The sequence below is a fragment of the Mastacembelus armatus genome, chromosome 17, assembly GCF_900324485.2.
Source record: "Mastacembelus armatus chromosome 17, fMasArm1.2, whole genome shotgun sequence".
NCBI classification, from domain to species: domain Eukaryota; kingdom Metazoa; phylum Chordata; class Actinopteri; order Synbranchiformes; family Mastacembelidae; genus Mastacembelus; species Mastacembelus armatus.
The window spans coordinates 13,635,567-13,757,462 of NC_046649.1; the positions used below are offsets into that span (position 1 = coordinate 13,635,567).

General features: G+C 39.6%; 13 protein-coding genes across 23 annotated transcripts; 3 read left to right on the plus strand and 10 right to left on the minus strand.

Annotated features, from left to right (window-relative positions):
• Nucleotides 1-12,756: 12,756 nt before the first annotated feature.
• Nucleotides 12,757-17,336, minus strand: LOC113133744 (zinc finger protein 429-like). 3 transcript variants are annotated; one of them, XM_026312600.1, is made up of 5 exons: nt 16,914-17,336; nt 15,521-15,548; nt 15,272-15,338; nt 14,907-15,165; nt 12,757-14,706 (listed from the first exon to the last, which is right to left on the minus strand). In XM_026312600.1, the coding sequence occupies exons 1-5, from the start codon at nt 17,199-17,201 to the stop codon at nt 13,348-13,350; spliced, it is 2,001 nt and encodes a 666-aa protein (XP_026168385.1). In that variant the 5' UTR covers nt 17,202-17,336; the 3' UTR covers nt 12,757-13,347. The 3 variants fall into 3 exon arrangements, with proteins under 3 accessions (XP_026168385.1, XP_026168384.1, XP_026168386.1); XM_026312599.1 differs by having other exon boundaries at nt 15,497-15,548; XM_026312601.1 differs by lacking the exons at nt 15,521-15,548; nt 16,914-17,336 and adding an exon at nt 15,497-15,519 and having other exon boundaries at nt 14,907-15,160.
• Nucleotides 17,337-18,092: 756 nt separating this feature from the next.
• LOC113134313 (serendipity locus protein delta-like) lies at nt 18,093-21,336 on the minus strand. Its single transcript, XM_026313620.1, has 5 exons — nt 20,922-21,336; nt 20,189-20,291; nt 20,014-20,116; nt 19,660-19,909; nt 18,093-19,438 (listed from the first exon to the last, which is right to left on the minus strand). The coding sequence occupies exons 1-5, from the start codon at nt 21,207-21,209 to the stop codon at nt 18,188-18,190; spliced, it is 1,995 nt and encodes a 664-aa protein (XP_026169405.1). The 5' UTR covers nt 21,210-21,336; the 3' UTR covers nt 18,093-18,187.
• A 662-nt stretch (nt 21,337-21,998) lies between these two features.
• Nucleotides 21,999-25,861, minus strand: LOC113133746 (zinc finger protein 662-like). 2 transcript variants are annotated; one of them, XM_026312603.2, is made up of 4 exons: nt 25,420-25,861; nt 24,604-24,710; nt 24,331-24,514; nt 21,999-23,631 (listed from the first exon to the last, which is right to left on the minus strand). In XM_026312603.2, the coding sequence occupies exons 1-4, from the start codon at nt 25,729-25,731 to the stop codon at nt 22,246-22,248; spliced, it is 1,989 nt and encodes a 662-aa protein (XP_026168388.1). In that variant the 5' UTR covers nt 25,732-25,861; the 3' UTR covers nt 21,999-22,245. The 2 variants fall into 2 exon arrangements, with proteins under 2 accessions (XP_026168388.1, XP_026168389.1); XM_026312604.2 differs by having other exon boundaries at nt 25,649-25,852.
• Nucleotides 25,862-29,979: 4,118 nt separating this feature from the next.
• Nucleotides 29,980-37,514, minus strand: LOC113134805 (angiomotin-like 2a). 2 transcript variants are annotated; one of them, XM_026314327.1, is made up of 11 exons: nt 37,347-37,514; nt 36,147-36,931; nt 35,487-35,655; nt 34,056-34,200; nt 33,842-33,931; nt 32,858-33,153; nt 32,579-32,754; nt 32,381-32,434; nt 32,055-32,251; nt 31,755-31,886; nt 29,980-31,297 (listed from the first exon to the last, which is right to left on the minus strand). In XM_026314327.1, exons 2-11 carry the CDS (start codon nt 36,845-36,847, stop codon nt 31,212-31,214), a joined length of 2,046 nt encoding a protein of 681 aa, XP_026170112.1. In that variant the 5' UTR covers nt 36,848-36,931; nt 37,347-37,514; the 3' UTR covers nt 29,980-31,211. The 2 variants fall into 2 exon arrangements, with proteins under 2 accessions (XP_026170112.1, XP_026170111.1); XM_026314326.1 differs by having other exon boundaries at nt 32,381-32,482.
• Nucleotides 37,515-51,790: 14,276 nt separating this feature from the next.
• Nucleotides 51,791-56,482, minus strand: aire (autoimmune regulator). Its single transcript, XM_026314325.1, is given in 13 exon segments — nt 51,791-51,897; nt 52,384-52,482; nt 52,596-52,715; nt 53,306-53,443; nt 53,619-53,755; nt 54,043-54,116; nt 54,259-54,380; nt 54,480-54,613; nt 54,776-54,889; nt 55,035-55,100; nt 55,216-55,362; nt 55,844-56,018; nt 56,333-56,482. Coding segments are annotated over 13 exon segments (1,554 nt in total). The 5' UTR covers nt 56,480-56,482; the 3' UTR covers nt 51,791-51,816.
• Nucleotides 56,483-57,882: 1,400 nt separating this feature from the next.
• Nucleotides 57,883-63,827, minus strand: rab6bb (RAB6B, member RAS oncogene family b). The gene is made up of 8 exons (XM_026313619.1): nt 63,673-63,827; nt 61,433-61,491; nt 60,884-60,937; nt 60,324-60,429; nt 60,043-60,154; nt 59,861-59,954; nt 59,179-59,245; nt 57,883-58,746 (listed from the first exon to the last, which is right to left on the minus strand). The coding sequence occupies exons 1-8, from the start codon at nt 63,740-63,742 to the stop codon at nt 58,682-58,684; spliced, it is 627 nt and encodes a 208-aa protein (XP_026169404.1). The 5' UTR covers nt 63,743-63,827; the 3' UTR covers nt 57,883-58,681.
• Nucleotides 63,828-64,751: 924 nt separating this feature from the next.
• Nucleotides 64,752-68,626, minus strand: espnlb (espin like b). The gene is made up of 5 exons (XM_026313509.1): nt 68,597-68,626; nt 68,127-68,259; nt 67,697-67,815; nt 66,611-66,790; nt 64,752-66,353 (listed from the first exon to the last, which is right to left on the minus strand). Exons 1-5 carry the CDS (start codon nt 68,624-68,626, stop codon nt 64,752-64,754), a joined length of 2,064 nt encoding a protein of 687 aa, XP_026169294.1.
• A 3,605-nt stretch (nt 68,627-72,231) lies between these two features.
• kif1ab (kinesin family member 1Ab) lies at nt 72,232-95,009 on the minus strand. 6 transcript variants are annotated; one of them, XM_026313503.1, is made up of 49 exons: nt 92,762-95,009; nt 91,466-91,636; nt 90,259-90,332; nt 89,885-90,064; nt 89,707-89,775; nt 89,391-89,569; nt 89,111-89,222; nt 88,719-88,796; nt 88,518-88,583; nt 88,417-88,434; nt 88,248-88,326; nt 88,079-88,157; nt 87,584-87,726; nt 87,331-87,369; nt 85,847-85,977; nt 85,579-85,658; nt 85,134-85,209; nt 84,960-85,039; nt 84,761-84,867; nt 84,343-84,607; nt 84,190-84,262; nt 83,931-84,021; nt 83,685-83,833; nt 83,284-83,462; nt 82,871-83,008; nt 82,630-82,748; nt 82,414-82,499; nt 82,074-82,209; nt 81,674-81,857; nt 81,139-81,229; nt 80,855-80,973; nt 80,672-80,727; nt 80,024-80,132; nt 79,783-79,849; nt 79,518-79,602; nt 79,294-79,399; nt 79,032-79,055; nt 78,776-78,890; nt 78,499-78,632; nt 78,332-78,393; nt 78,080-78,225; nt 77,498-77,686; nt 77,298-77,369; nt 76,586-76,695; nt 75,926-76,045; nt 75,646-75,838; nt 75,415-75,533; nt 74,967-75,037; nt 72,232-74,771 (listed from the first exon to the last, which is right to left on the minus strand). In XM_026313503.1, exons 2-48 carry the CDS (start codon nt 91,569-91,571, stop codon nt 74,971-74,973), a joined length of 5,100 nt encoding a protein of 1,699 aa, XP_026169288.1. In that variant the 5' UTR covers nt 91,572-91,636; nt 92,762-95,009; the 3' UTR covers nt 72,232-74,771; nt 74,967-74,970. The 6 variants fall into 6 exon arrangements, with proteins under 6 accessions (XP_026169288.1, XP_026169291.1, XP_026169287.1 ...); XM_026313506.1 differs by having other exon boundaries at nt 72,232-75,037; nt 77,325-77,369; nt 92,762-95,008; XM_026313502.1 differs by having other exon boundaries at nt 72,232-75,037; nt 92,762-95,008.
• A 412-nt stretch (nt 95,010-95,421) lies between these two features.
• Nucleotides 95,422-99,221, plus strand: agxtb (alanine--glyoxylate and serine--pyruvate aminotransferase b). The gene is made up of 11 exons (XM_026312602.2): nt 95,422-95,818; nt 96,271-96,463; nt 96,566-96,630; nt 96,779-96,879; nt 97,003-97,073; nt 97,158-97,242; nt 97,348-97,446; nt 97,771-97,840; nt 98,033-98,128; nt 98,427-98,555; nt 98,837-99,221. The coding sequence occupies exons 1-11, from the start codon at nt 95,543-95,545 to the stop codon at nt 98,942-98,944; spliced, it is 1,293 nt and encodes a 430-aa protein (XP_026168387.1). The 5' UTR covers nt 95,422-95,542; the 3' UTR covers nt 98,945-99,221.
• Nucleotides 99,222-99,383: 162 nt separating this feature from the next.
• thap4 (THAP domain containing 4) lies at nt 99,384-102,717 on the plus strand. Of its 2 annotated transcripts, XM_026312639.1 has the most exons (6): nt 99,384-99,518; nt 100,209-100,359; nt 100,651-100,760; nt 100,846-100,949; nt 101,128-101,283; nt 102,635-102,717. In XM_026312639.1, the coding sequence occupies exons 1-5, from the start codon at nt 99,494-99,496 to the stop codon at nt 101,242-101,244; spliced, it is 507 nt and encodes a 168-aa protein (XP_026168424.1). In that variant the 5' UTR covers nt 99,384-99,493; the 3' UTR covers nt 101,245-101,283; nt 102,635-102,717. The 2 variants fall into 2 exon arrangements, with proteins under 2 accessions (XP_026168424.1, XP_026168423.1); XM_026312638.1 differs by lacking the exon at nt 102,635-102,717 and having other exon boundaries at nt 101,128-101,659.
• bokb (BCL2 family apoptosis regulator BOK b) lies at nt 101,782-108,051 on the minus strand. The gene is made up of 5 exons (XM_026312637.2): nt 107,823-108,051; nt 107,008-107,336; nt 105,616-105,744; nt 102,966-103,129; nt 101,782-102,764 (listed from the first exon to the last, which is right to left on the minus strand). The coding sequence occupies exons 2-5, from the start codon at nt 107,228-107,230 to the stop codon at nt 102,639-102,641; spliced, it is 642 nt and encodes a 213-aa protein (XP_026168422.1). The 5' UTR covers nt 107,231-107,336; nt 107,823-108,051; the 3' UTR covers nt 101,782-102,638.
• A 5,475-nt stretch (nt 108,052-113,526) lies between these two features.
• Nucleotides 113,527-116,897, plus strand: elovl1a (ELOVL fatty acid elongase 1a). Its single transcript, XM_026313609.1, has 8 exons — nt 113,527-113,763; nt 114,587-114,686; nt 114,863-115,053; nt 115,172-115,252; nt 115,406-115,462; nt 115,607-115,712; nt 115,959-116,098; nt 116,233-116,897. The coding sequence occupies exons 2-8, from the start codon at nt 114,626-114,628 to the stop codon at nt 116,539-116,541; spliced, it is 945 nt and encodes a 314-aa protein (XP_026169394.1). The 5' UTR covers nt 113,527-113,763; nt 114,587-114,625; the 3' UTR covers nt 116,542-116,897.
• Nucleotides 116,898-117,951: 1,054 nt separating this feature from the next.
• Nucleotides 117,952-121,411, minus strand: cdc20 (cell division cycle 20 homolog). The gene is made up of 11 exons (XM_026313597.1): nt 121,309-121,411; nt 120,647-120,858; nt 120,395-120,537; nt 120,213-120,309; nt 119,997-120,122; nt 119,564-119,760; nt 119,352-119,446; nt 119,021-119,252; nt 118,768-118,893; nt 118,545-118,662; nt 117,952-118,436 (listed from the first exon to the last, which is right to left on the minus strand). Exons 2-11 carry the CDS (start codon nt 120,834-120,836, stop codon nt 118,258-118,260), a joined length of 1,503 nt encoding a protein of 500 aa, XP_026169382.1. The 5' UTR covers nt 120,837-120,858; nt 121,309-121,411; the 3' UTR covers nt 117,952-118,257.
• Nucleotides 121,412-121,896: the final 485 nt, after the last annotated feature.

The window sequence follows — 121,896 nt, forward strand, 5'->3', positions numbered from 1 at the left end:
CACCGGCCGGATGGCAACTGTGTCAGTTGTTCGATGCTGAGCAGGTGGTGTACAGTGTGCTTATCACACTGGACCATGTAAAGTATTTGTAACTTGTAGAAATAAAGTTTTTATATTTGTTATTAGAATTATTATTGTCAACTTTTTTTTGTGGCCCATAAAAGCCATTAGATGAAAGATGCGAAAACACTCTATAGAGTTGAAATTGCAAAGTTGGGCAATAATTCTGTGTGGGTTCATCATGAAGAGTGACACCTTTCACATTCATGGTCATTTAATCTATTGTTATTATGAAAATTCAGATTAGTGCAACTATAACTTATGCATATTAAAGCCAGAAGAAATTATGAAGTGGAAGCAGAGAATTTATTATAAAGTGTCCTGCGGTGCTGATGACCATATAAATATTACAACATAGGGAGTTCAGTCGAGTGTAAATGCAGCATATACCAGCAGGAGCTCAGCAATTTAGATGTAATTATAATATAACAGTTACAGAAAAACCAATACTTTAGGTTAAAAATGTTTTTGTAAGGCTTCACTGAATATGAAATGGAGGTTGGCTGACAATTTGTAAGTTTAACTGAAAAAATATACCAGAACAAAATATTATTTGCAACCCATGAACCAGCTGTTAAACCTTTGTATGGATGTCCTCATTTTTATTTATCTAGGGAAACTGTGAGTACTCACTTTTATTTAATGACAATTTCCCACTATTGGCCATGGAGGATGATGTTTCAACAGCTGGGATACTCTCAGCACCAACTCTGCAGCTGCAAATAAGAATTTCACAGTTTTTTCAACTCAGTTACTTTAAATTTGAAGCTACTTTCAAACAGGCCATAAATGAACAAAAAAATATATGCAGCATCTCCCACCTCTGCTGTCCTGGGGAATACTGTCACCAAAGGTATGATGCTGAATAAGGATTACGCAACGGCCATTGAGGATTTCCACACACAGGTGTCAGGGGCTGCCTCTACAGTATGTGTCCAACATGACAATCCCAAAGTTCATTGCAAAATGTCAAAGCTCTGCTCCTGTGGGCTGTGAACTATTCCATCTGTGAGCAGCAAGGAGGGTCACAAGCTAGTCCAAAATATTTTGTTCTTGCAGCTATGGTATCTAGAATTCAGGACTCATTCTCACTCCTTAAGTGAATGTTGCTGACTACACTTGGAATTGAAATGTCACTGTAATATAAATTTAACAAGGCTGCCGGTGCTATGCACAAATATTGTAAAAATTTAAAAAATATTGACCCTTGATGTCAGAGTCATCCAATATTGACATTCTTGTTTAGTGATAAAGTTGGAAGGACCCTGAAGAAGGGAGATTGTTGCAAGAACACACCTATAATTTAGTTACTTAGCACTCAGATATTGACCAAAATGGATGAAGAGGTAGATCAATTTCTGACTCACTCACAAGACACTTAGTACAGGGTTGAAAGAACACTTTAAAAGCATATAAAAAGGACATTACAATGTTAGTTAAAGAATTAGCCATGATGAAGCTTTTTTCTTAACAGTTAATTGCAAATAAACTGAAATTAGTGCAATATGTGAGTGCATATTCACTCTATTAGGCTTGACCACTTACCACAGAGAGACCTTGGTCTGATTCTTACTGGCATAAAAGTTCTGCCAGTCCTAACTATAGTTACTGCAAATGGCTGCTGTGGGCACAAATTTAAACCCCAAATCTGCCCTTTTAGTTCCAAAAACAATATAGGAACTCTGAATCACTTTGGCCAGAAGCCTTTATTATAGGTATTGAGAGTGCCCCCTAATGGTCTATTTGAGATCATGACAAGCTATAATCAAGAGTGAGTGCTATCATTATACAATATATCATGAAAAAATTCTATATGTGCCACAAATGGGTAAAAAAAGAGGGAAAGTATGGATGGAAAAGTTTAACACAAATGTGTAAATGTGAGGTAGCGTGGAAAAGAGAGGAAAAGAGGAAATGTGCACGTGCCACATTCCTAATTAATTAACCTTGGGCTAGCTGATGAAGGACAAACCATTGACAGAAGCAGCACTGTGCCTGTAGGCACACTGACACAAAAGTACACACACACACACACACACACACACACACACACACACTGTCCCTCACTCTCCCTTCCTCACACTCAGTGCTTTAATTAAATTTACAGATGTCAAAGCTCTGATCATGGAAGCAAATCCCCCTCCTCCCTCCTGTCATTCAAACGTCCATCTATCCTTGCATCCATCTTTCCTACCCATCCTAACCCACAAGGACAGCTCCGAGTGGCGTGACCGTTAAAGTCGCGTCATTCAGACTGAAATACATGCCCTCTTTTTCTATATCTCTCTAAACACACACACACACACACACACACACACACACATACAACCACGGGCACCGACTTCTACTCTGTCATGGACACATGCTCAGACACAGAGAGAGAAAATGATGCCAGACAGCTATTGATCTGTTATGTAGCTCATAGTGAACTTCCTAAAGCACAAACAGCAGCTTGCGGAAAGACAAATCTGTTCCAAATGTCCCAGCGCCTCATAGATTTCTGACATATGTTTTTATTTGAGATTTTTATTAAAGTCTACGCAAGTGGTAGGAGACACGCCCAGATGCTTTACTTAAGCAGAATAATATAAAAATATTCTTTTGCAAGTAATAGTCCTGCAGGTTTACTTAAGTAAAGGTACAAAAGTGTTGAAGTACCAAAACTAAAAATACCTATTACAGAGAATGTACACATTCATTTATACTATATTAATGAATTATAACTGCTGATATAGTTAATGTTTTCAAATCATACTTTTAATTTGAAGTACTTTACATAATCCTGGGCAGCAGTTTCCGCACAGGGATCAAGTCAGTTTCATGGTTTTTTGTGCTGTCAATTTCTCAGCAATTTTAATGTTTCAATGCATTTTAGAGCTGAAAAACAACATAAAGATACTAGAATATTTGCTGCATATACCATTGTTTACTTAAGTGTATAAATAGAACTAAATAATGTTGAGTCAACGTTAACATCAGCGATTGTGACTCTACAACTCCTCGGGTAAACCGATGGGCTGTGAGATGACTGACAGGACAGGAAAACAGAAACAAACTGGCTACACAAATGTATGTTTATTTACTTTTTTTTTTTTTGATGGGTACTACTGGATAAATGTAGCTATACTGGGATCTTAGAACTATTCAAATAAAACAGTAAAAATCACACTGTAATTGGCTCCGTTGAAACATGAAAAACAAACACACAAGCAGACATTGTTTCACTTGAAAGTGTTATGAATAACAAACACAAAAGCGGCTGAACCCTCCAGAAGGAAATTCATTTCTGCTAATAAAGGCTTGAGGTGCTCAATGTCTTTTCATTATTTGACTCACAGACCCCTTTGAAAATGAGATGCTCCATCTCGAGGGGCTATCCTTTCAATAAATTCAATCTCAGGTAGCAGTGGAAATCTATAGGCCGAGTGTATGTACTCACTCTCCTCAGCTATATGAAGATGACACCGCCTTTGAGTGTCACAATGGCTTCATGTACTTGTCAGGCACTTTCATGGATGAGCTGAAACGCTGATGGCTCTATTGCACTTGGTAAAGTGTAATGGAGCCTAATGATCACGAACATGAAACAACATGATAAGGGCTGACCTTGACTCTCCTTTCTTAACTGTGCAGGCAACTACTTCGCTTTGTCTCGTTCTGTCTCGCTGTGTTCCTCAGAATTGTATCACCATTAAGGTAATGGAGCTGCTAGAACAAAGTCTGCATGTGCATGTGACAGAGATACAGTGAGAGTTTGTATGCCCTGACTGACCCTGGTACCTCCCTTGAATTTAGAAAGGAGCCCATCAATCTTTGTGTCCAGCTGTAACAATGACTCCACAGTACAGTATCTGTATTTGTGTGTAAATTACTATGTGCTTTTCCTGAGGGACTTTTGCTAAGGGGAATATAATGGGATGTAATGAAGATGAGGCTTCTACTCTTCTTTTCAACCTTCATCCTTTTTTTTTTATTTGTCCTGCTTTGCCCTTTCTTCATACTTTCCCTGTAGAGAAAAGCCCACGTTTCAATCTGACTGACAGTCACCATGCTATAGAGTTAATACTTTGCCCTGGGCAGCAACAGAGTGTAAATCTGTAGGATGCTCCACAGCTAAAACCAGGTTTAAAAGTGACAAACCAAGGATCCACTTTATTTTTCCAAACTGATTTCACAGGAAAGCTGAATCCAAGCAGAATCTTAATATGTATTAATTTTGCCTGTCTGCTCTCTCCTCCTTCACGATAGTAAGCTCTTAATCTACTTAGTATTTTTTTTATCTGTTAAAACACCCCAGCGGTAGTTTTCAACTTGTCAGAGATCATTCACTCCACCCCCAACAACATGCATATTAAATTAAAAACACTGCCACTTATCAAAAATGTCTACCCTCTAGTGATAGTGTGGAGAAAATAAACTATGAACACCAGCTCAGATAACACAGTTCAGAGAAACACACACACACACACACAAAACTCACAGATATATCACAAACATGCACATAAATAAGATAAACTCAATGTGCACACAGAGCAGCCCCATCAGCATGACTTAAACACACACACAGGATTTCATGAAGAACTCTAGAGGCTGGTTTAGAAGACAGGAATTTACCTTCAGGATTTATCATAAAGGTCTGGTAATAAGACAGAGAGAGAGAGTGCAACAAATAGTAAACTGAGCTGAGCTCCAGGCAAGAAGAAGTGATTTGTGATGAGGCCAAATTATAAATTTAAACATTGCTTCCATTTTTGCTTTTCTTTTTTAACCCTCTCAATTATTCTCAAACATGGCCATATTCTCTCTTCTCCCAGCCTGAAATTGGAGTCATACTTGAGCATCAGAGCGTTGCAACAATGGGATCTGAGGCTGGAGGAACTGACTCATATGTCAATTGGGAGAGCCCACTCATCTGAACATCATTTTGATGAGGTGTCTATTACTAATGACAGGACTTATGCATGTAATAGCTTCTCTCTTAGATTTTTTTGTAGACGTGGTGTGTATTCTGTTTTTTGTATTTTTTGTGTATTCTGGATTTTTCAGTTTCTTTTTACAGAAAATGCCAGATGTGTGATTAGATGTGAAATATTTTGCATATTGTCCCTCAAAGCTGAAGTGACAGACAAAGCATTCACTACATACATACACACACTCACACACTGCAATGGTTAAGGAATGTGTGAATGACTATACTGTACATGTCAAAGATAGTTGCATTGATCAGTGCATTCAAGGCATCTAGATAGATAGACAGATAGACAGACAGACAGACAGACAGACAGACAGACAGACAGACAGACAGACAGACAGACAGACAGACAGACAGACAGATAGACAGATAGACAGATAGATAGATAGATAGATAGATAGATAGATAGATAGATAGATAGATAGATAGATAGAGTGCAGTATATACAATGAAATTTATTATATGCTAGACAGTTACATATTTAAATCTTTAGTATTGAGGCTGTGGAGGCAATAATAATAATAATAATAATAATGACTAATAATGCAGCTATGCTGACAGTTCTGGCGGCTCTGTATGCTGTACCAGTGTTTTGAGATACTAACTACAGTATGATAATACTGACATGTTGACAGTTATCAGATGTTTATTATTATTCACTGTTTTAGTTTAGTTTCAAAGCTTTCTAACGTTTTCTAATTATAACTAAACAGGATGTACATTGCAGGCTGGTTGGCCACTAGTTTGCAGGTATTTTGTCATTAACCAAAGTACTGGACAACCTGACTTTTATACCACTAGGTGAAAAGTCAGAAATCACAAAAGCTACAATGCATTCTAAGGGGGACAGGAATGCCTCATTAAAATTTCATGACACTCCATTCAGCACTTGTCGAGATATTTCACTCAGTGTGACAAATATGAGCCTCATGGTGATGCTGAAGGAAAAGTCAGAGGTCACCGAAGTCATTAGGATGCACTGTCTGGGAAACCTCAATACTGGTAAAAAATTCTGCGCAAGATTTTATCTAGTAGATGTTAGATCAGTCTATAAATGAGTGTCCTGAGGTATTTTTTTGTACAATACTTTAAAAGCCCATTGAAATGTCATGTTTTTCTAGCTGTCACATTTTTCTAGGTTGGTAAAGACTAATTAGCTTGTACAGAGGTTTCCACAACAGCAGAGTCTTGCAGCCTTTAAAACATTTCAATACTTTCTCACTGCAGCAGTGTGCAAGAAATGGCAGATTTTAGCTTTAACATACAAGACTGCAGAAAAGACACTTACAATCAAATATACAGTAGCACAAGATGTAGATGTAATTACTTTATAACCTCTGAACTTGTTCTCACTCGGCATCAGCATATCATAAATGATTAGAACCTAACTTTTTAAGTTTATTCTTCTTAAAGCAAAACACAGTTCTACACTACAAGTTCATCTGAGTGCCATGCATTGGAAACCCATGTTATGCCAACAAGGTCAGGCAGAGCCAATGATAATCATTTTAGAGTGCTTATCAAACACCATTACACACACCATATATCTTTTTATATGATCTGTGAATGGACTTCATTGAGGGGGATGTCCACTTTGTCCTTGGTTTAATGGCACTGTAGCTTGATTGAGTCACTTCTATAGACACTATAATGTGCCAGATGTATCACATTCCTCTTTCTCGTTCCCTACACACACCAGCAGCAGTATGTATACTATAAGGTCATCAACATGACTTCACGGGGCATTCATTGTGAAAAAACAACCCATGGACCTTGGAGAGGTGTCATTTGAGTGTAAATAATATTCAAGCTCTTCATATTACTCACAATGTCTACAAACCCTCAGGACATGATATACAAGCAACATTAGTGGGAAATGGAAATTTTACCAATGTAGCTATTTTCAATGGCATTTTATGTACGAGTAGTCAGCAATGTATTATTATTCCAAGGGGAGGTCTTATTCTTACATGTCCAAGAGCGAATGCAGTATATTTGAAAGTTGTATTAAACATATGTTTAAAGCAGTGATGTTGCCTCTTTTCCAAATACTTTTGACCTCTTTTACCAGAATGAGAACAGCATTAATATCAGTAGCAGTATGACCATCGTAGGTCAATTTCTATTATATTTTTGGAAGTTAGGATGCACATTGTGCATTTGAGCAACTGCAACAAGATGGACAGATAATTCTGTTGCTTTCTTTCACTTTTATCTGTACTCAGTGGTGGTATTTACCCTGACAACGCCTCTTTGAAAGCAAGTGATATTTTATACATATTCATGAATCCCATGGTGTATCCTTTTCATGACTTCTGAATTGCTTGTCTTCAGCAAGAATGGCCTCAAACTCAAAAATGAGTCTACTTTTTCAATCAAATCCTGTTACTGTTTGTGTGACTGCTACAGCCTGAGATTGGGAATGATGGAAAGATAAAAAGCCAGTGACATAACCAGAGAAAGAAGATGATAGAATGGATGTAGTGAGGGAAGCTGGGACTGTGTAAAAGCAGACAAAAGAAAAACCAAAGGGAGGCAGGTACAAGCATGCATTGAGAGGTGAAGAGGACGAGGACGGGATCGATGTACAAATACAGTGAATTATGTTATCTGGGTGAGGACAGAATAAAACAGGCAGAAGGACAACAGTTTGGAGTAGTATAATAAGTGAAGAAAAAAAAACTGTATGCAATTTCAGTGCTGTAAAGGTGGATCAAAGCATTGCTGAAACTGTATAAGAAAAAGGAGAGGGGAACTGATGGAGATACTAGAAAGGGAACCGAGGTTGCCAGAAATATCGATTATAGCTAAGCTATAAAAAACAAAGATACAGGATGCTCTTCATCTCTGCAATATACACCGTGCATAATATTTGCAGTGTGGCATAGGTATCAGAATTGTCCCCAGTTTATTCATTTTTCAAAAAAAAAAAAAGACACAAATGCACAAGTGGCTGTGTCTGTATGTACATGGACCCTAGAGTGATATATCAACGTGCTGCTGGACAGTGAGTGGAAATGGAACACGCCTGTGTCGAACACAGTAGCCTTGTTAAGATAACTGTGTCTGTCCTAGACTGGCAGAGCCACAGACACTTCAGGTTTTGGTTGCCTCAGACTTTCTACAGACTGCTGCTCTACATGTGTCTGCTTCTCAGTAACAGACTGATTAACATTTAAGTGGCTGATTATAATTTTTTATTCAAATGATTACAACTCAGTGATGGGCGGATCAAAACATGACCTGCTCCTTCTCTCGTTATCCAGGCGAGTCTCCCTCCATTGAGGATAAAGTGTAAAGGAGGACTGGGTGAATATTCAAAGACATTTTATTTAAATTTCAGCTGGTTTGCCCCCCATTTCTCACATTTTGCCAGCCTTGCAAACTGCAAAAAAAAAGAAGAGGGATCCATCTTTTCTGTTACTGAACTGGAAATTGGATTTGGAAACTCAAGTAACAGCAAGTCAACATGCTTTTAAGAATTTGACACACTTGAATTAATATGAACTGATAAATGTGATTTATGTGACAGATGGGAGTACAGTGTATACCTCAAATGACATATTTGTTGCTATTTTTAACTAGGGCACATTTGTATGCGTGCCACTAAGTGCTAAATGTTTTTATATTATGCATATGTCACGGAATGATTGTTCTGTCAGCACATTTTCATATCTGGTAGTGTCTGCCGGTTTTACCGCTGCCGAGGACAGCAACAGGCGAAGGGATGCTGAATGAATACAATATGCTGCAGCTCCTGTATGTTGATTTTATCTGTCAGCTATCATTAGTCATACACAGGTAAAGAACACGGACCGCTCAGGCATCCATCTAAACTTCAAATATGCACCATGTCGCCTTTCTCTGAAACATAAAACTGCACCTGTTTGATTACAACTCTCAACTGCTGTCTCAAAATGTCAATGACATGAATATGCATGAAATTAGTTCTAGACAACAACATATTATATAGACTGCTTCCAATGATTACCACCTCTTGTTATGTCTGCCTCCAGTTGATGTTTTTTTTTTCTAAAAATAAATGAATGATGATGAAGAAGCTTCCTTTACTGATGCTAAAGAGACAATACAGAGGACAAACACAGATGAACAGAGGATGAGAGAAGTCTTGAGTATTGGTATCACATGTGGGTTTAAATTAAAACTTGCAGCAGTATCGATTTTTGTGCCTCTCATAAAATTCATGCTCATCTCTGATTAAGATCTAGCACATCTCCTAACTCAGGGAGAAAACTCGCTGACATCCTTGACATACTGCTCCACCACTGCCTTTTCGGACTGATGATGCCACACTGTGACAGGGAAACAAACTAATACTTGCCAGGCAACCAGGCTGGATAGCAGGAGACAAGTGATTGTGCTGTTGATGGGGGTAATTCTGCACAGATAGGAAGCTGAATAAGGAGGGCGTTATGATAAATAGCAGAATACAAAATCTATGGGATTGATAAATACTGCATGACAGCACTCCGTCTTCCCTGTGAAAGTCAGCAGAAGAAGAGGATGCTGTAAATCAGTGAATGACAATGAAAACTGCTGCAGTGAAACTTTACAAATGAAGAGATACACTGTGAAGTTGAGCCATATTTTTTCATATCACGGAATCTTGAAACAGCTCACATGGTTAATCCTTCCATTAAAGGAATAGTTTGATGTTTTGGGAAATATGCCTCTTTAATTTCTTGATGATTTAGATCAGGGCTGTCCGGTTCTCGAGGGTCACTATCCCTGAGCTACCCACTGCTGAATAACTGGATAAAGTAGCTTTATGCAATCAGACACAGAAATATAAAATCTCAAATGTGGGTGGAAGTGGGGGAAGACAAAATTAATTAGTATCTTTTAACTTCTGATTGGCTGAACACACCTGATATGGATAATCAGCAATAGGTTGAGCAGAGATAGTTGAAAAATAAGCAGGACAGTGGCCCTCAAGGAACCTGGGTTGGGCACTCCTAATTTAGATGAAAAGATTTCACAATATTTCTGCACAATAAATATGCATCTCCAGTCAACTGAGGTTAGCTTAGTACAGAAATAGCTTCTGCCCAATGGCAACAAAAATCTGCATACAAGCAACTTTCTTTTGTCATTTTCCTGCAGGCTCCAGCTTCATACTGAAAAGGCAGATATTAGCCTTTCCCATCTTGACAGAAAAGCAAATAAGTCAAAGTATTTATATAAAGGGAGTATAATCCACATTGTAAATGAGTGAGTGAATTTGAATTTGTTTAGTTAGGACAGAGCCAGTGGAGCTGTTTTCAGTATTTTTGCTAAGCTAAAGCTAACTGAGTCCAGCTTCATACTGATGACACAGAAAACAACCTCTTCATCTAACTTTTGGCAAGAAAGTGGTTAAACATATTTCCCAAAAAGCTGAACTACTCTGCTATCATTACAGGCAAATCTTCTTCACTGACATCATTCCCTATCATAGCCTAGAGCGTAGGATGTGTTTCTTGCTTAATAATGTACAACACGCATAGAGAAAATATTACATTTTATGAAACTTTCAAATGGTCAAATAGTTTATGACTGAGCAAATGTACTCCTGAATAAAAAGTATGACCTTAATATCAAAACACAGAAAGCACATGACTGAAACAGACAATAGCCCAAAGGTCAGGTCCATGTCCGTAAACAACGAAGTAACACTGTCTGGGAATTAGTAGGTGAGAAAATGTCATTTGGCCCAAGTGGACTCCTGTTCTGTCCTGTTGACATTTGGTAGACATTTGGGTTCCCCCGTGTTTCTTAAGCTGACACAGAAACCACAAAAGCAAAAAAGGTTTCTAGCGGCTCTGACTGTTTTGTGTATATGTTCCTTGCTTTCTAATTTCACTTTTTTTTCCTTTGTTCATCTATCTGATCTATCTGCAGTGAGGAAGAAATGAACAGAAACACAGGGGATCTACACTACCCAGAATCCCGGTGAGTGAATTTACAGTTTAGTGCCAAAAAGATATTATCCTCACACTGATGGTGCCATATCATGCCAAACCAGTTAATCTCTATAATGTACTCTTTATCGCTAATGTGCCACATAGCATTAACCTCACCAATAAAGAGCAGCTCTGATTATTTAACTGACGTCTTTAAAAGGCCAAATCATCACACCCAGAAAGTGAGTCAGAGAGAACAGAGGAGCAAATTAATATGTACACAACACGACCTTATAAAAGAGTCCAAAAAAAAAAAAAACAAGTTGAGAAATAACTCTACAATGATTTTCCTGTGACATTAGTAAATGTCAGTGTGCATCAATGATGCAAATCCCAGCAGCAGACTCCATTGTGGGTGTCTTTGTTTCAATACAGTACTATTGAGGAGTGGCTTTAGGACAACACGAGCATGGACCTATGGAAAGAAATGAAGTGGAACAGATAATGTGCTAAAAACCTTGTTCCCCCTGGGGAAAGAGGACAAGGAAGAGGGAGAGAAGCACAGGAGGGAAAGAGAGAAGCACAGGAGGGAAAGAAGGTAGTGAAAAGATAAGAGAAATGAGAAAACCACAAATTTGACCCACTCAAAAGTCCATCTCAGGTATTGCAGCAGAAATGGCAGTTACCATAGTAATTGTGCTTACAGGAGGGTGGTTGTGATCCCTTATTATTTTAGAAAATAAAGCTGTACTTGTGGCATTAGGGAGCCATCTTGTGGTATTTCTGTGACTAACACTACATTAATACACTAATATCGGACCAATGGAAGCCAGGACTTAGAGGTCACACTAAAACTAATTTACTTTAATGATCAATTATCAATTTCTCTATAAAATGCCAGGCAAATAGCTTTTTGTTCACTCACACATGTACAACAGTACATTTCCAAAGAACCAAGTTTTACAGCTCATTAAAAGTAAAAGAAAATCCTTTTTTTTCCAGTTCTCCCAACAGAGGCATCAGATTTAAGTCTGCCGGCTATCAGCCTGTCTAATCCACTAAGATTCATCCTTGGGTTTACTCTTCAACAAGCTGACGTTTTCCCAGACAGAAAAACTGAAAGTTTCTGCAACTCTTAGAATAACTTGATAGGACTTGTAGCCAGCTTAAGCACTGGCACAGCAAAAGAGTAAAATGGATAAACGTATAAGTAGGGGTGATTCACTCAAGGTTTTGGATCTAAGTGGTAATTACCAAACCAAAAATACATCAACTCGACATTTTAAGTTCACAAACTGTGGTGGTTCAATCACTGGTACTCCTTTGGCAAGATGAATAACAAACAACTGCTCCACCAGAGCAGTTTTTCATAATCAGTAATCTGTTTTTTATGAGGGGAAAAGCGAATAACCTAATTTTTCTTTACCAAAGTTAAAATGATACTGTCAAAATGGGAGTTGCACACATTTATTAAAAACATACAGTATGGAAAAAAAAATACTGCTATCCTTTTAAAGGCCCATGTAATATTTGCATGTTTTATACAGTTATATAGAAATGTCATATATTTAGCATTACTTTTCAATTTTCTAGTTACTTCATGCATGGAATGGCAGTAATCTAATAGGAATGGGAAAGTTGTAACATTGAGGAACTCTTCAGCTTTTTATTTCTTGATTCTTTTATTTTCATTTTTTGTGTTGAAATTTACTTGTAAGCAGGAACTAAATAAAAATAAATACTGCTACATTTCCCTACAGACTGAAAAATCATTGGTTACATAATTATGCACCTTTATAATGAATTAGAAGAGACAGAATCTGACTGTGTGAAACGACTGTTTATTTAATATCTGAAACTGACATTATTATGAAAATACTGTACATGAATAGAATATATATTTCTCCAAGGGCATCGCCATTCTTTACTACATTTGGTGATTATCCAACCCAGTTGTTCCAAAAGTCATTTGTATTGTAATTTACTGACCCTCCATAATGCCCACAGCCATCAATTCACAGTGATAACAAATAATTAGTGTGTTTGTCTTGTTGGTAAAATCCACAGACTAGCAGCTACAAACAAAAGCTTCAAATTGATTTTGAGCAAACACTGACTTTTCATGCAAAGGGAATCAGCCAAGTAATATTAAAAGGTAATAAAAGACTTTAATATTTTTTGTGTTTCCTTGGTCTACACATCAATTTATAAGTTTAAATGTATAGAAAAATCATAACAATTTGATGTCCTTAAAATAAAACCAAAACCAAAAAGACACTGGGGCTATGTGGCTGTTTGGTTTTTCATACTTTGAGTTGTTTTAGGATACCACAGAAAATATCAGCCCAGTGCTGTAAGGCCTTCAGATCTTGTTGATACAGTTGCAGCCACCAAATTAATTCTTCAGCTCTGTCAGGTAACTACATTCTTCGTTGGTCTTCCCCTACACATTCCTGAGCCCTTACCACTGAACTGACTACTGTATCTTTTTTTCTTAATTTCTTCTTGTGAGTCATAAACAGAGTCTCTGTCGTTTTTTGATCGTCTTTTTGATGCCTGTGTGCTCTCCTTTTCCATCTCCTTCTCTTCTTCCTCCTCCTCCTCCTCTGCTGAATCGAAGGGTATGCCGCAGTCTGACTGCTCATCCTCCTCACTGGATTTCTTTATCTTCTGAACCTTTGTTTTAACAGTCTTTTTGTCTCCCTTTTGCCCTACCTGACCTAAATTCTTTGCGTTTCTGTTAGGCCTTCCTCTGGGTCCACCTGTGTACCTTTTTCTCCTTTTTGGTAAAGCTGTTCTCTCCCTCTGCGCCTCCTCTTCTGTATCTTGTTCTTCTATATTGTCAGACTCCGAGTCATATCCTTTTTTCTTTCCATTGTCCTCAGCATCACTGGTGTCGCTAGCCGTTTGATCAGTCTTATCCTCCTGCCGTTCACGTCCAGAGCTCGATGTGTGATAACGCTGGACATGACTCTTCAAGCTCACATTGTGATTGAAACATTTGTCACACTGCTGACACTTGTAAGGCCTCTCCCCTGTGTGCAGACGCATGTGCGATTTTAGGTGGCTTGGCTGGTTGAAGGCACGCTGGCACACTGAACATTTGTACGGCTTCAATCCCGTGTGCACGACAGAGTGTCTCCGGAGATGATGAACATCCTTAAATTCAATTCCACAAACTCCACATATGAACACGTTCGGGGTTCTGTGATTTGTCAGGTGGATTTTGCGTTCTATGTTGGTGGCAAATGTCTTCGGACAGTCGGGGCATTTATAGGGGTCTTTGCTATCCTGATGGAGCTGTTCGTGTTTAATTTTGTCCACCCTTCTTTTGAAGGTAACATGGCAGTATTTGCAAGGATGCTCATAGGTTTCGTCATGGATTTTGCTATGGGTTTTCAGAGATATCTCAGTAACGCATCTTTTGCCACAAATATTGCAGGAATAGGGCTTTATTTTGTGTTCACAGACGTGGGGCTTGATAATATTGAAAAAACTTCCACACTCTGTGCAGAGCTCATTAATTTTGAGGCCACTAGGGGAATCAAAATCTTCTTCCTCTTCTTCATCTTCATATTCACTTCCTTCCTCGGATTCCTTTGTGGGCTCCTCAACCAGTGAAATATCCTCAGTTGGATTCCCCTCCCTGTCTGAACTCACCCCAACTTCATCAGCTTCTTCTCTTTTAGCTGAGGGATTACTTTCTTCATCACTAAAAGTAAGAATCTCAGAGAAAACTGTACTGCTGGGCTTGTCACCTGTTGGCAATTTCTGTGAACAATACATTGACAAGAATGATTGTCCTACACAGCTCAGAATATTACAGACAAATTACTACAAAAAGCCTTCAAGCTATTGTCATACATGATTTATAACTCCAACTGAACTGCTTGTGGAATACTGGACAGAGTGAGTTCTGAGGTCATTATAGTAAAAGCAGATTGTCACGATATGGTGCTGTATGGTCCTACCTTTTGGGTCCCTGGAGTTTCTTCTGTGCCTCCTGTGAGGTGCTGATCGTCAGCTGTCGGGACACTGGCACTAATCTGGCTTTTCCATTGGTTTCTGTACTCACATTGAAGGCACTGCTGGTTCAAGGTGATCAGTAACCCACAGGTGATCTTTTCTATCTGAATTTTAGAGCCACATGAGGGGCACTTGTGGCAAAACAACTGGAGCAAGCAGCTTTCATTCACAATGTACTTTCCTTTCATCTGTAGCAGTGCCGCTCTTAAAAACACACACACACACACACACACACACACAATTCAAATTAGAATTTAAAAGGCCGACCTGATATGACTTGGGGAAAAAAAGTTAATAGAGCATAACTTACTTTTCCTTGCTCAAATCAGTATTCATAACTGTTTGCTGCATGTGGAAATACCCAGAGGTGACAGCATCTGAAACAGAAGTTAAACATAACAACTGATTCAGGACTTCCTTGGACGCCTTTAAAATAAAATTCAAGATTCATATGTGAAGCCAGTGTTTAACAAATATATACCAAGATTGTCTTTTTATTATAATTTGTTAAAGTATGCTTTGATTTGACTACTACTTGTTTCAAGATCATCACACTGACTGGCAACTTCTGTGGTTTCCACAGGCTCCTACACAAAAACACAAAAGAAAAGAATTTTAGTTAAACACAAGCAACTAACGATACAGCAAAAAATGCATCGGATTGATTTTCCGTCCACAGCAGCATCAAACATATGCTTTGACTTCATGAGAAAATAAATGGCAGGGCTGTGTGTGCTCTCACTGGACAATGTGTAAACTGACAAACTTGTTAATGGTCACAATAGAATAGAATAGTAAATGTGCCCAGAGAGATAAACCAGTGTTGGCATCAGTGACACAATAATTGCTCATCATACTGTGTGTGACACTATAGGGGTAGGTGAATTTGCAGAAGAATAGGAGGTAGATAATAGATAGATTGATAATTGATTTGTACTGACCAGGGCTGTGGTGAACAAGTGTTTCCATTACAGATTAAACTGATTGCTACTTGATTATTCATTTGATCTATTCAACCCTAAAACAAATCTCATCACAGTCTCCTAGATTACAAGATTATATGTTAATGTCTAGTTTTAAATGTTTTCCAGTTACAAAAAAAAAAAAAAAAGATTTTTTTTTTAAAAATCACTATACTAGGATAAGAAAAAAGCAGGGCACACAGTTGAGAATATCGACCACAAAATGTTCATTTTCACACGTGGCAATTTTAGTTTAATCAATCTACTCATCCTTGCACCTCTAGTATTGACTTCATTATAATTATTGTGTCAGTACATTGACTGTTTAAGTGGACGTGCAAAGGTTAAACTGTAATTACTATCCACTCAAATGAGTCTCAAGAGTCTCAAATATCTGCCTCTCATGGGCTATATGATTTCATTAATGGCCTACAGATGTATAAAATGATTAGTACAGTAATACCATGCATAATTCTTTCATTAAAATAATCTTTCATTAAACCTTAAAATACCTTTAACTGTATTTATTCACTCAACTGACACTGACATTATTTACTGTTTTGGTAATGTTTTCTTTTATACTGTCCTTTTTTAAAATCAATGATCATGTACATTTTACTAATATCTTTATGAGTCATCCGGTAAATATGGATTTGTTTAGGACAAATAACAGGGAACATTTGGAAATATTCACAAGGTGCTGCTGATCTTCAAGTGTTGGATTTCTTGGCTGTAGGATAGAAGGAGGATAGTACCAGGGTGGTTCCCGCCCACTTAAGATGCAAAAGAAGGTGAGACTGGTGATAATATAATAATAACATATATAATGATATAATATAATATAATATAATGCTAAGCGTCCAGTCATGAACTGATTTCAGATAAAGCTCCTCCAGGCAGCCTCCTCACTCAGAGCAGGAATAAGCGGTTTGGGATGTCAAGAGGGAATTAGGAAACACCCGCAGGCGTTACAGCTGTGAGAGGACTCACTTCATGTTTGGGGATCTCCAGAGGTTCTTCTGGCTCGGACTTGGGACACAGTGATGGGACAGCATCAGGCTTTACCTGGACCGTGCCAGCCGGGGTCAGGTGTTCAAAACAGTCCTCTGCGAAGTGTTCACTGCAGATGGTGATATCAGTCCAGGACGATTCTTTAAGTCTTTGGCCATTGACTTCGAAGAGAAACTGAACCCACTCCAGTCTCTTCTCTGGATCCTCTGGTACCTTAAACCGCTGCACACCGCGACTCCACGAACCACATCCGAGGACGGAGCACATCCCGGGTCTGGGTTTAGAAAAACCAAAAGCTCAGTCAGCGCTTAAGTTGAAGGGTTAGGGACATTAAGTGAGACTCCAGACTCAACAGTAGTGGCTAGTAGTTAGCCATGTTTGCTAGTAACTGTGATGATAACGGAATGGGCGGGGCTCTACAGCCGGGTTCGTTTAATTTGGCATCCGGCGCGGCCCGGCTTTACATTAAACACACGAAATAACTGTATTTTCCTGTCATTACTTCTTTTACATTACACAGAGATGACCCAAGCCTTCAGCCACTGCGAGAGCCTTAAAAGTTCAGGGTGTTTTTCAAGTTGGTGTTAAAACAACATTCAGGTTTCTCTGTAACTACATGAAAACAAGACGCTTTAGTCGTTGGCACCTATACTTTTAACACTGTCCTTGGATCTTTCCAGACTATCACTGTCAACAATCTGCACAACTTTCGTTTGTCTGAGGCTTGATGAATGAAATACCTGCATATTCCATACTCCAAGGCAGCTTTCATGAAATGACCAAAACAAACAAATAGTGATGGACTGGAACACAAATAATAATAATGAATTAAAACACAACAGCATATCAATATGGTTATCATAATGTGCTCCTAACTACTAATTAACTATTTTCATGTACATAAAGATTTGGGTTCAGTCTTAAAAAAATAGGAATGTATCCATATTTATGTGAGAATCCCAGTAATTGCATCCTTACCAAGTCTTTCCCCCTCCTACATAAGGAAAAGATGCAAATAAGACAGTAAACTAAACAGAAAAGGCAAAAACAAATTAACATGAGCAACAACACTAAGGGGAGGAACACTCCTAGTGCTCACCTGTTTAAACTGTACCACAGTATTATGCATGTAAAAGAATCGGAAATTCACAACACAGGCACTAATCAGTCCAGTTTAATCCACCTCTACCAATGATCCAAATAGAAAAAGTTACATATCATAACAGTACACTACAATGAGGAAAAAAGTACGTTTAAGACTCAAAATCAGAATCACTGCCCCATGTTTTTGGTTTTCTTCTAGATCTGCTTGTTCTCAGTGTCATTTTCTCACTCCTCTCCCAGTTCTCCTCTGTTATGTCAATGGAGATGTTGGTTTTCTTCGGCTCAGCCTCACTTTCTTCATCACTGCAATGTGTTCTCTTTAACTTGCATGCCGTTGATTTGGTAGAGGTAGAGTTTGAACCCTGGCCTTGAATTTCACTGGCCAGGACCAAGTTGCCTGTTGCATTTCTTTTAGGCCTTCCTATGGGTCTACCTGTGCTTTTCCTATACTGTTTAACTCTACGTATTCTCTTCTTCTCCACCTTCTTTTCTTTATCCTGTTCTTCCTCTACATTGTCAAGCTCTGAGTCCGCACCGCTCTCGTTCCCATCCTGAGAATCACCAGTGTCACTTGCCCCTTCATTTGTTTTTTCTTCCTTCCGCTTAAGTCCAGAGCTCGATGTGTGGTAACGCTGGATGTGACTCTTCAAACTCACGTTGTGAGTGAAGCATTTGTCACAATGCTGACAGTTAAAAGGCCTCTCCCCTGTGTGCAGACGCATGTGAGATTTCAGGTGGCCTGCTTGGTTGAAGCCACGTTGGCACACTGAGCAATTGAATGGCTTCTCTCCTGTGTGTACAACTAAGTGCCTCTCTAGAGGAAGGGAGCTGTAAAATTCCATCCCACAGGTGTGACATTTAAATTTCTTAGGACCTCTGTGACCTTTCAGGTGGTTTCTGCGTTGCTTATTTGTGGCAAATGTCTCAGAACAGTCAGGACATTCATGGGGTTTTCCTTCCGTTAGGTGGATCTGCTCGTGAGTGATCTTGTCCACTTTTGTTTTGAAAGTAACATAGCAATATTTGCAGCAAAACTCATAGTTTTCATCATGGATTCTGCTATGATTAGTTAGAGCCAACTCATTAGCACATCTCTTCCCACAAATAGTGCAAGAGTAGGGCTTCATTTTGTGCTCACATGTATGAGATCGCGATTTATTGATAAACACCCCACACTCTGTGCAGAGCTGACTGACTCTGGGGCCATATCGAAGATCATCATCATCTTCACTTTCCTCTTCAAATTCATCCTGAAGCTCCTTTGGATTCCAGTCATCGTCTGACTCCATGTGAACTTCATCACCTGATCCCTCTGTTACGTCCATGAAATCACTCTCCTCATCATTAAGAGCGATATCTGAGCCTGTGCCGCTGCTGTGGTTGTCATCTGTTGACTCTACCTGTGACAACCATAATAACAAGCACAGGCATTTGTCAGATTTGACATTTTTCAAAATCTGTAGCTTGTATTCACAATATCCCAACCAAACAAACAGAGTCAAACCAGTGTATCATGATTTTTGAAACCAATTAAACTATTTAACATGTTTTTATTTAGAGAAAACATATTTCAGTGAACACATAAAGAAAGGTGCCGTATGTCTGATTACTTATGTCCTACCTCTAAAGGTACTTCTGTGGCTCCTGTCAGCTCTGCATCTTCAGCTGATGGGACATTTGCATCCATCTGGCTTTTCCATTGGTTTCTGTACTCACACTGAAGGCACTGCTGGTTCAGCACAAGGACTGTGCCATGGATAACTTTCTCCATCTTCACTTTTGAACCGCATGATGGGCACTTACTGCTAAATAACTTGATGAGGTGCTTTTCATTTACAACATACTTCCCTTTCATCTGAAGAAGTGCAGCTCTGAAAAAAAGATTTTTAAATGAAATATGTTGAGATCCAGCTTTAAAAAGCAAACCTGGTATAATCAGGTCACTGAAATCAGTAAGCATAACAGTTTAACTTACTTTTCCCTGATCATATCAATATTCACAATTTTTTGTAGCATTTGTTCATAATCAAGGGTGAACACATCTGGAGTATCACTTGGCACAGGGCTTTCTGGAACAGCTGCAAATTAAAGTCACATGAAAATATTTGCGTAAAATCATTTTTGTTAAAACATAATTTAAAGTTTCTTACCAATTGAAGTTAGTCCTGAGTCTTCAGAAAAGTTGGTTAGACTATCACACATTTTAATTTCATCACAACATAACGCTCTTTCTGTGGTTTCCACTGGCTCCTCCTGAAGGGCAACACAAAATATATAACAAATACTGTTTGTTTACTGTGGTAGTACTATGTTTCGATTTCTTTGGAAGTGCATCAAGTAACAGAACAATGTGCACTTAATCAGCTCAAGAGTACATGGCTACATTAGCATTAGCATGTATCCAACTACTATCAACACCCACTAGGGTGAGTTACAACAATGAGAAACTCTGGCTCAGCTAAAGTCAGACAAGGCTGGAATAATCAGATGGATTCAGAAGGGGAGTAGGGTCAGGAGGTTTAGCTGGGCAGTGAGAGCTAATGACTGTTTCTCTATAGAAAGGCCACAGTTCACAGTTTACTAACCTAACCTAACCTAACATACCCCCCCCCCATTAACAACCTGCACCTATACAAGTCCCCCCATGACTTGTAGGACTCCAGGTCCCTGAAGGGAGCCAGAAAGATTATAGCAGACACAAATACCTACATAACCTGCCTGCTTCAGTCAGAATAAACTCCCTCCAACCCTGAAAAAACAAGCTGTCAGCTATCAGATGTCTTATTTAGTTGAAAGGGTGTGTAGGTAGGACGAGGTCTCTGGTACACGTGTCTCCGTACAATGTCCTGCTGTTTGTGGTTTTCACAGTCCAGGTGGACTCACCTCATGTTTGGGGATCTCCAGAGGTTCTTCTGGCTCGGACTTGGGACACAGTGATGGGACAGCATCAGGCTTTACCTGGACCGTGCCAGCCGGGGTCAGGTGTTCAAAACAGTCCTCTGCGAAGTGTTCACTGCAGATGGTGATATCAGTCCAGGACGATTCTTTAAGTCTTTGGCCATTGACTTCGAAGAGAAACTGAACCCACTCCAGTCTCTTCTCTGGATCCTCTGGTACCTTAAACCGCTGCACACCGCGACTCCACGAACCACATTCGAGGACAGAGCACATCCCGGGTCTGGGTTTGGGCTTCGCGGTTTTAACAGTGGCGGGACAGCACCACGGTGAAAGCTGATTTGGGTAGAGTCCGTCCCAGTGTCACCAGTTAAAAGCTAAAAGTTAGCCATGTCCACTGTGGTAACGGCGGCGGCTAAATGGGCGGGGAGTTTTGCGGAAGGGTTCGCGCGTTTTAATATGAAGCGTATCCCGGGGGTTAGTTCAACCAACACGGTGAGAAATACCGAACCTCTAAACACATTTCTATCTAAAAATAGTATGACATAAAGGTTTTAGGCAATAAAGTCTCAATTAAAATAATAACGAGTAGTTTTATGCACTGTATGGTTTGATATCACAACACTAATACCTTTACACAAGGATTAGCCCACTACGACCTGTAAAATGTTACTACCAGTGATCAAGCTATTAAAACCTTTATCTGGGAAAACCTTATTAAAACTCACCAGGTAACATAAAACTATGAAACTAAGGGAGAAGAGCACTGTTGAAGAAAAAATAGGTTTATTACAAACTAAAACTCAGTTGCTTATTCAGTATTGGCTAAATCTCAGACACAGATACCCCAAGGTGGTTAAACACCTCCATCCACACAAAAGTGAGAAAAAGGTCACCTAAGCAGTTAAGCTTTGGGAAATATATTGCCAGTAAAGTATTGGAAAATGGAGATCATTTTTCTAACTAAGAGTATTAACACATGTCCAAGTAGAAGTACATTTACCTCCCATTGGATATACTAGTATGAAGAGTAAAATTGAAATTTACAACAGAGAAGAACATAAGTGCTTAATAGAAGCCCCATTTAATACAGTTTGATCTGATCACATCAGTGAACAAGATTAAAAATATATTGAGATCAAAACAACTTATTCAAACAGTAAAAGGCCATGGTATAGGCTTTTGTCTTTTGCCACCAGTGTATATGTTTAGTTATACTATGCAAATTTATTAGAGATCAGTCCAGTTCTTTACAAACAATATATGAGTCATTTATGTCACAAATATCTTTAAACAAAATACATGTAACTGTTCATTTTAGTACTTTTCCACACCACTGCATTTTTTCTTGGTCTTCCTTTGTGTTTCCCTTCTGCCTGCTGGGCCTCTTTGAGTCTTCAGGGGCAAAATCAGAGTCACTGTCAGAGTTTTTTGGTCTTCCTCCTGATCTTGCTGTGTTCTTCAATGCCTTCTTGCTCTTCTCCTCTTCCTCCTCTGCTGAATCCATTGTAAATTCACTGTCAGTTGGCTCATCCACACTTCCTTCGTCACTGCATTGCGCTCTCTTCAACTTCTGCACCTGGAATTTTCCAGATGTAGTGTGTGTACCTGGGTCTTCCACTTGAATTGCCAAAACCAAGTTGCTAGATGCAAAGCTCTTAGGCCTTCCTATGGGTCTACCTGTGCTTCTTCTTTTCTTTCTAGGTGTACATATTCCTCCCTTCTCCACCTCCTCTTCTGTATCCTGGTCTACCTCTACATTGTCAAGCCCTGAGTCTGCACCTCTCTTGTTCCCATTCTGAGACTCACCAGTGTCACTTGCCCCTTCATTGGTCTTTTCTTTCTTCAGTTCATGTCCAGAGCTCGATGTGTGGTAACGCTGGATGTGACCCTTTAAGCTCACCTTGTGAGTGAAGCATTTGTCACAATGCTGACACTTATAAGGCCTCTCCCCTGTGTGCAGACGCATGTGAGATTTCAGGTGGCCTGCCTGTTTGAACCCACGCTGGCACACTAAGCACTTAAATGGCTTCACTCCTGTGTGTACAACTAAGTGCCTCTGGAGAGAAAGGGGCCAGAGGAATTCCATCCCACAGATGTGACATTTTAACTGCTTGGGACCTGTATGATCTTCCAGGTGGATTTTGCGTTCCTTATTTGTGGGAAATGTCTCCAAACAGTCAGGACATTTATAGGGCTTTCCTTCTGTTATGTGGATTTGCTCATGAGTGATCTTGTCAACTTTTGTTTTGAAAGTAACATAGCAGTATTTGCAGCGAAACTCATAGTTTTCATCATGGATTCTGCTATGAGAAATTAGAGCCATCTCACTAACACATCTCTTCCCACAAATATTGCAGGAATAGGGCTTAATTTTGTGGATACATGTATGAGGCCACCGTCTACTATAAAACATCCCACACTCTGTGCAGAGCTGACTGTTTTTGGGGGTATGTGAAAGAAGATCATCTTCCTCTTCCCCTTCATCATCATCATCTTCGGTTTCTTCATCAGGTTCCTTCTGAAGCACTCTAGCTGGAAAAACGACCTTTACTGCCTTCCACTCCTCATCTGAATCCATATTACCCTGATCACTTGATACCTCTGTTTCCCCCTCAGAAGCACTCCCCTGATCAATAACAGTAACAATCTCAGGGGCACCCATGGTGCTGCTGTGGGTGTTGCCTGCTGGAGCTGCCTGTGATACAACAAGAAGAATAGGAATGGTTGAAATGAAACACTTTTCCAAGTCTGAACAGCAGCTTTTATAAATACTGCAATTAAAACATATGTTACACTACTATATTGCAACTATGATTCTGTATTTTAAACCCACAAAGTCAGATTAAATGCAAAAAGCAGTTATTGTGAAGTAACACAAATATATAGTGAGGGAATGGAAAACTTAAGTATATAAAAAAAACTGTTCCTTGCCCAGCTGTGGTGGAGGGATATGTTTTACAGCTACTATCCTGTGAAACAAATCAGGGAGTTTTCATCTTTAAAAGACTGTAACTTTCAAAAATATGGAGATCAGATTAGCTTAGTGGGACAGCTGATCCTTCATCTGAGCCTGTAATGAACTTTGGAATTTATTTATGCAGTCTGAGAGTTGTGTATTTGGCTCTCATGTTTTTACAGCATAGTCGCACTCTGAGTGAAAAGCTACAGAGTCAGTGTGGAGAGTAGGAAAAGTTACAATGAATAAGCCCTTTCATGTCACAATATAATCACAGGTGAATATTATTTTAAGACCAGTGTGAAAAATCCCAAACCTGTCCTTTAGCCTACAAACACTATGTCTGGATATGTCTGAATACTGGTGTCCTCCCTCTGAAATTACATCTGCGCTTCCTCCAAGGTGTCAGTCTTCAGCTGCTGGCACACTGGCACTGACCTGGCTTTTCCATTGATTTCTGTACCCACACTGAAGACACTGTTGGCTCAAGATGACCAGTACCCCGTCTGTGACCTTCTCTGTCTTAAGTTTACTTCCACACGACGGGCACTTGCAGCTGAACAACTGAAGGAGGCGTTTTTCATTCACAACACACTTCCCCTTCATCTTTAGAAGTGCCGCTCTAAAAATACATAGAATTGAAATATTAATACACCAACCTCCTAGAAAAAGCAAGCAAAAATGTTCAGCACAAATTTATAGAAGACTTACTTTTCCTTAATCAAATCAACATTCACTGTGTTTGTTTGTATCTGGCCATAACCAGATATAAAAGAATCAGAAGCTTCAGCTGAACCTCTTGGGGTTTCCACAGGCTCCTAAAAAGCAACACAATACATTAAAAGTAGATGGTAGATGTTCCACTACCATATGTCCTAAATGTGTGTTATAGAGAGAATAAGTCAATTACTTGCATAGATAGAGAAAAATTATAGAGGGAAATGAAATAAAATGAGTTTGGGCTTAGAATTTATTTACACTGTGTCTAAAATAGGCCCAATTACAAACATTTTTTGCTGTTTGTCCCAGAGAATTTTTTTTTTTTCAGGCACAGTGGCAAGAAGATGATGAGACTATCTGCATACACATTAAAATTCATGGTTATTTATTTCTTATGAAACACAAGAATCTTGGTTTGATTTCCATGTAAAGTTAAAACATTTCTTATCTTATGCAGTAGAGTGTAAATATCGTGTATTTATTCTACACAACTGTGAAAACTACCCCATACTCCACAGTCAAACACAGTCTTTAGGAAATACAAGTAAATAAAAAATAAATATAGAGTCCACATAAATATAGCAAACTCACAAACTACAGTCTGAACTATTTGGGAGAGGCAGGAGAGGGAATAAATGTAATTTCTGTTTGGTTTTTGTCATTTGTTTATTGGGAACTCTGGTGTTATTATAAATGGACCGAGTATTGACGTCAGTGACAAATGTTAAACTCTGCCTTTGGTCCTAAGAACAAGCTCCCGATTCACTGAGTTGGAGTCTCTGGTTCGAGCTGTCAAAACAGACTCACCACACGCTGTAGACTCTCCAGACTCCGCTCGGGTCTGTCCGACACTGCCAGGAAATACAGTGACGGGACAGCGCTGTGTTTTAACGTTAGCTGGACCTTTCCAGTCACACCTAACCTGCACAGCTTTTCAAAACAGTCGTCTTTAAAGTGCTCGCTGCAGATGGTGATATCGGTCCAGGACGACTCTTTAAACCGCTGCTTATTTACTGTAGCGAGAAACTCAACCCACTCCAGTCTCTGCTCTGGATCCTCCGGTAAATTGAACCGTTGCGCACCGCGACGCCACGAACCACATCCGAAGACGGAGCACATCCCGGGTCTGGGTTTAGTTCTTCCAGCTCCGCCAGTGGTTATAACGACAGGATTATGGACAAGTTTAACACATTTTCAGCCACAGCCACGGATCTAACGGTGGGCTACTAGCTAGCTGTTACTGCTACGGTAGCCGTGCAGGCCAAGGGGCGGGGTTATGTCGACGGGTACGAATGGTTTGTTACCCGGCGTACACCGGCTGGGACAACTACCGATACATGGGACAGCGATGTTTTCCGTCATGATAGTGGGTACTCTAACACTGGTCTCAGATAAAAATGTTAAAATAAGTTTATTTCTGTAAGATGTAAATTAGTGAGGCACGATCAATAAAACAAAACACCGTGTGTAGACTGTAAAGAACAATCTAGCGAGATGACAAATGATTATAATTGCCTAGTAAAAGTAAAAGGCATTCTACATTAAATATTTTAAATACTACTTGTACTCCTTCAGAATGTACACACTTTTTTATTATGAACAAGTCTAACAATATGATGTTAAAACAAATAAAATGACTTTAAGAGATTGCTGATATTAAGAAAGAGGTATTGATTCATAGGCTTTAAAATTCTTGTTTTCATATGATAAGATGATATTGCTGCTCAAATAACAATGATTTATTTAATTAATTCCATGTGCATTTATAAAATAAATGTTTTAATGTGTGTTATTAGATTGACTCTACCTGGTTCTAGTATTTATTACTGAATAAATACTAGACCCCCTGTAGATCAGCCCCTGTGACTGATACTGGCCAAGTGTATATGTTCAGGTCTGAGATATTTTAAGTAGGTGTCGCTGTTTAGCTTCAAAGTTTTAGTATTTTTCCCTGTGTAGTGCTACTTAAACTGCTTCTCAGTTTACAAAATCATTTAAAAACACCTTTGGCTAGCTGGTTAGGTTTTTTTGTGTGTGTTTTAAGATAACCATCTTAGATGAACTTATACTGCAGACTCTGGAATCTGGAATAATATGCATATGCAGTATGAAAAGCTTTACAAACATGAATCTATTTAAACAGGTAAATCCCAGAAATTAAGATCACATTCACCTGAGTACCTGTAAAACCAAACAATATAGGCCTAATGAAAATGTACACAACAATGAAAATGCTGTAATAACCCACATTCAAAACATGACATAAATATATAAAAATAATAAAAAATAAGTGGTAACAATACACATCACTCGGCTAACGTAAGTATATTTAAACAGATTTCATGTTCCTAAAGGGCATTATATCAGAATAATGTGGAAATCCAATTTCACAATCTACTGCGCATCATTCTCAGAGTTCCTCTAACTATAGAAACTTTATCTGTTTCTTTTTTTAAAAAAAACCCTCCTGAGGATGGTTGGTTCCCCCATCATCCCCAAAAGACTTGTTAGGTGTACAGCAGAGGCCAGTGACGACACCATGTGGCTCCTCTCAGCTCGGTGTGCATGTACCTTGGTAATGAAAGCAGTTAACAAGAAGAACACATGTTTTGCAGGAGGTGGAGAACATACTGTACAGCAGTACAAGTCTCATGTTTTAAATCTCAGGGGATGTGTGAATGTAAATAAACCTCGTGTCACTGAACTCTGTCCGTTAACTATTAAATACCCATAGTCCTATTTGTCTGCAATAAAATATGGCCATTTATTGACTGTTAGCAGTTAATGATACTCTAACAATTTATAGCCCTACATAGGTTCCCATGTCAAAGGACACACACATAAGAACATTTCTAAGTAAAAATAAGTACCCAACATGATAGTGCTCTATATCCAAAGCACTAAAAAGGCACAGATTTTTCTTTTTTTTTTCTGGATTCCTTCATGATTTCAAAATAATTAGATATCATTGTATTTCTTCGTTTTTTTTTTTTTTTTTTGCGGATGTCTGCAGCACGGATGTGTGCTACAATATGGTTTTAGGGTTTAAATAATTGGCTAAATGGATCCTCAAAAAACAGGAATGACATTCACAAGTGCAGCCTTTGTTAACGCAGGTGATAACAAGTTACAATACTGTGTCCTTCTGTGCCAGACACATAAATAATCAGTGTCCAAAAACACCCTATTGTTTTATGACAAGAGGAAGTAAATGAAAGGGCTTTGTGGATTTACTTTTCCACTGGGTGTTTTGATGATTTCTGCTTGCTACATAAATATATATATATATATATATATATATATATCAGTTGTTCCGTAAAAGTGTCTGATCGGTGCTGCATTGTATTGATCTGTAATGATGAGGCCATTCAAATAATATCATCACACACTGCCTCAGCATCCGTTAGTGTCCTTGCAGCATTCCAAAAACCTCATCATTAGTCTCTTCCTCATGTATCATCACTACCCATCACTGAATGTACTGTACTGAATGTGTTTCAATTTTGCTGGCTCAAATAGAAATGTGGCGTAAAACTGTAAACATCAGGACAGGGCCCAGTATGAGAAGCTGGTTTTCACCGGGCACACACAAACAAACTTCTGCTCATGGTTCTATCTGAAGTTCTCATGTGACCAAGCTAGAGAAAAGAGGGAAAACTGTTACAAAACGTCTAGAAAATCAAATTTTCTTGGAAGTTTGAACAGAAAGGAATTTGACCCCTGTTTACGTTCATTCCTCCTTTATCATATCAATTCTGGGAAAGAGACAGCCGCAGTCGAAACATGTCAGCTGCCTTTCACATTCACAGAAGGAATGTTGGCGGGGCTTCACAATGTTGTCAGTCAGTTCGCCAGATAAGAGCTCTCAGTTCATAAATAAGATTGATGGCATCGCATACCATCAGTTCCTGCTCTCTGTTTTCCCATACAAGCTTCTCCTGGAGAAGCATCCGTACTATCTCGCCAGCTCATATCCTCTCTGTCCAAGTCCAGACATGCTTCAGTGTTTTAATATATTCCCTGCCAAGTATGAAACCACATTGTGACTTTACATGCTCAGTTGTATAGGAGAAACTTGAACAGACCACTGTTTATTTATAGTTTGTGTAGGGTATAGATTAAGAGGTACCTTTAAAAGATCGAATTTTGGTCCTACATTGGCAATCACATTAAACCAGTGATCCTGAACATTTTTTTTATACAGTCTTATTGAAACGTGGTTAGGATCAGAAGACACAAGTTGGTCACTCACTATATATTCACTTCAAGAAAAGTCTGCAAGCTAATACTTTATAATAAAGTACAACTAATAACTAAGTACAATTCATGGTCATCATGGTCTTGCAAAATACATAAAATGCTGGATCATACATTTCCAGCTGAGATGACATCATTATGGTTTTTCACACTAGAAAAAAACATTTCAGTGTAACAGAAGACATACTACATACTTGACAAGAAGTGCACTTGGCAAGCAAACTAAACTCGAAGTGGAAAAATTAGTTGACCACTACATATATATATATATATATACACACAGTATGTTGACACTAGTTATGTATGGTGTGTTTTAATTTCAACAAATCAAATTTCCAACTCAACTCAGCTCCACTGTGTCTAATATTTTAAAACAGTTTGCCACATTATAGGCAGCAGGATGAAACGTGAGTGGCATTGATGTCACCATCACATTCTTTGTCCTTGTCCCACTGCATTGTGAGGTGTAATTGTCTGTGCTGCTCACCCACTATGAACCAGTGCAAGTCAGTATCTGTGGTTATGTGCGCGTTCATGCACGCGTGTGTGCAAGACAGTGAGAACTACCCTGAAACAGATACTGAGCTCTCCACTCTCTCACCTTCACAACCTGTGGCATGTCCTGAATTAGCTCATAAACATCCCTGGGTGTGAGTGAAATCAGATGTAAAAAAAGCACTGAGGAATGCAGCACATACTAGCAATGGTGCAGTAAGAATTTCAAATAGCATTAGTGGCTAATCTGAGAGAAACCTGTCTTTGTCACTTATAGGGTTACGTGTCCCTGTGATAATGTGATCTATGCCAAGCATGCTCCTCATGGCAAGAGGAGAACAAGAGAGCAGGCCACCCGAGAAAGTTGAACCCACAAGAATGCAGCTCTAGTGCCCATTGATGAAATGCACTCTTCTCTGTGGTGGAATGAGAGGACAGTAATGTAACACTAACGAGCGTTTTTTATAATTGCAAAAAAAAAAAATATATATATATATATATATATATATATATATATAGAGAGAGAGAGAGAGAGAGAGAGAGAGAGCGAGAGATATCTAGCCCAATATTGTTTAATGTAAAATGTACATTAAACAGTTCAGTCAGGGAGCCATGTGCTGTTTATTAGAATATTTTATTGCTTTATGAAATGTTGCTTGTTTCAACTGTAAAAACCTTCATACTGTATGAAGTTCACAGAAATGTCTGAAGTCAACACTTGGTTGGTTGTGTACAGCTTGACATGACCGTGATTGTCGGCACATAACTTATAACATACAAACAAACTCTTTGGCATCTTGCTCAAAGCGCTATTATATCTAAAATAACAATATCAACATCTGTATAAAATATGTAATAACAATAACAACAATAATAATAACAACCTGTTTGTTAGTTCATAGCTCACAGTAAACAAAACACCAACGCCGTGTAGTCAACTTTTATCCCAATGGTGACCCAACCAGCAGAATCACCACATCAGGGTACACACTCACATACAAACATACTCAGACAGAAAGAAAAATATTAATAATAATAATAATAATATCAAAAACTGATGATGAAATCAACACCATGATGCAACACCATCCCAAAATTACAAACAGCACTAGGTCTGTGTCAGTTTGCCAAATGAAAATGTCCTATATATATTACGCATCTTACTGTTCACATACTTCTAAGTCTTTGCAGTTCCAGCTACATAAGCTTAATGTGTATGGACAGCAGGAACATTTAAATCAGCAGTGTTTCATTTATTATCTGCTTAAATTATTTAGCAAAGGGAAGTCTTCCAAATAGATAACATCTGATGGGAATGAGGTTGCTAACATTTTGTGGAAGGGGGGGGGTGCAGGCCACATAGATAACATTTTGTTAAATATCTCTCTAGAAGAGCACGAGTTAAGTTCATATTTTGGGAATGTGGAAACCAAATGATTTAAATATGTAGCTTCTTAAATCACTTCATCGGGAAATGAGGATAAATGGGGGGAAAAGCAGCAATTTAATATATATATATATATATACTCATAAATATTTCAGCATACATTCTCTTATAATATGTTGCCTTATTACAATCCACAATACTGTCCAAGTACCTCAGGAGATTAATCTTTTCTCACCTGGCTGGACAGACTGCCTGCAGCTGTCCAGCCAGGCTAGAGTGAGTCACAGCACAGCTCTGTCTCTAAATTATAAAAATAGTCCCTTTTTCACGTGTTGGCCTCTTTCTACAACATTCTTGCATCTAGTATTATCTTCCATTCTCTAGTCAAATACTTGACTTGCACTCTTCACAGATTCTATGAATTGCTTTTTTTCTCACATAAAAGTCACCTCTCAGTTCTTTAAATAAAGATTTCCACTGCTTCTGAATCCAACTCATCCAGGCCCTTAAAGGGATTTAATAGCAACTTCCTAGGTGCTGGCTTGTCTGAAAAGAAAGAAGAAAAAGAGATATTCAATAATTACATACACGTTTTAGGGCTAAAACAGTGGAAAATGTCCCAGATACAGCTCAGCTGTCATCGAGCAAAGGTCAACAGAGATTTTCCACAGTCAAACAGACCCCTGTGGTAAATGTGCTCAGTCAACAGATTCACATTATTTTCGTAACCATGCACATTCCAGGGGCCCACATTATGAACCATGACCTGGACAGATGGTATCTGATTGGCTGGGTAAGTGGTAGCATGGTTAAACAGTGTGAACATCCATGAAGAGAGACAGTGAAGTGTATCTACTCTGTGTGTGTTTTGGGTTGTGGAGTTTGTGCAGGCTTGTTTATCCATGAACTGTTTGATTATCATTATCATTATTATGTGTTATAGAGCATTACTGGGTTAATGCTCCTCATAAACACACTCAGGCGTTTCTGACAGATCACTCACCACTGTTGAGCTTAGTTGTACTGGCAGCCTCTTTAGCTTTGGTTCCCTCCACCTGCCGCTCTAGTGTTCCAGGTTCAGCCTGAGCAGAGAACTGATGGTTTGGCAAAGTCTGATCATCTGAAAGACTCTTGCCTATAAAAACAACATCAGAGAAAATGTCAGTTATTGCCAACAGTGCTTTTAACTCTTATTACTCCCCGTCTTATTTTTTTATTATGAAGAGGAAGCAGATGTATGTTTGAGACATAAGGTGTGCTGCTACATAATAAAATAAACAAAAAGCAGCATTATTCTCCTCACCTCTACTCTTTGTGGTGCTCTTGATGGTGCTGATGGAGGGAGTGGAGGTGGCGGGTCGGAGAGGTGCCCCTGCTGTATTTAGGAGGTTTGTACGGGGGCTTTGCTCATCCTTCCGCCCTTGGTCTTGGTGCAGTCGCTGGTTGAGGATCTTGATCACGGCATCCTTTTCCAAGATCTGAGCATAAAGAGCACGGATCCTAACAAACAAAAAAAACCACAGAAACATGAAAAAAACAAGTCAGACAGCAGATAACCTAAGGGTGTCAAAACTCTAATTCTATCAAGATTTGTAAAGGTATTAAACAAATGTAATCATAGGTATGCACCTGTTCTCCATCTCTTGATTCCTGTAGTCAGCAACTGGCAGGTCCTCGTTGAAACTGTTGTTAGAAGAGTGGCAGGGTGAGTGGTTAATGATGGTGGTGTCTCTGCAAAGGTTAGAATTTGAAGTTTAGCTTAAATTACGATGCTAAAAAAGCTAAAAAAAAAATATGCGGACAGCAAATGTCAAGCAAGTGCCTCACCTCTGAGCAGCAGCAGTAGCAGCCACCTCCATGGCAAACTGCCTCATGGTGCTCTCCTCTAGGTACTTCTGCTCCCAGCGCACCATGTCAGCCTCCAGGGCCAGAATTCGCTCCTCTCGCTCTCGCAGACGCTCTTGGAGGGAACTCATGGTCACACCAGGTGGTTGGGATTGCCTCTGAGGTGGGCAATTGAAGGTGAAATCAACACAGTTTTGTTGGTAAGAAACACCATAAAATAAAGTATACTGCAGTTCATGTCATATCTTTTTGAAAAAGTACCTGTTGTGCCCTCAGACTCCTCAGTTCCTGCTCTAGTCGTGTCCTAAGTTTCATCTCCAGGCTCTCCCTCTTCTCACAGGTGGACTGTAACTGAGCCAGCGCACTCTGAAGTCTCTCCACCTTCTCCATGTAAGCTCTCTTCCTCCTCAGCTCCTCCTCGAGCTGGCGGCCACGTCCCCGAGCAGCCTCCAGGGCCTCCTCGAGTTGTTTCGCCCTGAGGCTCTGCTCCTCTACTGTGGCTCGCAACCGCTGCACTTCCCGTTCTACACGTTCCCGCTCAAAGTTCTGCTCCTCATCTGAGGTAAAATATAAAGGCCAGTTTAAGTGAATGCTGGAGGCATGTGGACATGATCTTAAAAACGTGGGTTGTCACAAAAGAATCCACAGGTGCTTTGAGATGAAATGATTCCAAATCTGCACTGAAGTCCTTCCCCCAAAAAACACACATCAGCTATCAGCATCCATCCACAATTTCTCCCCCTTGAGAGCTACCCCAGTAATAACTAGCAGAGTTGTTACGCAGTGGCCAGTATTCTTCATTTAGCAAAGCACTCATGGAATGCTGAGAGGAGGAAGGGGAAGAAAGCCGCCCTATCCCTTTGACCCACATAGCACAGAGCATTCCTCATCAAGGCCATACAAACACCACCACTCTGCCTGAGTCCCTAAACAGACAACATAAATCACACTAACAACAGGTGGGGGGGAAGCTCAATTCTACCACTTCCACTGCTGCTCTGTGATTTAGCTCCAGTTCTTTCCACTTGTGAAGGGTGCACAGATTGAATTCCCTATTATTAAACCTTCTTACCAAATGAGCAGAGGTTATGCAAGAGAAATTCATACACACAGGATTTCCTTAGCTACAAAAAGGGCCTCTTACTATGCTACAATCAAGTCCAATCAAGAATGTTGTTGATTACAAAAGAAGATGTAAGCCAGAGCTTGGGAGAGGAATCTAGTCAAACAAAATGACAAACTTACTTTGTTCAAGGAGCTTTGCCATGAGGTGCTGGTTATGATCCGCTGCTTCTACTTCTTTTGCAACGTGTGTTCTGGCATTTTCCAAGTTTTCTGTAATCCAGCACAGTGTAAAAATTAGACCAATTTGTGAACCATATGAGCAAGTACTGGAGCACATGTCGGAGCTAGACAAATTCTACACCATGTAGTATTTTAAGTGTCTTGTGGTCCGTACCTCGAAGGTCTCTGTTGAAATCCTGCAGTCTCCTGATTTCAGCCACCAGCCTCCTTCTCAGTGTTTGCTCCAGGTTTTCTCTCTTACTGCTGCCCTGCATCAGCGTCTCATAGGCCTCTGAAATCCGCTGGATCTCCTGCTCCAACTGAAAAGAGAGGAAAAGGCAGAAAGGGAGAGAAGAAGAGATGAGGGAGGAATGGAGGAGAGGAAGAAAGAAGTCCAGAAGCAGAGAAAGTAGAGAATATTTTTGGTTAACCTACAGCATGTGCAAGGGAGGAGCTGGAATGTCGATTCATGTTGTTATATTACAGACATACATATGGGTACATATGTGATTGTGTGTATACAGTATACTCAGTGTGTGTGTGGTACTTTTGAGAAGGAATTCAAGCCCACACCACTCCCTGTGAGACTGATTTATATCAACATTCCAGAGGGCTGATAGTTATAGCTCCAGGTGTGTTTAGTGCACATACACAACAACACCGCAAGGTTAAAATGCACACAAAGACACACACACACACACACACACAGGTCTGGGAAGGCTGCCAGCTGAGGGAAGGTGTGCATGCCTGTGCTTGGGTTGTGGAAACGGCAAAGAGACACCCACCATTACAGCAGTCACACAGGCATGTTTACTCAGGGCTGCGGCCTGACGGAGAAAACTTTCCAACCCCAGCAATTATCATTCTTCAAGCCTGAGACAAGGCAAGGGCCATGTGACATAACTCCAACAGAGAGTGGACTAAATTTTACAAAGATGGGCTACAGTGTCAAATGTCTCTGTTTTCAACATGTTGTAAAAGAAAATATCTTTTTTAGTACCTGTTTGGTTTGGGAGCCAATTATGAAGGGTAAAAAAAGAATTAGGGCTAAATTCAAAACTATGGAAAAAGTGCTGATGGTTGGAAAAAAAGCAACCTTTCACTTTTTACACAGCTGCCATAGACCCCCACCCCACCCCCATCAGCTGTGTGCGGGTCACAACCCAATCGACTGCTGTATGACAAGCCCTTGGTTATGCTGAAAATCTATGGCCTCTCTGGAACTAAAGCACATACACACACACGACACTGGGTCAGCTACACAATGAAAGGAGTGTGTAAACACAGTAGCAGGCTGTGAACTCTGTTTATGTGTCTGTGGTATGAAGGTAGCAGCTGCTGATCTCATCTGTCCAGCCCAGATGAGGGAGTGTGCTTGGAGTTGGATGTCGGGGAGACAACTGTCGACTAGAGTGGTGTTTCATGGACAGGTGGCCAGGATGATATCTGGCTATTCAGTAAATTTGTGCCATTTTAATTTGCCAGCAGTAACATTTATTCCCAGATTAGTCTTATATTATTTGACAGAAGGTTACGTTTTTTTTTTTTTATAGAGGTGTCAGCTGCATTAAAATGAGACTCTCTCACACTGATTTCCTCCACTTACCTTCTGAATACGGCAAGTCTTCTCCCTGTGTGCCTCCAGCTCTTGCCTTAGTCTCTCATTCTCCATCAGCAGTAGTTCCACCTGGTTTGGTTCCTCTAACCCAGCAGGTGGCAGGCTGGCGAATGTGTTGTAGCAGGGGACTTCAGCTGGCTGACCAGACTGAACATACCTATGAGAGAGTCGTCATTCATTTAAAACCAATACATATTTGGATTGTGTCAGTAAATTTGATGCCTTACTAGCTGTGAACTTCCTTTTATCTGAAATATCACTCAGTAACCAAATATTCACGTTGACTCACCTGGAGTCAAAGAATGCAAAGGCCCAAATGACCCACATATTTAGTAAAAACAAGGAAAGTCAAGCGTGTGAAACTATTCTGTTGCAACATGCCAAACATGTACAGGGCTGGACTTGTACTCCTCGAAGTATTTCAAAAAGGAAATGTGAATCGGTATGCAGGCTACAATGTGACTCACATTGACAAGAATGTGTTTACACCTGTGAAAACACAATGACGAGTTGCAGAAGATGATTATAAGGCGGCCTCTCATACACAAGCTTAACCACAGACTATGATGTAATGCAAAAATTGTTTTAAAAACATGCACGCACAATCACTGATACGTTTTGTCATGTTTACCAAACTTGTCCAGGTACCTGTGTTGCTGTGCCTGCACTGGTTCCTGGACATGGTGAGGGATAAATCCTTGGCCCTGAATGGGGGCCGAGTACTCTGGTGGTGGGCGCTTGTCCAGGCCCGGCCGTGTGTTCTGCAGGGCTTGTGGGGGGTAGTAAGGCAGCTCTGGGTAGCTGTGGGAAGTGTTCTTGATGGCCTCCGCTTTAGCAGCTGCGTTATTGTTATTCCTCTCCAGAGATATCTGCATGCGATGCTCACTGAGTGACCGCACATGGCTGCACTTGAGCTCCATCACATTTGCCTCTTCGTGGAAGGCCCCCTCGTGCAGGAGCTTCCCCTCATGGAACTGCCTGATTGGACCTGCGGGGCCCCATTGCGAGGCTAGATACTGAGAGTGCGCCTTGGCCTGCTCATAGGTTGGCAGCTCCTCCTCATACAGCTGGTAGAGCTGGTGGCCACTTTCTGAGTGGTGGTAGTCACCCTGGTGCTCCTGGCCCTGAGGCTCCTGCCTAGCAGAGAGCTGAGGGAATGGAGGGTCCTCCTGGGTGAGACTCTCCAAAGAGGATCGTGGGCTGGGTCCACTGTTGCTTCCGCTGCCTCCGCGCAGGGCCTGCTGCTGGATGGCTAATAAGGTGCGGGTGTCTGTGGGGTTTCCATAACGCAGCTGCTCCTGGATGAGTCGGTGCAGGACCGTGCCAGACGGCTCTTCATTGGTCGACATACTTCTTCGTGTAGGATGTAATTCTCTCTTAAGACCAGATGAGCTCTTTATTATTTTTGAAAATGTTCTAAATCAGCCGTGAACCTAAAATAAAACAGGATGAGAATAAACTACAATCAGCCTCATTTAAACGCATTTCTTTTTGCATAATTCATCATACTTCACCAATGTTATGTTGAGTATTTTCTGAACACACTAACACGCTGAGTTTACTTCAACAACAGCGACAACACAGGGATGTGGAGACATTTTACGCAGCAGGGAGAAAATGCATGCGCCAAAAAAAATTCCAATCACACGGCGCAAACAAAAGCGCATAAAACCGCGTCGTAAAACTTGATTTTTCCCACTTCCAACACATCTGTCGCTGTTAGTACGTTTTAATCCCTTCACAGCACACTGCCGTCTCAAAAGTTTAAACCAGGACTTATGCTGGGGCTACGTTATTCGCGTTTTATGTTCGTTTATTTTTAAAGGAGGAAAAACACGCTCCTCTTACCAACTCACGCTCTCATCGTAACAAAAACTGTTGTCGTCGATCTCGATGTATTTAGTTCAAAGTTAATCCACTGTTTCCATGAGTTTTGTTTTAAAGTCAAACGTGTCTCTGTTTCCTCCCCCGGTCGGGCTGCCTCGGTCCTCTCTTACTGTGAAATGATTGTGGAGAGAGCAGGCGGCGATAATAAGTAACCGAGGAGGGACTGAGGTCGGAATGCCAGGAATGTAAAACGCGAGGTCCCTCGGGGATCAAAAGCGTAAAAGCACACGGGAGGTGTGTGTGTGTGTGGGGGTGGGGGTGGGGGGGGCGCTTTATCTTAAAAAGAAACACAGGAAAGGACATTAGTTTTCTAAAGCTTTAAGTGAACGTGTTTGAGATGCATTTATGTTCAGAGAAAGGACAAAGGAAACTCCTTGCACTAGTGTTTTTCTATTCATTTATTCAATGTTGGAAGAATAATTCAGCTCATCTGAAAATGTGATATTAGGAGTCGCAGTCAGAAAAAAAAGTTCTCATTAACAAGAAAAAAAAAGTACTTCATTAAAAATCACTTCAACTACAGACAGTATCAGTATGAAGAATGGCTTCCATATTTGTTGATTTTCAGAGGAATTCAATCTCTATTCTTTAGTTTAATTATATTGGAAACCTTATAAATATGGTGAGTTACATGATAATTTTTTAAAAATATCATATTTTGGCATAGTCAGCTGACAAGTAAAATAAACCATTGATTCATAATATCCTTCTGGACAAACATGATACATTGTCTGAGCTTCTTCCATGTGACAGACAGAGGATAACCAAGTTCTGCAACTCTGACCTTTGCACTGCTAAAATTTGACTGCTTGTGGCCAACAGGAATCCAACCACTTAGAGCACTGCAGGTCACTAAGTAAAAACTCTGTGCAAATGTGTTAAGGCTACGCATGCCTTAATTGTGTGTGTGTGTTTCCCATGTGTGGGTTTGTGTGTCAGCTGTGCCCTGGAATCTGACATCTGTGTATGCCCCAATACTACAAACACAATGACTCTTTGTAGCCAAAATCCTGCTACATGCTGCAGATCAATGTCTAGAGAGTAATCTCTGACATGCAGGGGTTGTCCTCCTGCTGAGACAAGGTTGTCCACAGAAATCACATGACAGATGGACAGACAGCCGGAAGGATAGTTCAAATTAAATCACTTCAGGGGATGAACGACCCATTTTCTTTGTGTGTCTTCTCCAGACCAGAGCACAACATTGTTTGACATGCCTCTGTTACAAGAGAGGAACATTCATTTTCATATCCTTGAAGAGATAAAACACCTGCCTCAAGGAAGAAAGCAAATCTTTATTACAGGTTTTATTTCTGGTCAAGCTGAAAGACAAGACAAAGCTATTTATTACCTGTTAATTGCTGCTATATTGAAGACTTTAGACAGGGACTCTGACTTTTACTCTGGGCCCTTTAAATAGCAGAGATTTGAGTCATAACATGCTTAGCATATAACTGAGTAATGGAAGGAGACAAAAAAGGAGAGAGGGAAGGTCACAGATGCAAAGTCACATTGCTCCCCAATAGAAAAAAAAATACAAAAACATTGCAACTGCATTAGTAAAGAAATGGGTTCAATCAAACCACAACAGGCAGTAATTGATTGTTGTACAGTATGTGGCAACTGGCCCCAGGCTGGTTATCTCATTAGACCTAAAAATCTATAGGCCCAGTGTGTTGGTATTGATGGTATGTGTCCAGAGTCACCTCTCTGGCTCTTTCATCCATCCCTCACATATACACACATTCCTGACCTGTTTCAGATTCTGCATATTCTTAAACAGGATTTTTAAAACCATGCAGACACTGTGTCTCTGTAGGCAGCACTAACATGGAGGGAACTGTTCTGCAAAGTGCAGCAGGTTTGCAAACCTTCAGATCAACATCATGAAGCAGCAAAGTCCCTACTTTTTTAAAAGACTGGTCATGCCATTTAACACCACCTCACTACTTCCTCTACTCTCCCTGTGTGTGTCTCTGCTAGTGGGAAACGCCTCTGGCCATTTTGTTCCCCATTGTAGCACACTTCCTGTGAACTTCCAGATGAATACAAGGCTGGCCCTTTGAAAATTATGGACCCTTTCAAAAAGCCGAAGAGATATAAACTAAAATTATGTGCCACAAAAATTCCTGTGTCTGTCTGTAGGCACTAAAACCCCAAAGCAGACAAGACTTAAATTTCACCATTTATATCTTGTTTGTGAAAAGATTAGTGGAAATGAGCCATATTTTAGGACACACTGCAAAATAAAACACAATTGTGTTGCTGCTATACACAATAAAATCAATCTGCTTTTGAGTTGTGTTGGAAACATGAGCACAAATAAGGCAAAAGTAAGAACAGTCAAACTACCAGTTACACAAATGGACTATGATTGTATTAATCTGAGAAGATATTTACTTATACAAGCATAAGAACCCAAGTTATTTAAAAAACAATTTGTTCTATTGTCAATATGGAGCTATTACAATATTCAGTGTACAAAACACTGGTTTTTGAAACTGTGTAAGGTAAAGAAATGTTAACATTTAACACAACATTTCCTTAGATGTATGCATCATTTTGACAGGAGGTTTATTTGCATTCAAACTGTAAAGCAGCACCAGTTCGCAGCATGTTTGTGCTGTAAACCTGCACACGCCTTTCTGAAAGGCTGGTTCGTTTACCTTTCCTGATAGTCATCCCTGTACAAGCTCTACTGCTGCTGATATGCCAAAAGATCAGGCACCTGAACAGACATTGTCAGGTTACATGTGAGGATAATGTAGCTCGCCAACACATTCTGGTGTTCAGTGTCTGAATGTAATGCTAACTCCAAATATATATCTTGTGTCTCTGTGGATGTTCAAGGACAATATGTTCAGCTGCCTGTATGGCCCATTTAAATACTAGTTTAATACCCTACATAATGAAACATGAGCTAATATTGCATATCAGCATGAAACTTAGGGCTAGGGGTTAAAATAAAAGGAACTGAGTGACAGAAATCAACAAGATTTTACTTTTATGGTTCCCAACCTGGCTTCAGTATTAAGTCTTGTGATATACTAGTGAAAAAACCTCTAAAAATCATTTCAAATATATCAAACACAGTAGTTTAGAGGCCATTGCTTTCCTCGTTACATACAATATATTCCAAATCAGCTGGAGTGACTACACTTCAGAAGAGTTTATATAGGCTGCAGGCTGTGTCATTTCTCATAGTTTAGATGAGTGATTTTATGATATGAGATTCATCATATTGTAAACCTGAAGACCAAACAACAAAATGTTTGACTCTACTGATCTTTCTGTCTGTTTTTGCTATCTCAGGTTGTTTTTGTTCCCTCTGTACTTTAGACTCTTATCTGTCTTGAGACGGAGTTAAAGCGACTGGGTAGGACAGGATGCATGTTACAGTGTTGGGCTGTGTGGGAACGAATGAGACAGAATAGCAGACAGGGTCATATGATATGACAGGATTGGCAATGAATGTAATTGATAGTGTTGGAAATAGTGGGATGAATTCCTCTACTTCGCTCTCACATCCAAAGACAGTTTCCTCATTCACACGACACACAATAGCTGAGGACAAGGTGCACAGCATTCAAGTGCTATTCTGTTCAGAGGAAACCACTGATGACCGACTTCCCAAGTATTCATATTTCACAGCAGATTGGCTTGTGATGCCAGGATTGGTTCCCAGATGAAATAATGTTAATGCAAGCACAATGTAACCTAATTCCTACATGTGACATGTATAAAAGGTAAAGGCAGGAGGAAATAAATTTTGGTTATGCTTTTGGTTATGTACACCATTTGCTTAAAGGGAAGAGTCAATAAATTGCTGCATGTTGCAGCAAGTCAAGCGACGTTCAAGGGAATTTCCAGACGCTCCCTGCAAACAGACTTCAGACATGAATCACAAAAGATTAATCTGTTAAGTGTTCCAGATGTGCAGTGTTTTACTGTCTTCTATTAATGATTGAAGAGAGATGAAAGTTAAAATTCTCAGTCTATGCTTAAATCCCTTAAATAATAGTTAAATATTTTTGGAAAACATGCTTATTTGCTTTCTCATACATAATTAGATTGGATGAAGAATTGATACAATGAACTGTAACTGTTAGCGTGACCTCTGGTTAAACAACATACTGGTTTAAACTTATTGGTGTATACTGCAGTTTTCATAAGAATTAAACACTAGACATATAGCATGTTAATCAGTGAGCTTTGTCTCTCCTTACTCTCAGAGAGAAGAGGAATAAGCAAACTTCTCCAAATGTCAAACATTTTGTAAAAGCCCTAAACACTATACCAGCTTGAATATTATGTTTAAGATATCAATTTCTGAACGGCTTCAGTTGATCACGACTTTGATGATCAGGTGTGTTTTACAGGAGACCACATGATCCCAACCATGCATGTCTGTAGAACAGGTAAATCCACATTTTTCTCCTAAGTCATGATATCTGAGAAGTCTTCTTGTGTATTGTTCTTGCGCTGCATGGAAGTCAGTGTAACCAGCATTCGACAGTGAAAGAAAGGCTAAAATAAGAAAAGCAGTGATGCGCTCCCTTTGCAGGGAAGGTTTTACAACACAATGCTTCAAAAACACTTTTGTTGACCTCAGTTGGCAACTCATGAATGGCTGTGACATTAACCGACACAACATATTGTAATTTTGTCAAATGGTAATTACAAGTCACAAGTTACAAGTCGCACCAACAGAGGGGTGCAAGAAAGTTAATTAGAGAAGAAACAACAGAGATGCCTGGATGTCAGATATTTCACAATGAATACATATACTACTGTTGGTGTCCCTACATAAAAAATTGTCCTGTGACAATGGTGACCCACTCCCTTAATCTGTTATTAAGGAGTTGTAATTTAATGGGCAATGATCCAAGACACTGGTGAACCAATAGTTCTGGTGCAGAGCAACTTCCGTAGACTTAAAAGGAGTTTTGTGCTATTAGGTAATAAAGCTCCTACATGTTTCAGCTTTAACACTGAAGACTTAGGTGTTGACATTTCCATGGCAACTTCACATGAATATTTGGCCTCTGCTCTCAGACGTGTTACTCATACAGCGCTGAGGGCAAATAGCTCAGCGTCACTGTAATGATGTTGCCTTTTCCATTTGCTTCCCATACCCTTATATCTACATGTGTAGCTTAAGTTAACTGCATTGTTAGTATTTGAAAGGAATATTGACAAATCAAGGGTCAAAATGGAAATCAGCAATGTTGTACAATAGAAGCCACAGGCCACAAGTAGCCAGATGTTTGATACTTTCCTACAATGACAAACTTTTCAGTTCTCCACTGGGTCATACTTTGTGTAACAAACCCTGCTTTGGCCTTAACTGTCACATTTATCAGGCTCTCACAGTGGAACAACTGTGTCGGTCATCACCACCCTCGAGGTGAAACTGAACCAAACTGAACATTGCTACACTGAGGCATAGCTCTGAGGCCAAGTCAAGCTGCCATTTAGAGGTGTGAAAACATTTTGCAGTTTTCTGCCCCGGAGACAACATGCCCGCCACAGACGAATGACACAGCAACAAGCCATGACATTCTGTCCTGAAACAGCCATCTAGCCTAGAGGACTGCTGCCAGTCTGGGAGGTCACCAGAATGCCAGTCATTCATTCGGACCCCAGCATGTGTGCCCCCAGCAAATAGCTGCGCTCCTCTGCTGCTGAGGCTGCACATAGCATGTGATCTGATGGCTGGCTTTGGCCGACGGCACCATGGAAAGAGAAAGAGAGCGGGAGAGCTAACTCCCTGCATACAATCTCAGCAGCTCTGAAAATGTACCAGGGGCTTTCCATGGTCCAGAAGCAATGAGGGGAATGTGGAGTGGGATGGCAGGTGGGAGACAGTTGTAGGAGTGCGGGTTTAGTGAGGGGTGAAAAGTGAAGGTGAGCAGGTAGAGGGTGGAAGTAGTACACTGGAGTGGGTAGGGAAGTAATGAAAGGATAGAAATTTGTTGGAGGCTGAGTTGAGCCTTCACCTCTAAAATAAGCAGAATTTTAGATTTTGGTTAGAGCATTAACATATAGTCTAGTGTGCATTATGGATGTATTTCTAACACCATGGCATATTCATAAGGTGAACTTTAGCATGGAATGTTTCTTACGTGATTTAAGGAGACATTGATAATAATGAGTATATTATAAAATAAATAAATATGTTTTATTTGTATATTCTACTATAACTGAAGGCCTTGTTCACACTTTACAGTTATTACTCTAGAAGACAACATAAATACAAAAGGTTTCTAGTGTATTGAATATAAATTCAAGTGCGGTCTGCAGGTGAATCATGATCTACAAACACTGACCTGATGTACATTATGTGTCCTAGTCACTACTCAGTTTTATTCACTCCTACAACTGTCATTTACTGTATATTGTGCAATGATATGTTTACTCAATAAGGTTGTGCAATTTACCACATGTTTTTGCGTCATATTCTTTACTAAGCATTCAAACTTCCATTTTTTGCCTTGTACATTGAATATTTATAATGTACTTTAAATTATTCCTATTTGTGCATCTTGTTATGTTATGTAGTTATCATTCTTAGATGGCATCTTCAAACAGTAGCACATACCATAACATTTGTTTTTTCAAGTACTCAATTTCCTTTGGCAGCTTGGTTTCTGCTTAGCTTGCTGTAAGTCTATTGTAAAAATCAAACAATTTCTAAAAATGTCAACTGGAAAAGTCTATTATCTTACGAACAGCTTTGGTGTTACTACCAGTAAGTGATGATGATTCAGCTGTAAGTTATGTTAATGGTTGCAACACAAGGCCTGGATGTGTCTGCTGACACACAAAGACCGCATTATGCCAACTAAAAGACGATCATTGTCTTATTTTACACAGACTGTCTATATTAAGGCTGGGGGAAAAAAATGTCTATTCTGAGCTTAATTCAAAATGGCCAGTAATGTGAAATGAAAAAAAATAATAATAATTTGAATGTTTTTAAAATTAATGAAAAGTCACATTGTGCAATGACCCAGATAGATGAAGCCAGATCAAGTGTGGAATGAATATTCTTGGAAAACAGGCAGAATCAGTGATGTTTTGATGCTGACTGAACATCATACACATCTCTAATATTTTGTTTATAATGCCTGCCAGTGACATGCAGATAATTGGCGTAATCATTAAACAGTATATTTAACAGTATACAAATTATAGTTCAACTCTAGTGACTCACACTTTGCTCTGATGTGGTGAAAACGTCAAGATACGATAAAAATAACAACACATTCCTCAGTGTTTCAGTGTTGTTGTTTTTTAAACTACAACTTGCAAACACTTAGCAACAACTGTAACGACTGTGTATTTTTAATTCTGAAGGCCACTTGAGAAGGTTTTTACAACCAGCTATCTGATCTACTTTCTGAAATGCCCCACATGTCAGACATAGTGACATAGCTTCAGTTACATTAACCTTACACTTAAAGATATTGCAAACAAACCCGCTGACTATAAAGAATATACCCTGAGTTTTCCAGATGCCCCATATGATACCTGTGTGTGTGTAGCTTGGATTGATCTGGTGTAGAGATCAATCAAAAGCACTAATAATACAAAGATTTGACTGTTTAACACTCACCCAGATTTGGACTTTGATCATCTTTTGATCAAAATTACCAGAGAAGCTTTTTTAATTTAAATAAATGTAATTAAGAGTCTTAGGCATGTGAAGTAACCATTATTCAACCACTTGGGAGCATTGGAACAAGCTGTAAACATACACTGACACATATAATGTTCATATTGCAGACATTTATACAAATGGTTTCCAAATGTTGCCAGCAGTAGATCCAGTCAAAGGTTGTCTTTTTTTTTATCTGGTCTTGATATAAGGACAATTTGTAATTGGATAATTAGTTTTCATCCATCTTCCAGCTAAAGCAGTGGTCCACAGTGACTATGCCCTTGGGTCAAAGTTAAACAAGCAAAAATGTGAATCTACAATTCACTCTCTATTAACTGAATCACACTTAATGTCAATAAGAAAATTAAGGGGAAACAGCACAGCTCAATGTATCATATGTGACTTACTGTCTGAAATAATTAGCTGTACCTCTGTCACCACTGTCCAGTTCACATTATGGAGAGGAATGCTCAACATCTGTCCCCCATTTACTTCTCACTCAGCACAGGACAGTGATCACATAAGAGGCTGTTAGTGCTGCTGTTCCAACGCAAGAATGCAAACACCCAAGAAGCTCTTCCAAGAATCCCCAGTTGAGGACTTTTCTGGAATGTCCTAATGAGCCTTCTCCGCTGTGTTTACAGTTCCAGACCAACGGCAACCCTGCAATCTGGCCTGCTAGCGTATCATTATATGGCCTCCTCAGGGGACACACAGAGAAACAGGGAGAGTTAGTGGAGTTTTCTTTTCCCTAATCAGAGGTTTAGATGTTTGTCTTCAGAGCTGACCATACTACTCTAAACTGCAAAAGAAAGACAGACATGGTTCCAGACAGTGACTTCATGAGTTTTAATAAATTGCTGCAAAACACTTCAAATTAGGGAGATGTCTAGACAAATGGCTAGATGCTGGAGAGCCGCTGTCTTGTCAGATTAATCTTGTTGTGATGCGGTTACTCAGTGTGGTGGGTCTTGACTGCATGCTGAAAAACAAAATGCATTTACTTATTGTAGACCATAGCAAAGTGATCATTGTTTTTGACTTAAGCCCTGAGGTCAGGCTACAGACTGGGCATCACTCAAACCAGGAAGGAAAACTGATCTTGACATTTTGCTAAAAGTGGAAACTTAATGTCAGGAGAGAGAAGAGAGTAAATGTTTCTTGGCAGAATGGGAAAAGCATGTGACACAGCTGTGGTGGTAGGGTGTGTGTGTGTGTATGTGTGTGTTGGCAGTGTGCTCACCTCCAGCTAACACTAGGCCAATGTTCTGATCCACTTCAGTGAAATCAGAAACACAAATACAACCTTCAGACCACTCTTATGTAACACAGGAATGCTGGAACAGGACCATCTCACTAAATCAAACATTGCAGAGGAAACAGAGATTAGTCTCAAAATGTTATATTATCTCTTATCAAATGTACAGCAAGAACAATTTAAAACATTGTAATGAAGAGATTTGTAATAAAGACCTTTGAAGTTAAAAGCTAGGTGTTGAGTAAATCCCTGAAGTAGTAGTTACGTAAAGCACAACTGCCTCAGAACTGTAATAAGTACAGTACTTGAGTAAATGCTCCCAATAAGTTTCACCAGCAGTTTCACCTAATTTCAAACTTTTAATTGCAGAACGACTTCTTCTATATTCAAACATGTTTTGTTAAACAAAAAAAAAAAACACTAATGAAATTCAGGTAACAGTTTTGTCTATAATTTCCTGTTCTCTGCAACAAAAACATCACTAACATAAAACACAACATAGAGCAAAGCATCCCATACTAGCTAATTTAAAGGGGAAATTATTCTCTTGAAATGATTTTACCCAGTAAATGACTATTTAAATCTTCAAATCCTCAACTATGAAAAAAACATAATCCGGCACATATTGTTTAGCTGTACTCTATTTACTTTCATTAGGTAAAAGTCATAAAGACAAACAACACAGCCATGTTATTTATACAAATATAAGGAAGAACCAGAGGGCTCCAGCAGCAGCGGCTCCAAAAATCCATATAAATTAGGGTCAGTGAGCTTTTTGGATTGTGAACTAAATATTTGTATTGATGTCTCCTAGTTGTAAACATACTGTGTTTACGAAAGAAAAACTGAACTATGTGAGTATACTATGTGTCATACGATTAACAGTTAAAGTACACGGAAGAGCCAAGGAAGAGCCAAAAAAATGCATGTCATTAAATAGAATATAGATAAAAAACTAAGTCTAAAAAATATTAAAAGCAGCAAAAATGAATAATACTAATATTAGTAAAGCTTACAAATCAGTGACACTATTTGATGTGTGAGAATTTTTGTGTAATTGTGAGTTTCAAAAGAGCATAATCTATATAAGCTTTGGTCATACTTGAAACGATTTCCACAGTTTCTTTCAGTTCCCTGTGCCGCTATTACTTAGTGGTTCAAAGAAAGCTTCCTGCTCTGAAAGTTCGTGCCAAAAAAATGCAGGGCCCCTCACAATTTCCTGCACCGAACAATAGTGCAAAGAGATAGTGCTGGGTCCTGACTGGAAGTCATGCAGGCTTCACCTCTTCACCCTCAGACCATTGGTTGTCTTACCAGGAACACAATTTGTCCATAATTATGAAGTGCCAAAACATGTGAGGAGAGGATGCCTAAAGCGTGGGAAATGCACCTTTCAAACATTTCCAAAGAATTCCAGGCCTCTGACCAACAGAATCGTAACAGGATGAGAATGACGCAGAAAACTGGGTGTATAGCTCCATGTGCTGCTAAATCTTACTCAATCACTTACCAAACATGAAACATGTCATCTGACTTCATTTATTTATATATTTATTCATCAGCCTGACGAAGTGGTGAGCAAGGTACAGGCCAAGATGTTGAGACTGAGCATGCTGGTTGTCAATGTTCATTTCTCTAATTACCACGTTCATATTTTGAAGATACAGCTAGTTCATTAGTGAGCTTCACAGGGGTATTTTTTTTAACTTTGGACAGAATCAGACTAGTGGTTTCCATCTTTGTGGTAAATTAGTCTTACTGGCTGATGATTATAGTCATTATAATCATACACTGGGCAGAGTTTTATGCACAATATTCCCCCAGCCACAATTTATTAAAGAATAGAAAGAATCATAAGGTTGCAACCACACACGTATATGAAAGTGCAGTCAGTTCTCTCATTAAGCTTTTAAAGAAACCAAACACTTCTCCAAAACATCAGATTATTTTTATACAACAGCATTAGTGTACCATGATGACTGGGGTCTTAAACATCACTCTTGGTAACTTTTGCGACATTCCCGCATGATTAGATATGATGTAGGAATGTGATGTGTCAGAAAATAAAGTGAGTAAGACTGGACACAAGATATGATGGGTGAAAAGAATCAGGCCGAAAACAAATTACTATTGTTTACTATTTAGTACTAGGCATACAACGTACCTTAAAGTACGTAGTACATAAATAACATAGGTAGGTGAAAATACAGATTGAAAATGTTATCAGTGACAAAATATACTCAAAGTATCCAGAGTAAAAGTGCTCGTTAAGCAGTAGAATTACCCATGTCAGTGCAGACAAGTTTGACTAATATACTCTATCCTGTAAGGTCCATGGATCTGACTTATTTTTCCAGGACTTCTCACAGATGCCCTAACAGGTTGAAATCTGGGGAATTTAGAGGTCAAGGCAACACCTAAATCTCTTTGCAATGTTCCTCAACACTGTGAAACATATTTCTAACAGGAGGGAAACAGATTTTGGTGGGGGAACACAGTTTGACAAAACAACCTAACTATCATAATTTGATTTTTGCCAAAGTCCCTCAGATGCTTTATGACTTTTTCTGCGTCCAACACATCATCTTTAAGAACTGACCCTTCACTTGCAGCCTAACATGTCCCACCGCTTGACAGGTGCCATTGTAAGTAGTTAATTCACCCATTCACTTCACTGGCCGTGGTAAAATAGTAAATTCTGTACTATAATCTTAATCTAATCTAAAAGTAAGCATACAACAAACATACAACATTGTCCTATCGATTATAATGAAATAATCACAGCTACTTGAGTAAATGTACTTTATGTTACAACACTGGTCTGTGTAACGATCACCCCCATAAACATGTTATCTTCATGCCTGTCATTTGTTTGTGTAGGAAACAACTGTGGACTTTTGTTCTGACGTAATCCAGGCAATTCCCCTTTCTCTACATACACAAACAGTGCTTGTTTAAGGTAAAACTACTTCTTAACATATTGCAGTGCTTACTTCAAAATTATGTTCCAGTTAAATAGATAACAATGGCTAACTCATTTTCAGATGGGTGCCACCTAGTGGTGAGAAGGTGTTTGCCTTTTCCATTTTTTTTTGTTTAATAAATGGAGTCTTGGGATATTCTATCAGTTTTTCCATGTGGTCTCTCATGTGGTATGCAACTAGATATAGCAAAGTCAGAGTTATGATAGAAGTTTTCACAGTTAAGGAAGAAATGTAAGGCAGTTTGAATTCAAAATACCCCTGCAGCCAAAATGGTCTGGGGAAGAAAAATCATCAAGGCAGTGAATTGGACGCAAATTAAGAAAAGCTACTCAAGTTTAGCGTTGCCAGTTGACTGCCATTTATACGTGTTGACTCAGCTTCACCATGCCACTGCATAAAATAATCACAGATTCTTCCTTATAGAAAAGATATGAAGAAAACTGTCTCTCTATGTCAGTGATCTTGCTTTCCCTGCAAGGACACAAAGCCCTGAAGTATGCAGGATGTTTCATGAGCCATTTAGAAAGCTGACATAAATAAACAGACACACATGCACAGATACACACACTGGAAGGAGCATGTTTCTCATCCTCTGTTTTGGGTCTGTAGGAGCGGGGAGCCATGGCAACCAAATACCAAGGGCAGAAAAATCTGTGTGCTGCCTGGCCAAGCTCCATCCCTCTGGCAGCGATGCTAAAACTCTTGAATCCCATGACAAAAACAACATTCCTCATCTATGTGATAGTCTTTAAGGAATTCCTGTTAAACAGAGAGATTTCTCAGCGTGCATAGTTCCACATATTGAAACCATCTGGTGTAAAGTGTGAATGTGAATTCTTTACCACATACACACCACAGAAAAACTTTGTTAATACATGTTGAAGTTTAGATTGTCTTTTTTTCTAACTGCTGTACATACCATGCATCCATGGGTTTGTTGTAATGTGATACTGTTCTTGTTACTAGTGTGTCTCTGAGGGGGTAGCAGCAAAACTATCTCCTGATATGGGGTTAGTCTCTTAAAGAAAGACAATAAAACATGAACATACTTACAAAATACAGTATCTGTATGTTTACAGAATCACAACAGTGTATTTTAGGTCATTAGACCAAATCTGGCCTGAGCTGAGAAGTCCATGACCCACTGCAATCCCTCCCACATAAATGTTCCTGAACTGATGTCCTACTCAATTATCCGTAAGCTGCCAATACATGATGTTACACAGAGGGGGAGAAAATTGGCAAATCTTGTTAGAAAAAAAAAAAATCTTTATTCAGAGAGGACATCTGAGCCGTAGAGCATTAGTGCAAGGCTGGATTACCATCCACGCAACTCCAGGCCCTCAGGGGCCCTAAAGGATACAGGGTCACTGCATTGTACTTTGTTTTGATAATTTGATCAACTTCACTTTTGTAGCATTAAGTGCAAAATGAGCTAAAATTGTCCAATGATATTGACCAGTCTAGTGGTTCTATGTCACAATCTTCTTTAAAAGGCATTGTATTATTAGTTTATACATAGATTACATGGTTCACATGTTGTATTTAAATCAATAAATTTCCACATAATAGCACAAATTAAATATTATTGCTCAATGCTGGTTTCATTCACCTTAATGGGGCACTGAAAGCATCTGGCCCTGTAAATGGTTAATGCAGTCATCCATCCATCCATCAATCCATTATCTATACCAGCATATTCCTATTTAAGGTCAGAGGGATCTGCTGGAGCCTATCCCAGCTCTCTTTGGGTGAAAGGCAGGGGTACACCCTGGACAGGTCACCAGTCCATCACAGGGCCACATAGAGACAAACAACCTCACACACTCACACTCACTCCTATGGGCAATTTAGAGTCACCAATCAACCTGACATACATGTTTTTGGACTGTGGGAGGAAACCAGAGTACCTGGAGAAAACCCACACAAGCACAGGGAGAACATGCAAACTCCTCGAACCAGGAACCTTCTTGCTGTGATGCAACAGTGCTAACCACCAAGCCACTGGGCAGCCATGCATTACCTCCATAGTTTATGTTAGAAACTCAACTGTCGTGATTTGGAAATGATTTAAGTCTGTGCATCCATCCTGCAGGAAGCGTAGAGGTGACTGTAATTCAAAGTACGGCTGGCAATGCAACTAATAAACCAAAGGAAGTACAGACATTATTACTATTCATCTGCACAAATTTGTATAATAAAATAATAATAATATAATAATAATTAAATAATATAAATATGTGCTATAGTGGTATATTTTAATGTAAAACCCTGTGAATTAAGACTTAATTTATCTTGTTTGCACCTTAGCACTTGTTTATTAAAGCTCTGTATTTTGAAAACAGTATCATGGACACTAAAATCAACAATTACATGTTTGCTTCAGGTACAACAAGTAGCAGACAATAACTTTCATTACATACAATCTCTTTTTAATTGGGTGTCTTCTTTTTATCATGGTGATTTTATAATATTATTTCAGACTGTCAGAGCACATGCATGTGTTCGGGCCTGATCATCTCTCTGTCACTGGTAACATCCTTGAGAGTCTGGAAGAGGCCGAGAGATGTTGTGGAAAGCCCACTGCAAAATGCCATCAATGGAGCTCTGCTGAGAAACAACAGCAGGAAAAAAAACACAGTAGCATCAGTCATTGTATACAAAAGCTAGTTTTGGTGACATGATTTAGTAAAAGTGTGAGGTTGTTAAAAACGACCACACAGCAACAATCTTTGCTGCGCTCGAAAAGCAGTTATTAAGTAATTATAGCTTTAACTTTAGGGATCATTTTCATTTTATACCTCATTCTTTCTGCACATTAAATCTATCTAGTGATTCAGAAATGTAATCTATTCATGGGTTGTCCTAGTTTGTAAACGTGTTAGATTATGTACAGTATTTGAGGAACCTTTTTACCAATGCAAGAAAGAAGGCTATGTAAATAAAAGGCCCTAAAATTCCCATAATCCATCTGCCTCTTGTAATAAATGATGATATCTGACTTGGAAAGGAACACAGTTGAACAGTTAGTATAGAGTTGCTAATAATCCATATCACATTTGCGGTATCGACATGTAACTGAGCTCCACTCACGTCTCCCAGGATGGAGTCCAGTTCATCTTTATGGAGGATGGGCTCAGGGCCAGAGGAGCTCTGATCATGGCAAAGTGTGTTTTGAACCACCGGCGTGAGCTAGAGACACACCCATGGAGGACATTTACATTTTCAGATAATAAAAGTACACATCTTTTGTACACACACAGGTTATTGAAAATTGCCGCTATGGCACACATGTGCAGAGTCACCTGTAAGCCTCTGGATTCACACTCTTTCTCTACTGTGGCGCCCCAGGACCTAGAGCAGGACAAGCAGATGGATCTCCCTCTTGCAAACACACAAACACAGTCAGTGAGTGAGGCTATTCCCTGTGATGTATAATGTTTCTATCAATCAATATGTAATTTCCAACACTCAGGAGAATTAGACAGGAAGTGCTTCATACCCTTTTATGTGGCAACTTTATGTTCTTTATACAAAAAAAAAATTATTATCCAATAACATTCATCAAAACACCTTTTTTAGCTCATATATATAAAACAAAAAGCTTAATTGCTCATCAATTTATCATACACAAGCAGCCAGTAAAACACCATAACAACATAAACAATTGGTGCTATGAGACATCCTCAGATATTTTGATTTGTTATATCTGGTAGCATTTTGTTAAATCATTAACATTCATTTAGTGCATATATAAGATTATATACTCTGCTGTAGGAGTCCATTTACAATCCATTAGTCACCATTAACACTAACATTCACCAGTCATTAATATAAACAAGAATCAACAAGAACTTACTGGAAGGGATGTTATGTACACAGTGTAGATGGTGTTACAGTGACGAAGAGATTAAGATTTGACAACAGGGTTGCGTGAAATAAACTCAAAAAATTATATAAGCCATCTTTTAAAAATGAGTGTAAAAAAAATCTAATATTGTGTTATAAGAAGAACTGAGTGGATGTCTTACTTGGAGAAGTGGCAGTGTACGTGGAAATGCTGCAAACACTGGAGGCAGTGAGTCAGGTCGCCTCCTCCAAGGTGGCAGACACCACACACATCCCTCACAGTGACCTGCTCTCCACCTGAGCACTTAGATACACATTTTTATAAAAAGATTAGCAGTGGCACAATTTACAAAAAAAAAATAAAGTACTAAGGGGGAAAAGACAACTCAAAGAAAGGATGTTGTAAACACTAAATATAAAGCTGCATGATGTCAAAAAATCATAAGACCACATCAAGCAGAAGATCATCAGGTCTTTACCTGGTGTCTGCCACTGGACCCGTTCGTAGAAGCTGTGACACTTGTGAGGGAGGAGGACGACTGTGAGAAGTAGAAGGGGACGTCTGTGATGGAGTTACTGGAAATGGTCTTTGTTTGCTGAGGTTGGGCCACCAGCCAATGAAACACGAAACATCATGAATATGATCAGCATTGAAAAGTGCCAAGTACCATCACAAGTCTTGCAGTTAGTAGATTACTTGTATTTTACAACCTATAGCTTTATAGTCTGAGTTTTCCAAGAAGCAGATGATCTACAGAACTCATCATCATCACTTCCACCTCAGAATGTCAGAAATAAATTCCATAAAATCATCAAAATAGCTATGAGCATTTGGTCACCAGTGCAAAAATGAGCATATAATGTGTGTATTCTATTTGAATGTCTGTAATTCTTCTTCACTCACTTGTAAGGGTAGTTGGGTTTCCTCACTTTTCACTCTGTTTCCACAGCAGCACCACTCACACTGCCAGGAGCCACTGCAGAGTAAAAATTTAATGTGACATTTAAACCTCCTTTTCAGAGCAAAGGTTGAAAAAAAAAATAAGGCATCTGTGAACACAATAATGCATATATCTAAAAAAAATGACACAGATAGTGATTTAAATCTTCTGTTTTCACCTTGGTATGGATGTGAGTGGAGGGTTGAGGCAGGTCAGATGAAAAGCTCGGGGACAACCGTCACAACAGATCAGCTCCCCTCCGTCCTTACACACTGCACACTCATCATCATTAAAGTGGATCTGCAGACACATACAACACATGTAAAAAACATGTGAAGCAAACACACACACACAAACGCAGAGGAGAGCCAGGTGAACGAGTGAAGCTGGGACCTCTACCAAGCCTGTGGTTGACTCCCCCTTGTGGTGAAAGGTGGTTTTATCGGCTTTTGACTTAGATCCTCCATTTTTTTCTTCGGTTGCACCACATGTGTAAAATTCCCCACCAATTTTAATACGCTTCATGGAATTCCCTGCTAAATGACAAAGACTTTTTAAACAACTTTCTCAAAAATTTCTCAACTCAATATTTCTTTATTAATCAGCTGCCGTTTATATAGAAATGCATATTCAGTGTTCTGATGATGAATATTCAGAAAAGAAAGAAGAATATAGATATTCATCCTATAGCTCACCATCTGAGCTAAACACTTGTTTGATATGGATCATCTCTCTGGGTTCATGGCTGACTGGCAGGTCAGTGGAGCAGGCCACTCCTCTATGCACTGAGGAGGACATTGCCTGCACACCTGTGGGAGAATTTGGGTTAAGTGTACCTGTAGTTTGAAAGAATTGTTTATATATACACTACCAGTCAAAGGCTTGGACAAAGTTTCTCATTAAATTCAATGGGAAACTATGTCCACAGGTTAATTACAGTTTATTTGTGATTACTATTTCCAGATGTCAGCTGTGGGCCTGGATCTTCACTCTTCACTCTGTATAATTTCACTTTACCACCTGGATTAGAAAGAGAACAATACAAGATTATTTTTTGCACTGCCTCTAAAAGGCTTCATGTAATGTCATAATGGTAAATTACCACCAGAAAGTATAAAAATATCAGTATTATAACCTGGTCCATCACTTGTCTTAGCTTGATACTGTGAATGCTGATTGTGATGTTTGGCCTCTCTGTGCTCGTGACTCCTCTTCTTGATGTGAGGAGTTTTGTGGCCTTCAGAAGATCTTTTCTCACCTCGGGAACCTCCAGCATCTCGCTCTGGCAAAAAATGTCAGCAGTCATACAGTTTAGTAAGCACTGAACTGAAAATATAAAACATAAATCAAGATAGCTATGGATAGAGAAGTCTGTCCTGCAAGTTTCTTTTTCAGTTCTGCTTTTGTCCACTAGATGCAAATGAGGTTTCCATGTTTTAACTGTAAATGGCTGAAAGATGAAAAATGAGGATGAAACAGAAACCTGCTGGGCAGAAATAGGTACAGTATAAGGACTGGAAGGGAACACATTAGTTACACTAAATTCAAAACTGTTAAAAAATACAGAAATTTTTATTTTGAAATATCTCAGACAGTTGTACATATAGAACATGGACCTAAACATAATACTAAAGGTCAGGAAAATATCCAATGGTGAGCTTAACAGATTTGAGGCCTAATAAATACAGTTTAGCCACATTTGAATGATTATAAACAAACATATAGGAACATGAAACCTATTTAATGCCACATTAGCCACATACTAGACTGCACATTACTGAGCAATGTCTGCAGCTTGGGGTAGCTGTCCAGGTTGTAGTCTTTGGTCATGTTGCTCCAGAAGGCCTGGATGGTGGATCTGCTCTGCTCCAGGATCCAGGACAGGAGTGAGTACATAGCCTTGTGGATCCCTTCTCTGCTTTCCTTCTCTAGAGTGTCCTACAGAGCCACACAGACAACAAGCTGAGACTAAGACATTTCTAAAAATATGTCGGAATCTAGACATTCCAGGTCTATATGTAGATGAGTAACAGTCTACAGCTTTGAATGAAAAAAACATGAACTTTACAAACTAACTGATGTTGGGGACATCAGTTAGTTTGATATATTGATATTGCGCATGTGAACAGTATCAATAAAACATTGCATTTCTTGTACTATGGGTCCCTATAAAGTTATAATTAAACCAGTCATTACCAAAAGGAGTGTATTACAAATTACATTCAGATTTCTGTATTTATTTTCTGTTTTACCTTCAGCAGTTGGTCAGTGATGATGTTCTTGTCCACCAAACCGTAGACAAGAGGAAAAGGGTCATCGACAGCCATAGCTATATCAGTACGCAACTCCCTCAGAAGGGAGCGAAGGTTTGTGTCCCTAATAACTTCCACACGGGACATGATCTGCTTGTGTGTGTAAATGAGATCCAAAGTGAACCAGACCTGACAGGACCTGAGACAATACAAGTGGTGTGTAAGAGGTGTGTCCTTCTTGGGGAAGGAAATGTTGCACAGCTGCATCATTTTATTTTGACTGGATAAGTGGGATATGTTGAATCCTTTGCATTAAAAATAATATTTCATGTTTTTTTTTTTTAGATAACCCATAATTTGTGCTTCCAATGGTTGTATACCCCTATATTCATACTCCTGTTAATATATTGGTGATTATTACTGAATACTGACTGGGTGAGACTTTCAGGAACATCATAAAAGATCTCACCCTCACAGCAACCCTAGGAAAGCCACCCCCTCAGCCCCTGGTCTCTGCGGGGTTTGTCTGTCCACTAACAACACCAACTGCCTCCATCAGTTCAGGGGAATACCGGTGCTCATCCATCAGAAGAGCTGAGTGTAAGTGACCTGACAGGTCACAGTGACAGTTTTCTTCTTAAAAGGTTCTTTCCACTTCAACTTCCCCCACTGACTCACCATAGAGAATGATTAGTACTATAATTGTGGAGAAAATTCACACTGCAAACAACCAATTGATTGTACAACTGGATCACTGCTAGGATCCTCAGCTATTGTTTCTGTGGCATTTTATTTCCTCACAGCAAAAACTAGCAGCAGTAAATGGGTTCAAGAAGGAACTAGATTCTTTCAACCAAACCAAAGAACCATTTAAAACAATATACAGACCATTTCATGTTTATTTGAGCTGCTGCCTGTTGAAGATGACTTTCATTTCAGCCAGTCCAGTTTTTTTTAATTGCATTTTAACCTTCTTGTTTCTTCAGCAGGAGTTTTTAGGATAAAATTAAATGAATTACGCTCTAATGTGTCAGATGTCATTTAAATGTCACATAGGCTAAATGTTAACTAGATGATTTGTCTTATCAGCCTTTTTTCTTGGATTAACATAAGAAAATCGCTCTTCTCCTACTAGCTGTTTAAAGTAAACACCAATTTTGCAAACCCTTCAACAACAAATATATCACATACAAACAGCATCCATACAATTTATTATATCCTTTGATGCTCTGCCTTCTTCTATTTTGCTTAGGTGACTGTGAGTGCTAAGAGAAGGAAAAACACTAGTACCATTTTTAGATTCAATCAGTAAAATTGGAAAGAAAATCCATGACATTCAACAGAGCAGACCATTTTGCTGCCAGGTAAATGGTGATGTTTAAGAGAGTGAAGCCCTTTAATCTGTAATTTATTAATCATTAAACATTATTACATTATTCATACTGGTGAACAAAGACCACTTCTACAGAGGGACGTTCACAACATACATATTACATTATTATATACAGTGCAGTGCATTACAGTGGATTGTTATATGTGTATTACCGGGATGTTGGGATGGGGAGACTGGGAGGGGAGACAGGTAAAGGGAGGAGAAGGAGAGGGGTGGTGGAGGGAAGGGAAGTTGTGATAGTAAGTTGTCTTTTTCTTACTTCTTTTTTTTTTCAACCACAGTACAGTTTGTTCTATAAAAGTTAAACTCATAGAGAGATAGAGTGCCACATTTTCACAGCTACTGTTAGGTGAACCTACTGGAAGTTGACTCTTGTAGGAATATCAAATGAGATACGTTTTTGTCATGAGATGCTATAGAGAGATGCTAAAAAACATTCTAAGATAGTCAACCTCCTTCCAGAGTGGGGACACTCTGGAGGGCAGGCCAAAGGTCAAAGGTCAAAGATCAGCTCAGCGTGCATGCGTGCTGCAGACATTCAAACATGTTCAGCCATTTAAAAAAATGGCTGACCCCCCCTCCCACTATTTCTCCTTCGATGTTTAGGCATCATTTTTGGTGCTTTCCCTTTTTATATATAAAAAATACAAAACATAACAGCGAAAAGAATTCCGTTGGTTTTCCCGCTTTTCTCCCTTTTTCATTTTTCCAAGACTGCTTTTTGTTTTTTCACTTCTTTTTTTTTTTTTTTCCTTTTCTCCGGCAGTCACTTACATATTGACAAAGTGTACAATATTTTACAACTGAACAAGACTGAGAGATAACATTTGAGTTGTCCAATCAGATACAAGGCCCAGATCCTATATCCAATTAGAGAAGTCAACTGGAAGCTAACCAGTAGTAAGCAACACAACAAGCCTATGGTGTGAAGGGAGCTGTCTGATAGCAGCTCTGCATTAACAAGAGCACCCGCCCTCAGGGACAGTTGGCTCTGCTGGTTTGTCCAGCTTGATGTCAATCACTGGGAATTGTCCCGTTAAGGAAAAATCAGGTGTATTTGTAACAATTTGTAAAACTGTTAGTTGTATATCTATTTTTACATTGTGAAACTGACATTCGAATCGAATATAGCTTTCATGTTTTTTCATAAATTCATTAATATTTATTGATGAACTATCTTTTGTTCTGTTTGTCTTGCTCCATCCTTCATCACACATCCTCAGTGCATATTTCCTAGAGAGCCACTATGTGGTGCTACACCTGTGCATGCACACCATCTTCCTAGCGCTGCACATTTCTTGTTACAGAGGCATAAAAAAAAGCTTTGACGTCTGATGCCTCAGTAGACAGTAGACTGGGCAGTCTGTTTGTACTAGTGCCAGCTACCACTAAGAGATTAAAAATAACCTGCCTATTTCACAGCACAGTGAATCATAGCAGCTTTGAAGGATACTGCCTTCAGGATTCGCGTCATCCAAGCTTTCCATTCCAGGTAGGGCTGCAGCAACCCGACGAAATAGCTAGAGAGAGAGAGAGAAGTGGGGGAGAGAAAAGAAGGACACAGGTTGAATTAGGAAGAAAAGAAGAGGGGAGAAAAAGAGGGTTAGGGAAATTGGGAGCAAACAAGCCTGAACAGTAAAAACAAAAAGTTTAAAAACTGTATTGATGTACTACAATATGTCCTGTATTGGCTATAGAATATTACATTGTTGTTTTATATGCATAGTAAAGGGATGATGGGTGTCACTTTGTATCACGTTGTACCCTAATTGTACATGGGGCTGTCTTTTCACATGGATATTTGCCTGACTTAGACTTTGAAAGTTAAATCCAGAATTGTAGTGCAGTAGAATTATGAAGTAGAGGTATAAAGTAGTATAAAATGGAAATAAGTACAGTACTTCAACAGTTTTATTAGTGTGCACTGTTTTGGGGAGCTTGCAATGTTCTTGTGCACAAAAGCCGAATGTGCACTTTATTCACCACACTTGTTATCATTGTTATATGCATTTGCACCAGTACATTTCATTTATCCATGTTGGTCACTCAGTCACCTTGGAGGCATAAGGATACAGGAATCTGGGTGCAGCTGGCACCCAAAATGCTGTGAAATATGGTGAAACTGCAGGCATCACCTGTTTGACATTGCAGCCTGTTTTGGCACTGGTCTCGATGAACATGACATTCAGCTCTTTGGCTCTCTGCTCTCCTTCCTCGATTGTGATTTGCCTGCAGGAAAAAGAGGCCAGACTCAGTATCTTGGCGTTGAACTCGCTGCAGCTAAATGTCTTTTATGAACTATGTCTGACATGCTCACCTCTTCTCTTCCAGATCTGTTTTGTTGCCGACTAGCATGATGATGACATCACTTCCTCTCTCCGTCCTGACATCATCAATCCATTTGCATGTTTGTTGGAAAGAGTTCACATCTGTGGATAACAGACTGTCAGTTTATATCCAGACTTTTTATTCTTAATTGGAATAAAATCCAATTTACAAATACATGTAGCACTTATTTAACTCCACTTATATGTATTTCAGACAAAAAGACAAACATACAATACAATGCATACATGCACTTAGCAGGTTTCTGCTTACTTGTAATGTCATAGACAACTACAGCTACTGTAGAGTCTCGTATGTAACTCGGGATGAGGCTCCTGAAACGCTCTTGTCCAGCTGTATCCCACAGCTGGAGCCTTACCTGCATGTGCATATACACACACAGAAACACACACCCTGAGCAGCCATTTCAACATCACACTACACACAGTCTACACAGACGTAAAACCCCTATAAGTAGACTTCTAAAGGGATAAGCCAGCATCAGCTCGTGTGCAGGCTGACAGAGCATAATATCCTGACAAGGAAATAGTATTAATACCAGCTAAAGTAGATGATCCATGGAAATGCTTTGACTTCTTAAGGGGAGAAAAGCTAAAGCAGCATACAGTAGATACCATAAATAAAAGTAATAATCATAATCAGTTTAGTGTGTGGAGAGTGGTAAATAAGTAAATCAAGGATTAGTCAGAACAGAGCAGAAATTAGGACATTACTTTGTCAAGTGACTAAAACCCCACAAGCACAAATATGTTCACAGATCTTCATGTGTGCATCTACATGAATTTTAAATGACTAAATTTAAAGCTTCCTACTGTTCGGTCTTCCAGGTACATTGTCTTTGATAGGAAGTCAATTCCAATGGTCGCCTGTGGTGAAAAAAACAAAAACAAAAGAATTTAAAAAAACATCAGTAAAACTCTGCCTTTAAAAGCTTAAAGTTCCTCTGCACCATCTGCTGTTCCAGGCAGAGTGAACTTTGTTAAGTACAATGAAAGTACAAAAGGTTGTTAAAGGGAAAAAAAAGAGCCAATAAGCACCGAAACTGAATCAAATTGAAAAGTTAATTTCTTTTGTACTGCCCTCAGGGCTCAATCACTTGCAGGCTACCTAATGGTTGAAAAAAGCAAGGTAAAGAATTGTCTGCATCTTCATTTTAAATGTCTAAAATCTAAATCTAACATTTGAGGACATTTGAGGGCATGCAAATAATTCACACCAAGAACTAAGCTCTGGTTTTTACTGAAATAAAGCACAGAAAAACTATAACTGCCCATATTTGTCATCATATCATGCTATAAATTCTTGTGAATACATTTCTGTGTTTTCTGATATTTTGGTTCTGAATCTGGTTTGATTCTCACCTGATATGTGTTGTCAAAACTGTCATACATGAATCTAGTGATGAGAGATGTTTTCCCCACTGAAACAAAGCACATAGATGTTGATTTTAATAAGGTCTGTAAACACATTAGTATACAGTATCCTGAGTAAATGCAACATCAACAGTAATCCACTGAACTGCTGTAACAGATTCTTACCAGTGGACAAGAAACTATTAAAATAAAAACCATAATCTAACTCATTGACCTTAGGACAAATCTTACCTGATAATACAACATCATCAAATATCTGAACAAAATGGGGTTAAAAGATTTTAAAAGTACTTAAAGTTCATTTCTCCATTGGTAAAATCTGTAAATCTTATCTACCTTATCTTATCTAGATAACAAAACATGTCATTGGAAAGTAAATAATCATAAATAATATATTTTTTGCCATCTAAAGAAAGATTAACATAATTTTTCAACATTGATTTCAGGAAAACAAGAATAGTTTTAGACAATATGGCATTATCTGGATAATCAGTTAATATCTTATGTTATAAAAATTACCAAATATTTTTTTATTCCAAGCTCAGGATTTTTATGTTTTTCTTTCTGTCTTATCTTTAGATATCTTTGAGGGTTTGGACTGCTGGTCTGGCAAAACAAACAATATTATTTAGAGCTTTAAAAGTTGTTGCACGCAGTTTCAGTATTTCCTGCCATTTTATAAACCAAATACAATTAATCAGTTTAATCAAGAGACGAGAGATTCAAGAGTTTTATTCTAAACATCTTCAAGGCATGGTGGGTAAACACGATGAGGGAAAATGCTGTCGCTCACCAATTTGTAGACAAACAGAAATTGAAATCCGTAATCAAAAACAAAAATGCAGTTCCCCATCTGATAACTAGACTGATATAAAACCCATGAAGATTGGACATTTTCAGCACTGGATGGTGAGTTCACTGAGGATCGGGGTGAGCCCAGGGGAGCCTCATTTTTATTTACATGCTATCCAGCACAATATTTAGCACCATTTTATGTCAGGTCTATACATGAGTGAGGACAGGACTTTTCCAGCAGGTCCCAGGTTCTCATGCAGGGTCCTTCATACAGACAGCAATAGTTTTGTAGCCAGCGATGGGTAGTGGCCACACCAGGCCTCTTTATTCAGGACCATGGACAGCAACATTGCAGCACAGGCCACACAAACACCCAGGGAAGCTTTTAGTCGACATACAGCCTTCACACACACACACACACACACGCACGCACGCGCGCACACACACACACACACACACACACACACACACACACACACACACACACACACATGAACAACGCATTGGAGCATCTCCATGTAAAACCCAAAGCCCACCGCATATCGGGCCTAATTATGTGTACTCTGCCCTTTGCTTCTGTATTTCATGGGATACGAGCTCCTCTGCTGCCACTCTGGGTGTCTGATGTCTGAACACGTATCCAGGCTGCTTTTACAGAGCTAAACCATTATCGATCAGCCCCTGCTGAATATGTGCCATCACATCAAAGCACATACACAGCCATTCCCACCCTGAATAGATGGATTATTGAATAAATAGTATAAATTTGTAGCGCTGTCAAGCTCGTTTTATGTGATTATTTATGCGACCGAACCGAGACTGCGAGGTTTACAAATGCTACAGACATCGCCAGCCTAGGGTGTGTCCCGAGCTGACACATGGGGACTGTTTATTATATTCTCTAAAAATAAAATAAAATTTAAAAAAAAAATCACGAGCTGTGGAAAAATATGAGACAGTTGATATAATAGGAAAATGATTGTCAGTGTTAGAAATAAGCGATGTAAGTGAAATAAAGCCTTGTCATTTAACAGGCTGAGCATATATGTCGGTCACTGCAGCACATCAAAACATCTGAATCCACATCGCCTGCTATGATGCGAAATATGACAATGAGAAACATCTAAAGGATATTCAATGAAATTCGCGTGTATTGTTGAGTGATCACAGTGCTTCGATTTAATCCAAGGCTGCATTTTGTTTGCATGTCTTTTTTTTTCTTTTCTCCTCCCTCCCCTCAGTTAATCAAATTTTCTAGTCACAAATTTGCCAAGAACAGCATGGGCGTCAAATATAGCAGAGTCAAGCAGCACGTCCTCCGGATTCAGCTAAAACTTTCAACATCAACAGCGATTACATGCATGGCCTTCAACATATACGCATGTTTGACATTACAGGGCGATAACCCAAACCACCCCCAAGAACTGACTCACCACTCTGCTCTCCCAAAAATACGAGTTTAAATTTCCTCAGGGGATTCCCCAAATCTCCTCCAGCTGACATTGTGGCAGATTAAGAGCTCAACTTGGATTATTTTATATGTTCTTATCGCTCGGCGTCTCCTCCGTTGTGGATGCGCAAGGGGATCCTCCTCTCCTCACAGAATGATGGGAATGCAGCTCAGCATCCTCCTGTCAATTTAAGGAGGTTGTGCGCCTGCGCGACCTCACCTAATTTAATACCTCACCTTTCTATTGGGCCTAAAACTAAACTATGCATTTAATGCTTCTGACATAGCTTTGAAAAAAATGGATGGCGGTTACATAAAGATAAATGAGTGGTTGGTGAAATAAAGTACAATAAACCACGTTTTGTTCATTTACCACTTTATAATGTATATTTTCCCTAACTCTAGTTCATTACATTGCAGAGAGACAGCTGTATTTACTAATGAGTCTTCAGATTAAAAGTCTTCACATAGAAATGTATACTATATTATAAAATATAAGTATAGTATAAACCTGAAAAGGGCCAGTCTACACATTCTAGTGACTGGGCAATGACATATTGTATAGTATAATCTGTGTTGTTCCTCCACTAGTAACATATCAGCGTCTAAAGGGACATTACAGATTTTTAAAGGCAGAACAATCTTGAATTTTAGTCAGATTTCAAAAAGCCATAGATCCTACACTTCCCATAATGCAACTTGATGGTGTCTAAAATCTCCCTTTCATGTAAAAACCCGTCCACACTCCAAGGTTCACACCACATGTTAACCCATAATATTAAAGTGATGCTACTGCCATAATAACAGAGCCACAGTATTTATTATACCACTGTTTTCACATGCTGCATTGTATTTAACACAGTCAGCAAATTAAACTATATATGTAAAGGAATACAGGATAAATTAGATGCTTTTATGCATTAGTGACTGGTAGGTAAACTAATAATATAATAATGTGGTAATATAATAATTCAGTTTCCAGTTCTAATTAATAATGCAGTCTCAGCATCATTTTATTCTGGTTTCCAAAATAAGCACATCAGCACATCCTAACTTTGAAGACTAATGTTCAAAATTGAACAGCTCTGCCTCCTTCTCTTTCCAGAAAGCAAAGCTACGGTCAATATATTTACAAATGTCTTCATTGTTGAGACAGGGGATGTCCGTGTCACTGCTACACTCATCTGGAGTAGCAGCTTGAACTATAACTTTGGGCACTAGTCTGGAGTCCTCAGATAATGATGATGATGGTGGTAGTGATGATGGACAATAGCGTGGTCTTGAGTCCCCAAAGAAGTGAACTTTGATGTCCTCAAAGCCGTCACTCCACTGTCTCCTCCCAGCCTGGATTTCCTGGAGAACAGCCTTGTGGAAGTCCCGCACCGTCTCCCAGGGGAAACTGCCGATATGGTCAAAGACTTCGAAGCAGAGGAGATGCCTCATCTTCCTCTCCTCTGGCAACAGTTCTTGCTCTAAGATGTGGAAGTATCCCAGCATGAAGAGGTCAAGGGTCAGGCTATCATAGCTCACTGCGACCCCGTCAACATCAGGCAGGAACTGCTCTGGGGAATAGGTTACTGCTGCATTTTGAGAGTTAGAGGAGAACAAGTGGAAATTTTGCCCATCTTTGAGTACCAGTTTATTTCTCCAGGAGTTCAACATCTTGTCCACAGCACCTCGTTGTTGGCAGAACTGAAACATTGAGATGATTCTATGTTGGGACGGTGCAGCTTCCTGCTCCTGTCTCTGCTTCGCTGCTCTCACGGAAATAGCGTATGCAGACTTCTTCCAGTGGCTCAAGAACAGCAACACTATACGCTCTTTCCTTAAACTGGTATTCTCTCTCACAGGAATACATTTTTTAGAAGTATTGTGGTAGCTCACCTCACAGCTGAGGCCTGTGCTGGCATTAACGCTGTTTCCTAATGACGTTCCCAACACTACCTGGTTCTTCAACCCCTGGCCTCCTTTCACAACCCCAGCAAAGGGATAAATACCACCTATCTGACCCTCAAAATTAGACCTGAGGTTTCTGACTGACACTCCAGACTGTTGGATCTCCCTCTCCACTTTTTCTCTCTGGGCTTTGCTGTAGCTGTTAGTCTCCAAACGATGGCTAAAAGCAGACGCCATCCCTATGTGAGGTATTCTATATCCACTAGTGGTCACCACTGGTGCTGATACAATGTCCTGGCTTTGTTGCTGCAATCCCTGGCATAAATCACTTCCTGACCTATCCTTGACTCCTTGCAAGCCCTTCATCTCCTCCATCATGCCTTCCACTATTCTCCTCTCATCCTCGTCCATGGTTTGGGACAGATTAGCCACTAGCAGAGACATACTCTTGACAATCTCTGAAACACGACTGCACCAGACTGGCAAAGTCAGGTGCCTTTTCCCTTCTGCATTCATCTGTTGTAGGAGATCTTTGTTAAGGGAAATGTTGACAATAGGATCAGGTAAAATGGCCCTCAGCTCCTCGGTCAGCCTGGTCAGCTCCAGCTCATAGGCCTGGCAGCGTTTCTGCAGTGAAACAGTTTCAATCTGCTGCTGCAGGTACACCAAGTCATCCTCAGTTAGGAGCTCTCCAAAAGGCCCCAATACAGCATTGTGGGCCTGAGAGTACTTCCAGCCATCCATTGGTGTGTAGCCATTAATCATGACCTATTTGGGGGACAGAGAAATTTTAAAGGATAATCCTCATGAACTGCACTCTTTTCTAGCAGCTCCCCATTAGGTTCTATAGTGCAAATAAAACCTGCCAGATAAAGTGTGCCCAGACATACATTTTTTCTAGTTTGTGCATCTTGCACTTGTTATTTTGTTGTCTTTGTGGTCATGCTTACACATACATGATCTACAGCCCTCCACACCCATATGAAATGTATGAAACACAGTACAAAAATACAAATGAAGAGCACCTGTCTCCTCTGTTCCTCCTCATCCTGCAGCCTGACCTGCAGCTGCCGCACCATCACCTGTCGTTTCCACTCTGCTATGGGGCGGCCAGCTTCATCATGGGTGGGCACCAGGGAGTCGATGTCAGCCAGGATCACATCTATGATTGGTACCTCCTCCAAAACCTCCTCACTGCCAGGTTTCTGTCAGAGTTTACAATGAAAGACAGTCAGTGTCAGGTCCTATTCAGCTACAATCTATAATTTTGACATCTCAATGTACTGTAAATCAACTATGCTGCTTTACTCTGTACACATAACATCTATTGTCTGTCCTTGAAGAAAGATCCATCCTCTGTTGTCCTTCTTGGGGAGTTTTTTCTTATTTGACTCAGGGTCTGAGGACAAAGGTTACTGTATACTGTGATGGACTGGTAACCTGTCCTGTCCCTGCCTTTCACCCAAAGAGAGCTGGGATAGGCTCCAGCAGATCCTTGTGACCCTAATTTGGAATAAGCAGGTATAGATAATGGATGGCTGGATGGATATTGAGCTGTAGAAATAAAATTTGACTTGACTTGCATTGCGCCATTTGTGATACTATAGACTACTGTAAAATATGGTTTGTTTATTTACATCTCTTTTAAATGGATGATCGACTGTTGAGGATTCTCATTTTCGCCTAGGACACAAAGCTACCATTAGCCTTGATTATTTTTCTTATATCAAATATGCTGCCATCATGCATATAAGGGTTTCCATTTTGAAACAAGTCTGCTCAAAACCTTAAAACCTCAGCTGGTGATTGAGCTTTCAACCATCTCATATAGTTACCATTAACTGACTGCTACAGCTTAAAAGTCTCACTCATCAGACATCTAGTGCTCATCAGAAACTGCATGCAGTACTTGAATGGAGCGAATGACAGGCGTAGCAACAGTAACTAGGGCCCAAAGGATTATTATTAGTCTGTGACAAAAAGTGCAAACACCCACATGGCCTTTGTCATTTACAATCCCCTGCCCTGAAATTTTTATTGTTAATCTTTTTTTTATTTTGCACTTTATTCACAGTGTGTGTTTACCGTGAAGGCCATGTCAGTGTGCTAACCGTTTGTCCAGTGAAGACTGCAGTCAGGCAAGCGTGTCTCAGAGACTTAACAGGCTTCATCTGGGACATCAGGGTGAGGTCCCTCTCCGGAGGCTTCAGATGGTTGAATGATGTCACCACTGTAAACAAATATAACGAAGGTCAAAGAAGAATGATACCAATTTAAATGCGTCAGTATCTTGACCAGTTATGGGTGAAACACCTGATTGATTCAGGCAGTCAATATTCTTTATGATGATCTAAACAGGCTATAATGAACTATAAAAGGCGTATAACATGAGAACACTACCAGGTATATAAGTAAAGGTATAATTAATACCTGAATGAATAGAAACATGGCTGATAACAGCAAATATTATATATAATAATCCAAATCACCCTTAAAAAATATTTTATCCAATGTAATCAATGTGCTCTCTTAGTTAATCACCTGTGGAGGCCACCTGAACATGCTGGATGGAGCCCATGCTGCGTTTTAGTAAAGCTGCACCAGGGGTCAGGGAGGAGGCAGTCTCAAGAAATGGAGCAGGGTCTCGAGGCAGGGGGAGCACCTCTTTCACTGGCTGCTGGACAGACACGCACACACACACACAGCAGGGAGGCGCCAGGCATAAAGGGACAGTTCACTCGGGTCAATAATTGTTTCCTAATAGCATGTGAAAAGTGTTTGTTTCTGTCCCTGAATAACTGTAGGAGAATCTGAAGGTTCCTTTTGTTTTGTAAGTGAGTGTTTGACATGTCTGAAAAGGATTTATTCAACTTTGGTTTCCCTCTATGGGTTTTGAAACCAATTCTAAGCTAAAATAATTTTTAATCTTCACTCTAAAATTAAATACAACTTCCTTCTTTCTTAAATGCTCTCTTTCTGTAATTTCATTCCCTGTACTGATGATGGGTCACCTTGCTGTTCTCCATGTTGGCTCTGCTCATTCACACTCCTGTGTTCCAGTGCAGCTGGAGCTCCTCTCTCTGAAAATGGCAACAACAACAATATACAGTAACAGCAACAGAAATCAGATAAAGCAAGCAAAAGAAGACCCCACCAGTGGAGAAATGCGACACAGATCATTCAGCAGTAAACGGCTCCAGAGTAATCTTCTAAGAGGCTGAGACCCCCTAATGGCGCATACACACTCATCGACATAATGTATTCCATTAGCCTTACTTTACTTGTCACTGCCAAATGTCTGACTCCACCTCTTACCATAACGCAAGCTGAATTCTAACCACTTACCTTAACGATCAAGTCCTATCCTTCAAACAGTCCATTTAAAGGTGCGAGGACCACCAAAATATCCACACAAACACAGAAAAAGATGTATGCGTAAATGTCCACATACATTTACACAGATAATGCAAAAAACAGAGGCAACATCTTGTAGTACTTGGAACAACTACAGTGGTGAAAGTTGACCCTGGTCAGTGAATGTAGTGTAGCCCACACAGAGTGCAAGAGAAAGCATGTTAGAGTTTGGAGAGACATGATATCCTGCTTCAGGTAACCTTACTGATTCACAGAGGTTTTTTAACAAGCTCCATGCCATTCTATAGCCTGAGTACACAGATAACTACAATGTTTCGCCAAATGCACACTGGAGATTAGGAAATCCAAGTGTTTTATATACAACATACATAAAACATGTCAAAATATATCCTAAATAAAATCAGTTCATAAGATAAATGTATTTAAGTACGTAATCGTTTAATATCGTCCATCAATCTGTGAAATTTTAGATGCTAATTTTTTCATTCAAACTAATTATCATTCTGCTGTATTATAGTCCTCCAGTAATCATGACCTCAGTATATCCATATAAAGAAAGTACTTACGATATAGTCCAGAAATTGTGGAACACTGAAGGAGAAGAAAAAAACAATTGTCTAAAAAACAAAAAACAAGTTTAAAAAAAAAAAAGAATAAATAGCTAATAAGGACAAAAACCCAGATGTTTGTCTTCCCTCTGAAGCTGCCCATAAACAGACCAGACAAGAATAAGGAGCAGCATCACCTGGTCCCAAACCTCAGTTAGAGGGCCTTCTTGTGTGTGCATAATTAAAGATGTGGGGTAGAATGACCGGCACCTGGAGGTATAGAACCATAGCACAGTAAATGTATGTACATACTCTAGGCTGGTGGTGCAGGTGTGTACGTACCTGTGCACGTGTACATGCCCTCACATGCTTAAACGTGTGTTAGTACATTCACACTTCTGACACAAGGTTACAGTTACTGCTGTACAATTAAGCACTGCTTCTTCTTCCTGTTACATGTGTTATTGAAATCTCATGACACAGATATTTGGCCTTGGAGTAAAATTAAGTTTTGAATTTTAAATACATTTATTTTCCCGACACCAACATTGTTTTACGATAAAAACCATCACTGTCATGGCAGTTATCATTTAGCTTATATTATCTACTCCATTTGTCAGATCTGTCTGTAGGAAAATACTGACACAAATGTAGCCCTCAAAGGTCTAAAAGAATTTATCTTTTGTCGATACCTTGTACATTTTTTTTTGCACAGTGTAACTGATTTGGCAGCTAATGTAGTTTACTGCATGCATAATTTTTACAATTAATTTTGCTTAAATCTTTTGTGTCATCTCGTGTCTTGTCATTCGTGATCACTCATTGAACTTGGAAGTATGTTTAGCCTGCTGCCTAGCTGTGTAGACTTTGAGTATGATAGTTAGGGAAAGCAAACAGAAAGAGACATGGAAACAAAAACACAACTTATTAAATATTAAGGATTCATTTCATAGAAAAGACCTATAGTATCTCACCATATGTATCGTTCATCAGTGGTTTACTGTAACCTCAATGCCTGAGGGGAGGCAGCTGTCCAGGGCCTTTGTCAGGCATACTTTCAGTCAGTATTTCTGCCTATGTTAGAGGATCAGTGCAGGAGCGGACATGGTGAGTACACAATCAATAATAGAAGGCTGCCCAAATGCAGAAGAACAATCTCACATAGAGTTGCGTATGTTTTCGGCCTAAGTACAAAATGTTATTTTATGCATTTATTAGCTTGTTCTGTCAGCAGACTATTTGTTATCTGATAAGTTTGGACAGATAGCATTCATAACTTGGAATATGTCAACCAGTAATGTTATGTTATATGTCCTATTTCACACATCAGTGATCATTTCAATATAAGGTATCATTTTACATCTGTTTTGCTGTTATGTGAAGTGCATATGATTTGGATCTTAAAGAATCAATTGCAGTTTTGTGACCTGAGAGATATTTTTCAGCAGAAATAAAAACCCTTTCCTCAGGTCTGAGGTTTAAAAATCCCTTCTTTGATTTTAATGAGTTGCAGGTAAAATGTAAGACACCACTTGTTTTTTAGTGACTTAACAGGGTTTGAGATTCCAGGTACAGGGATATTAAAAACAGAGTGATATTAGCATACATATGGTAAGAGTATAGCCCAGTAGCTTGTATGGAGTGAACAACAGGAGACCAGAAACAGATCCCTGGAGAACTCCTTACACAATATCAACTTTTCCAGCCAGGATTATACAGTAAATTTATGTGTTACAGAATGTTCTTGAGTATGTCAAGCAGTATCTCTGCTTTTTGACCACATCATTAAAGGTCAGACCTAAACATTGATGGACCAATGTACATCACAAAATGACAAACGCAACATGCTTTAGTCCATTTACTGTAATACGAAGTCAACTGCTGCATTTCATAAAACTAGGTACTGCAGGCATATAAAGATTGAAGTGGATAAAAGTTAACAATGGCAACAATTAAACACAACAATGAAGTGCTGCATACAGTAAGTTTCAACACTCATTTATTTATTCACCTTGTTTTTTTCTTCACAACTTTTGTTACGGGTCCACAGACATGAGAAAGAATTCCAGAACACCCAAAAGATAAACGTAAGCACTGAGATTAAGACTTCATCACAGACTGGGACCTGTTTCTGCTTCTGTCAAGCACCTCAGAGCAAGAGCACAGACCTGGGATCAAAGACCCCATCCACAATGACCACCCACTGAAATGTGCAAAACCGATCCCTGATAAGGACTCTTATCCCTGCAGTGACAATTGGCAAAGCAGCAGGCCAGTTATTCTTATTCATCATGGTATACAGAGGAAGAGAGTTAATATCATCTGTGTGATGAGACCCAACACAGAAAATCTCAATATATATACAAGACAGAGCCAAGAGGAAGGTTTCCAGTTAGTCATTACAGGGACCATGAATGACAATACTTTACAAGCAGCACTTCTGGGGTGAAAGCTGTTGTCATTAGCAAGTGGTAAGGCAGGAGAGAAGGACAGCAGAAGTGGACCTGCATGCTTTGATCCAGAGCTATGACTGTTAAAAAGCGATCAAATATAAAATAATCAACTAATTTCAACAATTCTTGGCCAGTGCACTAAAACTGTCTCACAATATGTTTGTTTTTTTTAAATGATACCCTAATGCTATTAGGGCCAGAAGCTTTGCCTGTTACAAGTTGTAAATTTAAAAAAAAAAAAAAAAAAAAAAAAAAAGGTGTACAATTTGGTGCAGTGGTGGTGATGGTTTGATTTCTGAAGATAAATGGCAGTTTCAGAATTTAATCTTCTCCTTTCAGGACAGGGCCATAAGGTTTTTAGACACAAATCGGTGTTTTCCATACATTCTCAAAACATCATCATAAGGAATCATATTAAATGAAGATGCTTTTAACTTTGAGTAAAACTTTTCATTTGTCTTCTGTTCCAGCAGACAACACAGAAAATATATTTATTTGTGTTTTACACAAGATGACCCAAAACATTCAGAAATAAAAGCTGTAATTATATTAAAGTCTTTCCTGAACATACCAAAAAAAAAAAAAAAAAAAAACTCAAAGAAGTCACAAGTGAAATGTAAAATATACAGTCCACATATCTCAGATTTTGTGTAGATTTTTAAAGTATTAGGTGGTACTGCTCAACAGGTTGGCTGGCCCATGGCATAAAGACACCTAAAAACTTTGTGTTGACTGCAGAATATAAAACCTGTAAGTCAGGTTTGACAATAAACTGATCTCCAGCCTCTTGTCAAACATGAAATACCAGGAAAACAAGAAAGACCAAATGGTTGGCTGACCATGTCTTTGGTATAAGATGCTTGAATAATATTCTTTTAAATTAAAATTTTACAATAAACATCCATGAAAATATGTTAAAATATTTCTAGCTGTGACAAGGTTTGTTTAGCTTAAAATTCATTGCACTGATAATATTCAAAACTGACATTAAGGGTCATCTCGGTGGAGTTACAAATAACAAACAAGTAAAAGCAACTAGGAATCATTCCTAGACAAAACCAATGCCAAAGTTATTCATACTGTACTTGTTTCAGCACAAGCAACAGGCTGATACATATCCAGCAGCTACTGTACAAAAGCGAAGAAGGGAAAATGCAACGTCGATGATGATATAAGCGGTACTGTACTGCTACAGGCTATACCAACATACTATAGAGCATCATTGATAATATTCACTCTCTAAAACATTGACATAGATCATCAATATATAAAAAAAAAAAAGATCCATACACATTTACTGTTACTCTACATAAAAGCTTAATCTTGAACACGTGACTAACTTTAGTGTGGATGTCAAAGACAATGATGAAGGAGGGAGAGAAGAGAAAGAGGTGAAGAAAGGGAGGCACTGTCTGGTGCATGGACAACAAACTTGCCCGCTCAAAGAAACTGCCCTAAACAGATTACAGGTCCTGTATCAATTACCACTTTCTATTTAGCTACTAGAGGAGACTTAAACAGTAAACTCTGCTGGCCCGTAACAGACAGAATAAGTGCTTATTTGATAAAAATCTAACTATACGTATACTGTACAGTGCAGTTGTCCTCCTCATGTATTTACCATAAAAAACATCATAGGCCAACTTAAATAGTTCAACATTTTGGGAAATAAAAATATTTCTTTTTGCCAATAGTTTGATAAAAAGGTCAAAATTATCATCAGAAATTCCTGAGGGAGGGAAACTCATAAGTATCTGGAAGAAGACAACTGGCTTAGGTCAGCATAAAGATTGAAAACAGACTGCTACTATTTTAATTAATAGGAAAAAAAAAATCCAGCTACCAGCACCTCAAAATCTCACTATATAGATTTGTCCTCTAAGTAAATGTGACTGGCCCAAAAATAATCCAGCACATTAAAGCTCAGTGTTTGTACAGATTAAACAAAAGGACATGAGCTTTTACGGTGCTGGCAGGCAGATTTTGTTATTGTAAGACAATGCCAGGCTAACTGTTCCCCCCCTCTTGACAAGAAAGCAAACAAACATACTTCTCAAAATATTGAACTATTTATTTAATGTTTTGCTATATCTTAAAAACTGTCTAACAACTGCACAGTGGACAGCTAAAAGAAGAAAGCAATGCTTTGGTTTTAACTCAATAAAGACAATAAAGTGCCACACAACAAAAGTGATCAGTGATCCTGTCACAAATAAATAATAGTGCGGAGAACCTACAATAGCAACAATAAATAACATTTTTCTTTTTTAAAAACCACGTATAGTATGAAGAACAAGATAAGAACATGAGTTATCGCTCCTAAATGTGGATGATCTTGCCTTAGCCTAGCCAACGAACTCAGTTTTCTTGCAACCAGTTTAAAAAAAAAAAAAAAAAGAACACAGATACAACTTATCATTTTGTCTAAACATATCCCTCCTCATGCTACTTCAGTGTTAAAATGACCGATGTCTGTGCTGTGTGAAACCTCTGCCGTGAAACAAATACTCTACGCTGTAGAGCACCAAGCCATTCCAAACTGAGGTAATGTACAATATATGTATGATGGATGTATGAAATACAAGGGTGGTTGATTAATAACTCAGACTTTTGTTCAGTCATAATAGATGAAGGAGGGACTGACTATGTTGTACCTCTCTACAGGGAGCTGGTAGCCTCATAGTTAATATTTTTTCTAGTCCCAATACCCAGCAGAGGTAAGTTAATTATTGTGTTCGGGCTGTTAGCTTTTATTATGTATTCTTCAAAAGGACAGGAGGGAACACACCATGCAGGGTTTGAGATGCTGACTGCAAAAACAGAGAAAAGATTTTTTTTTTTTTTAGGGTTTGGGATGAGCAGTTGAGTCATGTCATATACAAGGGTATTAAAATGGTTTTTAAAAGTTTGTTTAATGTCTATGTTCATTAGAGCAGAATGGTGAGTGGTAGCATTTAGATTGTTTTGTTTTGTTTGTTCATTGTTTTCCCACCAGGCCGATTCACCTCTTTACATCCTCTGAGCAGACGGGACAGGCGGGAGAGACTGAACCGACTTTCTCCGAGACAGTTTTGACCTGAGGAGAAGAGATCAAAATAGGGAAATGGGAACGAAAGTTAGTCACTTCAGCGTGTGTGTGTTAAGATACACACACACACACACACACACATACATGTCCATAAGCTGCCAATACTCTGGTCTAAACTAATTGATTATTTGAAAATCTACCAATTTAAAGCATCTCCATTATTCCAGAAATTAGTATGACATGTATTTCCTTCTAGAAACCTTTGTAATTGTTTACAGTTCCGAAGCGGTTTCTATCTAGGAAAACATAGGCCTTGTGAAAGTATTGTCACAGTCATATTAAAATGTGTTAAACCAAAAGAAAATGGCTGATCTATGCTGTTTTTTTAGGTTGAAGCTTTCTTTGACAGTTTCTCCACCGCTCACCTGATGGTGCCAGCTAACAGAGGGTTGAAGGCGTACAGCCAGTCATGCATCTCTTTGTCATTGGTGGCCTGCAGCAGTATCCCACGATGCTCAGTGCACACAGCAAACGTATTAGGAGTCTGGAGACAATAAATATCCTGAGGTTACTGCAGTTCATTCAGGTTCACAGAGTGGCTGTTCTTTTTTAAATTTAAAAAGCATTTCTACTACTGAATTGAATCTGGCTCGTACCCGCAGTAAGGTCTGTTTATCTTCACTATATTCCACCTTTGCAGACGACAGGTTGATGACAGCTCTTTCGACACTGTCCCTCTCACTGCGGTACAGGTAGACGTAGGGCCTGCGTACCACCACATAGCGCTTCACCCAGCCGCTGGCATGGGGCTCCAGGAAGTGCAGGTAGCCCTTCTTTGAAACTATGGGGCTGTGTATGACAAAATAATTACTATTGCCTGCTGCTTAAATGAAAAAAGTAAAGTTCACGTTGTATAGTGTGTGTGTCCAGTCTGACCTAACACGAATCTCCTGTATGTCAGGAACAAAGGTGCATCCTCTGAGAGCTTTCTTTTTGTCCACTGGGCTGTACGGGTCCAAATCTGGGGTGGATGCTCCTGAACTGGGTTCAGTGTGTCTGTTCATAACATCACAAGATGTTTATTTACCTAAATTTAAACAGTTTCTAGCAATAATAATCAGTCAAACAAAGATTTTGTGCAGGAACAGTTAAAGCAATAAGAAAGAAAAAAAGCAGAAAAAAGCTGAAGTTAAAATAGACTCAGGCAGTAGTTTTATGGGTACACCAAGCTAAACCCAATGCTGACTATTATAATAGTCATTCACAAAGTTGATAATGTCCAATTTTTGTTTAAATTATTTGAGAGAAGTGTATGATCATTTTGGAAGATTCAATTTGTATTGTATTGTGTATTGTCTGTATTATTTTATTCACCTTATTTATTTATCTGTCTAGTGTATATTACAGTATTCTTTCTATAGGCCCATACCTTATAGTACTGCTTATACAACAAAACATCCAACTTGTAAAAATCAAATTTTTAAGATTATTTTTTTAAACCATGAAAATGTCTTGGGGGGACACTGGAGCAAATTATTGAGCCAACACACTAGATTAAACTGATGCTGTAAGGAGTAACAGCACGGAGTTACATACCTAATGTCATAGTGTCCATCAACCAGTGACGGGCAGGTAGAGGATGGAGTGAGCGTGCTCAGTTCAGATGAGGAGGAGTCTCTCATTAGTGATGCCGACATCTCAGAAAGCTAAAACACATCCACACATGTACACACACACACACACACACACACACAAAATCATGCATGGAGAAGCACACACAAAACAAGAGGGACAAATGCAGATATAGACAGCACATACCAGCAAACAATTAAGCACATACAACACAGACGTGCATTCAGAAAACAGCTATATCAGTCATTTTCACTAGAACTATCTTTGTACCAGTGTAATACAAATCTTCATTATGAGAGCCCCTCAGTGATTAACATGTTAAAGAGGACGTGCAGGAAAAACATCAGGTTAGTGGAAGCCCTGCAGTCTCTGAGGAGGAGGAGGGAGAGTGAGGGATGAGGCTGGGCAAGGACAGAGGGGATACTAAATTACTACTAAGAGTTTATTAAGAAATGTGGTTAATTAAAATGAATGCTATAAAAATAAATGGGATAGCGAAAAAAGAAACGCTAAAAAGACAAAATGTGTAGTAAAAAAATATTGAATTATAATAAATTACTGTCATGGCAGAGAGTGGGTGCAGTGCAGGGCTTAAGGATTTTGTGAAGGTACAGCGCTAAACATGAGGTTCAGAAGGATTAAAGGGCCGGGTTAAAGGGCCTAAGCTGGGGCTCACCTTGCTCTCACTGGCACTGCTGCTCACCTGGCTGTACTCCCTGTTGAAGGTGTGCATCAGCAGACGCAGACACTGGGAAGAAGAAAGAATTTTTTTTTTTTTTTAAGATATTGTTGAATAGAAGTTGTATCTGATAACAATTAAATAATAACACATAAGCTAAGATGAAAATTCTGGAGGCCTCAAAGAGCAGCAGTCACCTTGGCAGCCAGCTCCCTCTGCCTCTGGTTGGGGCTGTCAGGGGCAGGACTGCTGCTGGGACTGTGGCTGAGGACTGGACTCTTCGCAAAGTCACCGATGTCGCTGCTCTTGCAGAGCACATCCTGTCCCGCCTGGAGAGTCGCCTCCAGCTTCTCTCTCAGCAGCAGGTAGTGCCTGGTCTTCTCCACCTAAAACCATAAGCACGTGCAAGTTGAATATACCCTGTTGTGGTGTCACAGGTCAGGAGAAAAACTTCAGTATTAGAGTAGAAAAATGCTTATGTTTCCTGAAGCACATAAAATCACTATAAACTAAATGCAAATACAAATACTAAAATGCAAATACTAAAATGCAAATACTAAAATACAAATACTAAAATGCAAATACAAATACATTCTAATGAAAAATCATATGGTTTTCACAGGACAGCAATGTTCTGGTGATTGATCTGGCTGCTTCTAAACGAAGTGAAGGAACATTTGGACCTTTTTTGTCAATTCATTGACAAAATAAGTCCAAATGGGAACAATTTCTATCCCTTCTGGTAAAAATACTCTGCTAACTTCAGTCTACAAACCGACCTCCTGCAGTAAGCTGAGTTTCTCCAGCTCCCACTGGTGGTCAAGGATGAGGCTGTCGCTGCGAGGCCTCCATCCAGCCAGGTTCTCCTCTCCTCGGACATATGCCACCGAGGTGTCCAGCACGCGCCTGCGTCGACGCTGCATGCCTTTTGAAGAAGAATAAAATAGTCCACGCTTAGTACATCAAAGCACAATCTCCAACTTAAGAAATATTTTTGTGACTTTCCGCATTTTTTTTTTTTTCTGTCCCACCTGGACTTCCATTGTCTGCCACATGACACAGAGTGACCTCATAAACCCCTGTGACACGATTACTGAGATGGAGAGAGAATATTCCAAGAGTGTTAACTACAAATAAACTACAATTTCCATTAAAGTGTGTGTTAAGAGTCAGACGTTATAAATCTATAAATCTGCACCTCTCAGAGGGCCGGAGGCAGCCGGTGCTGAAAAGATTTCTGATGGAGCGAGACGCCGGCAGCTTCGTGTCACGGGAGTAAAACACCATGCAGAAATCTTTGGTTATCACTGTTGGCTGGGTGCAGTTCTCCATCTAATTAAAATATATAGAAAATTCATAAATCATAATCCATTTACAAGAGTCTTTGGTCACACGATGCCTGAATTTTTTGAAAAGGTATTTATTCTAAGCAATGACACAAAGTCCTTAAACAGAAAACACGTGCTCTCCAATACCTCTAGATAAGCAGAGAGTGTGATGTAGATCTTCTCCCCATAGGGAGTGACTCTGTTCAGAAGCAGAGAGTTGTGCATGGAGCTGTCCCATGCCGCCTCAAATCGGTAGAAAGTTCTGAAAGTGTGAAAAGCAAAAGCATTATATTTCTAAAAAAGGAAAGCCAAACTAATAAAAAAAAAAAAAAAAAACTGTGAGCAAATGGACCTTTTGTTACCACAAACAGTAAAAACAAAATATAAGTGATTGTCATTATACCTATGATCGACTCCCAAAGAGACGCTGCCATTAACAAAGAATAAAGAGACACGAGTTAGAAGCGTTTAGCTGTTAGCAAACAATGTTGTTCCATGCAAACTCAAAAACACATTGAAGCTAAATAATATTTGATTATCAAAGATACATTAAAGCAATGTAGAAAAAAACTGCTAAACAAAACAACTGTTAAATATGTAGAATAACTAAAAAATGGGATGGCTGGATGGATGGATGAATGGATGGATACAGTAGATAGATATACTTGTCATCATGTTTTGGCCAGAAGTATCCAGAAGACAGGATGTTCAGGGAAAGAATGTTGGGATCTATGATGGTCTCATCAGCCTCTGGTGTGTTTCGAATACGACCTGAAGTCACACAAGTCACGATGAGATAAATTCAGTGACAAAAAATACTTTTAAAGAAGAGCTTTTGGTTTCTAACACACTTGGCCAAAAATACTTCTGAATATTCATTATTGCTCACCAATAACCAGCTCTTTCACTTCTTTCCACTCAATATCATTTCCTGTTTCATGGGCAATGGTAACTGTGATTCTCCTCTGAATGCCCTGTAGGGGATGGGAATGAAACCAGTTTGTTACTAATGTTTCACTGGTGAATAAAAATTCATTCCTGCCTAGGTTTTTTTAAATTATCTGGAAAATGATTAATCCCAGTCTATATAAACAGCATTAGCCATTGACATTAAACAGGATATATAGTGGTAAAATGGTAAAACATGGTCAGACCTGGTGTAAGAGGAATGTGCCGTGGCAAGGCATGCCACCTCTGTGGTCGACAACAGCGGGGATGTAGCTGGAGACAGGGAATATAAATATAATATATACGAAAAAAACCCACATTTTAAAGTGAGATGCAAATAACTGTTGTACAAACGGCAAAAAATATTCATTGTGCATGTGATCATTTGTTTTTTCCCCACTTTTTGATGGTATGAAATGGCAACACAACCATAAAGAGAAGACTTACTCTCCGTTGGCCTCGAGCTCACAGATCTCAAAGAAGACCATCAGGTCGTACTTGGCGTGACGAGGCCCTGCAGTGGAGCGAGTTAAAGTGCTGAGCTTTGTGGCCGGCACTGAAGAACAAGGAGAAAGGAGATTAATACATAACAAAGCAGGACAATCTACAGTATACCTGAATAAAGAAAAGAACTAGTTGTAGTGACAAATCATTCAATCCACTATTTGTAATCAAGTCAAGTCAGTTTTACTTATAGTGACTAACCCTAAAAGTTATAGATGATAATTCTTCTACTCCATTAATCAAATTAAAAAAAAAAAAAAAAATCAAACATTTTAGACTTTATAAATTGAGGATTTCTAAATTAGTGAAATAAAGAACCGATTCACTGAGTAATGAAGATGACTGATGGTTGCTGCAGTGGTTTGAACAAGCTGTGTGATATAAATAACAGGAGCTTGTTATGTTCTGCATGACTGGATTTATTCATTCTCTTCCCATAAATTTAACTATTCTAGATTATTAACAGATAACAATAAATAATAAATTCAATCTTAAGTCTACTTGTAAAAGCTGAGAACAATTGGTATGTGGAATAAATTAACTTACACACCATGTATTAATATGTTTGATACACACTTAGAAACTGCTGACCTGGTTTGGATAAGGGCATCACCCTGGGGAACTGCCTTCTGGAAGGTCTTAATGGACTAAAAGACAAAACAATAAAAACCCAAATATGAAGCAGAACTTTCTTTCAATCTAAAAGATATCAACTCACAATCGGTCATATCGGTCATCAACTGGTTGAAATTAAAGGTCATATTTCATCCTGACCTGATCAAGTCTTTGCAGAGCGGAGGGAAGGCCTGTTTCTGATAGTGGCCGAACACCTCGAAGACAATGGGCTGAGTCTTTATGTACTCCACAAAGGACTTGGTCACCTCCACCGTGATCTAACAAAAAAAAAAGAATAAAACTCCAACTACCCCCTTCAGACAAGTTTTCATAAAGCCTATTAATAACTAAGAATATTTTAAAAATCAAAGTAGAAATTTAGCAGTAGTTGTAATCAGTACTGTTCAGTAATATTAAGGGTGAACAGACTGTTCAGTGCTCACGTTTTGTACATGGTAAAAGCCGAGCGGAGGTCCTCTGCCCGTGTTCTTCAGCGGCTCAGTGGAGAAAGCTTCGTCATGACGATGGATGAAACTGGAATTAGAGAAAACAGTAAGAACATCTGATTTCCGCTCATTCATTACTTCATTATTTGGATAAATCCAAAAATCACTGGGCTAATTAGCACACAAACACATTCAAATTTATTAGTATTACATTTAACCCACAAACAACTAAAATCATTATATAGATTCAATGCAAAGATATTCACATCACAGCTGAAATACAAGGACTGATGCTTAGAGCCTAAAAAAAATACTGAACTATGCAAATGTGGAACCAATGATGTTGCAAGAAATTTTTTTATTTAACTTGTTTTGGCTCTGTTTTTTTTTTTTATTATTATTTATTTAAATCAAACAGTTCACACAAGTGAGATTTCTGTCAAAGACGAGGATAAAACTGATAGCATTCAGTAAGAATAAGATGGCATTTTCATTGCTATTCTCAAAATTTGCAGTGTTATTGTTCACTCACTTGAACTGGCAGAAGATGTCGGCATACTCGGCTGAGATGCTGGAAGCCTGTAGGACAGTGACTCTGAAGGTGAAGGTGCTGCCGATCTTCAGATGAGACAACACTTTTTCTGGAGACAGATCCAGAGGAAGATCCAGACCCAAACCTAAACTCTTCACTGGGCTCTGGGGAGCCTCCAGGGTGGCTACAGGAATCATAGCAAGACAAAGAAATATAGTGTTTTATTGAAACTGTTGTAGATTTCCCTATTGATGTTAGTATTTATTTCAGCACTAGTGTGTCATGAACATTAAATGGGTCAAATTTAGGACTGATAATTTGGTTCATTTTTATCAACTATATATATATATATATATTTTTTACTAAATTTGCAATTAGCTCTCCTTGTCCTCCCTCTCACCTGCACAGGTGTTGTTGTTGACTTCATCCGCAGAGATCCCTATCTCAGTGTTCTGTCCTTCTCCCTCCACAATTCTCAGCTCCTCCTGGGAGGTGTTGGAGTGTGACAGGCCGCCAGGACACGACTCAGTCTGGAACTGAAGTATGACAGGAAACCATCAGTTTGCACATCTATATGTAAATACAGTCATTCAGGAAGAAATTCATCTTTTTCACCATTTTCTCCAACTCTGCACGTGTGTTTAAATGATGTTCAGTGATTCTAATGACTTTTATTATACTGTGTGTGATATTCAATTTCTGTATGAGATATTCAGAGGATACCAGTATTTCATAAGTACCTTCTCAAACTGTTTGTCTTCGAAGGAGATCTTGGCAGTGCCTGACTGCCTCACACCAGAGCCGTAATCAGGTGCCTCCTCATCAGCTAAACGGGGACAAAACAGAGGACACAATGTTGCAACAAAGCTCTACAATCATCTCAAAGACCAGCTATAAAGCCGCACGTTCAGCAGCATCTAACCGTGTTAAAACTCAGTCTCAGCCCTCATTTGTACCTGAGATGGCTTGCACAGCCACCCTGAGGAAGCCTTTCACCTCTCCTTTCTCACTGACGATGGCCACGCGATGCACCAGCGGCACTGGGTACAGCAGGTTACTCAAGTACACAAACGCCCTGAGGAGAAAGAAGGAGTGAGCAATGAAGAGATTTCAGTCCGTGCAATAAAATAGCAGTATGTAGATGAACACTGCTTCCAGGAGAAGAATAATTGTGTTGGTGTTTGGCTGGTTGCTGACCTGCCAACCAGGCGGAACCAAGGGAAGCGGTCATAGAAGGGGTCACCGCCGGTCAGTGCGTGGTCGCAGTCCTCCACAGCACTGCTGGGGAGCTCTGCAGCACGGTCATACATTTCTCGCATCAGGTCCAGCCTCTGTCTGCAGGGGGCAGATTACTAAGGATCAAAGCAATACTGAGAACCTGTCCACCACTGAACAAATCAGGGCAGAGCTTTTTTTTATTTGGCTACATCCACATAACATGCTGTTGTAGCCCCAAAAAACCAACTGTTTTACTTCCAAGATCAAATTTGTTCATAAAAATGTGAACAAACCAAATCGGGTCTGATTGATTGATGATTTTTTGGGTGAATGAAAAGATGTTGACAGCTTTATGCCATGCATCCAATATTTTCATGACAAATTCCTAGTACCTGAGTTTCTCCAGAGTCCAGTAATGTGTGGCTCCATTCTTCTGATCCTGTACTTCAACAGCCACGATGGTTTGGGGGAAAGGTCGTCTTTCCCTCTCTTTGGCCACGCTGGGCGGCAGCAGGTCAGGAGGCAGTGGAGAGTAGAGAGTGTCTGTCAACAGGACAAACTGGAATTGCACCTGTGGATGACAAGAAATAAAAGCTGAGTAAGTGCTTGTTAACTACTGTATCACATTTTTAAAAATCAAACTAAGATTCTACTCTTGTTAAAAAATTAATTCAGCAGCTGTGACTTGAAACAGGCAATGAAGCCTAAATTCCTAATCCTTATAAGGTGCACTCATCACAAAAAAAAAAAAAAAAAAAAAAAGCACGAGACAACATTTTTAGAAGTAAAGCACCTTCTTCTTCAGCTCCACGCTGATAGCATTGGCCTCCTTGAGGAAGATGGCATTGCCCCACAGTAGATCCCTGAGAGAAGTGAACTGGTAGAAACGCCACTTTCTGAAAGCCCACAGAGCCAGCTCAGTCTCATGCTGCGTCCAGGGCACTGGGAGGGGGGAGATTATAATAAAACATGATTAAATAAAAGCCTGATTCAGAGATGATGATGTGGTGAGAAAGAAACAGTAAAAAGTTACAGTAACCTTCCTCTTCAGGCTCCTCTTCTTCCTCAGGCGACTCCAGGTACCGGGAGTCCACTTGTCTCTGAAGAGCCTCCAGTTTACTCTCATAATCCTGAAAGAAACGATGTGATACTGTTTAGGAACAGAATGAGCTTAAGGCTAAATGTTTAGCTTCTGCTTAAATAGAAAAACAACTAAACTGGTATTTTTTTTTATCTTTCATGGGTCATAACAATGTTGATGCATCTAAATGTGACATTTTCAGATAGTTTTCTCTCACCAGTCTTTGCTGTTCCAGCAGGTTACTGGCCTCTTCTCTTTCTTTGCGGTACTGATCCTCAAGTTCTTGAAGCCTAAAATGGAAAATTATATATAAGTAAACAACATTATTAACACAATCACCATTAAGAAATAAATATTCCTACACACATACCTCTGCTCCATCTCCTGCTTCATGTCAATGCCTTGTTTCTCCAGCAGCTCTCTCTGAGCGAAGGCCCAGTCAACGGGCTCCATCGGCGTCTCGGCGCACGGCGTCCTCTCTCGCTCCAGACGAGCCTGCTCCGGGTCGTTAAAGCGAAACACGTGGCTTTTGCCCATGATGATGCGATTCCCACAGCGCAGAACAATGGCTGAGCTCACCCTCTTCCCATTGACATATGTCTCTGCCCCCTCGCACGGCTCAAGGATAACACATCCTGTTCCAGAAAGGTTCATTGAACCATTACAACATTTAGACAATGCATTTAAAAACACTGGGCTTAATTTTAAACACGTTTACATGCTGGGACATTAATTTAATATTTACTTAGTTTACATATTAAGCTACAGACAGAGCAGCTAGCCTTCACCTTCTCCCTGAGGGCCTGTGGTGCTGCTGAAGGTGCAGTGTTCGTCTTTGATAAAATGGCCGCTGAGAACAATGTCTTGGCGAGTCTTGGCATTTTCACGGCCAACTCTGTGAGAAGATAAGATAATTACATTTATAAAGTGCCAGATACATCACCATACCTGGATTAAACCTGAAAATAAAAATATTAAAAACCTTACTTAGTGATTCCATCTTTAATGTAATACAACAGACACTCAGACATCAGCGGGTCTTCGTTCAAGTTCACCAGATGAGGGGTCTAAAAGGGAAATCATGACAAATATGTTTGTGTGAATTTAGACAGATGTTGTATAACATATCAAACTACAGTGTACCCTTGAGAAACATCCTACCTTTTTCGGGGAGAAGACACCCACAGTGCCTCCATCTTCCCTCATGGCAACACCCATCTCAGCAAGCAGGGCCTCCCTGCATAGAGCAGTCACATTGTTTACATCATAACATAACATCCCTGAGTCTCTCTGTACTTTGACCTAAAAGCTAACATGCTCACAATGACAGTGCAAACATGTTGTTTCACAGGTACAATCTTTGCCAACCTAATTCCAATCTATTCCAAGCTAATGGGAATGTCGTACGTTTTGCAGGTGTCTGGTCATAAACCAAAGTGCTGCAAAGTCTGATGATGACAGATGAAAAGTCATTACAGTTCCTCCTCACAGGGGACATGAATAACAGTTCATTTCACAAAAATTTCAACCACACGGTGTCACTAGAGAGAAATTGTGAGGCTCACCAAAGTCATTAGCCTTTCATGCATGAATACTTAGGACAAACCTCTCCATGCGGATGGCCTCAGTACGACGCAGCTTCTCCTCCCAGGTCTCATTGAGCTCTGCAATGATTTTCTCTGTTTCCTTTTGGGGAAAAGAAGACAAATATTTGTACACGCTCAAACAGAATTTTTGACTTTGCGCATTCTTGAATTTATCAAGCATATTTTTACCAGATTTTTCTCATTCCTTTATTTTCGTCTGCAAGCATGCCTCTATCCTTCCATTTCCCAACTCTACACACTGAACAACTTCAGCATCATTCTCCCTACCTTGAGCCTCTCGATGGCCTCTTCACTGGCTGGGCTAAATATGCGATCATGGAGGTTGCTGATGGACCCGGCGCGACTGGACAGGGCCGAGAGCGAGGGCGAGGGGCTCATTCCTGTCATAGCGTTGGTCACTGTGGAGAGATCACCCCTTTGATTGACAGCCTGGCGATTATTCACAAAATTTTTGTAATCGCACAGGTCTGCCAGAGAGAGAGGCGTTGCATGGATGACACCAAGGAATGAAGGACAGGAGGAGGGAAGGTAGAAGCAGTTGCCGGGTAGATTAGGAGAGACATTAGGGATTGAGAGGAACACGCAGAGAAAAGGATAAAAAAAAAGGAAAGAACAGGGAAACAACAGGGAGGAGTACACAAAAAGAAGAGATAGCTCAAATAATAGATCCATGAAGCAAAGGTCATTTGCTTTCCAAAGCCATCGCAGACAGAGAGAAAAGAGCAACACAAACTCAAACAAAACACCAAACAGACCAAAAGTTAGACACAAGAAGCTTTTTTTTCCTCTGACACTGAACTACACATAAACACACTCAAGCTTGCAAGCACGAAAAGATTATGAGAAAGAAAACAAAATATATATATATATAGCACTACAATGCATAATAAAGCCTTAATTTTTTTTTCTTTTTTAATGTGAAGCATATCCTGATATCTTTGGACCGTTAAGCACAGCCTTCAGTGACGTAGCTCCTGGCAGTGCAGGCTTCTAAGCCCCTGACTCAGAGCTTAAATTGGCTCCACACACAGAGAACTAGGATGCAAAGAAAAGAGCTCCTCTGCTATCGAAAATGGCGTCCTTCCAATGAGTCCTTTCTTCCATGATCACTAATAATTTAAAAAAAAATACATGCCGGCAGTGCAGCATTCTTCATGCCACCCCTGGATTTGACTCTGTCTGCTTTCCTGTTTTTTTCCCTAACGTACATAAAGGAGAACAGAAACAGAGTCATCACGGGATCAAACTGCAAAGCCAATTTAAAAATGTCTAATCAGGATAAAGGTATTTAGAGCTCAAGACCAAAATTATTGAGCCCAAATCAAAGAGGGAGAAGGGAAGCATGTATCACCATGGAAATGAGAACCAATGGAAAGATAAAAGGAGGCCATTTTTAAGAATTAATTGAAACAGCAAAAAGGTTTCTCTCAGATATTTATTTCTGTTAATCTAAATGATTACTCTGTGATTTACATCCATCCATCCATCCATTTTCTATACCCGCTTTTCCTGGCTCAGGGTCACGGGGATCTGCTGGAGCCTATCCCAGCTCTCTCTCGGGTGGAAGGCAGGAGTACACCCTGGACAGGTCTGTGATTTACATATTTTTATCTAAACTACATATACTGCCTTGTTTAACTTTGCATATAATCTCTTGGGATTGTGGGTTAGGTCTCTTGTGTGGTGGAGGTGAAGGCTCAAGAGTCATCTCTATTAGTTGCAAAGCGCAGGCTTGCAGGAGTTATACACACATTTCAAACCATCGATGGCGAGGCCGGTGCAGCGATACGCTGATAGAACAGAGAAGAGAAGAGACGGCGTGTGAGAGACGCCCACACTTCAATCTTAAACTGTCGTCCTCTGTGTTGAAGCTACACAGAAAAACAAACTGCCAAATAAAGTCTAAAGGCACATTTGTCTCAGTGCGTTTGTTTGTGTGTGAGCCTATACATTATATGTACATTATCAGTGAGTGAGCGCTGTGTTTGCCCATGTGACACTCACTTTCTATGATGTCTCCCAGACCCTGTGCATACAGCAGATCCTTGAGACGAGCCACCTCTTCTTTCAATTCACGAACCAGACGGTTGTTGGGGTCCTCATTGATCACAGCGTTACAGCGGATCTGTTTGGCACGATCAGCATACCTGGACAGTAGGACAACAGGACGCTGGGTCAAGAAGTCTTGGATCTATAAAGCATGATTCGACAGGGTCTGCATACTGAATGACAAATTCTGTTCTTTGTACAATATGCTACAGTGACACATGGCACATGCAAATGTTAAGATACAATGACTGCAAAGTGAAAAAAGGGTCAATTAGTGATGCAACACTAGTGACACTAGAGTCTTCCTCAGCAATATGCAAATATATACACCACAATTAAATCAGTTCATCTATTTTACTGTTTAAACCTCCAACAGTGTTTTCAAAATGCTATTTCTATGGAAACAGATTTCATAATTATCTTAAGAGATTTTATTGATGTTTTTCTCACCGCAGGGTACTAAGGGTTTCATCATAGTTAATATCAGCCGGGCTAAGGGCAGCTACCATGGCTGTGCGAGAGTTTCCTCCTAAAGGACAGAAAACATGTCAGTGCATTAATCAACACAGAAAATGCTTTTCTTATATAAAAAGTAAGCTTTTAGACTCTGTTTAGATACCCAAGTTCTCCCTCAGCAGCCAGGTCAGAACTGAATCTCTATAAGGAATAAAACTCTCCACCTTCTTCTTTTTCTTGTTCTGTTCAGAAAATAAATATAAATTTAATTGCTATTCACCCTGGATAAATATATATTCTGTATAAAAGTTGCAGTAGTTGCTATTACTCACCTTGTTTGGTACTGAGTCCTGGCAAGTTGGAAGAAAAATACCAAATATTTATTATTGTGTTAACAGAATTTGTAGCAGCATACTGGACTGTAAAAACCTACCAGTTCAGCTAGAGCAGAAATAACTTTTCCCAGAGTGGTTAAAGATTTGTTGATGTTTGCTCCTTCCTGCAAGCAAAGAAACAAATTTCAGTAATTTCACATCATTTGAGATGCATATTTTACATTTAAAACTGCCTTACAATAATTAATGTTACACATCTTTGATGATCTTTCTCCTACCTGTAAAAATAAGCATCTTACCTTCAGCCTAGTTCCTTTGGCTCCGGTTGAGTCAGCTCTCTCACTGCCAGCTAAGTCCACCAGACTGATTTTGCTGACCTGTATGGAAAAAAAAACATTTTCAAGTCACCCACAACATGACACATATTTAATCTGAAACAGCTCTGAGAACTCGTAGTAAAATTTAATGGGCAGTTATCAATCATTACAACCCTTCAAGTCAGGTAACAAAACCACAGTCGTCCTCAACTCAGGTCATAAAATCCTTTCTGCCTTGCAGCATCTCTGACGTAGCTGCAACAAATTAAACTATAGCTTATTGATTTGTTGTTCTAGGAAACAGATAAAAACATCTTTCTGTCAGGCAGGGTGATTTCTACACAGTGTCTAGGAGCTGAGCTTGACGTCAGAACCTTTTCTGATACGTTCTCTGTCTCCATGTCGTGTTTCCTCTGTGTGAAGATGATGTTGAAGACAGCGTGGGAGCGGCTGCTGGTTTCATTCATATTGGTAGCAGCCACAGTCCTAAAAAAAGAAAAAGGTATTGTAGTTTAGGTGCATCTTACCGACTCATACATTTGTATCCATCTGTCATTATCTACCCTATGGATCCAGCAGATGTACCATTCATAGATTAATGAAAGTATCACAACCAAAACTGGTTTATCCATCATTTCCATCTAGTTCTTTCACCTGGCCTTGTTTCCTGAGTCCATCAGGTCCTGGATGTCGCTGTAAGAGGTCACAGCCAGTTTGGACAGATCTTCGACATAGGGTCCCATCAGAGGGTGCTCTCTGACACGAAGGTTTCCTTTGTTTTTTGGATTTAGTAGGTCGCGCACACGCTCACAGTAGATTTCCATGTAACTCACCTGAGGGAGGAGAAGATCCATTGTTAAAAATATTCAGATTTGTTAATCACTATTACTCAGTTGCTCAAGGGACAATTACAGATTAGAAATCGAGTGTGTTTCTGACTAATACAATAAGAGCTGCTGAGGCCACTCACCTCCACAGAGTAAGACATACTGTTGTCATTATTGCTGTCATTGATCTTAGTAAAAAGGTCCTCGCACAGCTGGAATACAAAAAGTACATTGTCATGTTCTGGTCAAAACTGCATCTTTTCACTTTTATTTTTTAATTTTTACAATGATTAAATACACATGAATTATACACTATTTTACCAGAGGTATGATTCCTTGCTGGTCTTTCTCCTGTCGTCCCATCATGGTGTAGCTTTTGCCTGCTCCAGTCTGGCCATATGCAAATATGCACACATTGTAGCCTTCAAAGGCATGAAGCAGCATCTCCTCTCCAATGTCCTTGTACACCTGCATCTGGGATGCATAGTTGATGTCTTCAGGCTGCAGAGTGGGAATAAATAGTAAAGGATGAGAGAGACCAAAAACTGTTTTCACTGCATCAATAAATTCAAATGGACATTAGTGACTCACTTTTTGCTAAAGGCAAAAAGACATAATTTCTTCTCTGATGTGTAGTGCTGAACATGTACTTATTTGTTTGAAATTACTACAACAAATGATGCAGTGACACTCACCGTCGTGTGTGACCAGTAAGAGAAGTCAAAGTTGAAGCTCTTGTTTTCTTTTGGCTGTTTGGGATTCAGGATGGCTAAAATAAAACAGATCGAGCATCAGAAGATGAGCACCTTAATGCCCTTTATATTTTTTTTCCCATCTTTTCACTTTTAGTTTTATAAACAATATACTGCAAGATGAAGACTGTGGAAACTGTCCCTCACACTCCTCTCTTTGTCTCCTTGCTCCTTATACAAACACTCACTGAATATTTTGGTCTTTAGATGTTCAGGTGCCATGTATTTAACCTATTCTTAGTTTTGTTTTTGTCTGTTTGTATCAGCAGCAGCAGCTTTAAATGCACCATCATCCTCTTTAAAAAGAGGATGGGAGCAGTAAATGAAACAAGAACCAAGCAGGAACAGATGCTCTTTTGTCTGCAAACTGAATCCACTTTGACGCCCTCTATGGACAAGTGCAACATACAGTAGCATAAATACAAAGTCCTGACAGAAACAACATGGTGTGGCTGTAATGCAGAAAAATATGAGAGGAAGAGATTGCTGAGACCAATCACATTCAGATTCATCAAAGTTGAAATAATGAATGTTTCGAATCCTTGGCTCTAATGAGGTCATTAAAAAAACCCAGACAGGCAGGCAGGGCACAAACACACATACACTGGCATCAGCTGACCCCGTGTCTGGCCTCTATCAGTACAACAGGGTCTTTTTGGTCCCTGCAGCTCGTATGATGAGAGACGAGATCTGCGGCGGGCGCCACATCCTACACAGGCCTCAGGCCTGACTGAAGCTTTTGTTTCCCTCCCTAACTGCCAAGATGCTGCATGTCTCTGTCCCCACTCCCTTGTTGCTGGAGGGCAAAGCTGCCTACAAGACAAATAACTGAGGTGAAATGCTAAACTTGGCTCGGTGTAGGTCACGGAAACAAAGTCAGTGCATTTTTGGGATTCAGACCGTAAAGCCATGAGTAAGACTTTAAAGGATACCTGGTTTTAGATGAAGAAATTACTTGACTCAGAGCTTTTCAAGGATTTGCTGATGCTGTCAGTGTTTGAGATCTACAGTATTTGAGACCTACTTGCTGTTTATAACTGACAACAGAAAAATGTTGCTTCTTTTCAGTGCATATGTTTTATTTTTTTCTTGTCGCCAAGCGGTTAATCTCAAAGTGATTGTAAACAAATCTGCAGTCAGGTCAACTCACTTGTAGTATTTCCTGACATCTGAATGATGCATTTACTCTCCTTCGCCATCTCTCTGGAGTTGAAGGGTCGGACCCTCACCGCCACCTTGACCGAAGCCCCCGCCATGATGCAGGTGCGAGTGAGCGGAAGAGCTGAAGATCTGTGTGGCAACAGAGACACACACCCGGCACCTGCACAGGAAGATGATGAGAAGAATTTATTAAATGAATTAGTCATAGATATGTAAGATATTTAGAGCAACCAGTGCTGTGACGCACCACATGTTATCACTGCACCTCTACACCATGTACCCTAATATGGTTAAATATCTAAAACAGAGACTATATTTGAATTTCAATTATTTGTTATTATAATTAAAACACTGAGGGCAGGGACTTTTGGGTCTAAACAAACCGCTGAGACTGACATGACACATTCTCCATTTTCCCCTGAAACACTCAGGCAGTAAGTAGGGCTCATAAAACATGCTGCCTGAATGTGTGTGCACCATAATTTAACAGGAAGCTCATCAACATCCCTTCTTTTAAAGTAAGATGGCTGCTTTTTCTTCGGACTTCATGGCTTCGCCTCATCTATCAGTGCTGAGCTCATTGTGATGAAACTATCTCTTCAGTACAGACAATAACACACATTCCGAGGTCGTCTACAGCTTTTTTAGAATAATAATTACACTCGGTTCAGTTTGAATGTTTCTTCTGTTCATGATCAGGTCATTTGATGCTGATTTCTAACCGCATATATGGTTCAAGGCAGCGCGGCGCACATTCATCTTCTCAGCCTCAGCCAATAAAAAATATAATTCCTCCTGAAAATCTTAATAATAAATCATTACCTGTCTTGTGAATATGCGTTTAGGACACACACTCTCAGAAAAAAAATATAAGAAGAGTGAATATCTATAACCTATGTAAATATTGTCTCCTCCATCTTGCTTTTCCTGCCGCACCTCAAAAACAGGCCGCGTAAACACAAGGCCCAGACACCAAATCATCTAACACTGCGTCAGAGACGAGGTCAGCGCACATTATTACTGTTTGAATAATTTAAGTTATTTTCAGATCCATTTTTCATCTAATTGATTCATAATGTGATTTTTTTTAAAACAGTGATTTGACTATTTTTAAAAGACAATTGTTAACAAAAGAGGAACCAAACATCCTGACGCAACGTCCTAATGTATCGCCTCTACGGTCCAAAAGGCCTCCAAATCATAAACGCACAATCTTCACCCACGTCCAACACAATTTAGCGCTTGGATGTGCCATGAAAAACAAATCAGAGAAGCCTTGTCTTACCTCAGTTACTCAGGCTCGACGACTGCAGAGGGTGAATCCTCGACCCATTCAAAGCAGCGCCAGGATCCTCCGGTGCCTCCTTCTTGAATCTCCTCACCAGCCTATAACTTTGCCTTTCTCTTTGTCTTTTTGGTCAGCCTACAGCATCCCTTCCATTGGCGCATCCATACATGGAGAATCCGCCGGAGGAAGATACAGGGAGTCAGCAGCAGCTTCAGCAGCAGCGCTGGGTGGGCTGTGCGTTCAACACAGTGGTGCGTCAACAAGAAACGAGTGGGAGACGGGAGGAGGGAGGAGCGAAGGGCCAGATCAGGAGGCTGGGTGCGGGATGCTCCAGCGGCCCGCCGTCAGTCTGTCCGTCAGGCAGTCTGAAAATAGGGAAAATGGCGGTGCTGCTGTGCCAGGGATGCTGGGAGGCGGTGATGACATCAGCAGCAGCAGGCAGCTTTGAGGCAGAGCAATGCAGCACACACGCACAGCAAAGGACGAGAGGGAGGGAGAGCACCAGGGACAGACCACAGCAAGCCTCAGAGACACCGACATGAGAGAAAACAGGAGATAGGACGATCTCAGAGAGAGAGAGAGAGAGAGAGAGAGAGAGAGAGAGTGGTCCTGGACCAGACTGGGAAAGACCAGAAGTGAAACAGCACCTCAGGTTCACTGTCAAAGGATTTGTGGTCTTGTGTTTGCGAATCTGCGCCTCAAATGTTCAAAACAAACAAATCCAGCTTAACCAGTGCACCTCAGATAAACCAAAATAAACATCTACACTGCAGGTGTGTTTTGTCAACACCAAAACTCATGGCTGTCCATACAGCATACAACATCTACACTGCAGTGCCATCATGTGGACTGTTACTTGGTTAAAAGATAACTAGGAGGAGAAATGTAAGAAACTAATGAAATTTATGCCCAACAGGTTTTTTCTCCACAGACATTTTAGCTTATAATGGAAAAGCTCAGGTCAAAAATGTCTTTTGTGAAAAGAGCCTGTTGACCCACATTTAGTCTGATTCACATATACATTAAGAATACAAATGAAAAACATAAAGCTGTGTAATTTGCGGAGTAGCGCATAGCATCCCATTCTGGGAGCTTAAACTGGACTTTTGTAGCATCACTGTCTTACCTTCCCCTGCTCCTCCTCCTGATCTGTTTAGGTACATTTTGAGTTTGAGAGTCCAGGGCAAAGGTGAGTGAAAGGGTAACTATTTGCCAGTAATATAATTATTGACTGAGTCAGACACAAAGAAGGACACCTTTTACTGCTCCCACTATAACCACATAGTTTAAAAAAAAAGAACAACATCCTGACTTTTTGGATTTCAGAAGGAAAAGGCTGTGTGTTGGTCTGACTTTAAGATTCAGAAACTACAGTGAAATACCACCTGATCAGGATACAGCTTTCATCATAGTAAAACCTGTATGTGAATGTTTGACATGAACAGTTCAGAGTTCATGCTAACTTTGTTAAATGTTTAACATTATTTCACTTATATCCATAAACAGCTGGCAGAAGTTGATATTTTCTGTTTGACCCCAAGCATCAGCCTTGTCCATCAATATGAATGTATACAGCAGAACTACTGAGACCATAAAATTGCTTCCACACACCCTTTTGTTTTGAGAAATACAAGCCTCTTTGATTCTTGCACCACTCGTGTCATGGCCTTATTCTCTTGGCCTGGACCGCACTGTACACACGTGACACTAAAAGTAGCCTGGAGCGTTACGATCCCAGTAGAGCAGCCTAAAAACAAATACGGAGCACCCAAATCTAAGTGCATCATATGTTCTGATCGATTAGAGGTTGCCAATAAAGTCTACAAAACTCAGTGAAAACTGATTAAAAACACAAAACATATGATTTCAAATTCTTTGCATTACACATAACACCAAACAACCAGTGCAAGTGAGAGAAATATGTTTTTTCTATTAGGTGCAAAACATTTTCCCCAGATAAAAGCAAATTTGACATCAGTTCAGATGCCTTGTGTGAACTGCCACCTGTGCCAGTTATATCTAGACACAAACTGTTTATGTACAAACCTAAAGTTAATAATTAAACATTTATTTTGAAAAACTTTTGAAACAAGAAAAAAAACTACTATGCAATTAAGAACTGAACAGAACAAAGTTTGATGTTTACTTAGTCACTACAAAACTAAACAGTATCAGTTGGCATTTAAATGTGTAGCCTGTTGATCGGTGTGTGTTTGTGTGTGTGTGTGTGACTGCATTTACCTCTTCCCCTTCTTTTTTGATTGGTCCTTTCAGAGGAGACTCCTCTTTACAGGCATGCACTGAAGTGACGAAAGGCACATACAAAATCAACAAACCAACAAAAAAACTGAACCATTTCCAAACTTCGAAGTGCGAGAGTTCAACAGTCAAGTGCTGTTGATCCAGAAATCATTCACACAAATACACAAATATTAAATTCATTCACCAGTATTTCTATTTTATATTTCCATATAGGCGTACTGTGTTATCCAAAGGGGAAATGTGTTGATGTATTTTCTAGATTTTACATTTTTAGAAGTTTTTCATCTTGAAATGTTAGTGACACTTGCATAATCTAGCCTAGAGCAGAAATGTACTTTTTTCATTTTCTATTTGACTTTATTTATTGTGCACCTTCTTTCCTATCCTGACGCCAAGTGACGCACACCGCCCCGTGTCCAACAGGTCAAAGACCTGTTTAAATCTCACAGTAACGCTCAGTCTCTCGGTCTGTCAGCGGTGATCTCACTCACTCACTTGGGAACCAGGACATCAGTCATGTTTCAGCGGACTCTCTTCAGCCGGAGCACGCTGCTCGTCCAGCAAGCGGCTGCGACCCTCGACAGTCCCCTTGCCGCGAGGAGCGCGCCCCTGCTGCAGCGCGTGGACCGCTCCATGTCCTCCGTGACCATCCCGCCGCCAGCGTGCATGCTGCGGCCACTCGAAGTTCCGCTGCGGTACCTCTTCGGACCGGGACCGTCAAATGTTCCTCCACGTATTTTAGCTGCAGCGTCAAGACCGATAATTGGTCACATGCACCCAGAAATGTATGAGGTAAAGGTTTTGCCTTAAACTCACACAGGTGGCGTTATATGCCTATTACATGTATACATCACCTAATATCGCCCACTGAACTGAGAATTTGGAAGTACAGTTTCATTTTATGTTTTGTGCCTAAAATTAAGTAAAAGATAGAGAATGATTACACTTATACTCTCGGTAATATATTTATATTACATATTCTGAATGTCTTCCCACCACAATAAAACCGGTTGTATTAAGCAAAATTCAACTTGTATTATTCTTGTGATGGGCTACACGACTTATTCATGTGAACAATTTTTATCCCAAACAGATCATTACACAACTATTTTTGCCACGTGCGTAATTGCGCACAGGGCACACATACAAAAAAACTCATAAAAATCCTAATCATTTGAATAATCATCATAATCTGGTATACTAAACTAAAAAAAAATAAACTTGGCGTTTTTATCGTGTCTTAGATCATGAATGACATCAAGAGAGGGATACAGTACGCCTTTCAGACAGAAAACAACATGACCATAGCTATGAGTGGCTCTGGGCACGCGGCGATGGAGTGTGCGGTGTTCAATACGGTGGAGCCCGGAGAGAGCGTGCTCATATCCATCAACGGAATCTGGGGAGAGCGCGTTGCAGAAATTGCAGAAAGAATGGGTACGTCTTTACGCACGGTTTTACCTATGCATTCACGCTTATCTGTATATTGCCTTGCCTATATTCATTCGGTTAGGATGTAATGATAAATGTTATCTTCAGGTGCCAATGTACACAGATTGGTCAAAACACCTGGAGGATATTTCACTAATAAGGAAATTGAACAGGTAGGTACAATGTCTCTGAGCCTATAAGAAATTTGCACTTTACTGTACTTTTTTATACACTCTCTGCTGAGACTAAGAAAGATGAGTCTATAAATTAACTAGTCACTGAAACTATTATATAACTTTATTCTCACTTCTGTTTTTCTAGGCCATAGAAAAACACAAGCCTGTCCTGTTTTTCCTCGCACATGGAGAGTCCTCTGCTGGCCTCTGTCACCCAGTAGATGGCATTGGCGACATCTGCAGAAAGTGAGCCTCTTACTGTCACACACAGAATATACTGTATGACAAAGTCAATGTAATTAAAATATACATATATATATATATATATATTGTTATATTTTAAACTGGTACCTGTGACCCCTCCTTCAGGCATAACTGCCTCTTCCTGGTCGACACAGTTGCTTCACTTGGAGCAGCACCAATTTTTATGGACAAGCAAAGTATGACAATAATGAAAGCTTGAATGTCTCTTTTGCTACCAAAGGCTTGTGTATGATACAATGTGCTTCCTATTGCACTCCCAGATATTGACATCCTATATACTGGTTCTCAGAAGGCTCTGAATGCACCTCCTGGCACAGCACCCATCTCATTTAATGAGAGAGCATGGTAAGCAGGGACCCAGTGGTGTCTGTATCTGCATGATTTGTTACAAGTGCATAAAAACTGAGAGCAAAATACACAATCTCTTTGTCAACCTGTTACCCCACACAGCCGCAAGATGTTTAACAGGAAAACAAAACCACTATCCTACCTTTTTGACATGACACATTTGTCCAACTACTGGGGCTGTGATGGAAAACCAGCCAGAGAGTAAGTTCACTTCAGCCAAATGATTACAAGTTTAGGACTCACAGCAACATAGATCTGTTACTTTCACTGCAATTGTTCAATTGATGTTAGAATAAGATCTAAATGGTTTTTTAAATTAAACCCAAAAAGACTTATGTCACAGTGTATAGTACAGACTGTATTGAACAGCTACATTTTTTTCTTCAGGCTCTGTCTTCAATACATTCATTTTGGAATAAACTTCTGGATACTTACTTGTGAGATACTTAGAGTCCAGACTGTATGACATCAGAGTTTGCCATGAGAATAACATTTAATCGATCAGGTGTGTGCTCTGGGTTTTAGATACCACCACACCGGTCCAGTGTCTGGATTCTTCAGCCTGAGAGAGAGTCTGGCAATTCTTGCTGAGAAGGTAACAGGACATTTCACACTACACTGTTAAATCTGGTATTACAATCGAATCTCAAAGCATGCTAAACTGTTTTTTCTATGAGCTGATACTCTTGGCACTAACACTTCCAAGGAGAAAAGGTCAACACCTTCTCCACTTCTGCTTAATATGTCTGATTATTACTGAACTGCATTGATCTTTGTCTCCCTCTAGGGGCTGGAGGAGTCCTGGAAGAAACACACGGAGGTGGTAGCCTACCTCTACAAAGGACTGGAAGACTTGGGTCTCAAGCTCTTCATTGCTGAAAGGGTAAGGCAATCATACAGTAAAAAAATAAGATGGATAACTTACTTACAAAACTACAACTGAAAGTGTGAATTTTAAGAAAAAGAGCAAATGCATTATTCTAAGAAAGAGAATTGATGTATCAATGAACAAAAATGCATATTAAAAACTAGTAAAATAATGAAGACCATTGTCCCATATAGAGCTGTCCCTATTTATGTTTCATCACATCTATCTCAGTCATTGTGGTGCCAGTTTCTTATTGGCATTGCTCTCCTGTGACCACAGACATTTCTTTTTGATTATGTGATATGTCTGGCAGGATTTAAGGCTTCCCTCAGTCACCACCATTACTGTCCCTGACGGCTACAACTGGAGGGAACTGTTGGCCTACATCATGAAACACCACCAGATTGAAATGACTGGAGGCCTGGGACCTTCCATAGGCATGGTGAGTGAGGCCACACAACCACAGGATGGATGGATGAATAAGCAATAGTACTATAGGCTATAATAGCCACTACAATCCCACTGTAAGAGTTCATATTTTGCACTGAATTAACAACAAACATGCACCTGAGTTGACTTTCGCTTCCATAATAATCTTAATCAAGTACATTACTGTTACAGAAAGAGCCAAGTCATCAGTTTTATGTTTTTACAGCTTTCTGAATCATGCTGCTGAGTCACTGCACACTCTGATGTACTATCCTTTCCACCTGTTTTCATTAGGTGATGAGGATTGGATTGATGGGATACAACTGTGAGAAAACAAATGCTGACAAGGCACTGAATGCCCTGGCAGATGCCCTGAAGAACTGCAAAAAAAGCAAGTCTTAAAGAGAGACCACATTCCCAGACCACTGACCCTGTGCTCATACGTTAGGGAATAAAAAAAACAAAACATTCACTGTCCCCAAAGGCAGGACATCTGGAACAGTGTATAAATTTCATAAATGTATCTGTGCTTTTGACTGCAGAGATTTTATAAAATGCAGGCCATGTGTCTTTCTTGTATAAGTAGGTTAGTTTTAAGATAAATAAGCAGTTATATTGTCATATAGTTTATGATGAGTGTGCTGAAATATGCCAATAAAGTGTACTTTATAGTATCAAACTGTTTTCTTGTTGCTATGTGTGGAAACAATAGGGAATTATTTCAGAAACACCTTAAAGTTATAAAGGTTTACCCTGGTTACTTTGATTTTAAGTTATTTTACATTTCTGTGGCGCACAACTATCCAAACTACATTTCCCATGATCCTAATGACTCCATCTTGCAATATTACGTCACATTACAACAAAACCGCAGAACAACAATTGATTTGGTAACTCTTGTACCTCTGTTGGATTGTACGCATTTATACTTAAGTGCACGTTGCATAGTCAATGGCGGGTCTTGTGAATCAGGCAGGTAGGTAAACTTTACTTTTAAAATGAAATCACGAGATATTTAAACTAACACCGCGCAACGTTGATAGTTTGAACTGCCACTAAGTTAACTTGCTACAGTAATGTATGTAACGTTAGTGCAAGCTATGACTCATTCTAATGTTACACAAAGTGCAGTCTTTAGCTAAATAAAGTCCAAACATTAAACGTGTCGCCAAGTGAAGCATTTGAGACACGTGCATTAACATTAACCTGCTCTGAAAACGAAAGTAGCTAACTTTAGCTTCTGTGAAGGTTAGCAGCCACCGGACAGACACTGCTGTTTCCTTAATGTCCGTGAATGTCTCGTCATAGTTGACCTCATAAATCTGATGTTGTAACTAGTTTTGTCGCTTTTAATCTTAAAATGAGGTTTGAATTTTGAGTTTCTGCCAAACTGCGGCCATATCGCAACATTGTCGTCATCTACTGTTGAATACGAGATTAATGATACACATTTTGCTGCTGCATAAGTGTATTGGGTTGGATTACTAAATGTTTGATTGCTCAAGTGCAAGTATACATAGTTCAAACTGTAGTCAAATACAGTACTTACATGTACTTACCATTTTGTCACAGGCTTTTTAGATGTAGTTATATGAATGTGCTTTAAAGTGTCACCCATACCTCCTTTGACTTATCTATAAACCGTGCGGTGTTTTGCCATCTGCAGAGTTGAACCCAGCTCTTCTCCCTCTTGAATGGCTCATGGGGACCTGGGAGTCAGATGGACCTGGGGAGGGCTGCTTTCCCACCATAAAACCTTTCCGCTACACAGAGACACTGCACTTCAGCCACGTGGGACAACCAATCATCAACTTTATGTAGGTCAGGGGTGCCCAACCCATGTTCCCCTAGGAACACTGCCCTGCTTGTTTTCCAACTATCCCTTCCCTACCCACCGCTGATTACCCTCATCAGGAGTGTTTATCCACTCAGAAGTTAGAAGATACCAATTCACTTTGTTTTCACCACTCCACCCTCATCTGAGATAGTATCTTCCAGCTCTGATCAACTGAATTCACCTGATCCAGGTAAACAGCAGTGGTCAGGACAGGGATAGTTGGAAAACAGGGAAGTGAAAAATGATTTAACGAAGGTCAAACATGTCACAGGTTCAATGCGTTCCATGCTGAGTCTAAAAAGCCTATGCACAGAGAGTGTGGCTTCATCCGAATGCAGCCAGGGACCAACAAGGTGGCGTTTATCATCGCACAGAACTCAGGTAGTTACAGCGTATGTCATAAGCTTCAGGTCTCGTCAACACAAACACACTTCACAAGAGGATTGGCTTGTGTTTTTTTATCCAGGTCTGGTGGAGATTGAGGAGGGAGAGGTGATAGGGCAGCAGATAAACCTGCAGACCCACGCTCTGGCCAGAATTTCTTTTGCCAAGAAGCCACATGTACAACAGGTGAAACTGTTCTCTGATTCTGTATCATCAGCTGTTCATTTATTTGCTAAAACCAAATCTCTGTAGTGTTGCGGTCCACGAAGTTCACAAAACATCAACAAAACATTGAAATGTTAAAAGTAAAATAACATCATCTGCTTCATTCTGGTGACCTTCCCTGCTCTTTTTTGTCTTTTAGATTTTGAGAGCGTTTCAGCTGCGACCAGATGGGAAGCTGGAGCAGACAGTTTCCATGGCAACAGACAACCAACCGCTGACGCAGCACTTGCACATCACCTACCGTCCCTCATCTTGACCCAACAAGCAAGCAGGCTCGTCATACATAGAAACCCATGTATGATCTCGTCTAGTCTGGAAAGCTAAATGAGAGCCACAGTCAATAATCACTGTTAAGTCTTTTTTAACAAGACAGCCATAGATAAGAGATTTATTCAATGACTCTGTGTCATTAAATTTAAGGGTATGAGTTCATCTAATAAATATATCCTTTTTAAAGTTTCTTTCATGTGTTTCAGGATGTTTATTTGGTTCGTCTTTATCGTTTTCTTAAATTTCCAATTCTCACTTGTCATGTTTGTGCATTTTCAACACAGCAGGTTACTTGTTTTTTTTGTTTTCATGCCCCAAAGCAAAAATAAGTGTCTGTAATAGTGATTTTGTCTGACATCCATTCAGTGAGATAAAATATCAATAAAGATAATCAACAGTAAGGCAGTGTGTGGAGATTTAGATTTATTGTGTTTTAAAAAAACATTCAGACATGCACATTTATAAATTAACACTGTGAAAGTGACAACCATCAGACATACCACTCAGTCATCCCTAAAATCTATGGTAAGGGCTCTCTGTATATTGCAGTGTCGCAATGAAAATTTTAAAAAAAGATAAAATATAAATACAGTATTTACAAATTAAAAAGGAAATCCATACCACCAAAATAAGTACATTTGGTATGTACCCACTCCTCTGTCCCTAAGTTCTTTGGCCAAAAATGGGCACAATGAGACCCAATGTTTCTCAGTCAATCATGTTGGGAAATGCAGCAGAAGGTTTTCAAAGAGAAAAAATATTTGGAAAGAGACACTTTGTGCTTTGATAAAGGGCAATATTCCAGATTAAATCTATGAAGTGCCAGCAGTTTGTACGACCTGATGTTGTGCTTTGGTGTAAATTCACATCTGAGTGAATCACCTTCATTTTAACATTTGGTATCAGTCCCTTCTGTCTCAGACTCAGAAAATTTAAAGACCCAGCCAGATGAGCATCAATCATCGCTCCTTTAGGTAGATATTTGGAGACGCGTCCAACCTGAGCACCATCACACGTTACAGTTACATCACTTTAGAAGCCTGGTTTGCTGCATTGGTGTAAGCAGTGTGAAAATATGTAGAAGAGGCGGAGCGACACAAACTTGTCCTGTTGCCATTAATGCGCTGAAACATCATGGTGATTACTCTCTGGATGAAGGGCAATCACTTACACACTGACCCGACACTGAGATAACACAAACAAGATGCTGATGAAACATTTGTTTATGGCCATTCAGCAACAGATAGATATCTGCTTGCAGGCCCAGTCCCCATCAAGCACAGTGACCATCTCCACTCCAGCTTTTGTTGACAAAGTTCGAGATTTCAATGTCCTATCAAACGATCACGATGACTCCTGTGTTCCCTCTGTCTCAGCCATTTACAGTTCCTTCATGATGTAGACGTACATCGTGGTGAGGAAGTACTTCAGAGACTCAATGATAGACGACAGCCAGTGGTGTTCAGGGCTGAGATCCTTCTTCACTACACATTTTGTGATCTCTGCCTGAAAAAAAAGCAAAAGACAAAGATATTTTGAATGTTTAATTGCAATGATACTTTATATTGACATGGATGAAAAATGGGATATAATATTTTGAAGGTTATATGCATCTGAATACGTGTAACTGAAACGCTATTGATGGCTTAATATTTTAATTTGTGAACCCTAAAGAAATTCTGAGTGAAGCAAGCAGTGGTCACTTACCCATCCTCCCCGTCTCTTCAGCCAAGGAACCAGGAACTTGCGGACAAACTGTCCCAGGCTGTCCACTAAGATATGAACTGTAGCCGGATATCCTTGTCTGACGCAATCCACTGCCAGGGCTGCAGCAACTGCATACATGGATACCACCTTTCCCCATGTTATACCTACAGTGGAAAAACCATCACCAATTACATTTTATGTCTATGGACATATTTGCATGCACTGATGTTTGTGATTAATATATTGCTAAAGTCAACCAAACACACTGTTAAAACTCTCCCTTCACTTAGAAATGTGGTTTGTTCAACTTGATATTTGAATTTTTTTGCCGTTCAGTGGTGCTGTTCTCAGATTCTTCTGCTGATGGGGAAATTTGTTCTGTGCTCATCTGAAATCTGTGATCAAAAAATTTATCTTCAACTATTTTCCTAATAAGCCAATTGTTTTGAGTCAAAATTTCTTCTTCTAGTCACTTAAGAAGGTAAATATTTTCTGGTTTTCTTTATCCAAAGTGAATATCTTTGGGTTTTGAAAAAAGCAAGACATGAAAAGAAAAAAAAAAAAAAAAAAACAGCATTCACACTCATTTCTGTTCTTATGGGAGCTAGTACCAGTTTATGCCAAACATTAATACCCATCTCCTCCTTTATGTGGTGACCTGACATGAAGCATGTTGTAATAAACTGTAAATACAACAAGGTTTAAGTCAACAAACCAGTGCATGAGTGTTAATGTCACTGATAAGATGGCTTTCTGCATTATATGCCAGGTATAAGCGAGGGAGAGACCATGTCGCCTTTGCCTAGAGGTGGATGAAGCATTGATGCAGTTTCTGATGTAGGGAGTTCAACAAATTCAGAGAAGTATTTTGAATTCACCAATCAGAGGAAAGTGAGAAAGGCAGATTCTTTGTCCCTTCTTCTACAAAAAGGATCCAGTCTGATAATTAAGGGTGTACAGCCATTTCTACATAGATTTTCCAGGGCAGTCCAACAAACAGGACAAGGTATTAGCCTCCTTTAAGTCAGCTTGCAACGTCATGGCTCTTCCTCAGGGCTGACCTCCAGTATCTGACTGTGGCTATAAGGAGATAGAGAGCTCTGGGCGAGCTTAAATGAGATAACTGCTCATGGAAGCTGTGAGTACGTCATGTCTCACTCCCTACTGAGATGCAGGCCAAGAATAGAGACAAGATTGTCAGGGATAAAGCTGGAGGAGAGGATGGCGGAAGGAAAAAGAACAGAAGTGGGAGGCAGGAGAGGATAGATGGAGGAGAAGCAAGCCATGTTGATTTTACTGAGGGTGACCACAGCACAGATGGCTGTGTACCCATTTCCAAAAAGAAAAAAAAAGAAAGAAGAAAAGTCATTGTGTTATGTTATGTTATGTTATGTCCACTGGCCATATCATGCCTTTATGGTCCCTGAATTCATGTTAGGCACTTGGAGGCATGATAATACCAAAACATACTTATTAAAGAAATTCCAGACTACAGGAAAACAGTTTTGCATGTTTTTTTCTATTTATATCCAGGTTTCAGCCTGTCCCAGAAGGCTAGGGCAGATTGGGTTCACCGGTTTGTTATTTTTTAAGAAGGAATCCCACGCCGTTTCCAAAAATGACACCCTTGTGACGTCATAACAAGCATAAGTTTAGCCAGTATATAGGCATGATCATTTTACAGAGGGCCTGGTTTTGAGCTTTCCTGGAAAAGTGCCAAATTTAGTTGTTCACTGCACTGCGGTAAGACTGTTTAACCTACCCCAAAGGCTCATATAAAGGACATAAAGCCACTGTTTTTTTATCTCAGTACTTAAACATAGCATTGCTGCTTTTAATGCTGTACAAAGGAGATCTGTGCCAAACAAACCAAAATCCAGCAGATACAGATTCCCAGGCTCACAAAAACCTAAGTCCTCTACCAAGACCAAGACTGAACCAGAATTGAACCAAGACATGTAAAAATGTTCTCCAGTATCTCCTTGGTTATTTGTTGCATTTTTGTAAGTAGTGAGCAGTTCAACTTCATTCATGTTTCATTGTAAGACTGCAGAGTTTTTTTTGTTTGTTTTTTCGTTACAAAAAAGCAGCAGTGATTACAGAGTAGTTGAAAAATTCAGATTCATCTCATGAACGCTTCCAGGGAAGCACTTGGTTTTGGCCATCAACAGCTTTAATTCAAAACAGAAAATAAATAAAGAAAATGCTTTGGTTCTATAAGTCAGGCTGTAGACTTAAAAAAAAAAAAAAACAGGTCCCTGCAAACAGACTTCATGTAAAGGATCTAAACCCCCAAGTTAGTCAGTGCTATGTGTTAAAGCAATATCAGTTTCTAAACTTAGTGATTTCACATACACGTAGGAATAATTATGTGTTTTGGATGAAGTCTCACTCCACCTACGTATCATTCGCACCCACTCACTCTCACTGAAAGCACCTCTCAGCTAAAAGGACCTGACAAAAACTGTAGAGGGACACCTGCTTAATCACAGTAATGACCTCCGTCAGTAGTCGCAGACACTGTACAAGTGTAAACCACTTCCTGAGCTGGCAGATCTCAGCTGGCTGAACACTACATGTTTATCCTCCACTATGCTCCATCATCATCACCATCATCATCAACACCTTCAAGCTCAGAACAGCCATGTACCTGTGGAGAAGATCTCTGTTGCCACGCCGATGAAGGCATCCGAAACCATATTCTCCATGGCAACAGAGATGTTGAGCTGCCGCGCCACATTCCTGTACAAACTGGGCTGTATATACTCCAGCTCGTCGCCTAGGTAACAAGAGGAGGACATAGACAAAGAAAATAGATTGTATCATCAAAGGTCTGTTACTTGACCACAGTTAATGTGAATGAATAAGACAGAAATCAAGGAAAGGACTTAGTTTAAACCAGGTTTATAAACACAAACCAATTCAAATGATTTATTCTGTTGTGCTGTCACTTCTGTCTCCCAGGTGATTTTAGTGGCTGTTGTAAGTCAAATCCTCCAGATGTAATTACATACAAATATAATCATTAACCATCATTTACTCCCAGCTTATCATAGCATCGGTGCAGTACACAGAAATCATTTCTAATATCAAGTGTTATTCAGTCAAGTTCCTCATCAATTATCCAGTTCCAGCCCTGCTGAGTCATCTCGGTCCTCAGCCTACTGTTATCTAAAAGTAGACTACAGAGCAACTGCTCTGCTGTTTAGACCCAAGATCATATCCCTGTCACAACAGTCAGCTCACACTGGCTTCTAGCTAAAGTCATACCAGATAATGGGAATTTATTGATTACTTTTGAGTTGACTGAGTGATGCCTTTTAGACTGCAGCGTTTCATTTCTATTGTACAGAACTCCAGTCTTGAAATGAAAATTTAGACCAAATCTGCTCTACAAAATAAACATAATAAACATACTTTTGCTCTAAACTCTGGAAGCACCATACATAGAATCTGCCAAGAATACCCAAATATACTTCTATTTATTATATCGGATCAGTTTTCCTGCTCCTAGCTCCACCAAGGATGGTATTTTTTCACGTCTCTTCATTTGACTGTTAGTTCACACCATATCTAAAAAAATTAGACAAAAACCTAAACATGATTACTTATAAGGACTGCACTAAAGAAGAAGCACATCTACCATCTCACATGATACTGTTAAATGGTGGAAATTACCAAAAATGCACTGTTTATTCACGTACCGCTACTTTCACACACATTATGCTGATCAGAATTCAAATAAAAATACAGAGCTTCCATAAAAGATTGAAAGTGAAAAGTTCTGTTTTTTTTCTTTAAAATATTTTTCATGTTGTGTTAAATTCTGTTTGACGTCAGCATTTAAATAAACCTGTGACAACTTTCAATAAAATAGTGTCAGATTAAAAGTGTAAGCAATTAAAGGATAAACTTTAAGGGAGAGATTTAGTGTCATTTGAGGTAATCCCTCCTGAATATATGAGAAGATGCTGATGAAGAGTTGATGCATTTGACATTTGTTCATTTTCTAAGACTGTAGAGTTGTTCAGGGGTCTCTTACCTAGACAAAGAAGCACCAAAGACACCTCAGCCAGTGTTGCATTTGAGGGAGAGAGGTTGAGTTCAGTTCTGGACCATCCCAACCCGTTCTGGTTGAGCCTGGACAGGATGTAGTCTCTGCACAGGGCTTTGGACTGGGACACCAGCTCCTTCTCAGTCAGCGATCGGTCAAACACATCCAGGACCTCCACAGCAAATACAGAAGAACGCCGCAGGACCTCCATGTCCTCCTGCAGGGGATCTAGGTCAGATGGCGTGTGACCTCTCCTCTGATTTGCTGCTTCTCAGTGCGTGCAAAGTTTAATGGCAGAGTCAGAGTGAAGATGGCAGCTGTGAGGAAAAGAAACCCCTTATTTAGAGATTTTGTTTTTCACATTACAAAACTTGAAACATTTCGATCAGGTAAAAAAAAAAGCAGTTTTATCCAACTACATGAACAACTTCTGTCTGTTGAAAGATACATTAGGTTTTTATGGACTGCAGGTGTATAAGACTTCTAGAAATCTAAATCTAAGTCTGAGCAGAAACTTACATAATAGTATGATGGAGGCGTTATTGTTGTGAGTCATATGGTGGGATAGATAGAAGATATTGCTACACTTCTTGATTTGTGCAACAACAATCACTGATACCTACTGATGATAAGGGCACATCCTGCCACTTGGACTGCAACAGCTTGATTCTGATTAGAGATCAGATTAATCCATTCAATGAGTTTTTATTGCGATCTCAAACTCAAAAGAGTAGAAATATTTTTTATTATATTCAGCACAAATGTTTGAATGTCTGTTTAGCCAAAATACAAAACATGCTTACCTACAACATTGTATCCACGTTGAGATTTCTTCGCCTCTGAAGAGACAAATACGTGATTTGTCCGATAATGGACCTACAGTTAACAATCGGAAAAACCTTTCAGTCCAGTTGCCCGTGGAGTTTCCTAGAGCCCGACTGTCGAGCTAAACAGCTCGTCTAGTCTCGAACGAAACTGTGAGAGACAACAGAGAAGCCGCTCTCAGTTCCAGGGGAGCTCATGGTCTGGTCTCTCCACTTGCTTCCTTGAAAAGCCCTGACAGAGCCAAGAGGCGCAGCCAGGAGACGCCTACCTGTTGTTCCACCTTCCCCATTGGCGCTCAATGGGTGTGTTGGTTTTAAATTTGCGGAAAGCCCGGAGGTGGAGCTTGTCGCCTCCTGTTCACTAAACAAGCAACATACCAGGCCAATCGGCAGACAGAGGGAGACAAATCACCTGCATCTACATCTTCATTCACAGCTCTGTGCAGTCAGTCTGTGCAGTCGGTCTGTGCAGTTAGTGTGTGTAGTCGGTCTGTGCAGTTAGTCTATGTAGTCAGTCTGTGCAGTTAGTGTGTGTAGTCGGTCTGTGTGGTTAGTCTGTGTAGTCAGTCTGTGCAGTTAGTCTGTGCAGTCGGTCTGTGCAGTCAGTCTGTGCAGTTAGTGTGTGTAGTCGGTCTGTGCAGTTAGTCTGTGCAGTTAGTCTATGTAGTCAGTCTGTGCAGTTAGTCTGTGCAGTCGGTCTGTGCAGTCAGTTTGTGCAGTTAGTGTGTGTAGTCGGTCTGTGCAGTTAGTCTGTGCAGTTAGTGTGTGTAGTCGGTCTGTGCAGTTAGTCTGTGCAGTTAGTGTGTGTAGTCGGTCTGTGCAGTTAGTCTGTGTAGTCAGTCTGTGCAGTCAGTCTATGCAGTTAGTCCTCGCAGTCAGTCTGTGCAGTTAGCCCTGAACTAATAGTCTGGAAAAGATTTAGTTTTCTTGGCCAGACTTTTAACATCTCAGGTCCACTCAGGTGCAAACTGATGTCACATATGAGTAACCTAAGTGGGTTTCCCGGTACAGGTGTGCAGGTGTAGCTTTTCATTCAGCAGCTGATCTCCTGCCACAGTTTGTGTTTCCAAAGGCCAAACGTGTCACTGTTCTAATCCGGCTCACTGCAGATAAATATAGATGTCCTAGTCTGGCCCCACAGCAGTGAGAGAACAACGAGCTTTACCAGGCTTTGTGTTGTTCTTTATAACACAGTTAAGTAATTCAAAGTAACATATGCAACACTTATGAATTCATTTCTCACTGTGTCCCTAGTGTGTGTGTTACCTGTCATATCAAGTTGAAAAACCTAGCTTAAAAAAACCTTCACACTTATTATGGTTAATAAGGAAATTATTGATTACGCGAACCATATTTTATTTACTGTATACCTTATTTCTAATCACATTATTTATGTAGTTCATTTTGTTGCCACTGAGTGTCGCTGTTACATTCGGTTGTTCATGCTAAAGAGACAGTAGTAACTTTTCTGAGGTGATGAGTCCATTTTTTTAAGACTAGTTTTTCTCTCAGCTCTTATTCAGCCCAGTAACAATATATACATACAATACAATACTGAACAGCATGTTGTTAATATTACAATGAGATTTACACAAATAAGGGAATCAATTGAACAAATTAAGACTATATATTAACAAGAGTGAAACGTATTTGCTCATGACATTTAAGTCTTCCACAAGCAGACTTGCTTTGATTTCACATCACTTTGTGAACATTTTAAAATAGGGTTTTTGTTCTTTTGGAACAGTGGTAATGTTTAGTTCTTATCAAGTTATTCCTTCTTTAAGTGAGCACAAAAAAGAATAATATAAAATTGACTTGGCTATAACATTATTAACATTATTAGTTTGCCTAATTGTCCCAACACATGTGAATGTGTATGGCTAATAAATACTAAAAATAATGATTAGTAGACATGGGTGGTAAGTTGGTGTTTCAGTAATTAGCATGTTAGTGGGTGAGGTCCTGGGAGAGAAAACTTTGCCCACTCTATAGTCACTGTCTAGTTTGAATTGATTTGGTCTGAAACCTAAACTTTTAGCTACAAGCACAGCTGGTCTGTTTCTAAGATGTCAACAAAGGACAAAATGTTTACATACTTTTGATCAGATAAGAATGAATGAAACCGAAACAATAAATGCTGCAAACTTATGATATACAGTGGGTACGGAAAGTATTCAGACCCCTTTACATTTTTCACTTTTTGTGTCATTGCAGCCATTTGCCAAAATCAAAAAAGTTCATTTTATTTCTCATTAATGTACACTCAGCACCCCATCTTGACAGAAAAAAACAGAAATGTAGAAATTTTTGCAAATTTATTAAAAAGAAAAACTGAAATATCACATGGTCATAAGTATTCAGACCCTGTGCTCAGTAATGAGTAGAAGCACCCTTTTGAGCTAGTACAGCCATGAGTCTTCTTGGGAATGATGCATCAAGTTTTTCACACCTGGATTTGGGGATCCTCTGCCATTCTTCCTTGCAGATCCTCTCCAGTTCTGTCAGGTCGGATGGTGAACGTTGGTGGACAGACATTTTCAGGTCTCTCCAGAGATGCTCAATTGGGTTTAGGTCAGGGCTCTGGCTGGGCCAGTCAAGAACGGTCACAGAGTTGTTCCAAAGCCACTCCTTTGTTATTTTAGCTGTGTGCTTAGGTTCACTGTCCTGTTGAAAGGTGAACCTTCAGCCCAGTCTGAGGTCCTGAGCACTCTGGAAGAGGTTTTCTTCCAGGATATCTCTGTACTTGGCCACATTCATCTTTCCTTCAATTGCAACCAGTCGTCCTGTCCCTGCAGCTGAAAAACACCCCCACAACATGATGCTCCCACCACCATGTTTCACTGTAGGGATTGTATTGGGCAGGTGATGAGCAGTGCCTGGTTTTCTCCACACATACCGCTTAGAATTAACGCCAAAAAGTTCAATCTTGGTCTCATCAGACCAGAGCATCTTATTTCTCATAGTCTGGGAGTCCTTCATGTGTTTTTTGGCAAACTCTATGCAGGCTTTCATGTGTCTTGCACTGAGGAGAGGCTTCCGTCAGGCCGCTCTGCCATAAAGCCCCGACTGGTGGAGGGCTGCAGTGATAGTTGACTTTGTGGAACTTTCTCCCATCTCCCTACTGCATCTCTGGAGCTCAGCCACAGTGATCTTTGGGTTCTTCTTTACCTCTCTCACCAAGGCTCTTCTCCCACGATTGCTCAGTTTGGCTGGACAGCCAGGTCTAGGAAGAGTTCTGGTCGTCCCAAACTTTTTCCATTTGAGGATTATGGAGGCCACTGTGCTCTTAGGAACCTTGAGTGCTGCAGAAATTCTTTTGTAACCTTGGCCAGATCTGTGCCTTGCCACAATTCTGTCTCTGAGCTCCTTGGGCAGTTCCTTCGACCTCATGATTCTCATTTGCTCTGACATGCACTGTGAGCTGTAAGGTCTTATATAGACAGGTGTGTGCCTTTCCTAATCAAGTCCAATCAGTTTAATTAAACACAGCTGGACTCCAATGAAGGAGCAGAACCATCTCAAGGAGGATCAGAAGAAATGGACAGCATGTGAGTTAAATATGAGTGTCACTGCAAAGGGTCTGAATACTTATGACCATGTGATATTTCAGTTTTTCTTTTTTAATAAATTTGCAAAAATTTCTACATTTCTGTTTTTTTCTGTCAAGATGGGGTGCTGAGTGTACATTAATGAGAAATAAAATGAACTTTTTGGATTTTGGCAAATGGCTGCAATGACACAAAGAGTGAAAAATTTAAAGGGGTCTGAATACTTTCCGTACCCACTGTATTATTAAACTTCATACTCAGCCATATAGGCTCCAGCAGATCCCTGTGACCCTGGTTAAGGAATAAGCGAGTATAGAAAATAGATGGATGGCCATTTTTAAATGCCACTACACCCAGAGTCTGGTTTTGTCTCATTACAACATACCATGACCAATGGAGTCAGTGTCGCTGAAAAATGTATTTCTTAATTTTGGTGACAACGGAACTCTTGTGTTATCTGCCATGTTTATCTGCTGTTTCATAAATAGCCATACTGAAAAATGCACGTTCACATGCATGTCTATTGAGGACGTCCATTTATTTTCAGCAGTCATTCTCAATCGTTCACATCCAGAGGCATCTCCACTGGCTAATTTGTCACAATTGGCTAATTGAGGACAACTGGTATGTCTCGAGGATACTGTCTATTCTCTGGCAGTGTTGTTGGGCAGGGAACTATGGTCAACAGTCAATGCCATGTTGTTATGTTGTCTGTTAGCTTCTATGAGATAAATTATTCTATAGGACAAAAACTAGACTTAAGTCAGTGTCAGTCACAAGACCAAGAAGAACAGGGACTATGCTGTGAAGTGTACTAATGTGGCAGCTATGAAAAACAGCTGACTGTGTGGATGGTGACAATGTGTCCCTCAAATTCAAAAGTCTGGGCCAAAAAACATGTTATTGCAGTCTGCAAAATAATAATATCTTTTGGCAATCCTGCTTCTCTGAACATATTTGGTGGCTAAATGGAGTTCATTTTCTGTAGGACTGTCCTATCAAGGTTTTGCCTTATACTGTGTTAACGTGTTATTAGACTGCACATAGATGAATGAATCTCATTGGTAGTTTGCAGCATGTAAATTTCCGCTATTGTTTTTGAAAACTGATTTTCTATTTTTCTATTTTCTTTGAAACTGATTTTGTTTGAAATTTTGATCACAGGTAAGTAGGAGGCATTAAGTAGCTACTGTTAAAGCTTTAGTGCTTCTCTGAGATATTTTCTGAAATGTGCTAATAGAAATATCAGTCTGCAAAAGTCTAAAATTCATCACATACATGCACCAAACTCAGCTGCAGTTGCATGTTTTTCCCTATGGAGTTTACTTATATAACAAATAATCTACTGCAGGAATAAAGTGCACCTTGTGGACCTTCATTAATGGAATCGTTTGTAATTAAATGTGAAAAAACTACTCTTTAGTTTTCTAAATGAACTGTTATAATGTCATATTTTCTGAATCATTTAAGTGCAATAATTATGGGATTCAAGGATCTAACACATGTGATATGCCAAACTGCCAATCAATATGTAAATAGCCAGTTCTGGTTCCTCCCTCCCTTCTTCACGCCCTCACTCATGCTCAGATTCCTTTCATGCCAGTCAACCTTTCAGTTTAGCATATTTCTTGAGGAGTAAATTTCAAGCTCTGTCCAGGCCTCACACCCATTTCCAATCAGAAACAGGTAAAACCAGAGGCACAGGTGAGAGTGTCATAGCAGGAAGGGTTGGACAGAAACCCAGCCTCTGGAAGGGATAGGAAATACAAAAAGTGACACTGGGTTTGTGAATGTATAATATATTTAACCTTTACCCTAAATCATGTTCATTGTTTCATGTTGGTTTTTTAATTCCTTATGTTGATTGATTTTATTAAATGATATGACTTTTGTTGCTCACTTAAGAAAGCTATTTACCCCTGCATTTTGGTCTCTTTAGACAGGGTCCTGCAAACATCCCTTCACCACCACTGGTGAAACAGTCCAATCACAAACAGGCTGAGTGAGGACAGGAAGGTGGAGCTTACCATTGAAACAGGGTGTGGTCCTGAAACTAGCAGGAGCTTTAGTAGTGTCCCGTGGGTTTAAATTGAGTTGAATGATCCCAGTCCCATTACTTATCATAGCTTGTCTCTCACTATTACTCTTCTGACTCTTGTCTTCTCTACTGTCTTTTCCCGTTTCTCACCTGCGAGAGTGTTTTTTTTTTTAGTAGAAGTACTGTGTTAGGAGAGCTGGAGGCTACCACCCACGGAGCAGCTCTGCATGTATCTGGTTTTCAGCTGATCAGTCTCACTGGTCCTGCTGATCTGTTGAATTCACTGGAGTGCGTATTGTCTGCTGTGGCTGTGCAGGAGTGAGCTCAGCAGGTGAGTTACTAATAAGACAGCAGTGATTTTAGCTGTGTCAGGGACATTACCATGCCACTTAAACTCATGTATCATTTGTATCTCTACTTGCTTGCTATGCTGTGTCACTGTGTTCAAATGTAGGGATAGGTTGGGTTTTTTTTTTAGGCTTTGTGATTTGGCTGGTGTCTTTTACCAGATGCTCTGATTCTTTTGTAATTTATAACACTTTTAACTCAGTGTTAAAATGATCTTGATGTAGATTAAAGCTACAAAACATTATTTCTGCTGATTTAAAAATGTTTGTTTGTTTGTTCTGTAGATGTATGACCTGGAAATCAATGAATGGCTCATATCTTGGTAGCTAGGTAGCATGGTTAGTTTGGCCATATGGGCCAAGTTTGTCTCACCTGTTTGACTTGCTCTATTAGTCAGCAAGAGAGTATTTCATTGTCTTTTTGACTGCCAACAGAATTCAGCTGTTTCACAATCCTTCATAAAACACCCAAAGGGCCTGGAGAACTGTATTTTCTTTTTACTTACTAAATAAAATGAAGCATTTCCTTTTGAATGGAGCACAGAGTTAGTGCTAAAGCAGTGAGGATTTTTTTTTAAGCTTTGGATTGGATAGTGAAAGGACATCCTAGTACAGATTTCCCTTGTGTCATTTTTTCTTTTTTTTTTTTGTGATAGCTTGTACATTATGGGAGTGAGAGGAGTTTGATGAGCCTGTGCAGCTGTCTCCTGTTTGTTCAGTGAACAGGACGCATTGTTGCTCAACCAGCCCTTACTTTCAGCTCTCTTTCATCTGCTAGTTTCTGACTCTTTGTCTTTTATTTTTCAGGGGTTTAATAGAAAGGGGGAAAAAAAGCAAGCGGTCACCATGCTGGGAGAAGCTGTTTCAAACATTTTACAATTCCACAGTTATCTACAGTCGAGGACCGGTAAGGGGCTCTGTCAGAGATTTTACATCTCTGCTTTGTTAAACTGTGACTGATTGTTGGTTTAATCAAGACTTCTTCATGCTTTTGTTTTACTTAAACTGCATTTACACTTGACCCTCCCTCACTGTATGACCGTTGCTGATGTGATGACAAAATAATGTGTGTGTGTTCTACAGATGTCAGAGTCAGAGATTACCCTCTGATGCAGAGTCCCATAGAGATGACCACCATCCTCGCGGCCTATGCCTTCTTCTCAGTGTATGTTGGACCTCGCTGGATGGCAAACCGCAAACCTTTCCACCTAAACACAGCTATGATTATTTACAACCTCAGCATGGTTTTACTGAATGCCTACATAGTTTATGAGGTAAGAAAATGTTAGATGAATGAATGTTAGGTAAGATGTTGCACCAGATTCCTTGAGGAGGGAGTGCTTGTGAAGTTGACATTAGTAACAGCTGTGTCTTTGTGCTTTCGGCACGCAGTTCATGATGTCTGGATGGGCTACGACCTTCACATGGAGATGTGACCTTATTGACACCTCCAGCAGCCCACAAGCTCTACGGGTAATTGTTTTGTTGTTTTGTTTTTTATTGTGACCTAAAAAAGGATTGTTTATTTTATGGGCAACACTGTTCTGAAGGTTTGAGAAATTAAAACTAGTGTCCTGATCTCATGAGTTCTGTTATATTTGACGTTTTTTCCTCTTCTTTCCCCAGATGATTCGAGTTGCTTGGCTGTTTTATTTTTCTAAATACATTGAGCTCCTTGACACAGTAAGGACAGTTTTCTCTCTTCCTCTCATTCTAAAAGTGTCTGCCTTTCCTGCTGATTTTCTGTCTCTGACTTTTGGTGACATATCGTGTGCATGTTCACAATGTTTTTTTTTTTTTTTTGTTTTGTTTTTTTTTTTACATCAGGTGTTTTTTGTGCTGAGGAAGAAGCAAAGTCAGATCACATTTCTACATGTATTCCATCACGCCTTCATGCCCTGGACGTGGTGGTGGGGCATCACCTTGACTCCTGGTGAGATTTACTTGAAGACTTTGCAGTGTCCAAATTCTTTTGAAGTCAAAAATGTGTATCATTCATAGAAAATTTGTCATGGTTGAAAATGTCTTCAAATTATGGGCGATTTCTTTTTTTTTTTTTTTTGACAGACAAAATGTTCTTAGAGACAGATATTCATAATATATAAGGATAAAAGTACACTGGTGAAACAATACATTGGGAATAGCATATTAACAATTTCTTGTCTTTTCTCCTCTCCAGCTGGAGGAATGGGCTGCTTCCATGCCATGGTGAATGCGACTGTCCATGTTATCATGTACTTCTACTACGGACTTTCTGCTGCAGGACCTCGCTTCCAGAAATATCTGTGGTGGAAGAAGTACATGACTGCCATCCAGCTTGTATGTCATCTTTTTTTTTTTTTTTTTAATTACTAAAACAATCCCTTTATTTATATTGAATGGCATCAGTTATTTTTGGATGGTTCTCATGGTTAATAGTTGAGTTTTAATTACCTGCCTTTGTTGTTTTACAGATACAGTTTGTTCTGGTCTCCATTCACATCAGTCAGTACTATTTCATGGAGAAATGTGACTACCAGGTACCCTTGTGGATCCATCTGATCTGGATGTACGGTGTCTTCTTCTTCCTCCTCTTTTCCAACTTCTGGGTACAGGCCTACATAAGGGGCAAGCGGCTACCTAGCGCAAACCACAACCCAAAACAGAATGGTTCACTGGCTGAGCCAATCACTGTGGTGGCCAATGGCAAACACATGGAAAATGGAAATGCACACCACTACACCAATGGCAAAATCGTCTTGGGAAAAGTAAAGGAAATCTAACATGGTGACTCTGTAAATGAGAAGGAGCCTCTGTAGATTCACCTTAAACATGTCATTCATGTCCAGTAGCATACTGGAGTGGCACAGATACCAGTATACTGCCTCTAAACAACATAATTTCTGTAGAAGTATGTTCTTTTCTGAAAATATACTTGGGATGTGAATGGCATGTTGACTTTTGCCAGTGATCTCTATGTGCCACATTGTGATTGTTAGTCGTGACATACATTGTATGAAGACTGGTGCTCATTTTGTCACTTATAGTATTCCCCAACTCAAACTTGACTTACACTTTGGCTGGCAGGTTGGGAGTATCACACAGTTTCCACTGAAGACTGGCACATGTATATAACTGCTTTGTACCAAAATAGGGTTTTCACTGTATTTTTTTTTTTTTTTTGTATATTTACTGTTTTTCTGTTTTTATTTATTTTTTTGAAATAAAAAAAAAATTAGATTATGGTCTGTGTCATTTGGAAACCAGTTATGGTGTTCACTTTGTAGAAAACATGTCACCTCTGAATTTTCAAATTCATGTTATACTGTATATTACAGTATTAATGCATTTTTCTGTAATTAGGTAATGACAATTACACTGCTATGCATGTGCACCATATTAATCTATTTTGCAATGCTGTGGCCTTTTTGCTTTATATTAATTATTCTAATTTAATAAATGTCACACTGTAGAGGGCAGTTTCTGAATATTTTGATATGTCCATGTTGGTTGACTAACCTGCCCATGTTTTTAGTGTTTTTGTTACAAATACACTGTACACTGAAAATAGAAGGTAACATTTGCCACAAAACTATGTCACAGTAGTTACTCGGGTGTAATCAGTACAATTTAGCAATTTCCAATTTTTTAAATTTTTGACTAAATTGTAAATTAAAACCTATAAATTTTGAAACATCACTTGTCTCATTTCCCTTTGATTAAACTGAGGTTGTGAAAAATGAAATTATATTCATATGTGAACATTATGGACATCCAGTGATTCTGCCTGAGATCCAATAGGATGCCCTGCACCCAGCAGAAAAACATTCAATAAGGTGTCATTCCTCAGCAGTTTCCAACCAAGTGGCATTGAAAGCTCATTTGCATGTTCTAAATGATTCAAAGAGGTTTTCTTTCCATGAATTAATCCCATGGGTAAGATACCTCTTTACCATATCAATAATATTCAGTGATTGTCCTAAAAGATTTTCTACTCAGATTATGTTGTCTGGTAACAATAAAATGAATGTTTTTTTCCTATTGTTATAACCTATGTGGTATAAAGCCTGGGAACAAAGCAATTTCCCACAAGGGATCAACAAGTTATTATTTCCAACTCTGAAAATTGATATTGCCTTATTTAACATTGCAGTGTTGATACATGACAATTACCTGAAAGAAGCACATAGGGTAAACAAATCATTTATTTATAATCTGGTCCAACATATTCTAAATACATTAGATGTCAAATGCATTATTACTCATGTCACATTCAGCACTGGTATTGTACCATATTCGCAGACCTGTATAAAGAAATGTGACAACTCACTAAAATCACTTACAGGAACAGTAAAATGCCATTTATGGCTAAAACACTAGGTGGAAATCTTTATTGTGTATTAAATTAAAAAAAAAAACAAAAAAAAAAAAAAAAAAAAAAAACAATTCAGCACAGACTTCCCACCCCCCCAAAAAAGTCAAGCAGGTGAAAAAACAGGTTATCTGATTGACTGATGAATTACACTGCTAGTTGACTTGGCCATTCTCTCTTTGGCTTTTTTCTTAATAGGGTCCACCTCGAAGCTCTTCCACAGGCGAATAGTCTCATCCGCAGCAATGGATGCGACAGTAGAGCAGTCTGGGCTCAGAACCAAACTTAAAACTCTGTCCTCGTGGCCTAAAACAGAGTTTGAACAGCTTAGAGCAGCAGTATCCACTTTGTTTTCTTTAAAGTAAAGCATACATGAAGTTGGACAGAGTCAGTCTAGTCAAAACAGTTACTCACCATTGAGGTCTGCAACTCTGGTGAGAGAGGGGTACTTCCAAATAACAATATTGTTGTGTGCATATCCATGGGCAGAGACCAGCTCCTTGTAATTTGGTGCAAACACCAGTGATGAGATCTTTTAAAAAAAAAAAAAAAAAAACCCAAGTTAGTGTGATTTGTGAAGTTAAGGCCAAGGAGAATGGTTAAACATGAAAGCCGTTTTTGACCAAACGTGTGTTACCTGTGAGTAAGTATCAAGTGAACTGATGCAGGAGCCGCTGTTTACATTCCAGATACGGATGTGACGGTCACTGGTACCACCTCCAGATGCGAGGATGTTTGGCTGCCAAGGGCACCAGGCCAAGGCCTAGAACAATGAAAACATCCAAAAGTGAGTTTCAAGGTTTTTACATCCATGTTAGATAATATTGATTAGCAGTTTTAAACAAAATAGTCTTACCCAATTTGGGTAGTACAAGGATAAAACTTCTCACCTTGACAGCTCCTTGATGTTCACTCCACACAAACTGGCTGTCATTGCTGGCACTGCCCTCTTGCACACGGGGCCATACACACACCAAGTTGTCATTACCTCCACTAGCCAGATACCGCCCATCAGGGGACCACTTCAACCCACACACCTCTTGTGAGTGACCAGTAAGTGTGACAATATGATGGTCTGCCACCCTGACATCACTATGGTGGATGTGCCCAGATCTGGAGCCACTGATGGGTGGAAATGTGAGAAATCATTACATCTGAATCCAATAAGCTATAAACTGGAAATGTTAGTTATTCTTTGATATTAGACATGAAGAAAACTACCTGGAAAGAACATGGTCATTCCAGCTCAGGCTAGAAACTCTAGTTGAATGACTTGCCATGGTGCGTAGACACTTCTGGGTTTCGACATCCCAACACTAAGGGAGGGAGGGTCAGTTTTTTGAGTGGCACAAGTTCTTATGATCTAAGGTGGCATGTGTTTCATTTATTGCATTTTATATTTTACTTTACTTTTTCCTTTTGCTATGACTGACCTGAACTTTGCAGTCACTGGTGCCAACAGCAAGGTAGCTTCCCTCCTTGGTCCAGGACAGTGAGCAGATGTAGTCCTCATCACGCTCCATCTTCATGAGAAGTGTGATATCACCTCGAGTGGCATTCCACAAGTAAACATTGTTATGAAGAGCCACAGCCAGAACATTTTGACTGCTCCAGTCAAGCAGATTCAAATCTGTGGGAAAATAAAGAAACCCTAATTAATACAGGGACTCCTGCATTAAGAACAATGTATTTATGAATAAAATAATTACATTTAGTGATTTACTGATATATGGTCCAATCTTGGTGGATGGATGGGAAAGTAAAATGCTATAAGTTATGCATACATTGCTGCTCTCACACATTAAATACCAACATGCATGAATGAAACAATATTAGGAAAAATGGAAAACTAAGTGCCAAACTTACAGAAATCATTTCGAAGTTCAGGTGCATCCAGGATTCTGTCAGGAGTTGAAGATATGTATCTTGTCTTTTTGAGAGAGGCAGGAGTCTTAACCTGACTGTAAAGGACTTTCAAGTTGTTTTGATAGCCTGTCAATAAAACAATCAACTTAAATTAAAATACCCTTGCTCTCCATTACTGCAATTTTTTGGTAAGAATCATGTTGCAAATATCCTTACCCTCTGGTGCATTTAAGGGTTTCCCTCTAAGGTGTAGGATCTTTGCATCTTCAATGTTGTAGCCATTCAGTGACATAGACCAAGCTTTCTGGTTTTCCTTTAAAAATAAAATTTTAAAAAGCATGAATCAGTGCAGCCCTTAATTTACAAAGGTAAAAGGTAAGATATCAAAAACTACTTACCGATGTCATTGGTGTATTGTTTGCATCCATGGGCTCATTCTCTTTTGTGAGCAGAAAACTTGCCACATCCATTTGTTTGCTGTTTCTGATGGGAATAAAGCGGTCTCCACCCACCTTAGAGGGTGTTTGTTTTTTATTTTTGCCTACGATATAAGAAAATACTTCAGTGGTTAACATTTATAGAGACATATGCGATTTAAATTAATTTAAATTAGTCACATGAATTCAGTGTGCACACATTTAACTTGCTACCTGGTGTTTTGCTTGGCGTTTTTGATGCGTTTAGCGACACATTGGTAGATTTTCCAGGCGATAAACCAGTCAGAGCAGATGTATTGGATGAGCTGGCTTTTCTCTGCCATCTCGCCATGGGAGCGTTTGTTATTGGCATATCCAGCTTCAGGATACTGTGGATGTCGTTCTCAAACCCGAACTGCGCCATCTAGCCTAGGTTTTCACGCGACCTGGACACCAGACAAAAAGCTATCGCTAAGCATTCACATGAGGTGCAACAACAACCGATATTTCTGTTTTAAACGTTTTAACTTAATGTTAGTCAACTATCGTTAACTGGTAGGCGTCATTGCTAACATCCTAGGATCCGAGTTAACGCTAGCGCCGTTTCAGTAACAAACATTTTAATTTGTAGACAGAGAAAATGATTCACTTCACGTTAATCTAATATGTTGACCCGACAGTTATGAAAAATGCAGTCAACCTAGCATAAACAAAGTTAGCGTTAAACGAGCTAGCTAGCTAGCCTTGACCAAAAGTAACGTTAGGCCCCGTTAAACACAAACGCGTTAGCATTAAATTCTGTTTGCTACGTTTACTTAGCGTTGTATCCAAAAACACTCACTAATTAAGTCGAGGAAATACATTTGCAACATTACAAGAAACAGAAACAAGCTCACCTCTTCAAGAAAACGTGGGTACACTGAAACTCCTCTGGCTTTCCTCTCTCGCTTCTCTGTAAATTTTGAAATTGGTGACGATGACGCCACACGGTTTAAATGCCTGGAAGCGCCGCTGCGATTGGTTCGTTTAAGGAGCTGCCGTTAGTTCTGACGGTGCTATGGTAACGTTGACGAATGCGTTGATGTGATTGGTGGAGCAACTTCCTGACAGCTTAACGTCTGAATAGAGTTCGAACCTCAACAAAAAACTAGCGCCATCTTTCGGCCAAAAGACATTTACGTGTGTGAAATATAAAAATAAAAAACTAGAGGTAAAAAAAAAGGAAAAAATGTGGCTTCATTTTAAATGGTTAGACAATCGTTTATTAAATGTATTTATCTGATTATTTGCAGGCTGAGGAAATTTTCTGTAGAGCATATAATCAGAAAAAAATATATTTTAATTATGGATCACAATTATAATACTACCTTATACTATACTAAATAAATCAATAAATGTTGTAGAAACATTATTTCAATTCAATTTCAATTTTTATAATAATAAAGGACATCTCAGTAAAAATATTTATGCTGTTTTCCCTTTTC

What these genes read in the sequence shown, in the direction of transcription:
- LOC113133744 (XM_026312599.1), bottom strand. Translation starts at nt 17,201, where the DNA reads ATGTGCTCCGTCCTCGGATGTGGTTCGTGGAGTCGCGGTGTGCAGCGG. An exon ending in TGGAGATCCCCAAACATGAA is followed by an intron (nt 15,549 to 16,913) that starts GTGAGTCCTCTC and finishes GTTTTTGTGTAG; the next exon opens with GAGCCTGTGGAAACCACAGA. An exon ending in AAACTCCAGGGACCCAAAAG is followed by an intron (nt 14,707 to 14,906) that starts GTAGGACCATAC and finishes TATTGTTCACAG; the next exon opens with AAATTGCCAACAGGTGACAA.
- LOC113134313 (XM_026313620.1), bottom strand. Translation starts at nt 21,209, where the DNA reads ATGTGCTCTGTCCTCGAATGTGGTTCGTGGAGTCGCGGTGTGCAGCGG. An exon ending in TGGAGATCCCCAAACATGAG is followed by an intron (nt 20,292 to 20,921) that starts GTGAGTCCACCT and finishes GTTGCCCTTCAG; the next exon opens with GAGGAGCCAGTGGAAACCAC. An exon ending in CCACAGAAGTACCTTTAGAG is followed by an intron (nt 19,439 to 19,659) that starts GTAGGACATAAG and finishes TGGTTGTCACAG; the next exon opens with GTAGAGTCAACAGATGACAA.
- LOC113133746 (XM_026312603.2), bottom strand. Translation starts at nt 25,731, where the DNA reads ATGTGCTCCGTCTTCGGATGTGGTTCGTGGCGTCGCGGTGCGCAACGG. An exon ending in GTTGATTTGATTAAGGAAAA is followed by an intron (nt 24,515 to 24,603) that starts GTAAGTCTTCTA and finishes ATGTATTTTTAG; the next exon opens with AGCGGCACTTCTAAAGATGA. An exon ending in GAAATCAATGGAAAAGCCAG is followed by an intron (nt 23,632 to 24,330) that starts GTCAGTGCCAGT and finishes GTTGTATCACAG; the next exon opens with GCAGCTCCAGCAGGCAACAC.
- LOC113134805 (XM_026314326.1), bottom strand. Translation starts at nt 36,847, where the DNA reads ATGTCGACCAATGAAGAGCCGTCTGGCACGGTCCTGCACCGACTCATC. An exon ending in TTTCAACAGAGACCTTCGAG is followed by an intron (nt 33,932 to 34,055) that starts GTACGGACCACA and finishes GCTGGATTACAG; the next exon opens with AAAACTTGGAAAATGCCAGA. An exon ending in GGAGTCTGAGGGCACAACAG is followed by an intron (nt 32,755 to 32,857) that starts GTACTTTTTCAA and finishes TGCCCACCTCAG; the next exon opens with AGGCAATCCCAACCACCTGG.
- rab6bb (XM_026313619.1), bottom strand. Translation starts at nt 63,742, where the DNA reads ATGTCAGCTGGAGGAGATTTGGGGAATCCCCTGAGGAAATTTAAACTC. An exon ending in ATTTTTGGGAGAGCAGAGTG is followed by an intron (nt 61,492 to 63,672) that starts GTGAGTCAGTTC and finishes GCTTTGTTTCAG; the next exon opens with TGGGGAAAACATCTCTCATC. An exon ending in TGTACCTGGAAGACCGAACA is followed by an intron (nt 60,430 to 60,883) that starts GTAGGAAGCTTT and finishes ATGCACATGCAG; the next exon opens with GTAAGGCTCCAGCTGTGGGA.
- espnlb (XM_026313509.1), bottom strand. Translation starts at nt 68,626, where the DNA reads ATGAGCAGAGCCAACATGGAGAACAGCAAG. An exon ending in CCAACATGGAGAACAGCAAG is followed by an intron (nt 68,260 to 68,596) that starts GTGACCCATCAT and finishes TCTGTCCAGCAG; the next exon opens with CCAGTGAAAGAGGTGCTCCC. An exon ending in CAGTCTTCACTGGACAAACG is followed by an intron (nt 66,791 to 67,696) that starts GTTAGCACACTG and finishes AAACTCTGACAG; the next exon opens with AAACCTGGCAGTGAGGAGGT.
- kif1ab (XM_026313503.1), bottom strand. Translation starts at nt 91,571, where the DNA reads ATGGCGGGGGCTTCGGTCAAGGTGGCGGTGAGGGTCCGACCCTTCAAC. An exon ending in CGCCATCGATGGTTTGAAAT is followed by an intron (nt 85,978 to 87,330) that starts GTGTGTATAACT and finishes ATCTCTCCACAG; the next exon opens with TGACCAACGCTATGACAGGA. An exon ending in AAGACAAACAGTTTGAGAAG is followed by an intron (nt 82,210 to 82,413) that starts GTACTTATGAAA and finishes GTCATACTTCAG; the next exon opens with TTCCAGACTGAGTCGTGTCC.
- agxtb (XM_026312602.2), top strand. Translation starts at nt 95,543, where the DNA reads ATGTTTCAGCGGACTCTCTTCAGCCGGAGCACGCTGCTCGTCCAGCAA. An exon ending in TGCACCCAGAAATGTATGAG is followed by an intron (nt 95,819 to 96,270) that starts GTAAAGGTTTTG and finishes ATCGTGTCTTAG; the next exon opens with ATCATGAATGACATCAAGAG. An exon ending in AATTTTTATGGACAAGCAAA is followed by an intron (nt 97,074 to 97,157) that starts GTATGACAATAA and finishes TTGCACTCCCAG; the next exon opens with ATATTGACATCCTATATACT.
- thap4 (XM_026312639.1), top strand. Translation starts at nt 99,494, where the DNA reads ATGGCGGGTCTTGTGAATCAGGCAG. An exon ending in GGGTCTTGTGAATCAGGCAG is followed by an intron (nt 99,519 to 100,208) that starts GTAGGTAAACTT and finishes TGCCATCTGCAG; the next exon opens with AGTTGAACCCAGCTCTTCTC. An exon ending in TATCATCGCACAGAACTCAG is followed by an intron (nt 100,761 to 100,845) that starts GTAGTTACAGCG and finishes TTTTTTATCCAG; the next exon opens with GTCTGGTGGAGATTGAGGAG.
- bokb (XM_026312637.2), bottom strand. Translation starts at nt 107,230, where the DNA reads ATGGAGGTCCTGCGGCGTTCTTCTGTATTTGCTGTGGAGGTCCTGGAT. An exon ending in TTTGGTGCTTCTTTGTCTAG is followed by an intron (nt 105,745 to 107,007) that starts GTAAGAGACCCC and finishes CTTGTTACCTAG; the next exon opens with GCGACGAGCTGGAGTATATA. An exon ending in TGAAGAGACGGGGAGGATGG is followed by an intron (nt 102,765 to 102,965) that starts GTAAGTGACCAC and finishes CTTTTTTTTCAG; the next exon opens with GCAGAGATCACAAAATGTGT.
- elovl1a (XM_026313609.1), top strand. Translation starts at nt 114,626, where the DNA reads ATGCTGGGAGAAGCTGTTTCAAACATTTTACAATTCCACAGTTATCTA. An exon ending in ACATTGAGCTCCTTGACACA is followed by an intron (nt 115,463 to 115,606) that starts GTAAGGACAGTT and finishes TTTTTACATCAG; the next exon opens with GTGTTTTTTGTGCTGAGGAA. An exon ending in ACATGACTGCCATCCAGCTT is followed by an intron (nt 116,099 to 116,232) that starts GTATGTCATCTT and finishes GTTGTTTTACAG; the next exon opens with ATACAGTTTGTTCTGGTCTC.
- cdc20 (XM_026313597.1), bottom strand. Translation starts at nt 120,836, where the DNA reads ATGGCGCAGTTCGGGTTTGAGAACGACATCCACAGTATCCTGAAGCTG. An exon ending in ACAATACACCAATGACATCG is followed by an intron (nt 120,310 to 120,394) that starts GTAAGTAGTTTT and finishes TTATTTTTAAAG; the next exon opens with GAAAACCAGAAAGCTTGGTC. An exon ending in ACCCTTAAATGCACCAGAGG is followed by an intron (nt 120,123 to 120,212) that starts GTAAGGATATTT and finishes TTTTATTGACAG; the next exon opens with GCTATCAAAACAACTTGAAA.